The following is a 144179-nucleotide window of genomic DNA, read 5'->3' as shown; positions in this document are numbered from 1 at the left end:
GAAGGAGAAGAGAAGGAGAGATAGGAGCAGGGAGGAGAGGCCAGAGGGAAAGAAAGAAAAGAAAAGAAAAAACTAAATAAGAGAAGAAGAAGATGAAGAAGATGAAGAAGATGAGGAAGATTGGTGCGCAGGAATAAAGATGATTTAAAGGGTAGGGGGGGCGGTGCCCTAGGATCCGGCGTGGAACAACCCGACCCGGCCATGCATGGTCGGGCCACATCAATAACCCAATTATTATATTTTTTTTCATTTTTTGTTGTTCTCTGTTCATTGCAAATCTGACTCTTTCGGAGCTAGTTTCTCACAAAACACAAAACACTAAAGTTGTAGATAATCCTTTTCTATTTCTCCAAAAATTTGAATCGTCTCGATCGGAGCTTGGACGGAAAAGTTATGCATGAAATACGAACAGGTGTCGGTTTTGGTTTCCGAGATTTTTCCTGCAACAAAAAATTACCAAAACTTCATAAATAGTGTAATAAAGTTCAAGAATGATGATTGTAGCACTTTATTAAAATATTGGACAATTTTGGACATTTAATTAAAAATATAAACCGTAAAACCCGGTTTAAAATGCTCAATTACGCAGTTTTCACGCGTAATCACCGCGGCGCAGGAGGGATCCCAGGGGGGGGCATGAACCTTCCTCTGTTAAAAAAAACAAACCAGACTCTTCCTGAAGCAAAAGCTTCAGGAAGTTAACTTATATATATATATATATATATATATATATATATCTTATTTCAATTATTTTTTTTTAATTCTTTCATACTATTTATTTTTATTTATTTATTTAATACATCAATTTAATAATATTTAACTAATTAATTGATTAATAATTTTAATTAATTAATTAACTTTATTTATTATTTTATCTATTTTTTCCTAATTATTTTAATCATTTTAATTTTTCAGGTCTTTACACCTGAAGATTAAGCTTAGTAGCATAAAGAATTAAGGGTGAAAAACATAATCTAGCCAAGGCACTTTTGTCACCTGAACTTGGCACTTTAGGTGCCTGAACTCGCCACTTCAGGAGCTTGAACTTCACTTCAGTGGCCTGAACTCACGAAAAAACTTAAAAATTAGATTTTTATTAAGAGAACTCACGAGATATTTTTTAATCCAACGGTCAAGATCTATTTTAAAGGCAAGATCACTATATATACTAAATATCTAAACCCTAGTACGTTAGCCAAGATCAACAAGAACAAGAACAACAATAAGATTCAAACACAAGGAGAAGAAAATCAAAGCTTAGCAATACAATTGAGCATACTAGCACAGCTTGGGAGATCACACTACTAAAGTTGTGATTGGGATTTCAAGTCTTACGTTACACATCTGAGCTAAACCTACTTTTATCCTCAAAAGGTTTTCTTGTGATTGTTATACAAGCTCATTTGATATTGAGGTTGGGCATACTTCTTGTTAAGAGTTAGTTGCATAAAGTTCTTCATATATAAACTAATCTACTTGCTAACAATTTTTTTAAGGAGCTTGTCATTGCAAAATCTATTTTTGAATTTTTTTATAAGAGGTTGATTTTGTGTGTGCATATAGTAAATCATTTTTTAGAAGATTATCACTTGAGAAGAGTTTTAGTTATTGATTAAATATTTTTGGTTCAAGTGTATTTTTATTCAAAGAGTTGATATTTTCAATATAACAAATCTACTTATTTGAATATCCTTAGTATTCATAACAATTTATTATTGAGGGATATTTTACTAAAAGATATGACATTGAGTTTTTGATCTTCGGAATACATATCGTACATATATATATATTTGCATAGTACAAAGATTTTAGTGTGATTGAATAATCGAAAGAAAGTTTTTGATTTGATTGATATAATATTCAAGACAAAATTTTTGAATAACTTCACATAAGATATATTTGTGCATTTTTGCAAAGTGAACTAGAAACCTAATATTCTCCAAAGCGTTTAAATATATCATTACTTGGTAGTTTTGATGAAAAGGGAATTTGTGTGTTGAAGCATATCATTTATAAACGATTGTATCGTTTCATTCATTTTGAGCTTCAAGTTTGATCATATGATTATGTATTAGGAATTTGAATTGTACTCACTAGCTTTGCTTGGAAGCAGTTTTGAGTGTTTTACAGATTTTATTGTATTCACGGTTCGGGTTATGAACCGAGTTTGAGGAGAGAGTTGTATCTCTTGTAAGCAGTAAAGTAGGAGGAAGTTGTACCTCTTGTAAGCAGCGGATTGTAAAGGAAGTTCCGTCCCAATTTAAGGAACAAGGATTATAGTGGAATCCTTGAGTGGGTTGCTCAAGGCGAGGACGTAGGCCGGGTTGGCTGAACCTCGTAAAAAGCGTGTTTGCATTCTCTCTTCCCTTATCTCTTTATTTTTCGCACTACATTTCATTACTTGTATTTAATGTGTGTATGATTGAATAACCTCACACGAACTTGATAAGTAATTGATTAAATTAAGAAGGAGGGATTAATTGGTAAATAATTTCAAATAATTTTTTAAATTACCCAATTCACCCCCCCTCTTGGGATTACACCTAAATCAACATTTGGTATCAGAGCAGGTTTACATAGACTTAATAGTTTATTTGTAAAAAGATCACATGGTACATATCGGTGTAACTCCATTCGATGAGAGACACTCATCCACTAGACCACCAATTTTCTGTGGTGTAAATTACACCTATTGGAAACGTAGGATGAGCATATACCTATTAAACGTAGATTGAAAGGTATGAAAAATAGTCACTAAGGGTAATCATGTTCCAATGAATATAATTGATACGGTAAATGTACCTAAAACTGAAGATGAATATACTGAAGAGGGCTGGAAATCGGTACAAATAAATGCTACTGCAATGAACTTGATTTTCTGTGCATTAGATGTAAATGAATTTAATAGGGTAATAGCATGTAACTCAGCTAAAGAAATTTGGAAAAAATTAGAAGTTACATATGAAGGCACTAAGGAAGTAAAAGATAGTAGGATAGATATGCTCACTAGTGAATATGAATCTTTTAAGATGACTACTGATGAATCTATACAATCCATGTACACTAGATTCACACACATCATTAATTCTTTAAATGCACTTGGAAAGACTTACCCTACTTATGAGTTGATCAGGAAAATACTCAGGGGACTACCTCCAATGTGGGAAGCAAAAGCTACGACAATAGCTGAAAGGAAAAATCTCAAGGAGATGTCGGTGGACGAACTCATTGGATTGCTCATCACCTATGAGCTGGCAAAAAATGAGAGGAAGAATGAGTAAAGCAAAGCAAAGAAAGCCACAGCACTTAAGGCAACATCTCACAGCTCGAGTGAGGAAAGTGACTCAGAATCAGATGATGACATGGCCTTACTAACTAAGAAGTTTGTAAAGTCCTTAAAAAAGAATAAGAAGTTCAACAGAAAATTTCGAAACTCAAAATCAGAAAGAGGAGAGTCAAACATAAAGAAAAAGAAGGAAGATCCTCCAACGTGCTACAACTGCCGAGAGGTTAGACACATCAAGCCTGAGTGTCCTAAACTAGTGAAAGCCTCAAAGAAAAAGAAGAAGGCGTTGAAAGTCGGTTGGGATACACACAACACTAGCTGTTCAGAATCTGAATCCAGCGATGACGAGATCACTAATCTGTGTCTAATGGCACATGATGACCTTGAGGTACAATCATCATTTTCATCATCTTCGTATTATTGTAGTGATTCTGAAAATGAAAATGACATGATCTCATATGATGAACTAAAATAAGAATACATGTACTCTATTAAAATGCTTAAGAAGAAAACAAAGAAAATTTCTGAGTTGAAAAGTAAAGTCAAAGAACTCTCAAGTTTAGTTGAACACCAAAATGAATCTCATGAATCCCTCATAAAAGACAAAGATCTGAAAATTGAGAAGTTAGAAAAGGATTTGAAAGATAAATCAGAAATTATTTGTAAATTTACTAATGGACAAAATAATTTTGAAAAGCTCCTAGGAACTCAAAGGAATTCCCTAGAAAAGGAAGAGTTTTGTTTTAATGGGAAGTAAAATCTAAAGAAGAGACATCATTACATGAGATATTTTATAAGAGAGTCAAAATCATATGTTCCAACAAAATCATATGTTCCAACTAAGGACTATCATAGAAATATTACATGCTTTAAATGTAAGAAGTTGGGTCACATAAAATTTGACCGTCCTTTCAAAAATAAAGATGTCAAAATTAAGAAAGTATGGAGAGTCAAAGAAGAACATAGTACTAACCCCCCCTGGACTGAAGAAAATCTAAGTAACAAAACTAGTTGTTTGATTGTGTCTTGTAGATTTGCTTAAAATCATCATCCTCAAAAGACAGATAGTATATGGATAGCGGATGCTCACATCACATGACTGGGGATAAAGCAAAATTCACATCCATCACACCCAAGGATGAAGGATTTGTTTCTTTTGGAGATAATGCTAAAGGAAGGATCACAGGTGTAGGTAAAGTTGGTAATAATGCATCATTAACCATAGATGATGTTTTACTGGTTGATGGTTTAAAGCACAACTTGTTGAGTATAAGTCAACTGTGTGATAAAGGTTACAAAGTGTCTTTTGAACATGACAAGTGCACTGTTGAACACAAAACTAATAATGAGATACTGTTCACTGCTGAACATCATGAAAACGTATATACCACAAGCTTTGACAACTTAACCTCACAGAGTGTGACATGCTTCTCTGCTATGAACGAAATGAGTTGGATTTGGCATAGGAGACTAGGACACGCAAACATGGATTTACTCTCAAAACTTGTTAAGAAAGAATTAGTTAAGCGACTGCCTAAGACTAAATTCGTGAAAGATAAAATCTATGATGCATGACAACTAGGAAAACAAGCAAGAACAAACTTTAAGAAGAATAAAGAAATCTCCACCACTTGGCCACACCAAATGCTACACTTAAACTTATTTAGACCAAACCTAATTCAGAGTTTAGGAGGAAAATCATACACATTCGTCATAGTTGATGATTTTTCAAGCTATACATGGGTATTATTCTTAGGTCACAAAGATGAAGCATGTGAACATTTTATAAACCTGTGCAAGAAAATCCAAAATGAAAAGGGATATACCATCACTAAAATTCGAAGTGATAGGGATAGAGAATTTAAAAATCAAGGCATGGAAGACTACTGTAATTCACTAAGAATTGCCCATAATTTTTCAGCTCCTAGAACACCACAACAGAATGGTATAGTTGAAAGGAAGAATAGGTCTATACAAGAAATGGTCAGAACTATGCTTAACGAACATAAACTACCTAAGTACTTCTGGGCTGAGGTGGTGAATACCACCTATTATGTTCTAAATAGAGTCTTGATTAGACCATCTCTAAATAAGACCCCTTACGAGTTATGGAATGGCCATAGAACAAACATATCATATTTTCATGTCTTTGACTGTAAATGTTTTGTGCTTAGAGACAATGAACATCTCGGAAAATTTGATGTGAAATCAGATGAAGATGTCTTCCTAGGGTATGCCTTATATAATAAAGCCGATAAAGTATATAACAAACGGACATTGACAGTTATAGAGTCTATTCATGTAGTGTTCGATGAGTCAAATCCCTTCTCCAAAAGAACTGATGAAGATGAAATTAAAATAAACAAGGAATTTTAAGAACTATCCATTGAGAATGATGCAGAAAATAAAAATGAAATTAAGGAACCATCTACTGAAACTAATCAAATTGAAAATGAGGTTAATGAACCACCTAGAGAATGGAAATACATTAAGAATCATCTCATTGATCAAATAATAGATGAACCATTACGTGGAGTAACCACTCGATCCTCACTTAGGAATATGATTTGTCACACTACATTTATATCTTAAGAAGAACCTAAGAATGTGAGTGAAGCTATAGAGGATGAATCATGAGTGTTGTCCATGCAAGAAGAGTTAAACTAGTTTAAGAGAAACAAAGTATGGACATTAGTTCCTAGACTTGAGGATAAGTCGGTCATTGGGACAAAATGGATATATAAGAACAAGAAAAATGAACATGGAACAGTTGTTAGAAATAAAGTTAGACTAGTAGCTCATGGATATAACCAGGAAGAAGGTATAGATTTTGAAGAAACCTTTGCACCTATAGCTAGAATGGAAGTCATTCGAATGCTTTTAGCATATGCAACTTTTAAGGATTTCAAGCTATATCAAATAGACGTCAAGAGCGCATTTTTAAATGGCTACATAAGTGAAGAAGTGTATGTAAAACAACCCCCAGGTTTTGAAAACCATAAGAATTCAGATCACGTGTATAGATTGACAAAAGCCTTGTACAGTTTTAAGCAAGCGCCAAGAGCTTGATATAAAAGGCGAAGCGATTTTCTATTAGAAAATGGATTTTTAAGAGGAAAGATATATACAACTCTATTGATAAAGTCTAAGAAAGATGACTTGCTCCTAGTGCAAGTATGTGTAAATGACATCATATTTGGAGCCACGAACAAAGAATTGTGTAATGAATTTGCTAATACTATGCAAAATAAATTTGAGATGAGCATGATAGGTGAACTAAATTTCTTCCTAGGACTTTAGATCAAACAAGCAAAACATGGAATCTTTATAAATCAATCGAAGTACATTAGAAATCTACTCAAAAAGTTTAATATGGAAGATGGAAAAATACTAGGTACACCTATGAGCGCTTTATTGAAATTAGATAAAGATAAACAAGGTATACTAGTAGATGTCAAGCTTTATCATGGAATGATAGGTAGCTTACTTTATCTGACTACCAGTCGACCTGATATAATGTTTAGCGTATGTTTGTGTGCAAGATTTCAGGCAGCACCAAAAGAGTCACATTTGTTAGCTATTAAACGAATACTTTGATACCTAATAGGAACCACGGAAATTGGATTATGGTATCCTAAGTACACATCTTTTGAGATTATCAGCTATTTAAATGCTGATTTTGCTGGTGGCAAAGTGGATAGGAATAGCACGAGTGGTACTTGTCATTTCTTAGGACATTCGTTAGTCTCTTGGTTTTCCAAGAAGCAGAATTCAGTTGCTTTTTTCACAGCTGAGGCAGAATACATAGCGGCAGGTAGTTGTTGTGCTCAAATGCTACACATGAAGCAACAACTGAAGGATTTTGGATTAAGTTATGAAACAATCCCTATAAGATGCGATAATACAAGTGCAATAAACATCTCGAAGAATCCCATATTACATTCACGAACTAAGCATATAGAAATACGACATCACTTTCTTAGTGATCATGTGCAAAAAGGGAATGTGACACTTGAGTTTGTATGCACGGATGAACAATGCGCAGATATATTCACCAATCCACTTGCGAATGATAGGTTTATCCAAATTAGGCGAAAGTTAGGCCTGATGCATAGTCGAGAGGTTGCTTAGAATTATATTAGATGACATAATTCAGGGGGAGCAACGTCGCTTAATGATCACAATTGGTTAAAAATTTCACTTTCAACTCATTTGTTCTCAATTGATATAACATTATCAACATTTGGTCAGCACTTTGGTATCAACATTCGGTATTGCATTTTTAAGATGTAAACATTTGGTATCATAATAACTATCATTTGGTATCCTCATGTAATCATTGAAATTTATGCATTAGCAAAGGGGATGTTTGATGTCAAAAGGGGGAGAAGTAATTTTTTTTAAATCGAATGGTTGAACAAGGTTAAATATTTAAGATTTCAATTGGGAGAAGAACAAAAGGTTATGTCCACGTATGTATTCTCACTATACACCATTTTGTTGATGTCAAAAGAGGGAGAAGAATCAGGCTTTAGGCAAAAATAAGAATCTGGCTTTAGACAAAAATAGGCAAAAATAGTTAACAACACTAATTGTGTAAAGGGGAAGAAGAATCAGGCTATGAGAATCAAGCTAAACTACTTGTGTATGAACATGAGAATATTTCATTTGGAATTAGACTAAACAATGTGTGTATGATCATGAGCATAATTCTATTATTGAATATTTGATGCATTAATTGAGGGGGAGCCTTGTTAGGCGTAACCCTTTTTTGTTCTATATTTTTGCTCATGTATTTGTTATCATCAAAAAGGGGGAGATTGTTGACTCTATGAGTCCAATCCTATTTTAATAATGACAAATTACTTGGTATTTGATTTGTGCATTGAGTTTGTGAATAGGAACTATATTAAGCATGCACGGAAGGATAACGAATCATAGAAGTCATAAAGTACAGCATACATATCTTGACAAGATCCATGGAACTCAAAGAATACAATAATGAAGATGCAAGCATTAAGTTCAAGAACGTCATGGGAATGGGTATTTAGAATTCATGTATTTATATTTTCATATAATTTAATTTGAGGCTCAACATATACCCTAAAATAACTTTAGGACTCATGCATCTCATGAAAATCATTAAGGGACATTCATGGACTTAGAAATATGTTTAAAACCCTGAAAAATATTTTTATAAAAGAGCCAAGAAAGAGAGCAAAGCAAATTTTTTAATTGGAAAAGAAAAATTCAGAAAATGGGAACTTCGGTAGAATGAAGTTAACCTCAGTCGCCTGAAGAATTTCTTGAGGAGCAAGAAGATTAAGCTCAGTCGCTTGAAGAATTAAGGGTGAAAAATAGAATCTGACCGAGGTACTTCAGTCGCCTGAACTTGGCACTTCAGGCGCCTGAACTCGCCACTTCAAGAGCCTGAACTTCACTTCAGTGGCCTGAACTCGAGGGAAAACTTAAAAATCATATTTTTATTAAGAGAACTCGTGAGATATTTTTTAATCCAACGGTCAAGATCTACTCTAAGGGCAAGATCACTATATATACTGAATATCTAAACCCTAGTACGTTAGCCAAGATCAACAAAAACAAGAACAACGATAAGATTCAAACACAAGGAGAAGAAAATCAAAGCTTGGCAATACGATTGAGCATACTAGCACAGCTTGGGAGATCGCACTACTGAAGTTGTGATAGGGATTTCAAGTCTTACGTTACACATCTGAGCTAAACCTACTTTTATCCTCAAAAGGTTTTCTTGTGATTGTTATACAAGCTTATTTGATATTGAGATTTGGTAAATCATACTTCTTGTTAAGAGTTAGTTGCATAGAGTTCTTCATATATAAACTAATCTACTTGTTGATATTTTTTTTAAAGAGCTTGTCATTGCAAAATCTATTTTTGAATATTTAATAAGAGGTTGATCTTGTGTGTGCATATAGTAAATCATTTTTGAGAAGATTATCACTTGAGAAGAGCTTTAGTTATTGATTAAATATTTTTGGTTCAAGTTTTTTTTTTATATTCAAAGAGTTGATATTTTCAATATAACAAATCTATTTATTTGAATATCCTTAGTATTCATAACTATTTATTATTGAGGGATATTTTACTAAAAGATACGACATTGAGTTTTTGATCTTTGGAATACATATCGTACATATATATATTTGCATAGTACAAAGATTTTAGTGTGATTGAATATTCGAAAGAAAGTTTTTGATTTGATTGATATAACATTCAAGACAAAATTTTTGAATAAGTACACATAAGATATATTTGTGCATTTTTGCAAAGTGAACTAGAAACCTAATATTCTCCAAAGCGTTTAAATATATCATTACTTGATAGTTTTGATGAAAAGGGAATTTGTGTGTTGAAGCATATCATTTATAAACGATTGTATCGTTTCATGCATTTTGAGCTTCAAGTTTGATCATATGATTATGTATTAGGAATTTGAATTGTACTCACTAGTTTTTTTTGGAAGCAATTTTGAATGTTTTACAGATTTCATTGTATTCACGGTTCGGGTTGTGAACCGGGTTTGAGGAGAAAGTTGTATCTCTTATAAGCAACGGAGTAGGAGGAAGTTGTACCTCTTGTAAGCAGCGGATTGTAAGGGAAGCTCCGTCCCAATTTCAGGAATAGGGATTATAGTGGAATCCTTGAGTGGGTTGCTCAAGGCGAGGACGTAGGCCGGGTTGGCTGAACCTCGTAAATAGTGTGTTTGCATTCTCTCTTCCCTTATCTCTTTATTTTCCACACTGCATTTCATTACTTGTATTTAATGTGTGTATAATTGAATAACCTCACACAAACTTGATAAGTAATTGGTTAAATTAAGGAGGGATTAATTGGTAAATAATTTCAAAGAATTTTTTAAAATACCCATTTCACCCCCCCCCCCTCTTGGGATTACACCTAAATCAACACACACGTCTCTGATACCATTCACGCAGCAGAACTTAATTAAACAACCTCAAACAAAATACCAAAGTACTATATTTACATATGCAAACCCATAAAAAAGTACATATATATTCCATATTACATAACCAAGACAAAATATTAAACACATTCTACACACATATCCGTTCTTTTATTTACTCACAAAACTACCTTACCCTAGAGCTTTCTAAGCTCGATCACTTGAAGGACCTAAAAAGATTAAATATTCATCGGGGTGAGACACTTATCAGTAAGGAAGAAATAAATTACAACAGTGTGTGGCTGAAGCATTTAATATATAATTACAAAAATACACATACAATTGTATTTCAGCAGTTGAGGAAATGCATTCTTAATCACATCATTGTCAACTTCTCTATCACCCAATCACATACACACATACATAATTATTTTTACTGATAATTCTTGAAAATAGGGAAGTCTACCCGCCCATACAAGTATATTCCCTCTACTTTAGTGCTAACACCAAGGCACTCACCTTTCTCAGTAAGTGTAACGCCTCGGACCTTCCATGTGGGGCCCGGAGTGTTAAGAGACCAAACACGCGTCTCTGATACCATTCACGCAGCGGAAATTATTAAATAACCTCAAACATAATATACCAGAAATCTTTTTTGTTTTTTTAAAGAAGGGCGGCACCTCCATTTATTTATTGATAAACCCTCACTTTTGGCGGAGGAATACCATGGTTACAAGACCAACAATGGGAGCAACAAAAGACAAAACTTTAAAAAGGCCTCCCAAAATAAGCAGACCATAAAATTCAATCCCATTTTTCATATTACAATACCAGTATGAAAATATATTAAACATAAAACTTAATACATAACCGTTCTTATATCCACTCACAAAACTACCCCGCCCTGGAGCTTTCTAAGTTCGATCACTTAGAAAACCTAAACAGATTGATAATTCGATGGGTCGAGACACCTCTCAGTAAAAAAGAAATAATTTACAACAGTGTATGGCTGAAGTGTTTAATATATAATTAAAATATTCATATAGTCGCATTTCACCACTAATAGTAGCCAAGATAATGCATACATAACTACACCATTGTCAACTTCTCTATCACCCAATCACATAACCACATACATAATTATTTTTATTGATAATTCTCAAGAATAAAGAAGTCTACCTGCCTATACAAATAGATTCCCTCTGCTCTAGTGCTAACACCAGGGCACTCACCTTTCTCAGTAAGCTCTCAGGTTATGTATCCAGGCAAAGTCACCGAGAATAAGGAAGGTCACTCGCCCATACAAATGGTTTCCCTCTACTCTGGTATCCACAAATAATCACCAGAGTACTCGCCTTCCTTAGCAAGCACTCAGGTAGAGTAATCTACTTTACCATAAATACTTAATTAAAGTTACTCACAACCATTGCCAATCATTTCACAAAGTTCCACACACATATGCCTACCACAATCAATCCACATAGGAAAATTCACATAGTCTTCAATCATACCCACACAAGGTCCATAAACACACAGAATACAACATCCACATAGGACTCTCATCCATATAGAAAATACATGTCCACACAGGACTATCAACCACATTGGTTTCACGATCCACACAAGACAAACCATCACACATATTACAACACAAACAACCATGTTCATGGTAAATAGGTAAACAAACTCCTCATACCATTGCCAATGTTTAACTCCCAATATAAACGCTTATATAATGACCTCCTCATACCACTGCCAACGTTATATCACAATTTACAAAAACCACAAGTCAATAACAAATCCAACCATTCAAACAAATCCACACAATTACCACAGTATACACACAATCAACCAATATTTTCAACCAACTAGAATTCGCAACCCAACAATATTTGCAATCACAATGATTCATCATTCCATAATACTCACACCCATTTAATTAGCAAAGTTGGTTTCATGCCACACGATTTTTCCCAATATAATATATAACCAAAACCATATTTTCGTTTCTAGCGTTGTTCAGTATAGTTTACCTAAATATATAAAATTTTATACCCAAAAATTATCTAGTTAAAAATTAATAAAAATCTATTATAAAGTATTCCCCTTACCTGCTCCACAGGTTTCCTACCTAAACCGAACAAAACGAGACCCTGTATTCCAAAAATCCCAACTTTCTCAAATCTCAGAAAAATACCCATTTAATACTTCCTAGGCTCCAAATAACCATTTTTGTTAAGAAAACTCCAAAATAACCCACTTACCCTAATTTTGGGATGTTTCCCAAACCTCTCAAATCAACGATCAGCTCCCATAGCTTTACAGAGAACGATCCTACGAACCTCGTGGTGGTTCCGGATCAATAAACTAGGTCAAATCCATCCCGAAATCAAAGAGAGAAGGTGGAGGCGTTTTTAAGAGAGAGAAAGAGAGTATCCGAAATTTTATCGCTAAAAAATGAAAGCACCTCTATTTATAGGTAGGGCCTCGTTGATGAGACACGTGGACTCGTCGACGATCCCATGAAGAACACTCTTCGACAAGGTCATGAACTCATCAACGAGTTTCAGAATATCTCAAACCCTCTCGATTAATCCTCGTCGGCGAGAAATGCATACTCGGCGATGAGGCTCAGAGGATTGCTCATCGACGAGAAAAACTAGTTTGTCGACGAGCGCCTACTTGTTATCCTTTTTAAATTCCTTTCCCCCTTTTTCTTTTATTATCTTTCTTATTATTTTAAATAGTTAAAATTTTTCGGGTCATATATTTATATAGAAACATCTGTGATAATACCCTGGGAACTGAATGTCATGATTTAACCCCTCATAACATGGTTGTGCGACCCGTAGGCGGGACTTACTCTAGTTGGCCAACCAGGTAACTCAACTTGAATCTCTATCAATCAATAATCTAGCCCACTGCAGTCTCTCTGGGCACGCTACTACTCTACCTCGTCAAACCAGCCACCTCAACCCAATCTTCTGGGAAGACTGCAATCTCTCCTGACACGATTAGACAGAATCCACACACTATCTGAGATATGTGGTTGCACTCTGATATAAAATAGCAATGGTACCGTGCTCTGCTGTCTGAATCTGACTGAATATTTCCACAGGGTCTAATACTATTTAGTACTGATATATATATATATATATATATATATATATATATATAATTATCTTACTGTTTTAACCATGGTATTGAAATAACCATAATATCTTTAAACTAATCTGAATTTCTGACTAAATAACTGAATAACTGAGTGTTATGGATTTGAAGGCATGTCATTCTGAATAATACTTTAAATCATATTTTCTAAAAACTAATATCAATATTTTTCCTGCTAATAAACTGTAAAACATGATATTTGTAAAACTGTATAAATACTATACTAAATTGTAATAAACTCATGTCACACAATAGAGTAATTAAATTCCAAGCTTTAAAATTTGTATCCCCTGATATAATAATAAAATTCTAGAAAATTGAATAATAATACTAATACATACATAATTTTCTAGGAAACTTTCTAAAATTCCTAGCATAGCATATTTCCTTTACTTATCTAACTGAGAGGCTGGCCTCCACTCAACACTCCACTCTCGCACCCCCGGTGCACCAACCTCAAAAACCTACATTTATATTCACATATCTTTCAATAAACCAATACACCCATAATTCCTAAAATTACCTATTCATAATTCTCTTAACCCATAATTTACCTGAGTTCCTAAACAGATACTTGCTGGGGTCCTCAACCCATAACTATAGGGACTCAAAACACCCTATTCCTAAAAATATGACACCCCAAATTTATTCCACAAAACACCGATATATTCTCATAGTATACAAAATCTGGCTTCAAATAATACTGGTAATGCTGAAAATACCTAAAAATCTACTTACCTAAATTTTAGGATGGTTTCCAAATTGCTCAAATCGAATTTCTGCTCCAGCTAAGTTGTAGAGAATCTCCTTAGGATCATCGTGGTAGCTTCTGATTGCCGAACCGGTGAGAATCGGAGCCAGAAATCTAGAGAGAAGTGAGAGGGTGCATTTTATAGAGAGAAAATAAGAGAGAAGAAGAAGTTTCCGCTGAAAACCTGTTTTGTGTATTTATAGGTAGCTGGCTACGGTGCCCTCGACGATGAATTTCAGACCCTGAAAAATAACCTCTTGGTAAACTCTCGTCGACAAGAAACACGTCCACGTCGACGAGCCCAAGCAGACAATTCGTCAATGAACGTTATCCCTTTTAAAATCCTTTTCCCTTCTCTTTTCTTTATTATTTAATTCCAATAATCATCTAGGTTATTACAATTTGCGTGTTGTAATAAATATACAGTACATATTACATGCCTAAAAACACTAATAATATCATAACTGAATAATCATACAATTTCATAGTTATACTAAATCATACTGTATCTCAAAGTTCATAAAACCATCTACTATAAATAGTAGTACTAAAATATACCCAGGATGAATAGTTCCCATGACAGGTTGTGCAACCCAAAGGAGGGACCTGACAATGGTTGGTCAACCACTGCCAAGTCAAAAATGTCTGTAAGTACAATGGGCCCGCCACACCCTGGTCTGGACTGCCAGGTAGACGTCTAGAACTCTACACTGAAAGCCACATCGACTATCCATCTCCCACTCCCTCTACTAGCAAGGGTAGTTAGCACAAGTCTGAATTGAACTGAACTGTATAGTTACAGTACCTTGCTCCTGAAAATTGATATGAACTATCATCCGGGTTCTGATAACATATAGTACATAATTATATACTATTTTAACATAAATAGATTGATAGCATTTTCTGAATTCTGTCATAACATAAATAATCACGACCTTGCGCCAGATAACATACATAATTGCGGCCTTGCATCGGCTAACATACATAACTATGGCCTTGCACCGGCTATCAATCACGGCCTAGCGCCGAACATATCATAAATACTGAATTAAGCATATGTACTGTTTATCATATATTCTGAAACCAAAATTTCATGTATTATCCATGTTATTTCTGAAAATAACTGTAAACATGTCTTTTCTGTAAATCTGACTTAACATAATACAATATACATGAAATAATATTCATGCCACACAAACTGAATAAAAACGTGAAATTTGTTCTAGAATTACATTTTGACATTTTACACTAAAAACATATTCCTGTGTAACAACAATATTTTCCTAAAAATATATATTTTTTCCAAATATACTCATGCATAATACATACTTTCTGAAAATTAATCTGCTATTGTTTAATAATAATTTTCATGGAAAATTACTGTTTTAGTTTACTCCCTTACCTGACTACTGGAAAGCCCCTAAAATAACTAGTCTTGCACCCGCAGGGTTCCCTGCTCAACACCCTGAAAACAACTTTGCCCCAAAAAAAACTTTAGTATTTTTTCAAATGGATTTTCTACAATTGTAGGAATTCCAAATACCCAATAAAAAGCTTTACCCTAAACCTAGGATAGAGTCCAAGTTAGCCCCACCAACGATCTACTCCAGCGGACTTAAAGAGAACTTCCCCAAGAGTTGCATGGCAGCTTCAGATCATCGATCCGACAAAAAATGGAGCCAAAATCTTAAAGAAAATGAAGGAGAACCAAAGAGGAGAGAGAGAGAGAGAGAGAGAGAAGTTTTCATGTGAATTCTGCTATGAAAACCAAGTTCAGACTATTTATACACCTGCACTTGTCGATGAGACACGTCATCTCATCGACAAGGCAACGAAGGGAGTTCATCGACAAAACCCTGTTGAATTCCAAATTTCAATTTCTTTTTCTCTTCTCCTCCTATTATTTAATTAATATAATTCATCGGGTCTCTATAGATAGGATGCTGTGGAGTGATGTATTTGTTGTGTGTGAATGACATGTTATTGGTTGGAAAGGCTTTGACTGAGGCTAATCAGTTGGATACTTTGTTGGAAGGTTTTGACATAAATGTGTTTGGTACAACCAAGATGGGTCTTGGTTTGCTTATTTGTTTTAACAAAATTGCAGGGAGATTGGTGTTATCTCAGGGTGGTTTTGTAGACAGGGCTACAGGGAGATTGGCATTATCTCAGGGTGGCTTTGTGGATAAAGCTACAGGGAGATTGGTATTATTTCAGGGTGACTTTATGGATGGAACTGTAGGGAGACTTTTGTTTGCTGTCTCAGAGGAGTTCTGTGGAGAATCTATATGGAATGTCTACCGCTTGGTATCCAAGGACAGGTTGTGATGTCCGTGAGATGTCAAAGGTCTTCCATGATTGTACAATGGGATTTTTTAGCAGGCAGCAGAGTGGACTGTCAGTTGTTAGTTTTGTTGAAGACTATATAGGGGGCTTTGGAAATATAAGGCTTGCAGCAGCTTTTGTGTTTACTATTGTGGGATGGTCTAATTGAAAGCCTAGGGTGAAGTCTTCAGGTGTTGTATCTACAACTGTATCGGGTTTGATGGTAGAAACTAAAGCTACCATCGGCAAGTTCAAGCGGCGTTGCTTGGACTTGGTGCATGTCTCCAAGTGCTACATTTAATGAACATCGCTTATAAGGCAACAAAAGAAAAGTACTACTCAGCAAGGTATTGGACTACTTGATGAGTACTGCTCATAAGCCCCAAAAAATGTTCGTTAAATGAGAACCACTCAAAAGGCAACAAAAGACGAGCTCTACTCGATAAAAATTTGGTTTTTCTAGTGAGTACCACTTATAAGACCCAACAATGTCCATCCACCGTTTATCCCAAATAAATTTAAGGAGCATTGCTTATTGGGTTCTTATGACGCCCATTTAATAAGCCATGCATAAGATGTAACGACTTGCCTATAAATAAATTCTCTACTATTTTAAATTAAAATAATTTCCTACACAGCGAAAAGCAAATAACATGAAACACAACCTTATATATGTACAATACCAGAGTGTCTAAATATTCCACAAATATTACATATTTCACTGTACTCTTAAGAACTACTCTTAATAATACCAAGGCTAACAAAATTTGACCCCAAAAACACTCACCCTCAAAAAGGATAGACTAACAGCTCCTCTATCTACGAGCCTGCTCCGCTCGCCCAACTGGCTCACCTGAAAAATAATTCAACACTGGAATAAGCCAAAGTTCAGTAAGACGAAACATGCTATTAATAGTGTGTGGCTACTAAGATGTGGATCTGTAAAAATTAACCCGAGTTAAGAGTAGTACAAATAACTAAAACTGAAAATGCTGATACTACATAACATATTATAAAACCTTTAACTACATAATTTAACATGTCAAATTGTATGAAATTACTTTTCATAATAATACTACTATTTCGGAAAATATGATAATACTATAATATCTGAGAATATTTCCCTGGATGGCTGTATGTCATGATTTAACCCCTTATGATAGGGTTGTGCGGCCAGAAGGTTGGATCTATCCTGGCTGGCCGACTAGGGTAAACCACTCTACTCCTCGATCAGATCGACCCTCCTCAACCCATATCTGATGGGGAGCCTGTCCACAACTAGGCACGATCGACCTCATACCACTTACTATCTGAGTTAAGTGGTTGCACTCTGAACTGAATATCTGTATATCTATAGCTACGGTACCGTGCTCTGCTGTCTGATCCATCAAGGTCTGATACTGTATAATACGTTTCTATATACAACTAACTGTTTTACCATAATTCTGTAATAACTGTATAAACCATAACGCTGTAACAATCTGTAACTATATCAACTGTATTTTTTTTAGATAACTGTAAATCTACCTATTATGGTGCTGTGAAATTGTAAAATCATGGTATTCTAAAAGATACTATAAACGCATTTCACTGTTTGTATATTCTGTAAAACATATTCCTGAAAATACTATAAAAACATGTTTCTATACTGTTTTCATACTCTCATGCCACACCATAATTTAAAATATTTTAACATCAATAATAAATTGCATAAATTTTTGCTCTAAATAATAATCTAGTAAAATATAAACTTCATACTGAAATCATACTAGGCTTTCCTAGCATAGCATGTTTCCCTTACCAAACTATCGAAAAGCCCCTATCGTATACCGATCCTACCCCCGCAGGGCTTCCTATTTCACACCCTGAAAACCACACTTGCCAAAACAGAATATTAATGTTTCGTGGCCTACACCATTTCCTACAACTGCCAGAAAACCAAAAACTGAATAAAAGGCCTTACCCTGGTTCTGGGGAGAAATTCGACTCAATCCCACCGACGATCCGCCCCAACAGACTTAAAGAGAACTTCGCTAGGAGCATCGTGGTGGCCTCAGATCGTCGATCTGGCGACTAATGAGGCCGAAATCGAAGAAAGAAGGGTGAGGGACTATAGGAAAGAGAAAGACGGTTTTTCGGCTGAAATTTCTGCGTAAAATCCAAGTTGAACACTATTTAGACTGCGGGATTCATCGACGAGCCCAGTAAAAAGTTCGTCGACGAACTTGCACCTTCGTCGACGAATTTCAGAATTCCAAGAATCCACTCTCGGTATCTTCTCGTCGACGAAATACTTCCTCGTCGACGAGGTCCTCTTGTACCCTCGTCGATGAGTACCTTGTGTTCGTCGACGAGACCCTAATAAATTTCTTTGAATTATTACGTCCAAAGTGTAATGTTGTCGACGAACGCTTTGTCGGCTTCCTCCTTCTGTTACTGTTTCCATTTTCCTCCCTCTCTATTATTTAAATACCATTATTCTGCAGGTCACTACACAAGAGGCTCATCTGCTAAGGCAAAGGATATGCTCAATAAGAAGATAAAGATACTAAACTAAAATGCTCACTCTTGCTCGATAGAAAACTGCACGACCAAAGATTGGCTCAACCTCATCCGATGAAGCCTTCAGCCCACGGATGAGTAAATGTGTATATATATAGCTATTTGGTTTGGGTTATTATCGATCGGTTCAAATTAAGTCATACCTGAACAAAGTTGGCCCAAATGAAGCCAAACACATGAAGAGATTAGAACGAAAATTTGGAGATTAGAATCAAATGAAGCCGATAGGAGGAGAGATCCGCTCGAATAAAGCTGTTAGAAGGAGATACTAACTCGAATTTTGAGGATTGTTTTAGGTCAAGAGCAAGTGGGTCAAATAAAATCACTCAGATAGAGTCATTCCTTGCAAGAAGATAATTCAGAACTCACTTAAACCAACTTCAGGTCCACACAAATAGCACGATTGAGCCATTTTCAAAGGAAATTCACTTAAACTCCATTAGTTGGCCCGGGTAAATTCAAATCAGTCAAAGAATATGACTCAATACAAATCTCATGATAATAGAAGGACTAATACAATATACTCTTGAGCCAAAAAGGTAACTTTAAAAATCAAAAGTAGAGAGGCAATTGATATAACCTTAAAAAAGAGATCCTAACATTAAACTTGACATTGACTTATATAAGATTAGAAAAGAAAAGACACCAGAGGATCAATAGAAAAGTAATAGCATCCATTAATTAAAGCAAAGGGCATAACACACCAATTTTTACTCCTAATAACATATCAATAGCTAAAATGTAACATATTGATATTGGGAACTTTCTTACGTGCAAGTGCTGAGTTTTTCCCAACACTAGATTTATCAAATTAAATTTGTGGAATAACTCTTGCTTAACTCCCCCAAAACAATAACAATCAATCAAGTAAAACAATGGGAGTATAAGCAACCTCTAATAAGCACTAGCACACTCAATAAGCTCTCACAATGTTAAGATGTAACAAGGGAATGAAGAAATGAGAGTATTTGGGCAAAATAGGATTTTGAAATTTAAGAGAGTTTTGACTTAATCCTATTTGCTAATCTCCTCTTATCTAAGCAAATGAACCCCTATATATAGAGAGAGGCCAAATTATGACCGTTGGGGACTTTATGGGTATTATTAAAAAATATTAAAAACCAGTTTAAAGTTTTAACCCTATTTAAGTGTTTTAACCATGGTAAAATATTAAGCAACCCGAGAGGTTTCAGGTGGCTGAACTTTAGTTCAATTGCCCAAATAGACTCAGCTCTAAAAAGCACTTTAAAAAGTTCGGTCTCCCGAGTCTAGGTTCGGTTGGCTGACCAAAAGTCAGAAACATTATATCCGCGGTTCAGGTGCCCGAAACAAAGTTCGGTTGACCGAACTAACAAGTTCGGTCACCTAAGGCCTTTTTGAACACGGAGGTTCAGTCGCCCAGGTTGGTGAAAAGTGCTCTACCACTAGTTAAGTCGCCCGAAGACGATACGCTCATTTCTTGTTCGGTCGCCCAAAACCAGGTCAACCTACTGACTTCCCAGCGATTCAGGCGCCCAAGGTGTTTTGAACACCTGGAGTTCGGTCGCCCGCCCTCTCACATATTTTGCTCCTTTAAGTCTAATTTTAAACCAATTGATTCCTTTGATTATGTAAGTGATATGGGGACTTTTTGTACATTTGTTTAGGGACCTAAGGTCTTTTCTAAGACCTTTTTAAGTATGCCAAAAAACCCGACATCGGTCCACCGATCCCTAAGGTCTCTTTAAGGTCTTGAGCTTATAGATCATACATGCATGATATGCAGATTACTATAGACTTTTTCTTAATTAAAATTACATACCCAAATAGAAAATACAATGAATAAATATGTCGGGTCTTTGCTTCTCTTCAAGTCGCCGCAAGCCATCAATATGATCCAGTTAGTATGATCCTACACACAAACTTGAGAGCCATCAAATACAAAGACTATTTGCCTACTTCTCCCCCTTTTGGCAACAACAAAAAGGGCCTAAATAAACATTTAAGTATATATAGGCAAATCAGAGATAATTATCATTCAAATAAAAATATGGTTTTGGAAAATCATTAAAAATTTCGATAGCATGCCATTTGAAAATAGATCATTTCCCAAAAGAATATCTGTATAGAAATGACCTAATTAAGTTCAACAAATGATTTACAATAATTGACTTAACTCAAACAGTCTAGTAGGATCAATATAATAAGCAGAAGTATAACACTCAATCATCCAAGAGATATGAATAGCCATACAATACGAAATGAATGACAGAGATAACCTCATAAAGTATGAAATATTGCAATTAAGCACACAAACTGTATAACTGGTCATTTAAAAAGTTCAAAGGACATAACAAACATAATTAGACCAGAATTATCCACAAACCATAGCAATTTAAATCATATCATAAGCCCCTTAAATATTTGACTTAAAAACACATGACATATGATACCAAATAGAAGGTTTGAGCATAAAAACGATCTAACTAGTTCACATGCATTTCATGTATTACCAATGAACCAGTTATGCACTGCAACACCCTTAGTAATTTTTTTTTAATAAACAAAAAAAAAGTATAACTTCATGACTTGAAATTTTAATACAGAGAAAGCACAAGTCATGAAGACATTTAAGCACACAAGCAAGGCATAAAATATATTCTATATAAGTTTAATTCTTGCTTTCATAAATGTATATACATAAATAAATAAATATATATATGTATGTATAAAAATATATCTCCTTAAAATTTTTAATAAATACTGGGGGCATATGCTTGTTGAAAAATAAACTTTAATTCAAAACAAGCAAGCATAAATTTTCTGATTTGTCAATAAAGCACATACTACAATATAACCAGAAAAACACAACCATAATGATCCAAAAACAATTTAACAATCACATGAAAGACTATATGACAAATCAAATGACTATGGCAAATCAACATGTTTCAAATTATGATTTTCAATAAAACATTTCATTCAATCACATGCCACACATGATTTCAAAAAAAAAAACAGATCTAAGCAAAACTTATTGGAGAACATAACAAAATGGGATTTAACTTTGGATGCTCCCCTTATCGATTTGAATTCATGCTTATATACAATAAGCTGCGTATACTAGATAGAGAATTATTTTATTATGCCTAGTAGTATAAGCCATCATTTGGAAACTTTTAAACCAACCATACTGATTATTAATCAACTATATTTATCCCTATCAGTATAGTTGTCCCTATAGATAGATGCATCAGAGAATATATATTAAGGCATGCTATGTAGTTCATGACCCAAGAACATTACATATCAAATCATAGAACTTCAAATGCAAGATATAATGTTCAGGAATTTTCAAAAGAGTCTCAATATTTTAGTAGACAAAAGTGATGCATATGGGTAATTTATGCGCTTCCTATAGGGATGGATCTAAACCTTCCTAAACGTTTGGTGATTATGCTAGGATGAAGTTTAATATTATCAGTTTTTACTCATCCTTTCAAAATATTTTAACATTAATTTTATCAAAATCATCTATGTACAAGGTTTTACTTTTAGGAAAATTCCTGTCAAAATTTCGGCAGCATGCTGTCTGTAAATCGGACATTTTCCCATAAAACCTATACCTGATAGGTTCAATCAAGCAGTTTATAATTCAATTCAAGGCACACGAAAACCTATATCCACTACCAGCATGCAATTCACATCACTGCATCCTCTATGCAGGAGACTATCAGTACAAGCATGCAATCCAGTAGTAATCAACAATTCATAAAATATAATCTATCCATTAAAGAATATAAATAGTAAAGAGTAGAGGATAGATTTGAGTTTAGTACAATGCAGTTATTCATTAAGGCATAAAGACATAAATGATATAAGAATATGAGAGCATTTTAATATGTATAGATATGAGAGATAAATGCTCCCCCTCAATTATGCACTCGACTCATTTGATGCCTTTTCTTATTTTTCAAAATATTTAGCCAAGAGATTTAAGATTCTCAATGATTAAAACTTGGCTCTAGATGCATAGGCTTTAAAGGACCAAAAAGTCACAATCAATATTCTTTCAATGAATAAAGCCTATAACTGCCTATTTTCTTACGATCTTCAAAATGTGAGAGGCACAAGTTCAAATGGCATTAAACTTTAAGAATCGTGCATAGGTTTCTTGAAACTTTTCATTTTCATATAAGTTGAAAGCTAAACCAATCATGTTAACCATTTAACTTAATTCATGAAGATGAAGCTTTAAAGGTTTTGACTTGAATTTTGAGAGCTTGTGAAAGGAGTTTGAGTAAATACTCTTTGAAAATTAAATCAATAATGGGTACAGAAGAGTATTTAGGATAGGCAGGACATTTTCCAGGATAAGAAGTCTAAAGACATTGTCCTAACTGTTTTGGCAAAGAGCACTAAGGAGTATATGAATTTTGACTGTAGCTCTTTGGTGATTGGAAAGTATCCTTTAAGTATGATCACTATTTTGAGTAATGATACGAACCATGGAATAGGATGAAAACTTTACCGAATGTGATTGAGGTTGATAAAGATTTCCTATGGAGAAGATGGTGAACCAAAAATAAGGGATTTTTATTTTGAACTCAAAGGAAACAATTCCTTAGTGGATGCCTCTAATTTTGATTACAAGGAGGATGACTTTTAACAAGCACTTATCAGATTAGGAATTTATAATAACTTGTGCTTTCACCTAGAGTGATGACTGCTACTTGTTCAAGGCTATAGAGTTCAAGGATGGGTTTAGGATTAAATGATATATAGTGTGAGATGGATTCCCTAAAGCACAAGCTTGTGTAATGGACAACAATGTTTTCACATTTTCACCAATCATTATAATATATATGCATTAAGTTCAGATTTGTTGTATACTTGGACTTGCAGATTGGCTTGATTCTCAAATGATCTTATTATAGCAATAGTGTATAGGGAATACATATACTAAGATTTGGAATTTTAAGCATGCACCACTTCTCGAGCCTATAGTCATCACTACCCCTTAAACCTAGGAACTAAGGAAGACTTTTAAACGCATATTTAATTTTTTATTTAATCCCACTTTTCCTCAAGTCCTACGGGGTTTGCTTTCATGATTACTCATGCCCTTTCCTTATTTATGCCTCTGGCACTTCTAAATTGACAAGTAGATTGAATGTGCCATTCCATTTTTCAGCATAAGAAAATTTTAAATTTTCGTGAAGGGTATGCTTATTTATTGTATTTTTGCTCAATGAGGCATTCATGTGACAGTGAGTTTTAAAATATGAACCCTTTTTCAAAGATTTATTTCTTTTAATTTCCAAGGGATTCTTATGATTGATCTTCTCACTTTTAGCCTTAAGCAACACTTTAGAATGATCTTTTGTTTTTCTCTCCAAACAGATGATTTTCAATATCTTCACCATCTTTTTCTTTTCTAAAGTGGCATGGTAAGCTTTCAATTCTATTAATTCTTTTCCCATCTTTTTGTTTCGATTTTTCAGAATAGTTTTATGATAACACATTCTAACTAGAGACTTATGAATTTTAAATGAATCATTTTCTAGTTGTCTATTCAATGACATGTTTTCATCATAAAAATCATTGCATGATTCAATACAAAATTTATCTCTACAGTACCATCATCAGAAACAATCAATGATTTGACTCACTTCTAAAAATGAGTAACACTAGGGTTATTCCAGGTAGAGGAGTTACGTCGTGTAATAATTAGCCCAAATAGGTCAGATCGTCTCCACGGGGAATGCATATTAGTTTTAAACTAGTGTGAAATAAGAGAAGAAAATAAGAAAATAAATTTTACTAAACATGGTTCAGATTCAAAATTTTGGGTTTTTGGAGAATTTGTGATGGAATTAAAGTGACGCAAAACTTAAACTAGGAACCTAACATGCATGAACAATAAAATAAATACTATGAAATTAAATAACCCAAATAACGCCAACCCATTATAATCCATTTAATAACTCAACAAAAATAACTAGACTCCAACTCAACACAATAATAATTTGAATAAAATAAATAGATCCAACAATCTTTAAAAATAAACTGAACTTAACACTGGTTCAACTAAAAATGAACTTAATCTAGCAATATCTTAAACATAAACAAACCTAACACTAACGTAAACAAATATATCCAATCCAATAATCAACTCAACCAAATATTAAAATAAGGAATAAAAAGTAAATAAACAACTACGAATTCTTCAACAATGAAATATACTAAACACACTAATTAATTTAAACAAACATTTAGTTCCAAAACTAATTTTAAATAAAAACAAGCTAAACTCAACAATAAATCGAACTCAAACAAGATTTAATGACTTTAAATAAAAAAAGACAAACTTGCTTCCATAATAAAAATAAGCCAAATAAAATTTCATTCCAACACTGATTTTAAATAAAAATAAATAAACTCAACTTAATAATAAGAATAACCCAAATAAATATGTAATTTCAAACGGAGAGAGAGAGAGAGAGAGAGAGAGAGAGAGAGATCAATGGAGGGCTGGCCGTGAGAAATCCCCCAACACAGCGGCAGTTTTTCCTTGTGCAACAGCCCGCACCCCCCCCCCCCGGGGCACGGCTCCCTTGAAGACCTTTAAAGAAAAACTCAAATAACCCTACAAAAAACCCAGCCTAAAATTAGCCACAACTTTTTGACTTTTCTCCGCTTACTTTTCTTTTCCCATATTTTCTTGCCCTCCTCCAGCCCACTGCCTTGCAGCAGCCCCAGCCATAAACCCTCCAAGAAATCCTACTTTAAACCCCACAAGAAGCCTCCAATTGTTGACTATTCAAATGCATTAAAAAATAATAATTTTTTTTTCAATTCCTTTAAGCCCTCCAAAGCCCATGGCCCTCCTTGCTTTCTTTTTCTTGAGTGCACGGCCCCTTCATGTGTTTTTATTCCAGCAACCCACATTGAAGCGGCCCATTCATTTACCTGGCTTTTATTTCATGGCTCACATGTAATATATTATGCCCACATACTTCCTTGACTTGTGTAGGTACAACAACTTCAAGCTCAATTTTGACCTTTCTGGAGTCCGTTTCTTGCAAAACTCAAAACATGAAAGTTATAGATAATCCTTTCCTATTTCTCCAAAAATTTGAATGGTCTTGATTTGAGCTCGGATGAAAAAGTTATACGTGAATTACGGACAGGTGCCGATTTTGGTTTCCGTTAATTTTTCTATGATTCAAAACTGCCAAAAATTCATAAATTGTGCAATAAAACTCAAAAAAATGATAAACATGGCACTTTTTTAAAATATTGGATGTAATTGGTCATTTAATTAAAAATATAAGTAGTAAAACCCGAGTTAAGATGTCTAATTACGCAATTTTAGCGCGTAATCACACATCATAAGATAGATCATAGTTGTTGCATGAATCATTGCATGTGGCATTAACAATATCATCACAAGATTCAACAAATGATTCAACACATGATACAATATGACATTCGGCAAAAGAACCATCAATACATGCATTACCATCAAAGCAATCATTAAAGGCAACTGATGATTCAACATATGATATATCATAGGCTTCAGCAAAAGAGTCATCACATGCATTATTGATAGAATTATTATGAAATTCAACAGATGATTCATCATTTGACATATAGTATTCAGCAATAGAATCATCTATAGAGGCTGAGATAGGAACATATACCTCTCTGTCTGTTAATGCAATTGCCCTATTATTTGCCACTTCCTGAGTGGTGGTCTCATTCTCCCGGGACTCTCCATATTTCCTTTCAAATTCATCCAAGATATCCTCTACAGTATGACATGCCACAAACTCAACAAAAATATCAGAATCTAATGCAAGATATAACATGTCCATGGCATATGAATTCGCATGCATTAGCCTAATATCATTTTCATTCAAGGGCATACGAATCCCATTAACAATTACCCGTCAGGCCATCCAGTTTATTGATTTATGTTCATTCCAATTTTTCAGGTGGTGTAATCAACACCACAAAATACACGATGCCTAGAAGGTGACTATCCCTCACCGAATGGGGATACACCAATGTGTGTCATTGCAATCTTTTACAAAAGTTGTTAAGCCTAGTACAACGAGGCTCTAATACCAAATGATATTGGGAATTTTCTTACGTGCAAGTGCTGAGTTTTTCCCAACACTAGATTTATCAAATTAAATATGTGGGATAACTCTTGCTTAACTCCCCAAATCAATAACAATCAATCAAGTAAAACAATGGGAGTATAAGCAACCTCTAATAAGTACTAGCACACTCAATAAGCTCTCACAATGTTAAGATGTATCAAGGGAATGAAGAAATGAGAGTATTTGGGCAAAATAAGATTTTGAAATTTGAGAGAGTTTTGGTTTAATCCTATTTACTAATCCCCTCTTATCTAAGTAAATGAGCCCCTATATATAGAGAGAGGTCAAATTATGATCGTTGGGGACTTTATGGGTATTATTAAAGAAGATTAAAAACTAGTTTAAATTTTTAACCTTGTTTAAGTGTTTTAACCATAGTAAAATATTAAGCAACCCGAGAGGTTTCAAGTGGCTGAACTTTAGTTTAGTCGCTCGAATAGACTCAGCTCTAAAAAATATTTTAAAAAGTTCGGTCGCCCGAGTCTAGGTTCAGTTGGCTGAACAAAATTCAGAAACATTATGTCTGTGGTTCGGGTGCCCGATGCTAAGTTCGATTGACCGAAATAACAAGTTCGATCGCCCGAGGCATTTTTGAATATGGAAGTTTGGTCGCCCAAGTTGATGAAAAGTGCTATGACACTAGTTCGGTCGCTCGAAGACGATACGCTCATTTCTAGTTTGGTCACCCAAAACCAGGTCAACTCGCTGACTCCCCAGCGGTTCAGGCGTCCGAGGTGTTTTGAACACTTGGGGTTTGGCCGCCCGATCTCTCACATATTTTGCTCCTTTAAGTCCAATTTTAAACCAATTGATTCCCTTGATTATGTAAGTGATATGAGAACTGTTTGTACATTTGTTTAGGGACATAAGGTCTTTTCTAAGGCCTTTTTAAGTACGCCAAAAAATCTGGCGTCGATCAACCAATTTCTAAGGTCTCTTTAAGGTCTTGAGCTTATAAATCCTATAGGCATGATATGCAGATTATTACAAACATTTTCTTAATTAAAATTACAGACCCAAATAGAAAATACAATGAATAAATATGTCGGGTATTCGCTTCTCTTCAAGTCGCCGCATGCCATCAATATGATCCAGTTAGTATGATCCTGCACACAAACTTGAAAGTCATCAAATACAAAGAGTATTTGTCGTTTTCAAAACCGAGAATGACCTATAAGGTCAACACATGTACAGTCCAAATAAATATCCATTACAAGGGAAATTAATAAGGAGGTATCGTGAATCCCCAAAAAAGAGACCCTTTAAGGAAGGTAAGACATTTCATCTTTACTCAATCCTTTATTATTGCAATCATATAATCCTTCCAAATTCCTTGATTTAGACATCGGAGTGGTCCCCTAATGTACACTCAAGTAACTTTTCTTTCATTCTTGGCAAGTGATTGAAGTTGTGATTAATCCAAATTATCCTAGACAAATTTTGACAACAACAGTAATGTAAAAAATTAACAAATTTAGTTTATTTTGATTAATTTATGTTTTTAGATGAATAAAAAAAAATCAATTCCCTTGAATTAAGTTTAAACTATATATTATTGTATTAAGAAACTCAATTAATATCTTCTAGCTGATCAATTGTCTTTCTGTTTTTGCTTCTTTTTGTACTTCTCTTATTGAAGTAATATATTTATCTTACCTCCTTCAAAATAAATAATGGAAACAACTAAAATTATTAATTTTCAAACAACACACTAAAACTATATTATGACGTAAAATGCTTCTTGAACATATTAGAAACAAGTGTTAGCATAATATCAAGAAATGCTCCAAAAAAAGTATTTAATAATTATTAAACATTAAAAATATATATTTTAATACAATGAACGCTTCAATAAAATGTGGGTGGGAGGTATGTCAAAGAAAACTTCAAAGTGTTAGTGTTATAAATATAACAAGATTAATGAAACAATGTTATTATAAAAAGTGTTAATTTATTTTAATATTGTATTATCAAAGTTGATTAATCATCTTGAAGATGGCATGTACCCTGGAGTTAGATTTTGTTAATTTATTTTAATATTATATTATCAAAGTTGATTAATCATCTATTCCTAAAAAAAAATGTACATACTATTTTGCAATAACTATATGTAATTGTTGGCCCTAGAGTCAAGTGTAGAGGGAGGGCGAATAGACTCTTTTGTGTATTTTAACTTTTCTCAACAAAATAAGAAATATTGACAAGATACAAATGATTATATCACAATATATAGAACATAAACCATACACAAGATATGAATTAAAGAGTATAGGGAAGAAAGTTTGGCAAATGATATTAACGTGGTTCAGCCCCTTACCTACGTTCATGCCTTGAGACATACTTAAGAATTCTCAATCCACTATCACAATCTCCTTCATAGGCAGAGAAGCCTTTATACCACAAAGGAACCAATCCCTTCACGCTCACACAGAGCCTTTCAGCAAGATTCACCAAGAACCTTTGCAATTCGGTTCACCAAGAACCTTCACACGAGAACAATTCTCTTTTGCTCACATAGAGTCCAAACAAGGGAACCAATCCCTTTAACACTTGGTTCACAAAGAACCCTTATGAGATGAATATGAAATACAAAAACAATGCTCCTTTAATGAGTCGATATTTGATACAATGAAAACCTCACACAATTCTCCCAAAGTAATGAATCACAACAAGATTAAAGAACAAAAGAGATGTTGAGCACAGAGATGATGAACTAAAATGTAGTGTGCTTGGAAATGATATGTAATTACTAAAACCTATGTTTGAACAAGCCTTTGGACTTGTATTTATAGGAAAATTGAACTATTAGTCGTTTTATGATCGTTGGGCTTATAAAATAATTAATTACTTTGAAAACTAGTCGTTTATAGTCGTTGGGTTCAGAATCCCAACGCAAACCATTGACGGATTCCCCAAACCGTTGACGGCTTCCCCTTAAACCGTGGACGGTTTGTTCAAACCTTGAATGTTTTCATTCAGGCCAAAATCTATTAAACTCTCTGCCTAAAACTGCAGATGCACCTGGGCCAAACCGCCGACGATTTGCCCTGTTTCTTCATTAACTTGATTTTAAGGTGCATTAATGAGGTTTGAACCCAACCGGGACCAAGTCTATTGAAAGTTTATAATACTAAGATTGTTTAAAACTTGTCCCTTATGAAAACATAGTAGGTATAGGATATATATACTCTTTATTTTGTTTTTTGAAAACTTATTAAGTGTAGCAACTATGTTTTTCGTGATATCCTAAATACTTTATAACTTAATTTGAAATGCATATGCTCAATTTTTGCCCAATGATCTTGCGTGAAACAATACCGCAAGAGTTATAATAGTTCCTACCTCAAACACTTCCTATTACATTATGACTTTGTTGGATGTGCTTTGAGTTCTTTTGAGTGAGTATCCACTTTGATCTTTCCTACTTGAATGTCCACTCGATCTTTACATTTGATCCAATACCTTCATGTCTTTGTCACTTGTACATGTACTAACTTAATCTGCAAAGATAGGTTGACTTGGAACTACAAATTAGGTTGATATCATCAAAATACATCAAATATGATTATGTAGTCACTAAGGCTAACAGTAATAATAATAACATATAATACTAGAATTACATTTTTAAAATTTAAAAATATTAAAAAATAAAACAAATATTTTCCTAAATTTAGAAAAAACAAATTAGTTCTTTTTTTTATAATAAACTCACAATCTATAATTATTTGGTGCTATATACATTTTAAATAAGTTGATAATATTTTATTTGATTAGATATCTATAACATTTTTTCTAATAATGATATTGTTCTTGAAAATAATTTTTTTAAAACAAGTTTAATTATACTGTTGATTTATTATATATTTTTTTGGTACATAAAATGAAAAAAAAAATATGATCTCACTAATAAAAGTTATTTTATAAATATGGTAAACTACAATAATAGGTAGGTAGATATAATGTTAAGATATGTATAGACATAATAACTTGTGTTTAAACTGATGTTTTTCAACAAAAATTAACTTATATATTTTATAGAGAACTTTTAAATTTTAATTTATAAGATAAATGTGTGTTGCATGTAAATTTTTATTTGAAGCCATTACAGCGGGATCCACTCTTCAAGAAATATGTGCCAAAGCACTAACAAGAATATCTCTAGTGAAAAATCTTTCACAATCCCTGAAGAGATAGTTCACTAATAGACCGATGGTTAAGTAATTTGACTCATTCATTTTTAATACATGAAAATCAAATTATAATTTTTTATCCAAATAAAATTAAAGACCCAAATTTTATACTCCCAAATACAGATTCAAGGTTGCGAGTTGGGTGTTGTTAATTTCTACCTGCAAGCAATACCGGATGGTTGAAGAAAATCGTGTACTCGACACTTCAAGTGGCATACGCATATTTTGGAGGGGGCTTTCCTCCTATCAAAGGAATTTAAAATTTTTAATTGAAATCTGCATAATTCTATAAGGAAAATTTTCTTTCTAAGCCTCTTGTCAGCTTAAATGAATTAAAGATTTTAACTTGCTTCTCATACTCCTACTCTTAGTAGAATCTAAATGTATTGTTATGAGGTATATTAGTGCATTATCTCTGCCTACACAACCAAATTATTGATACAACTCAAAAACAAATTTTTTCGTCTCAATTCCATTTTATTCTTACCAATAAACATTGTTTGGATCTAGATTCTCACCATATCCAAATCAAACTAAACTTCAGATGCAAAATTATACTTCTCACACTGAATTGTTGGGAAAAAAAATGGTAAGGGGTCTAAAAAAAGTGAAGAGATCTATTGTCACAAAGTGAGCACTCACTGGCATTTGCCTGTGAAATCTAATGTATAACTTCACCCAAAGTAGGCCTGACAGATCCCCCTGCCACCATAGCTCCACGCAAGCCCACCATCCCCTTTCTCCCACGAGTCCATGGCACACCACGACATCATAAATTTGATAATTAGGCATTCTAACAGGTACAAAAACCCACCCATTTATTCGTTCAAGTCGAGCCAATTTTTTTTCTTGCAATGAGAACGATGTGATTTTCATACATGCATGAACATAACTTCCTAAACATTCCATCATTCACAACCTCTGCTGCAGCAGCAAAGGAAAGGAGAAATTGAGTGCAAGCTTTGTGAAGATCAGAACAAGCATCTCCCACCATATTTTGAATTCAATGCAGGACAAATGCTCATATGTCAGATACAACCATACATATAATTCTGAAAACTTGATCATAGTTCAATATAACATTTACAATTAAAACAAGAAAACAAAAGTCAAAAAAAGTTGCCCGTGCTTCAGCAGTCACTAGAGATTTGATAGTTGGTAAGGAATGGAATGGAGCCTGGGAAGTGGGAAGTTGCCCAAGGGTTTTTCCCTTCTTTTTTTCTTTTTCGGTTAAGGAGGGATTGAAATAGAGTCCATACAGGTATTGATTTTGCCAGAAATGGAGATTCAGTTGAAGCTCAGTATTCGTACCTGATATAGCCAGTCCACTTCTTCTCATTTATAAAGTTACATGGGCTGAGCCAATTATAAACGGGTAAGCTCATAAACTAGTCAGAATGTTTTATTTAAATGGACCATAAATGGGTTTCCAAGTAAATGGCCAAATCCGTTTTAACCCATACTTGGCCATCTAACATGTCTCCGGCCACCGAGGCTAGGGCTATTAGCTGAAGATTTCTTGGCAACATACCTCTGTTGAAAAAATTAAAGAGAGTATGTTAACAACCGGAACTCAGGTATGACATACTGCAACAAGAGCTAACCATTACATAGTTGCAGCAACATTACACAAAATGCTCACCTGTTTTCCGTAGCTGAATGGGACATACTTGTATTTTATCATGTGATGGATTTGGTGCCTCATTGTGAGGATGAACAAAACAATCCAATAGGACAGTAGTACAGGCCAAAGGATGGAAACATCAAATACAGAAAAGAAGGTGGCAACAAACGCCGTACAGAATGATAGTGTGACGTAGAACCTGTAACCAAGACACCAGAACAAAACCCATTATTCCGTTAAAACACACCAATAAAATTTTCCAATCAATAAGCAGGACATGCCTCCAAATTAAATTTCAATGGCTAAAGAAATACAGGAGAAACTACGGCAGACAGCTGGTAAACTCATATTAGCTAATTACAATGACAATCCAAAATGTGAGCATCAACTATTGAAAACTGATGGAACAGAGAAATCAACTGAATTGTGCCACGAACCAAAAATATAGAATTTCAGCCAGTGAACACATGTGCGCGAGAGAGAGAGAGAGAGAGATAGAGAGAGATAAGTTTCTCATTAAAGGACATATAATGAAGATATATCTAGAGGCATAAATGTTGGAAAAAATGTGTAGATTTTAATCTGACTATTTAATATGCAATGAAATCAACAAAATAACAAATCTAAAAAAGAGAAAATTAAATTAAAGTAGCATGGACTGGCTTGTGAGTCGCAGGATAACCGTTGTCCTAAAAATGGTATTGCCCTTTGTTACCTAGAGCTCAGTACGTATTGGGTTGTGGTACATGTACGGAAATGGGGTACACTGCTTAAGAGGTAAGTGGTTCTTTTTTTTTTTTTTGGGAGGGGGGCGGGGGGGGGGGATATGCTATGTCAGACCGCAGTACGTTTTGTAGTATTTACTTAGGATGGAATACGTACCTATTGGCATAAATACTTATATCTTAGAAAATAAATATAAAATTGCAAAAAAAAAAGGGGTAATTTTGAGAAGTTTTGGAACTTCTCTAAAATTTCCAATAATAAATGCATATGATGTGGACACACGTACCAAAAAAATAAAAAAAAAGACAGCCCAGTGCACAAAGCTCCATATATCTGGGGTCCGGAGAAGGGGCAGACCCTGATGGATCTATAATATGCAGCATTTTTTTTTTTTTTCTGGAAAGAACCGGAAGCCACCCACATAGCGGCCCCGTCCCAAATTTATTAATAACTCTCACTTATGGCGGAGGAATACCATGGAAACAAAAGGATACTTAGGACTTACATAATAATCAATAAAAACACCCCACGCATCAAACCAAACAAAAAAAGAAAACAAACCTATATCAATATCAAAATGAAATCAACTAAACATACCTCATATAAGCCGTACAAATCTTATCCAATCTATACAAACCTTTGATAACTCTAGGAAGTTGACTACTATAATATGCAGCCTTACCTTACATTTTTGTAAGAAGTTGTTTTTACGCCTCAAACTTGGCCTCAAGCTAAAATGCAGTCAGGAAAGGATTAAGAAAAACCATCTTCAAATCTGGCTTCATCTTAGCAAGGAACATTTGGGCCTCAATAAGCATGAGTCAGGTCTGCCAACCAGATGAATGACTACAAACAATTCTCTTTTTCCTTTCTTTGGATAAAAATTTATAAAACAAGTTAATCATGCTGCTAACTTTATATTGTCAAGATAAAATATCACAAGTTCTCTCTCTTTTCCTGTGCTATAATTTCAATCAATTTGTGGGTGCATAAATGCTTATAGCTCAAGCCAAGTTGATTCTAATCCACATATCATAATTAACTTGAGTGCATAAGGATATTACTTAACTAGGTTCTAGGTAATAAATATGTATCGAAGAATGAGGGCTATGACTGTTTGTGTATGTACAAAGATTGGACCTTGTGAGATGGTAAGGACTCATCTTTCCAGCACAATGAAGTGGGTGGGGTTTGAATCTGGGAATCAACCTCTCCAGAAATGAAGTAAAGCAACAAATCATTGACCTTCCAGACCGTGCTATTGGCAGGAGCATTATGCACTGGGCCAGCAAACCACACACACACACTTCTATTAAGTTATAGCTTGGAGACAAATTACATCTTATGTAAATCTAGTTCATCCTACACCCATCAATAATTTTAAGTACGCACAATTCATCATGCCTGGCTGGATGCTGATGCCAGCAATGTTTGAATATATTACTTCCATTTTTTATATAAAGATGTGAATAAAACTCCAACTTTCACTTCTAAAAGGCTCATATCAAGAACTTGTTATCCATATCCATATGGTGATGCTTTGATGGAAGGTGCACAGAATAGGATCATGTCCAACCCCTGAAGATGGTACACCAGGCACAACTACTCAGACCAGGAATTAGTGGTCTATCCCTGCAGGGACAAAGCCTGATGCCAGTTACGATTGCCAGAGCCACGTTAAAACATGCACTCTTTCATAGGAAGAGGACATATTTACGGACTTCAAACAGATAACAGACCTCACTGAAGGATGATTAACTTCATTCTTGTCAGAAGGATGGATGTTAAAGAGTCTAATGAGAATTTTCTCTCATCTAATAATGCCCCCGTGTTCAATTTGTCCCTTTAAAAATATTTTAGAGCCCTGTCATATCTTAAAACTATTATTATTCTATAAGTACTACAACAAAAATGCACCAAGCAGACCCCTCACAACAAAGCAATTGGCAGATTCAAACATATGAAAGAAACGTTAAAGTAACCTATTTACCTATTCTATGATGGCATCTGCCAGGACATTTTGTATTTTTGTCAATTTTAAGGAACCAAAAACACCATTTGAAGATGTTAAATCCGCCTAATTCTTGCAAAATGAATTGGTTCAATGTAATTAGTATCCCATCTTATTTTGCTACTTACTAGAGTCTAAAATTTTACTGCAATTTAAGACTAACATCATTGGAGAAAAATATATGTTTGAAAAATGATAATCAGAGATTTCAAAATCTAAATAAATGAATAAAAGGGATAAAAATTATGCAAGCATGAGGAAATGCATTGCAAGAAGCACAACGCAAATTGCAAATAAAAATTTGAGCTTCATTTTCCAATTATGACATTGCAGAATACTCACCACATTCCAACAACTGCATTTCAGAAAAAAAAAAAAACCTGGGAACTACTTGGATATGACAATTTTTATCATGCAATCAACCAGTGTGAGGAGTTACAATGCAGCTTCTTTAGAATTGCAGGTGAATTTTCTCACAAAACTCGAGCATAGTTTATCAAGCAGTGAAATCCATATTCCTCTATTTCCCAATGTTATACCAGAATTTCTTGTCAAAATTAATTTGAGCTTCATTTTCCAATTATGACATTGCAGAATACTCACCACGTTCCAACAACTGCATTTCAGAAAAAAAAAAAAAACCTGGGAACTACTTGGATATGACAATTTTTATCATGCAATCAACCAGTGTGAGGAGTTACAATGCAGCTTCTTTAGAATTGCAGGTGAATTTTCTCACAAAACTCGAGCATAGTTTATCGAGCAGTGAAATCCATATTCCTCTATTTCCCAATGTTATACCAGAATTTCTTGTCAAAATTTTGCCTTTAGAAATTTTATTTTCCTCTAAAGAAACCCACAGAACAAATAGATGTACTTTCAGCATCAATTAAAAAATGTGAAAAAGGAGGCAGCAAGAAGGAAATTATAGCGTACTGAGATCACATGATAATAACCTATAGCATATGGGAAACCTAAAGCAATATTGTCCACCAGAAAACAATCAGTTCAGGGTTATCAGTGAAAGATCAGTTACCAGAACTTAAACTCAGAGAGCCGACGAATGAAAGGCTTGAACTCATCTGAACCTTTTGTTGGTAGCAAAGGCTTCTTTGTAACTTCCAGGTCAGAATCAGCCAAAGGCGACAGGAACCCAATCAACAGATTCAACAGGAAAATTCCCAGAGCATATGAAACAACATAAAATCCTTGAAGATGATAAACCCGCAAAATGTAAACAGCTGCTACAACAAGGGTTCCAACCCATCTACAAACAGAACGAGGAGCAGTTCTGTCCAAATAATATTGGAAAAGCTTTGCACCATTACGTTTACATTGAATCAGAGGCACTGCTGCCGAGGGAGCACTGCCTCTGATTCCCCCCATGCAAGTCAAGCTTCAAACAACTGAAAATCTGACAGAAAAAAACCCAGTCAAATCAAACCACAATATGTGCTGGGTACACTATTAATTATGGGAGAAGGAGGAGGGAGAAGGAAATTATGGGATTTCAAATTTTGAGGAGGGGCGAGTAGAGATGTAGGTTATTTAGGAAGGGATTTTAGATTTTAAGCATTAGTGACGGTTTCAAAACCATCACTAATACGCTATTATTAGTGACGGTTCTCCCAATCCGTCACTAATACCCTTAACTAATTTTTTTAAAATATTTTTTAAATAAAAATACTAGTAGTGACAGTTTCAAAACCATCACTAATACCCTATTATTAGTGACGGTTCTCCCAATCCGTCACTAATATCCTTAATTATTTTTTTTTATTTTTTAAATAAAAACACTAGTAGTAACACTTTCAAAACAGTCACTAATACCCTATTATTAGTGACGGTTCTCCTAATCCATCACTAATACCCTTAACTAATTTTTTTTATTTTTTAAATAAAAACACTAGTAGTGACTGTTTCAAAACCGTCACTAATACCCTACTAATAGTGATGATTCTCTCGATCCGTCACTAATACCCTTAACTAATTTTTTTTTTATATATTCATAAATATTAGTAGTGACGATTAGTTAATTGTCACTAATAAGTGACTTTTAGTGACGAATTTAATCTGTCACTAATACCCTTGAATCGTCGCTAATATTTTTCTGGAAAAATTTTCGCGCGAAAATTATTTACTACGCTATTTTTAGTAACGAAAGTATTAGTGACGTTTTAAAACCATTACTAATAGTGTTGTATTATTGACGGCTGCTAAAACCGTCACTAATGCTTACACTATTAGTGACGGTTCTTAAAAACCGTTACTAATACCAACTTTTAATGACGAAATTGAGTTCGTCACTAATACTTTCGTCACTAAAAACCAATTTTTTTATAGTACCAAGAAAAAACGGATCCACTATTTTCATTATTCTCACTTCTCCTTTCCACATTTTAACGAGAAAATTACCAATTGACTTAGGCATTAAAGAGATCCTCGAGAGACCATCGAGACCTCCAAGAGCCTACTTTTGATTTTGTAGATCATTAGTGAGAGAGAGACTTCATCAACCTTCGACTTAATCAGTCTCTAAAGTGGTGATCTAATTTCAAGCATCAACATAAATAAGTTGGTAAGGCTTGTGTCTAGTTTGCCACATTGTTGAGGGTTCGAGTCCGCTCCTTTTGAGATCAGACTTACGATTTGCTTCGATTGCTGGCTATAGGACTAGTTAGCGTCCCATGGGTTTGGTGCCACATCAAAGTTTCAATTTGACTTGTCGGTGGCTTAAGTTTCTGTGTCATTAAAAAAAAAGAAATAAAATGAAGTTAGTCTTTATATTTTAATGTATTTATTATATAAATTTTATTTCTTTGCATTTGCATTTCATTACTTTTTGAAGTTCTAAACGTTAAGTATATTTTTTTTTTTGAAAAATGCACTGAAAACACACAAAAAAATGTTTGTATGTACCATGATGCTACAACATTTGACCTTCCCAAAATGCATAGATCTCACAAATCATACAATATTAATTTATGTGATCACCATCATTACAAATTAATTTATTACCTATTAACACAATTTTATTTGGTTGGGAGTTGACAAAGAGAAAATGATCCACATTATGAGAAAAAAAGTACAACAATTTAAGAACTCAATTAATTAAAATTTTTTAACATTTTTCATTTTATTATTTTCAAAGAATTATAAAATTTCAATTTATTTTTTATTTATAAATTTTTTTATTAAAAGATAGAAATAAAAAGCTTTTTTATTTTGGTAAAATATTTTTTTGTTGTGGAGTATAACATAATTATAAAATAATTTTTTTAAAATTAAATAATTAAAGTAGTATTAGAGATTTAGAATTTAATACGTGGAAATATAAATGAAAATTTATATTACTTTATACTACATTTTATCATAATTTACAAAAATTTAAATTCAAAATTTTAAATTTCAACTCTAAATGCTGAGTAAAACATAAAAAATTTTAAAGAATAAAAAAAATATTTCTTAAATTTTCTATATAAAATTTTAAAATTTTAAAATGAGGTAATGTTTTTGTAATTATTTAAAAAACACCACAAGTAATAACTGTCAAACTTTTATTATTTTTATTTTTTATATAAGTATTATTTATAAAATTGAAAACTTAGCTATTTTTTGTAATTGTTTTAAAACTAAAAATAGAAATAACGTGTGGGCAAAAGGTAGCCAGCTAAGCCAAGGCAAGAGAGACATGGTGTGTGGCCCGTGGGTGTCCTTGTCCAGGCATCCAGCGGATGCGATTTCTCCACGACATCATCACAGCTGTCATTCATTTTCCCACGGTCCACCCATCGGCCTCAGTCCGGCTCGCTGATCTTGCCTCGCGTGTGGGGCCCCTGATGTTGTCCACGGAATCCCACCTCTAAAATTTCCTGTTTTTCAAATTTATTTTATCCATTTATTTATTTATTATTTTTAATTTCGGTGATGGTCAAATCACTTGTTGATCATACTTCAATAATTCTAAGAAAAATAGAGGTATTTGCCCCCACGAGCCTTGCGTGGTGAAAAGACAGCAGTGCATAAGAAAAAGCATCGAGAGTTCAATTTCTGATAAATACATTCACGGAATCAGTGATATTTGTGAATAGTAAAAGTTTACTCTATAAATCAACAGGACCTGTGGATGGTGAGAGTTCTCTGTGAGTCAACGGAGACCGTGAATGGTTATGGAGATGTGTCTCGGATGTCGAGTTGATCGAACGTCCAACTGATATACGGAAATCGTGTCCGTATTCGAACTTTGCCATGATTAGTGAGACCTGGGGACGGAGGAAGCTGATCTGTAAGTTTGGTACCGCACCAGGAGATCTGAAAGGCTCGTTGGTGGTCAGAGTTCCTATGTAATCAAAAAAAGAAAAAAAAAAGAGGAAAAATAGAGGTATTAAAATCTTAAATTCATCAAATCAATATGAATATATTGAGCAACAAATTCAATCCTATTTATTCAAAGTTCAATTCCTAATTAATTCCTAAACCCCTTTTATTCGAGTCTCACATGACAAGACATGGGTAAAATAAGATAAGAATTTTTGCTATTTTAAAATTGTCAATAACTTGATACACCTATTTAATGCATACTATTTTTTCCCCTTTTTTATTTTTTGTGGAGAGGATTAACTTAAATAAATATGATTTTGGTTGTTTGATTATATTAGGTTGAACAATCTTTACACACAAGTGCGAGATGTGACAAGAAGGCAGCCTTTGTGGACTAGTTCTTCTCTACGGTCTCCATCACGGAAGAAAGAGAGAGTATATTTGCTTTTAAAAAAAAGTTATTGTTATCTTTTAATAAAGTTTTCGACAACTTGTGGTATCTCTTGATGGATATTACTTGTTTTTTTTTTTTTTTGGGTGGGGGAGATGTTTGGATATTAAATTGAGAATATTTAATTTTTTCAAATAACTAATCTATTTTCATAATAAAAATTTAAACATAGAATATAATAAATCAATCCAGCCTATGGCACTATGTAGTTGAATTAAATCCATAAGCCATCCAAGCAGCCAAACTCCCATTGCGAGTGAAGGGAGAGGCAAAGGTAGAGTCCAACACAACAATCCCCCAAAAACAGCTTTTCCTAATGCTAGCTTGACCATATGGGAATCCCAACAAGTGGGACAGTGGCTCATGTGCCAGTGCACGTTTGCCCCAGCTATTTTTCTGACAAGGAAGATATTATTATGGGTCATCCTGTAACCAGAATGCTGTCTTTGGGTTGGCCACTTGTTTGCTAATCCAACCAACCATAGAAATTCATAATTTGTGAAGGAGAATGGGCAATGATTTGCAGGTTATTGAGACTACTGAAGGAAAAAAATTCAATCTGGTGTGATGAATGTGTACAGAGGAAAAAAGATGTGCATCAGTAGAAATCATTGTGAAAACTAGAACCATATTTTGGGAAGACTTGAAATGACCACTTCAGCAACAAGCAAAGGCATGGCGCAGTGGAAAACAGTTGGGTAATTTAGTGGGAGCATCCTTTGCGAACTGAGTGCACTATACTTGTAATGAAGGGTGTATCCGCCCTCGGTGGAAAAAAAACCTTCTTATCATAGAAAGAAGGCATACTATATATTTGATAACAAATATATTCTAAAATTTTCAAAAATTATAATAAAAAAGACCCAATACTTGATCATTAAATTAATTAAAAAAATTAAGAAAAAGTTGGTCTCTAAATATTAATCATTATTTATACTATTAATTAAGGAAGAAGATGTAGTTTTTGACCTGCATCTTTTTCCCTCATTGTACCTAAAATGTTTTTTTTTTTTTTTTTAAGTTTTCAATTTTAAAAATAAAAATTTACATCCCTTGAAAAACTTTTGATAACTGCTCATTCTCTTTTTAAAACACTTAATTTAGAGTCGTGGAGAATACAAAGTGTTTGCGCACTACTCGTATTATATATATTATTGTAATACACTAATAATAATAATTTAGATTTAATTAATAATTTATTATTTTAAATATGATAATAATATATAATAATACTAAATTATGAGAGTTTGATGTCTAATAAAATAAAATAATAATAATAATAATAATTTCATCACAAAAATAGGATTTCAATGTTTGAAAATACCTTAAATTTGAAGTTGTATTTAATTTGAATAAAATATAATATAAAGTAATATTAAAATTTGTTAAATTTATTTAAATTAAAATTTGAGGTCCAAAATTTATGCCACTAAGTGTTGCGTAAGGCGTCCGATACTCAAATTCGCGGTCCAGGCTTTACGATGCTCCTTTCTTTTTCTCAACTTGCTTCTTACTCTATCGTCTTCGAATCTTCTCCTTATTCTTCTTATTCTTCTTCGCTGGTCCACTTTGTATCTGTAGCTCGACTGCTAATTCCTTTCTGAACATGAACTCTCTCTCTCTCTCTCTCTTCGTGATAGGTATCGGAATTTCCGATCCTAGTTTTGCATGGGATCTGTCTCCATATATTCGTCGGTCCTTCGAGTAATCGTTACTCTGAAGCCGACTTTGTAGCTGAAGTAAGTGTATTTGCACCGAGTTAGCATTGAACTATTATTTTCGCCTATTTATTTCTTCTTAATTTATAGTCTACGAACATCTCAGGGCTGTTCATGCACTTTGTTCGTAGAGTCTGTTTCCCCGATCTGTGAATGAATAAATTTTAGCATCTAATTATCCTCACATGTGAATGAATTTTCGTTGCTGGAAATGCTGATAGAGTAATTTGGATTGAGGATTTAGTTTTTGATTGGCTCAAAACTCTTCCTTGTGCTGCTGTGTCTTCATCGTTTACTTTGTGCAGTTGGGGAGAGAATTTTTGGTGTGATGAGGGGCTTTCTTTTAATTTGTTAATTTTGATGGAGATTATACTTGATCTTTTGGGAGAAATTGCTTGTGCTGAGAATTTGTGAGTTAGACAACCCATTGATTTTGACCACATGAAGGCCTGCCACATAGCGTAGAGGCATAAAACTGAGGGAAAAAAAATGTTAAAAACACCTTGAGTCGTCATTCTAGGAATCTTCAAAATGCTTGGAGTGAGAGTTGAGACGAGAGACGCTTTCAAACTGCATGATGAGGCTTTTATTATTCTTTTTTGGTGTTTTTCACTTGGCGGGGGCCCCTATTTGTGCTGAAGCACATGCCATCGCGTCTTCAAGTTCCTTTCAATCACACACATCGTTTTTCATGGGCTTTTCGTTGTTTCAAAGTTCCTTCAACTTCAGTTGTTAAGCTTCTTGTTGGTGCTGTCAGTATTCTTCATTAGTACATCAGCTCGAGTGACTTTTACCTGTAATTGCCTCGTGTGGTGATAAATCCGAGTCTCTGACTTCTCATCTATTCCATTCTTGTCTTGCCAATCATATTTTTGAAAAACTCCTGTTTTTCTGTTCCACAAATCTCTCATTGGTAGAAGTATATTGAAGCATCTCAAATCAAGAAAATGGCACACTGAATTTTCTGAGTGAAATAATGGCCTTGTTTGTGAGAAACAGATGCCAATAACTATGACCACCAATACCAATTAAATAAATTTTTTCTGAAACTTCATTGCCTACGGACATTATACATTATCATTTGTTTTGTTTAATCTTTTTTTTTTTTTGTCTTTAATTCTAATTTTTGCTATGTTTTTATTACATAGAGCAATGATGTTTGTGAATGATCATTGCCTGACACTGAAAACTGCCTGCTTGACTGCATTTTCAGGCAACTCTTGGTAACCTTCAGAAGGGAAGTCTATGTACTGACTACCGAAGTGTTATTTATATAGTCCAAATTATCATGTCTAATCGTGTCGTACAACCATATGAAGAAAGTGATGGGATGGCTGGGCAATCTAAGCATCCTTATCAATCTGTTTGGATGGCTCGTTGGTTGCAAACAAGCTGTAAGTCAGTACCACAGGTTCATAGCCGTTTATCTCTTCAATATGAGATCAATGTAGGTGACAATGATACTAAACAGCATCTTTTACTTGGTGAACTAAAGCGAGCACCTAATTTTGAATCTGCCAAAGAAAGTAAACAAGTACCCGTAGGCAGAGCAGTTAATATTGTGAATGAGACTCTGAAAACAAGTTCAAAAAGCTTGAGAAATGAAAGATCTGATTATCAGTCCTTTCCAATTTTCAATCTTTTGAGAAATAGAGAGCCCATTTCTGCTTTAGATTCAGGGAATGACCTGGCTACAACCTCTCGTAGGCAAGTAAGATCTCAAATCAATCTCAACTCTGGATATGATACTGTAGCATCAGGGGACTGTCTATTGCAATCTGGAGGTGCCTCTCTGAATCATGTGAGATCTGAAAAGTTTCTTGAAAAAAGCTTTGCTTTCTCAAAATCTTTTCAGGATGATTTCGATGATTTCGTGGGATCGACTTCTAGTATTCTGCCACACGGATTCAGTGGTGGAAAAGCTCCAATAGGATCACTGGGGTGTAGACAAGAAGAAGTGAGTCAATCGAGTTCCCTTATAGCGTCCCGAGGATGCTTCATAAATGCTAATCCAGGACATTTGGAACGTGAGCATTGTAATTATCATAGCTATTCTGCAGTTTTGGTTCGTGAAAAGAAAATAGGCGATCGGCAAAATTTGGGAAAGTCTGGGAAGTCATTAATAAGGGAGAATAATATAGGTAGGTTACCACTTGATCCCTCTTCAAGCAATGAACAATTACCAGTTTTTTTTGAAGAGCATTTCCAGAAGATGCATAATTGTTCTAATTTTGAATTGTTTCCACATCAAACCAATCCTGCAAAGGTTACCCACTCAGAAAAGTTATATAGTGGGTGTTGCTCACTACAAGGAATGCCATTTTCTGTACATGATGTGGATACAATGAAAATACGAACCACCTAGGATTCTGTGGAGGGATTACCGGGAGCTCTTCCCAAGTTTGTGCAAGCCACTCACCTTTTCTTGAATTCAATAGTAATGATGTTAAATTGTCTGCAGGTGGTCAAATATTTGGCGAGGCAACAGTATCCCCCAAATCTGAGGGAAACAAATTTCGTGAATTCCTTAGTGTATCCCCTGATTTAAATTTCTGTGATCATCAAGGAGTGAAACTTCAACCACTAGGGAGCTCCGCAGAGTGTAGAGGTGCAGACAGCAAGGAAGGAAATGCTGGAGACACTAAAAATATAGAAGCGGCAGTTAACTTAAGGAATGAATCATCAGCTGAAACTGATACCATGGACATGGATGCTTTTCAGGACAAGAACCATCTTTCTGGTATGTATTTGCGTCATTGCATCTATTCAAATTTTAGTCGAACTTCGTTTTGTATAATGCTGATATGGGAATGTTTTAGGTTCTACATCATGAAATTAGATATAGTGCTTTTAAGCAATTTGTGATTGAAAATATATATTGTCTTTTGAATATTTATTTTTAAAGGACCTTATAATTTATCATGCTCATGCACATTTTGTGCATCTAATATGTTTGTTGTTCTGATGCAGGTGTAGCTTCATCCTCATCAGATAAGGTAACTTTCCCTTTGTTTCTATTTTATTAGTTGGTTATTTTTTGTTGCTGTGGGCTGTATAAATATAGCAATCATGTACCTTTCTTCAGATGGCAGGCACACTGAGTTGGGTTACAAAAATATTTTAGCATATCTATATTCATGTCATGCATGCTAATTTCTCACAATATTTTGTTCATTTGCCTGCTTATGTGCTGCTGACTTGTTCTACCTTCTTTAAGAAATATTGCTTTTGATTATGGCTATTTAAGTCTTGTGTTTGTGTGTGTACATATACACAAAGGTATGGCCAACTTGCACGCATGGATGCATCTAAAACTTTTTGTATAGCACTAGAGCTTAAATATTGCTTTTGATTATAGCTATTTAAGTCATGTTTGTTTGTGTACATATAAACAAAGTTATGGCCAACTTGCACACATGCATGCATCTAAAACTTTCTGTATAGCACTAGAGCTCTAATTTTGACCATTAGATATATATCCTCTTACACTTGGGACAAAATATACTAACCTTCCTAAGAAAAAGATAAGGACATCTTTTACACCCACACCACCACCAACAACAACAAACCAAGCCTTAAGTTCCACTAGGTGGATAAAGACCTCTTTTAACATTTGAAGAATTCAACTAACCTCCCTTGACATTTGATCTTGGTTAGTCCACCATTAATAAGATAAATAAAATGTGATGATGTCATCTTACAAAAAATTTAAATATCTTTTTTACCCTCTGTAGACAGCCAAAATCGTCCTTCAATCTTTGCATCCACAAATCCTTGAGGAACACCTGCAACTAGGATTGAGAACTTGGTCATTAATGAGCCAAATTAATTGAAAAATTTTGGTTAGGGGATGGCCTACGAAATCAAACTGAATTACACATTGTATCAAACTATTAGTTGACCGAATAATAGTTCAGTTGATGTCAGTTAAGTTGTTAACCAAATTGATTTAGTGTTCAAATCCTTGCTTCAACTTATTGAAAGTCCCACTTCAAGCAATATTTAATAAATGAAAATCCTACTTAAAAGTTTAATTGGCTAAAATAGTGAAGAGTGAACTCGGTTAAAAACTTAAAAGTTAAAATGTGTGTAATATGTATTAATATATGTTTATATATTTGATTAATTTGGTCAACTGCATATATTAATTCCTTATACCAAACTGAAAACCGAATAAACAAGTTTCCATATATTTCCCAAACTGTCTGAATTGGAAAACTTTACTAAATTGAGTTAACCGAATTCGATTGACTTGATAATTAATTCAATTTTGACTGAATATTATTAAGCTTACCTGCAACCAAGGATTAGATGAGCTCCCCCTAACTTAAATGTTGCTAGTGGACCTTTTTATTCTTCAATCTTGCATCTTGGATGCTTGGACCAAGCTCCGAGGTGATCTGTGGATTCTTGGACCAAGGTGGCCATTGGGCCTCTTTATTCTTCAATTTTACACCTTGGATGCTTGGTTCGAGGTGCTCCTCAGATTCTTGAATCAAGGTGGCCATTAAGCTTCTTTACTTCTAAATCTTAAACCTTAGATGCTTGGACTGAGGTACTACTCGGATTATTGGACCAAGGTGGTTATTGTGCCTATGACCTCTTGTTTTAGCGATGATGGAGTCCTGCTCATCAAGGCATTTCCAGGCTTACCACCTTGGGTCTTATGATCAAAATGGTCTTCTCTTTATAGGTATTTCTTTGGGTTGCCACCTCTTGTTTTAGACATGGCGGTGGCTTGCTCTTCTGGCTATTTGCCAAGGTTAGCACCTCGGATCCTCTAACCAAGGTGGCCTTCTCTTTCCTATGGTTTTCAGGGTTACCACCTCGTCTTATCGATGAAGGTGGTTTGCTCTCTAAGGTTACTTGCCAAGGTTAATTTTTGCCTTTGTTGCTTGGGTCATTTTGCTAAATAGGTCTATTTGGCCTTTTGTACTTGGCCTTTTCGTCAAGTGAGCTTATTTTTTCTTTTGTTCTTGGACATTTTGCCAAGTTGACCTATTTGGCCCTTTGTACTTGGTCTTTCTTGTAAGTGAACCTATTTGGCCTTTTTTATCTAGTAATTATGCTAGGTGGGCCTAGCTCTTTGTATGAGCTAGGCTTTAGGTGGGCCTTTTTGGCCTTCTGCACCTGGCCATTTAGCCAAGTTTCTTTAGTGGGCCTATTTGGCCTTTGTACTTTTATATGTTATGGTTTCGTAGTGTGACTCTGTGGGGCTTAATCTTTGTGACCCCATATGGAGACCCCTTAGGGTTAGGCCTCCTCTTTGGTATTTTCCTGCACATGAGTTGCTAAAAGAGAAAAATGCATTCTGACAATATTGTGAGGGTGTTGTTTTACAATGTGAATTTATTAATAATTTTTTGTTTATATTTTCTATTGTGTGATATGTAATTTTTATGACAGTTTGCCATTGCCTATTCATATAAGGGTGCTTGTCTTACCAACCCATTGGTTTGTTATTCCCTCGTGTACATTCATTGGCAAATTGAGTGATGTAATTAAGTGTGAGAAGGGATGTATGAAGCCGCTACTATGTACATTCTAAGGCGTGTTACAATATTTTAATGATGTTCTTAATTTGGGTCCCTTGCTCTGATGGCAAAGCACAACCCTACAAATTAGAGAGTCGAGAGACTTTTTCCTCATAAGCCTCGACTTGCCAAATCTATACGTTGACAGCTTAGCTGTTTGCTCGTCTTCTTTTAAGTGCATGCAAGTGGTTTGGGCCTGACAACCAATTGAAATATATTGATTTATTTGGAGAGACTAAACCCAAGTTTGGTTTACGAAATAGAATTTAAGCAGGAAAGGAATTGAGTCAGCAGAATCAAGATGGGAGTGGAATCACTGTTGGAATGCAACTACTATGTTTGGTTACTCACACTGAATGATATTTGTATTTCATTCCCCCATTTGGTACTCTTGAATGTGACTAGAATGGAATGAAAAATAAGTCAATTTTTGAAAATGCACCTAGTACATAATTTTTTTCTTTTTGCAATCTCTCAATGTAACTTCAATTGCATATCCACTTGATGTAATTTTTATTTGAAAAAACACCTTCATTAAAATTTGAATCTACATATGAATTACACATTATGTAATCTTATAGTAACAAAAGGCTATATCTTTCTTAAAATTTGATATCCTACCTATAAATTACATATAACTTTTTTTTTATTAAATAAATAATGGGCACATCTCCTTTTAAAATTTGATCTCACCTGTAAATTACAGATAACTTTTATAAAAATATTACATGCATTTAGAAATTGAAAATTGAAGGTTTTGTGTTGGATTTTGGTGCATCTTGCCTCCTATTAAGTATTTGTGGATTATGGTCAAGTGGATTCCATGACTTGTTATGGAATGGATCTGTATCTTAAAAGTTAAAAAGTCTGAGCATAATTCAGACCGAAGTTTGCCTCCAACCTATCATAGAGTAAACATGGATTTTGATTTCTCTCTGAATCTCCACCAGAATGGACCCAACCTATACTTCGTCTTATTTCTACTTGGGTATTATCGTGAGATTGTTCAAAAGAGGTGGTTTTATGAGACGCTAGAATCTTCATCGATGTAAATGAAAACACACATACAAAAAGAAAGAGATGCTGGGGAGGTCTTTAGAATATGCAGCGGTGTCAATATATGCAGTGCCAAAGTCAAGCTCATCAAATCTTTCAGTTCCACTGCGACACTGCGGGAACATGCAACAATGGAGGGGCAGTAGCCAGCTGAGAGCTTCATGAGATTCTAGGGCATTTGATGGATAATTTGGGTGATTATTTGATGGATAATTTTGGTATTAAAATATTTATTAAGGTTATAATTGTTCTCTAAAAAATAAAGTCAGGAATGGAATGGTGATCCCCATGGGTTAGAGGGGGAATCACCATTCCTTCAATTGGAATTCAAAGCAGGATAAGATTCCACCCTTTGTTCTGTGAACCAAACAAGAGAATTGGAATTGGAGTCACAACATCAAATGCAATTCCATTCCAGGCATGATTTTGCAGACCAAACCTGGGTGGGAGGTGGGTGGGATGGCTGAGTTTAAGAATATATTTTTCACTTTGTTAGAATAGCACTGGCTATGGCACTTTTTGTGTCAATCCCAACTTTGAGGATTTGATTGATAGAGCCAATTTTGGTACTTTGAATGACTTGGACTTAGACAGCACCACTTCAAGAATTAGGTATTTGTTTGTGTTCTTTGGAAGTTGAAATCAGTAAGAAAAATCATAGGTGTGTTCTTTGAAGGGTTTGAGGATAGAGCCTTACAATTGTTTGAGGATATTGAAAGAAAGAGAAGAGCGAAGATGGTAAGTAATCACAAAATCCATCGGGTATTATTAGAAAGTTGGATACTGACAGTTAATTAAAGTTTGGAATGCATAGTGAATAATGGAAAAATAGGAGGATACTCAGAAATGATAGAGGCATGCACTAGCCAAAGCCTTTGTGTTAAATCATGTTAGGGAAAATCATTTCTTGGAATGTGACGGGACTTAATTAGAAATTCAAGAGGAGTGTAATTAAATCCTTTCTTAAAGATTGGAGGTGCGATGTGGTGTGCTTGCAAGAAACTAAGGTGGAGATTATAGAGTAGCTCTTCATCAATGACCTTTGGGGCTAAGACGCTTGTGATTGGATATCCCTCGGAGCAGTATGCAGCTTAGGGGGTGTTCTTGTCTTGTGAAAGCCAAGTGTTGTGGAATTGTTGGACCACTCCATCAACTCCTTCTCCGTGTCTTGTTTGTTCAAAAGCATGAATGATAACTTTTAGTGGATTTTCACAAGGGTTTACGGCCCAGGTGAAGGACCCTCAAGGTCTTTTTTTGGAATGAGCTCTTTGAGATTAGGAGTAGATGGGATGCTCCTTGGATCATTGGAGGTGATTTCAGTATGATTGTTTATCTACACGAAAGAAATGGGGGCAGCCTTAAGACCAGTAGCATGAGAGAATTAATTGACTTCATCAGCATGAATGCTCTTATTAATCTCCCTCTCATTGGTGGCAACTTCACTTGGTCCAACTCAAGAGAGCCGCCTTCCTTTTCAAATATTGATAGGTTCCTAATTTTGGCTGAGTTGGAGCTTCACTTTCCTCACATGATTTAGAGTCTGCTCCCTAGGCCCATCTCAGATCACTTCCCTATCACCCTTGACATTGGGGGAGTTAAATGGCAGCCAACCCCATTTTGCTTCGAGAATAAGTGGTTAAAGCATGGTGGTTTTGGGGAGTTTGTGAAAACTTGGTGGTCCTCGATTCAGGTCACGAGGAAGGCTAGTTTTGTGCTTGTCTCAAAGTTGAAAGGAATAAAAGAAAAGCTAAAGATGCGGAATAGAAAAACTTTTGGGAATGTCCAAGCAAATAATTATCCTTAATGGCATTAAAGAACTTGATGAGTAGGAGATATTCCAGGGTCTTGATGATGAATAGAGAGCCAAAAAAGCTATGCTTAAGAAGGAATTGAGCAAGGTTATTAATCTTGAAGAAATATTTAGGAGGCAAAAATTCAAAGCTAGGAGGGGACTGTAATACAAAATTCTTTCATTGGACAAAAACCGCCCATTGTAGAAGTGACACCTTGTCCAACATTGAAATTTGGGAATCACTTTAACTAGGGAAAGAGGATTTTAGAGAAGTTATTTGTGATTTTTATAAAGACCTTTACACTGAACTTGAGTCTTGGAGACCTACAATGGATGGTATCAATTTCATATCTCTTAGTTCAATCATTGTGGGGTGGCTTGAGAGACCCATTGATGAACTAGAAGGCCTCCAAGCTATTAAAAATTGCAATTGGGGTAAAGTGCTTGAACTGAATGGTTTCTTCTTGGTTTTCTTTGAGGTTAACTGGAGCCTTCTTAAGCAGGTGTTGTTAAACATGTTAGAGGAGTTCCATAGATTTGGCAAATTCATAAGCTACATCAATGACACCTTTGTCACTCTTGTCCCAAGGAAAGTTGGAGTTGTTAACATCAAGGATTTTCACCCGATTAGCTTGTTGGGAAACATTTATAAAATCATTGCCAAAGTCCTAGTCGAGAGGTTTAAAAAAGTAATACTGAAAGTCATTGGTCAGTATCAACATGCTTTTGTTGTTGGAAGACAGATTATAGATGCTGCCCTTATTGCTAGTGAGGTGGTGGATGCCTAACAAAAGGAGGGGAAAGGGGAATAGGGTGCAAACTGGGTATGGAGAAAACATTTGATCATGTCAACTGGAACTTCTTTATCTCCTCAGGAAATTGGGCTTGGGGAGCTCTAGTGTAGTTGGATTGCTTAATGCATCAAACCCCAAGCTTCTCAGTGCTCATTAATGGCTGCCTTTTTTACTTCTTTCGCTCCGCAAGAGGAGCTTGAGACAAGGAGATCCCTTGTCCCCTTTTCTGTTTATCTTGGTTGTGGAGGTGCTTAACTTGATGCTGATGAAAGCTATTGAAGGATGGATCTTTAGAGGTCTCAGGTTGGCAGAAATGGAAGGTTTACAGAAGTTCCTTATCTCCTTTGCGCAGATGATGCTATTATTTTTTGTGAAGATGATCCCCTTCTTATCCTCAACCTCCTATGCATTTTTCTAGAGTTTGTCACTGTTTCAGGCCTGAAGTTGAACCTTGGAAAAAGTGAGCTTACTCCAATTGGAGAGAACATGGGGGTGTCTGATTAGCTAATGTTATTGACTTCCTCCAAGTGTAGAAGCTGTCAAAGTAATACAAGGGTGACTCCCAAGATCAAATTCATGGGGGCAATGGGAAATATGTAAGCATTAACGTTTCAATTACAACCCAAGAAATCAAACTATAATATATGGTGATATGAATTCCTAAAACGAATAATTAACTAACGGGTTAAAATAATAATCAGGAAAACGAAAGATAAAAATAATGAGGTTCACGCACAAGTAGGATATGAAGATGATGATTAGTCTAAGTATCTAAAATTACCAATGACTAAACAATTCAAAGGGAATGCGTAGAAATTAAATTGCAATAAAATACAATTAATTAAACACTTGAGACGCAAGTTTCACCCGTTTCCAATTTGGTAATGGATGTTCCTCTAATTTCCTCTTCTCTCAATCACTTTCCCGTTCTTGGATATCGTGACCGGATAATATAACATTCAAGCCCGCAATTTCAGTATAATCCAAAATACTCAACAAATTGTATGACAACTTTAAACAATGGAAGAAAACTATCAAAATCTTGTTACTAGCTCAAGCATCAATTGTGCCTTCATGTCTACAACTGATCAAAACCCAGAACAGAGAATTTGAAGGGAACTATTAAAATCCTATTACTAGTTAAGCATCAATTGTGCCTTCACATTTACAGCTAATCAAAACCCAGGATAGAGAATTTTAAAATCTTCTAAATATAAAGTGAAATACAACCTAGCAAGTTAAACATTAAAGCCCCAAGAAAAGAAGGTAATCCAACCCAAAACATCCACGGGTTACTCCTTGAATCTCAAGATAAAATTTAGCCTAACATGTTTGAAATTTGAAACTTCCGGAACACATTAAACCAAAAACAAATCATTGACAACAATAAACATAAAGAGAAATTAAATCTAATAGAGGATGAAGAAGAGAGGAGGAAAGAAATCCAGCAGCTTGGCCAAATGTTGCTGCCTGCTTGTGGCCGAACCCACTCTGGCCTTCATGGCTGCCCCCTAAAGTGTTGTGCATCCCCTTTTATTTTCCTCCAAGAAAACCCTAAAAGCTACTGCCCTACTCTCCCCTTTTCCAAAAGCTGCCGCCTCCCTAAAATAGTTTGCATGGTCCATGCAATCCTTTTACTTTGTGTACTGCTGCCCTAATTCCTATTGGCCAAATGGCCCATTAATTCCTCCAAAGCTGCCACCTACCATGCATGTTGCTTTTTTCTTTTGGCCTTCTTTTGCATGGCCCATGAAAATTGAATACTCTCCTTGTTTAATTCTTCAAAGGCTGCTGCATCCTTCATTGGGCCGCGTGTGCTCTTCCTTTGCTTGGCCGAATGGGCTGCTGTGCACAGCCTCACGGCTGCTTTTTATTCTCCTAAGACCCTTTTATTTCCAATACTACCCAGCAATAATTAAACATGAGTGTTCATAATTTTTAAGGGCAAAAATGGAATAATGGTTCAATTAAAATCAATTACTCAAATTGTGGTCATAATTAAGCTTTTAATTCATTTTGCAAAACCCAATTAACGCATTTAAGCACCTAATTGTGCAACGTTGACACTTAATCACACCCCTCAACTAGCGTTTTGCTAATCCCTAGCAAATAAAGTGAATGAGCTCATACAAAGGGAAGTATCAACTACAGTTCCAGTATATTCAAAAATCACATGCCATGAAACAAACTTGTTGAGTTTAGGAATGCTGGACATAGATTACTCTGAATTTTAGTATCAATTGAGAGATTTATACACCATTTAGTTAATCGACCAAGGTAATTGACTGTAACAAAGTTCACATACATGGGAATAAGGTTAGAATTCCAAGATTGATTACCAAGAGGCATTAATAGTTTCAATCACAACAGTTTATCTGAGATAACCACATGGTCTTACTCTAATTCAAAACCATTGTAGTGATGATTTTCTTACTAATACACTTTAGAAGGTACCTACTTTCTTATTTAGTAAGGACCCTGGTAATAGGTAGCCTTTTCCAGTACATAAATGTACAATGATGGCTTTCACATTATTACATGTTAGAAGACACCTAATTTCTTATTTCATTAGGACCCCGGTAATAGGTAGCCTTTTCCAATACACGAATGTTTTCCTCCTTTTTTTTTTTTTGCAGTTGATCCCTGTCGTGTTTCTCATTTTTATTTATCTTCAGACTTCTTTCTAAGTCATTAGGATATGGTTCATTAGAGTCCCAAATAATCGAAGTGTAAATCAACAAATAATGACCCAAGGTAGTCTTCCTAAGTATTCTGACCTGTACCGTGTGTGTTTTAGAAAAACTTTTAACAAATTTCCTTTGGTTAAAACTAAGTGAAATTGATAAGTTTCCGTTTTGATCTAAACTTTGATTTGCACTACATTTTACGTGTTTCATGACCTCAAAAAAAATCATTTTCCAGCATGTAAAATTCAATAATAAGGAATTTAGTATGCTTTGAACTCATTATAAGCACTTCCCCAAAGTGGAGCAACGTATGTCTAAGGCATGCAAATAGAAAAATAAAAATTCTCTTCCAACACCCCCCCCCCCCCCCAAACAAAAAACTAGAATATAGCATTGTCCTCAATGATTAAAAAAAAAAACAAAAGAGTGATAATGAGAGAAGTAAAAGAGTACATAGGTAGAGAAGTAAAAGACAAAAAAATGAAACTAAAAGGAAATGTGTCTGCAAAAAAATTAAAAATAAAACAAAATAATGCAAAATGAAATAAAAGAAAAGTAAAATATCACGGTATGTCTGGAGGCTTGGGAGAAATTTCATCTAATGGGTGCTAGTTTATGGATTGAAGTGGCAAGTCTCCAAATTTGAGTAGCAACGAGTTTGTTTTGTTATCTGCACCAGGATTCACTGCATTAGCATTAGATAAGTCAATATTATCCTAGGTTTTAGACAAAAACATGTTCCAATTGACTTTCTTGCTCTGATAAGAAAAAGTTCACTTCCTGAAATTCTTCCAAATTTTAGAGTTTCTTGCAAGTGTTAAACACATTTAGTTCCAATGTCATATTCCCAAAAGTCAATTTAAGGATACCACTTCGACAATTTATCAAAGCATTGGAAGTAGCAAAAAATGGTCTCCCTAAAAAGGTAGGGGCTTGAGAAACAGATTTAGGAGTTAATTGAACATCTAGCACCACAAAATCAATAGGATAGTAAAACTGATCGACTTGCACCAACACATCTTCCACAACTCCCCTAGGTTTTTTAATCGAACGGTCAGCTAATTGTAAAATGATAGAAGTTGGTTTCAACTCCCCTAAACCAAGTTGCTCATAAGTGTTGTAAGGAAGCAAATTCACACTAAAACCTAAGTCTAGTAATGCGTGTCCTATTTTTGAACTTCCAACGACACAAGTTATTGTTGGAGAACTTGGATCCTTGTACTTAGGAGGAGTATTGGACTGGATAATTGCGCTGACATGTGCTGTGAGAAATGCCTTCTTTTGTACACTAAGCTTCCTCTTGATTGTACACAAATCCTTCAAAAATTTGGCATATGCTGGGATTTGCTGAATGACATCAAGAAGAGGAATGTTAATGCGCACTTGTCAAAAAATTTCTAAAATCTCAGCAAGATGTTTATTTTTATGCAATGGAATTAATCTTTGAGGAAAAGGTATTGGAATAGTCACCTTTGGTTCTTCAGAAATATCAACATCAGAAATTTTACCTAGTGTACCAATCACCTTACCACTGCCGAGAGTTGTTATGGCCTTGCAAATGTGGACATTGGCTCTAGTAGAGGATGAAGGTTCCATGGCTGCAACCTGCACTCGAGGATTTGGTTGAGGTTGAGATGGGAATTTACCTTTCTCTAGTGCACTCAAGGTTGTGTTCGGCCTAGTGAAATTGTTTCTTTTGTCATTGATGGCTTGAGAGGTTTGGCTGTTGATGATGGTTTGACTTTGCATGAATTGTTGAAGATTAGAGGCCATTTGTTGAAATGGTCATCCATGGGTTTCCAGGTGCTAGAGGTGATGCATTCTGTTGAGTAGGAACTGAATATTGAGGTGCACCAGCTCCGGAATGTGCTGAATTCATGGGATGATCATTTCTCCAGCTGAAGTTAGGATGATTTCTCCAACCTTCATTATAAGTATTAGAATATTGTTTAGAAAAGGGTTTAGAAATCATATTAACTGGATGAGAAAATTCAAGCAAAACTTCCTTAAAAGCTGGAATGGTAGGGCATTTGGCTGTCACATGACTATCATCTTCACAAATTGTCGCGACGTCCCGGACCCGGACCATGTGGGTTCGGCTAGAGAACAGGGGGAAAAATGGAAATGGAATGTGTGATTTTGAAAAAGATTTTTCGTGGAAAACGATGTGTGATGGAGTCGCCACGAACCTTTTGAAGTGCGGTTAGAACACTTGATTGCTACCCCGTTAGGGGTAGAATCGGCTTACGTTACCAGAGTTGGGCTCGGCAGTACGGTTACGCGAGGGGAAGGTATTAGCACCCCCTACACGCACGTTCTTACGAACGGTACTAGATTAATAAAAAATTATCCCGAAATGTAATAAGCCTTTAAAGATTACTCCCTTTCAAAAATCAAAAGAATGAAAATACTATATAGTTATTCCCTTAGAACCGGGGCAATCCAATACTCCGAAAAGTTCATGCTCTTTGTTGCAATTATCGGGAAGGAAAATCGAAAATAGGATACAAAATACTCTCCTGGGGATTTTGAATTCTGTAGATTTTCTTAGTAGGAAAAATACTATTCTGGGAGATTTTTGAAATTTGTTCGGGATGAAAATGGTTTTCTGTGCCTAAAAACATGTTTTGTGATTTTTCAAGTGTGAAAACATTTTTTTGTGATTTTTCCCAAACTTCAAAAATAACACAAATAAAATCAATGAAAATCAAAGTACGAAAATGTTTTTGGGATTTTTGAGAATTTTTTGATTTTTGTGAATATCTAAATAATAATAATAAATAGAGAAAACCGGCGTGAACCGGTTCAAGGGGGAATGAACCAGTCAAATGTTGATCAATTCGGGGGAAAACCAGTTTAAGGTCTTGGTCGAGACCATATATTTTTTGGAATTTTTTTAACATTTTTTCGAAGTAATTAAATAAAGAAATTAAAGCCAAATCTGCAAAAATTAAAAAGAAAAGTGGGAAATAAAATGGAAGACTGAACCGGTTTCATGCTGGTTCAGAAGACCCAATTAGTTTGGGAAAGAACTGATCCAAGGAGGGTCGACCCGTTTTAGGCCCGGTCAAGGCCATGTCAACACGCGGTGCCTATTTTTAGCAAATAAATCCGCCCAAGAGACCTTCTTGTTCCCCTTCATGAAGAGCTCCTTTTCACCTTTATTTGTGGCATTTTGACAAGCACCAGAATTACTAACACCTGCCAAGTCCTTACCATCTTTGGCCGAAAACCTGAAGGGTACTTAGTAGAATTAATACTAACCCCTGCATTGCCCTTAGCATTCTTTGGATTCACCCTAGTGGCACCCTTTGCAGCATTTAATCGAACACCTGGTGCACTAGTATCAAGAGACTCAACAGTGCCACTGTTACCTTCAGCAATTCCCTTTGTCTCATTCTGTTGAGCACTTGGTGCACAGGTAACTCTGGTAGTGTTGATTTTCTAAGTGCTAACAGCAGCAGCCTCACCACTGTGACCAACCAACGTTTTACTGCAAATTTCTTTCAAACCCAAAGCATTATGTTTTCCAATATTCTGTCGAGCCTGAGTTTCGTCATCACAATCTGGGTCATCGGAAGAGTCTTCTGTGTTAGAGAGAGAAGCTCTCTCCCTCTCTCTAGGAGGGACACACGACACAGAGTGAATCTACTCTTGGAGTTCTTGATCTGTTCGGCCATGGGGAGAAATTCAACCTCCAAGGCTGGAAATGCTATTTCAGCATCTCAATTGAATAAGGAACGGAATACTGCCCTAGATTTCATTGCAAAAAATGGAGGTAATCGCTCCCTCTGAGCAGAAAAAAAATATTCAACAGATTTGTAAGGAGGTTGGGAGACTCTCCGCAGTCGTCAAACGCTTTTCACCTTTGAAGGAGAAGGAAACTTTCTCCGAAGATTCTGAAGATGAAAGAGCCACTAAGATTGTAAACCCAGTTTGCATATCTCAAATCTTCTCAAAGGCTGAGGATATTTCAGATTTGAAATTGCAGAAGGTAAATTCAGATTTAAATTTGCAGACGGCTACGGGAGTGGGTAATACTGCTTCCTGTAGCAAATCGAAGTTGGAGGAGGTAGCCAGATTGGTGACCGGAGCAAAATGAGTGGCCGGAGCTGCTGTGAGTGAAGTCAGGTCTGCTGTGGGCGATGAGAGGGGAAAACCAGAGAGAGATGGTGAGGTGGCGAGCTCGGAGGGGTACTTTGTAAGGGTGAGGAACGGAGCTGGGAGAGCTGGGTGTACGATGGGGTGGCTGTGCCGGGGACTGAGTGAGAAATGGAGACGCTAAGTTGGTCACGCTGGTGAGATAAAAAGAGAGACAGTAAGGTGTGAAAACCTTTGCATGGCCGTGAGGGTGGACGACGTTTGACTGTGGCGAAGGAGATGGGACAGAGAATGAGAAAAATGGGGGATCCTGAAGGTGAGCGTGACGATGTTAGTTGCGGCGGTGTAATGCAACGATGAACGGATGGCGCGATGAGGAGAATGATGGTGAGTGGAGGATGGAGGTTTTGGAACTGTTCACGGCCGGGGGTCAGAGTGTGCTCTGATAGTGGTCTCTGGCTGCAGCTAGGGAGGTGCTCATGGCCGGAGGTGGTTACGGTAAATGATGGCGTGGAGGTGGTGCGGGGAATGAGTTTCAGGTAGGGTGGTGCGAGGAAGATGGTTATGAGGGTGAGGAACGGAGCTGGGAGAGCTGGGTGTACGATGGTGGAGCTGCGGTGGTTGGGGATGAAGGATGGAGGTGGTAAAGGCGGTGTCCGTTTTTTGGAGGCATGTTGCTGCAGGGGTGGTCACTGTGGAGGTCTTGCTGGGACTGTGTGTGAGCAGTGTGTGGGTATGGACGTGCTGTAGTGTGGCGAGTGTTCTGGGTGTGTTCATTAGTGTGTGTTCACGAGCAGACGGGCTTACCAGGGACCTACCAAGATGAAGGTGGTCGTGGTGGAAGGATGGGAGATACTAAGGGCTGCAGTGCCTCGGCTGGTTGCTGCTGTTGGGCGAGCTGTGGTTGTTGCCAGAGATACTGGAGGTTGGCTGGGGATCCTGGAGAGAGTGAGGGGACTGGTGTGGTGGCCTCGGGATGGCTCTGGTAAGGGAGATGAGGGAACAGCAGAGGTAAGGGGTTGTGTGGGAGGACGAGATTGAGAGCTGGCAGAGGTGAGGGAGAGATGGAGAATGAACTGTGCACCCCCCCCCCCCCCTACTGTTGCGTGTGAAAATAGCCTTTTTATAGGCTCTGAGAGTGAGACCCTCTCCATATTTGGCGCCAAGAATTTGTTACAGGGGAATGATTACCTGCGCGTGGCAAAAAGTTTCCTAACGGAAGAATCCCTTTTTTTTTTTTTCATATGCACATGCTTTTTGTTTGTTTCTTTTTTTATTTGCTGGATATGCCCCTGAGGTTCTTAGGTGCAACCATTCTTTGTACATCTTTTTTTTTTTTTTTTTCTCTTTATTTTTTTTGAATTTCTTTTGTATTCCTTTTTGTTGGTCAATTTTTGTCTTCCCAAAAAGGAAGTCCTAGATTTTAAAGAAATGAAACTTGATTCCCGAAAATTGGAAGGACCTGAACTTGACTACTCTAAAAATATGAGACTCAAATTTTTTTTTTTGTTGTTTTTTTTTATCAAAAGAAATGTCGGGGACTCAATTAAAATTCATCGGGGCTCAATTTACAACACAGGGACTCAATTTAAAAACACTAGACTCTTAAAGTAGGGTCCTCCAATTTTCGGGATTCGAAGTCAACTTTTGTTGCACCGGGTCTTTTCAAAAACGGTCTGGTTAAAATTGGGGTGTCAACACAAATATCACATTTTTCTTGCTTTGGAATGCCCTGAACTTCATGCACTTTCTTTAATTCAATTGCCTCTAATTTCTTTGACAATAAAGCAAATTTAGCATGCAAATCATCTTCTTCGGTCAAAGTATACTAATCCCCCCACTTATGGTCCTCAATGGTTCAGCTCAATCATAAGCACATGAGGTGTTCCATGATTGAGCATTCTTGGCCAAATAATCAAAGTAAACAAATGCTTCTTCAGGTTCCTTGTTAAAAAATTCTCCATTACACATGGTTTCGACAAAATAGCGCATCTTAGGTATCAAAGCTTCATAGAAAAAAACTAATAATACGCCAATTCACGTAACCATGGTGTGGACAAGCATTTAAAAGATCTTTGAACCTCTCCCAACATTGATAAAATGTCTCGGTTTCCTTTTGAGCAAAATTCATGATTTGTCTCTTTAAAGCATTGGTTCGTTGCATTGGAAAAAACTTTTTCAAGAATTCAGTTTGCATTTCTTGCCATGTGCCAACAAGCCTTGGCCTCAATGCATTTAACCATGTTTTTGCTTTATCCTTAAGAGAAAAAGGAAACAATTTCAATCTTACCATCTCCTCAGTGCAATTTTGATCTAAAAATGTAGAGCATACTTCCTCAAATTCCTTAAGATGCAAATAAGGATTTTTAGACTCCATTCCATGAAAATGTCGCAACAATGGTATTGTGCCAGGTTTAAAATTAAAATTGTGAGCATTCAAAGGTGTAATGATGCATGATGGAGTGGTAGTCCTAACAGGATTCAAATATTCTCTAAGTGTTCTATTCAAACTACCTCCCTGCATGTTCTTATTCCCAGCCATGATGCTACAAGTTTCAGATGAATGTTCAGATGCTGAATCCAGTGATACCGATGCTAAATCAATTGATAAATTTCCAATATCAGAATCAGTGTTCGCAATATATTGATTTCGAACCAAACAACCAGAGTTATTCCAAAACCAGACAGACATAAACAGTAACAAAAATCATATGAAATGGACAAAATCAACAACTAAAACAAGGAAAGAAAAAGAAAAACAGAGTAAAAAAACAAGGGATTAGATATCACCAATTCTGTGAACAGGTTCACAATATTAATACTCTTGAATTCTTTATCAAACAAAATAATGCTTCATAAAACGCCAATTGTCTCTGGAAACGGCGCAAAAAACTTGATTAGCTAATGTTATTGACTTCCAAGTGTAGAAGCTGTCAAAGTAATACAAGGGTGACTCCCAAGATCAAATTCATGGGGGCAGTGGGAAATATGTAAGCATTAACGTTTCAATTACAACCCAAGAAATCAAACTATAATATATGGTGATAGGAATTCCTAAAATGAATAATTAACTAACAGGTTAAAATAATAATCAGGAAAACGAAAGATAAAAATAATGAGGTTCACGCACAAGTAGGATATGAAGATGATGATTAGTCTAAGGATCTAAGATTACCAATGACTAAACAATTCAAAGGGAATGCGTAGAAATTAAATTGCAATAAAAGACAATTAATTAAACACTTGAGATGCAAGTTTCACCCGTTTCCAATTTGGTAATGGATGTTCCTCTAATTTCCTCTTCTCTCAATCACTTTCCCGTTCTTGGATATCGTGACCAGATAAAATAACATTCAAGCCGCAATTTCAGTATAATCCAAAATACTCAACAAATTGTATGACAACTTTAAACAATGGAAGAAAACTATCAAAATCTTGTTACTAGCTCAAGCATCAATTGTGCCTTCACGTCTATGACTGATCAAAACCCAGAACAGAGAATTTGAAGGGAACTATTAAAATCCTGTTACTAGTTCAAGCATCAATTGTGCCATCACGTCTACAACTGATTAAGACCCAGGATAGAGAATTTTAATATCTTCTAAATATAAAGTGAAATACAACCCAACAAGTTAAACATTAAAGTCCCAAGAAAAGGAGGTAATCCAACCCAAAACATTCACGGCTTACTCTTTGAATCTCAAGATAAAATTTAGCCTAACATGTTTGAAATTTGAAACTTCTGGAACACATTAAACCAAAAACAAATCATTGACAATAATAAAAATAAAGAGAAATTAAATCTAATAGAGGATGAAGAAGAGAGGAGGAGAGAAATCCAGCAGCTTGGCCAAATGTTGCTGCCTGCTTGTGGCCAAACCCACTCTGGCCTTCACGGCTGCCCACTAACGTGCTGCGCATCCCCTTTTATTTGCCTCCAAGAAAACCCTAAAAGCTACTGCCCTACTCTCCCCTTTTCCAAAAGCTGTTGCCTCCCTAAAATAGTTTGCATGGCCCATGCAATCCTTTTACTTTGTGTACTGCTGCCCTAATTCCTATTGGCCGAATGGCCCATTAATTCCTCCAAAGCTGCTGCTTACCATGCATGTTGCTTTTTGCCTTTGGCCTTCTTTTGCATGTTCCATGAAAATTGAATACTCTCCTTATTTAATTCTTCAAAGGCTGCTGCATCCTTCCTTGGGCCACGTGTGCTCCTTTGCATGGCTGAATGGGCTGCTGTGCACAGCCTCACGGCTGCTTTTTATTCTCCTCAAAGACCCTTTTATTTCCAATACTACCCTGCAATAATTAAACATGAGTGTTCATAATTTTTAAGGGCAAAAATGGAATAATGGTTCAATTAAAATCAATTAGTCGAATTGTGTGCATAATTAAGCTCTTAATTCATTTTGCAATACCCAATTAATGCATTTAAGCACCTAATTATGCAACTTTGACACTTAATCAATGTCGACATCGGAATTTGCTCGACATGCAATGTGGTGAGGATTGATTGGAAGGATAACAATAGTTGCCACCTCACCTTTTGAGGAAGGGATAAAATGAGGAAACCCTAGTGTTCTTTGAATATGACTCCTATGATCTACGTATGAAGAGACAGATTGGGGATCTTGGTTATGAACTTATGTGTAGGGAATGCATTAGGCACCCTACAACATCCATTCTGAGAATGATTGCCTATGATGCTTAAATGTTTGTCCTATGCTTTTAGACTTATAAAGGAGAGTGAATGGATATAATATCTCTCTTGTGCACCCAATCCTAACATCAAGTATGATGTGATTTCGGGATGGAAGAGAAAGGCCCAAAAACCTTGTTAGCCGAAGTCTTAAAAAGGCAATTATTTAAAATTGAACGGAAGGATCAGTATCAATCAATGATGTGACGTGGGACAGAATTGTCAACCTCTTTATCTTCACATAATCTTATTTGTTTAGTTTTTTGAGAGGAAATGATTTGAACAAAAAGAGGTCTCAGAATCCCAAGGCAAGTCGACCTTTAATTTTGAAACACCTTTAAGATTCAAGTTTGGAGAAAAAAAGGAAGTTTTGTGATTAAGATAAAATAAGATTTACATTTTATTTAGAAGGTGGATCTTTAAATGGAGAGGTAGGGATGGAATATCCCCCTTGTACGCCCAAACCTAACATCACGTATGATGTGACTTTGGGATAGAAGAGGGTGGTTTGAAGATCTTCCTTGTCAGCCCATAGGCTTAAAATGGCAACCATTTGAAGTTGGAAGATTTTTATATCCCTTGATCGCTCAAATTAGCATCAATCAATGATGTGATTCGGGATGGAAGGGTTACTTACCTTGATATAATCTTATATTTTTAGAAATAGTTTGAAAAGAGTATCTAGGAGATAAGTACCATTAGATTCGATATTCTTTGGGATTTTGATTTGAGATTTTTGAATTGAATTTTGATTTATAGAAGGAAGTTAGGATCTTCTCAAACTACTTGAAATTCTATTTGGGGAACGTCATCAGCTGATAAAAAAAGGAAAAAGAATAAGTCTTAAGTCTCGATTTTTTCACTTTTAGTGTTTCATAATCTTCTAGATTTTTTAAGAATTTTTGTTTTCTTCTTACGGTTTGAATTTTCATTAAAAAAAAAAATTAGATAATAATAGTAATAATAGATATAGAATACTGATATTATGCTATTTAATAGTAATAGTTATAACGTGGTAAATAGTAGTAGTAATATATTTTAATAATAACGAGAGTAAATAATGGTAGTAGGATGATAGCCAATAATAATAATAATAATAATAATAATAATAAGAAGATATTTATAATAGTGCTAATAGTAGTAATGATAGTAATGGTATTAATAATATTAACAATATTAATAAGGATAATAATGTTAAAGAAGTGTAATAATGGTAATAAAAAAATTGTAAACAGTGATAAATATACTAATAATGATAATAATAATAGTCTTAGTAACAATTATAAGAATTATAATATTATTATGAGTAATAGTAAGAACACTAATAATACTAGTATTAATAAATATAATAATGATGATAATTGTACAAAAAAAAAAAGGAAATATTCTAATATCTTTAGTCCTAATTGGTTCCAATTCAACCATATATAAATAATCAAAACAAAATTTTTTAAAAAATGAAATAGAAGACAGGTCGCGGTTTTTATTAAAAACTCACGCATGTGAACAATGCATCTCTCTCTGAGTTAGGGTTTCTGCAAATCCTAGCTTGCTGCCATTCATTGCAGCGGCAGCTTCTCGCCTGCTTCGCATCGTTCCTGCCTTCCTACAGCTCCACTTTGGCCAATCTTTGGCCAGACAACAACTTTAGCACCCCTAGCCGCTGGAGAATCTATGAACCACCCCAGAAACTGTGCGTCTCTGGCAGCCGCAGCCATGGCTGCCGCCAGCCAATCGCCCCACTTTCACCCCTCCATATTTTATCCATGTTCCAACCCAATCACTACCGGCTAGGCCAAACAAAGCTCCAGCTAGCATGACCTCTCTCTCTCTCTCTCTTTTCTATTTTTGGTTCTTCCTACTCTTCTGGAGAAGGCATGAACTTTTCTACCCAGGCCAAGATGACCATTATTTCCTGATTCAAGTTATACTAAGGAGAACTTTGACTAAAAAATACAATATTTTAACTCAAATAACATTCATGTTAATAAACAAATACGAACATAAATGGATGATTGATATTTGCAAAGTGAAACAAGGTGAATTGTTCTTAAGGGGAATGTGTGTAATGAAAATTACCTCGCCTTACCGGATGATTTGTAGAGAATTTAAGAAAAAACAAATATGTTGATCCCTTTAAAATTGGATAATAAGTCCCCCTTAATTCAACTGATTTGAGGTTCTTAGCTCGGGTAGCATGTGAATCTTTGACGAATCTTTAGTGATAAGGAGAGCTTGGTTGTTCACTTCAAAGTGAGTGAAAGGCATTTCAAACTCCCCTAGAGCAAAAGAGGCACCTCCTCTTTTCAATTTTATCTTTTTTTTTTCTCTCTCTCTCTCTTTAGTAGATAGTCTCTTCTCTCCCCAAAGATGTTTATGTTCACCTTGTTTCCACCCCTTATTTATAGGGAAAATAAGGGTTTGGGCTTGCCAAGACAATGGCTTCCAAGAGCGCCCTTGGGGGCAAAGGAAATTGCCCTCTTTGCCCTCGAGTGTGTTTGGAGACCTTTCTAAGCGCAAACTTAGCCCAAGTAAGCCCCCCAAAACGAGTATAAACACAAATTGAAGCCTCTAACATCAATTAAACGCAAAATTGAGCCCAAAGGGCTTTCAAAACTGGCTTGAAACCCTTGATTGGACTATGAGCTGGTCTGTCAATACCCTTTTTGAAAGCACTTCGGGATCAATTTTGCGTTGAACTGACATTAGGGGCTTCAATTTGTGTTTATCCTCATTTTGAGGGGCTTACTTGGGCTAAGTTTGAGCTTAGAAGGTCTCCAAACACCCTTGAGGGTTGCCCCCAGGGGCGCTCTTGGAAGCCATTGTTTTGGCAAGCTCAAACCCTTGTTTTCCCTACAAAATAAAAAAAGGGGGGGGGGGGGGGGGCCAAGGTGAACACAAACATCTTTGGGTAGAGAATAGAATGCATACTAGGGAGGGAGAGAGAGAGAGGAGGGAGAGGAGTCTTAAGTTAAGAATATAGAGGAGAGACACAATTGAAAGAGAAGAGGTGCCTCTTTTGCTCAAGTGGAGTTTAAAGGGATCGACATATTTGTTTCTTTCTCAAATTCTCTACCAATCGTTTGGTAAGGTGAGGTAATTTTTGTTACACACGTTTCCTTTTAGATGCATAAATACTATGAACAATCTGCCTTATTTCACTTTGTATGTATGAATCATCCATTTTTGTTCATTAACATGTATGTTATTTGGGTTAAAATCTTGTATTTTTAAGTCAAAGTTTCCTTGGTATAACTTGAAACTAGTGATAATGGTCATCTTGGCTTGGGTAGAGAAGTTCATCCTAGCAAGGCTAGAACTGAAAAAAGAAGAGGAAGAGAGAGAGAGAGAGAGAGAGAGAGAGAAGAGGTCATGTTGGCCGAAGCTTTGTTTGGCCTGGCTAGCGGCAATTGAGTTGGAACACAGGCAAAATATGGAAGGTGGAACTAGGGCGATTGGCCGGCAGCAGCCGGAGATGTGCACCTTCTAGATGGTTCATAGATTCTCTGGAGTTAGGGGTGTTGGAGTCGTCGTTTGGCTGAAGGTTGGCTTACATGGGGTTGGTGGAAGGCAGAGATGATGTGAGGCAGACGAGGTGCTGCCAGTGTAATAAACGACAGCAAGCTAGAGTTTGAGAAACCCTAGCTTGGAGAGAGACGTGCGGTTCACGTGTGTGTTTTTAAGAAAATCCGTGAATCAGTCAACTAGTTCATATAACTAGTCGACAGGCCTGTTTTTATTTCCCTTTTTTTTGTTTTGTTATTTTGTTTTCTTTGATTATTTATGTGGTTGAATTGGAAATTCAGTTAGGATCAGAAATATTAGAACATTTCCATCTTTTTTTTTTTTTGTACACATTATCATCGTCATTATTATATTTATTAATGCTATATTATTATTATTATTATTATTATTATAATTCTTATTATTTTTGTTACTAAAACTATTATTATCTTTATTAGTATACTTATCACTATGATTATCATTTTTAAATTATTATTACCATTATTACACTTCTTTAACATTATTATCCTTTTAACACTATTACTATTATTAATACCATTACTATCATTACTACTATTAGCACTATTATTAATATCTTATTATTTAATACTATTAATATTATTATTATTATGGACTATCATCCTACTACCGTTATTTACTCCCGCTATTGTCAAAATATATTACTACTACTATTTACTACGTATTGTAATTACTATTAAATTGCATAATATTAATGTTTTATATCTATTATTACTATTATTTTCTAAAGACCTTTTCTTTTTTCTTTTTTTTTTTAATGAAAAGTCAAACCAAACTGTAAGAAGAAAACAAAAATCCTTCAAAAATCAAGAAGATCATGAAGCAATAAAGGTGAATAAATCAAGGCTAATATTGCATTTGGGAGTATGGATTTCAGACCTTGGATTTGGATTTGGGTGGATTTGGACAAATTTCAATGCAATTTTGTATTAGATCTTCACCAAATCCAATACAAATCTAAATCTAAGGCCTATCCAAACATAGGGTAAGGCTTCTTCTTATTCCTTTTTTTATCGGCCGATGACATTCCCCAAATAGAAATTCGTGTAGTTTGAGAAGATCCTGACTTCCTTCTATAAATCAAAATTCAATTTAAAATTTTCAAATCAAAATCTCAAAAAATTTCGAATTTAATGGTTGACTTATCTCGTAGATACTCTTTTTCAATCATATAAAAAATATAGGATTATTTCAAGGTAAGATTTGACACTTTTGTCTCAAATCACATCAATGATTGATGATGATTTGAGAGAATCAAGGGATATAAAACTCTTTCAATTTCAAATGGTTGCCATTTTAAGCCTCCGACTAACAATGAAGGTATTTGGACTACGGTCTTTGGACTACTCTCTTCCGTTGCGAAGGCATATCTATGTGATGTTAGGTTTGGGAGTACAAGGGGGATATTCTATCCATATATTTCCATTTAAAGATCCACCTTCCAAATAAAATGTCAATCTTATTTTATCTTAATCAAAAAACTTTCTTTTTTTTTTTCTTCTCCAAACTTGAATCTTAAAGGTGTTTCAAAAGGAAAGGTTGTCTTACCTTAGGATTTTGGGACATCTTTTTGTTCAAATAATTTCCTTTAAAAAAAAAATTAACAAATAAGATTTTGTGAAGATAAGAGGTTGACTCTTCTGTCCCATATCACATTATTGATTGATGCTGATTTGCCGTTTGCGCGATCGAGGGAGACAAATCCTTTCAATTTTAAATAACTACCTTTTTAAGCCTTTGGGCCAACAAGGTCTTTGGACCTCTCTCTTTTGTCCCACAATCAAATCACACTTGATGTTAGGTTTGGGCTCACAAGAGAGAGATTCTATTTATCCACTCTCCTCCCTTTATAGGATTAAAAGCATAGAACAAACAGTTGACCATCAATGACAGCCATTCTAAGAATGGATGTTGTAGGGTGCCTAAGACCTTCCCTACATATAATCAGGCTCCCGTTCTTGTCTATCTATATGTAGATTGTAGGAGTCATATTTGAAGAACACTAGGGTTTCCTCGCTTTGTCCCTTTCTCAAAAGGTGAGGTGGCGACTCCATTTTTATCCCTTCAATCAATCCTCGCCACATTGCATGCTAGGAAAATTCCTGTGTCGACAAGAGGGACCCTATTGTTGAGAAGTTTGAAAGGAGATTAGTAGGATGGAAAATAAATTTCCCATCAAAAGGAGGTAGGCTCACCTTTATCAGAAGCACTTTAAAGAATCTCCAGTTTATTTCATGTCCCTTCTTCCCTTACCGACCTTAGTTGTTAGGAGATTGGAAGGAATTTAGAGAATATTTCTTTGGGGAAGCTTAGGGAAGGAGTTTAAATATGACCTTGTTAGATGGGGAGTGTGTTCGGGAGGTTTGAGGTTGAAATCCCTCCTCACTTTCAATAAAGCCTTCCTCAAGAAGTGGTTATGAAGGTTCATGAAGGAGAAAGACCACCTTTTGGTAGGAATTCGTAGAAGATTTCTTTGGGGAAGCTTAGGGAAGGAGTTTAAATATCATCTTGTTAGATGGGGAGTGGTTAAACAACCCATTTGTTCAAGAGGTTTGATGTTGAATTCCCTCCTCACTTTCAATAAAGCCCTCCTTGGGGAGTTATGGAGGTTCATGAAGGAGAAAGATCACCTTTGGTGGGATATTATTGTTTCTAAATATGGGTCTGAGTGTGATGGTTGGACAGTATGCGACATAAGGGGACCCTATGGAGTGGGAGTTTGGGGCCAATGTTTTCTTCTGGCATGATGTGCCACGTGAGAATAGTAATCTTAGAGTTGTCTTCCCGTCCATCTATAGCTTGGCTTGTGAACTAAACGCCCTTATCAGTCATCATGTCCAAGTCACTGATCAGGGAATTTTCTAAAACATTTCTTTCACTAAGAATGTGGTAGATTGGGAACTTCATGCACTCTTTGACTTTGATAGAATTCTCTATAAATTCCATTATCAAAACATCATTAATGAACCAAAATTGGTTTCGTTAATGGTGTTTTCTCTATTAAATCTCTCTACATGAAGCTCTCTTCAATGGGAAAAAATTGCAACAACTCCCCTTGGATTCGCATTTAGAGGACAGCAGCCTCCTCAAAGGTTGCCTTTTTTGTCTGGGAGCTTGCTAATGGAAATATTTTAACCCTTGAAAATCTGCAAAAAAGAGGGCTTATATTCACAAATAGGTGTTTTCTTTGTATGGCTGATGCAAAATCAGTCAACCACATTCTTCTCCACTGCCCCTAGACACAGAACTTGAAGAATTTGGTTCTATCCTTGACTGGACAGCATTGGGTTACGGATAATTCAGCTGGGAGGGGAGATTTGGGCTTGGAAAGGCATCAGAGCCACCAAGGAGTCCATCTTTTAGTGTACTTGGAAAGAAAGAAATAAGAGAGCCTTCGAAGATATAACTACTCTGCTTCAGATCTGCCAGAGACCAGTGGTTTTCTGCTGTTTCCAGCTGGCTTAGTGGGCAGACTGTTAATGATCATAGTGTAATCCTCGATGTTTGCAACACTTTTCAGAGTGGTTGATGTTTTGTGCCATGGGTTGGCATCCCCTTGATGCCTTGCTAATATGTTTCTTTACTAATTAAAAAAAAAAAAAGTACCATTTTACCTGAAAGCTTAAGCTATTAGGTTGTGGGCCAACAATGTATGCAGCCTGACAACATGTGGAGAGAGAAAAATTACGATAAATAATACACGTTATAGGGAATGCAATAATTTTTTTAAATGCCACACAATAAATTTGGGCAACAAGACTAGAACCCAAGACCTCTTGGTAACTAGTTCTGATACCTTGTTAGAGTATCACTTTTCATAAAAGCTTAAGCTATTAGGTTGTGGGCCAACAATGTATATCAAGCCTTAATAAACTAGTAAATCCAAAAACAACTTATATAAAATCGATTCCATTATAGCAAATGTGGTTTAAGGATGTTAAGTCAAAAAATGTTGAGCTGGCAGTATAATCTATTATTTTATCGAGTGTCATTAGAATGCATTTGATTTGTATTATAAATAGAGGGAGAGACCTATCATCGTTAGGTCATTCATTTAATCAAAATCTCAATATGGTATTAGAGCGTGATCCAACTTGAACCCTATCACACTCAGCTGTCGTCCGAGAACTCTTTCCATCGCTGCCCTTCTTAGATCCACCTCCGCCCTTCATTATTTCACAAAACCAACCATATAGCCAAAAACAGAACCCTTCGAAACCTAACCTTACAAAACCCCATCGCTGGAAGTGCTCCACACTCCCCCACACGCTGGTGAGTTAGAAAGATTCTGACCAACTTTTTCTGATTTTTTCCTCCACCATGTTATGATTTCTACCCTAGACCATATCATCAAGCTGTTGGGCATGGTTTTTGCTAAAAAGTCCGACCTTTTTCGACCATACACTCATAGTTAATCCATTAATTGTTGTTTAGTGTGCATAAGGGCTCGTTTGTTAGTTCTTTAAGCACTAGCAGTGTTTGTAAGTTGAATTGTGAGGCTATGGCAATTCTATATCAGTTGGTAAGTGGTTCACTACGTTCATGGTTGTTTTGGTGCTTCACAGCATTTGTTGTTGTCGCAATTAGTTTTCAGTATTCTCCTTGTTTGACTTTGCTGTGGCTGTAGGGATGTGAGTGCTCAGATGGAGTCTATGAATCCCAAAAACATGTTTCCTTCATCGTTGCCACAGATAGCAACTTAAAATTTGGATGGTAAGAATTATGTTCAATGGTCTAAGGTTGTTTAGGTTTATTTAGTAGGATTAGGAAAATATGACCACTCTACAATTTGATCCTTCTAATGAGAAGAGAAAAGAAGTGTGGATTCAAGAAGATACCTTGATTGTTTCCCACTTGAGGAATTCGATGGAGCCCATTGCACGGATGTGCATGCTCTAGATTTGTGCAAGGAGATTTAGGATTATGCCAAGCTGCTATACTCTAGTAACATTACACATACGTAAGATTTATCCGAGGAGTACTTTTAGTTGCAACAAGGAGATAGGAGCATTGCAGATTATTTTGGAGAGATGAAACGTATTCATGAGGAGCTTAATGTTGTGCAATCTATAGTCGCCAATGTTTGTGAGATGCAGAAGTAGAGGGAGCAGATGATGGTTCTTGGGGTTCTAGCGGGTTGAGACCCGAGATTGTGGCAATTCGGTCCTAGATACTTAGTAGTGCAGAGTTGCCATCATTTGTCGATGTTTATTCTTGCATCCTTTGGCACACATTCTCTTACTCTTCCATCTAGCTCTGAGAGGACAGTCTTTACCATACAAAGTGTTCTATTTCTTTACAAAACAACTGCAAAAGTTGTTTTGTGGTTGTCGAGGTGGTAGAGATGGACGACGTAGAGGCATTCCTTGCAAGTGCACTCATTATGGACAAGGTAATCATACTATTAAGCAGTGTTGGGATCTTCATGGTAGACCTTCACGTGTTGCCAATCCAGCTACTACTGATTCTACACCTCTGGGGGCAGCCAATGCAGCCACCACCAACTCCACACCTTTGGGGCCAAGTTGGGGGGGGGGACAGGGGGCAACATGCTGTATCTATGTCAGAGAAAGAGTATTCCAAGTTCCAGTAGTATCAAGCGTCATAACAAGCTTCTCTTCCCATTGCATCTCTTGCCCAAATAGGTAATCCCACAACATTTCTATCATCCAGTACTTCTCGTCATAGTCCTTGAGTTATAGACTTTGTTGCCACTGATCATATCACAGCTATACCTAATTTCTTCTCTACTCTTCAGTATCCTAAAAAATTACCTTGTGTTACTCTTGCTGATGGATCCATCACCACCATCAATGGAATTGGGACTGTAAATCCCACTTCTTTTATTTCTCTTCCTTTGGTTTTGTATATTCCAAAGTTTCCTTTCAATCTTATGTCCGTTAGTAAGATTACTAAATCCATGAATTAATTAGTAACATTCTTTCCTAATTATGTGGTTATTCAAGATTTGAAGACGAGGAAGACAATTGGCAGAAAGCTTGAAGCTAGTGGACTTTATCTCTTTGAGCTGCTATCTCCTTCTACTGTCTGCACTGCTGCTGCCACACCTCCCTAACTTCATTATTGCCTTGATCATCCTTTATTGGAAAAGTTGAAACATCTAGTTCCTTATTTGAGTTCTTTGTCTAGTCTTGATTGTGAGTCTTGTCAGTTGCGAAAGCATCGTCGTGCCCCTTTTTCTTTCTGAGTCAATAAATGGGCTGTAAGCCCTTTCATGTTAGTCCATTATGATGTTTGGGGTGTTAGAAGAGTTGTGCCCAGGTTGGGTTTCCGATACTTTTTATCCTTTTTGGGTGATTATTTAAGGATGACTTAGCTATATTTTATAGAAGATCATTCTAAGTTATTTCATATATTTTGTGCCTTCTATTCTCAAATGAAGACTCAATTCGGTTTGCTCATTTGAATACTTTGGAGTGATGACGTTAAAGAGTATTTTAGTACATAATTCACTACTTATATGACTCAGTTTGGTATTGTTCATCAATCGTCCTATGCCCATACTCCTCAACAAAATGGGTTTGTAGAGAGAAAAAATAGACATATCTTTGAAATCGCGCTCACACCTTATTTTATCAATTGCATGTACCTGAAGTGTTTTGGAGAAGTGTTGTACTCACAGCTTGTTATCTAATCAACAAGATGCCATCCTCTATTCTTAGTGGTAAGACTCCCTACTCCATTCTCTTTCCTAATTCACCTTTATTCCTTTTTACTCCTTGTATATTTGGGTGTGTGTCCTTTGTTCATCAATTAACTCCTGAGGTGAATAAGTTGGATCCTCGTACTATAAAATGTGTCTTTCTGGGCTACTAATATACTCAAAAAGGATATCGTTGTTATCATCCTACGCTGCATCACTTCTTTGTTTTTGCAAAGTTACCTTCTTTAAGTCTACACCTTACTACACCCAGTCCTTGAGTGCTTCTAATCTCAATAAGTGTCTTCCTTTGTCTAATCTTCCAAATTCTAGTTTGCTGTCCTTGCCCAATCAAACACCTGAGTCACCATATAGTTCGAGCCCTTCTCATAGTCTCGATTGTCCTAATTTGTAGGTGTATTCACGATGGCGGCTCCAAGGAGGAGAGTCCCCATTAGCTTCTACTATCATGCTTTTAGTTTCCTCATCCGATGATCATATTTTCCATAATGTATATCCTCCTATTGCTGTCCGAAAAGGTATACACATGTACCCAACATTTGATTTCCAACTATGTTTGCTATGACTTCTCATCTCCCTCCTCTTATTGTTTTGTTATGGCTCTATCATTTACTGCCTTTCCTAAATCTGTTTCGGAAGCCTTAGCCCACTCTGGGTGGAGGAGTGCCATGGTTGAAGAGATGAATGCTTTATAGGACAATGGTACTTGGGACTTGGTATCTCTTCTTCTTGACAAGTATGTGACTGGTTGTCGTTGGGTATACATTGTGAAAGTCAACCTTAATGGTTTTGTGGCTCGTCTGAAGACACGTCCTATTGCTAAGGAGTAAACTCATATGTATGGTTTGTATTATTCAAACACTGTTTCTTCGGTTGCCAAACTTACATTGGTATGTCTGTTCATCTTCTTGGCTACTACTTGTCATTGGCCTCTGCATTAGTTAGATTTGAAGAATGCCTTCTTGCGCTTAAGGGGAATCATGCTTGGTGTGTCAGCATAAGAAGACACTATATGGTTTAAAACAGTCTCCTAGAGCATGGTTTGGTCGATTCAATGTTGTAGTACTTGAGTTTGGATCTCGATGGTGTGCATTGGACCATTTTATGTTTTATTGTCATACTTCATTAGGTAGGATCCTCCTTCTTGTGTATGTGGATGATATTGTTATTACATGTGATGATGATAAAGATATTTAGAGTCTCAAACTTTTTCTACAGAGTTAGTTTCAAACCAAAGATTTGGGACTGTTGAAATACTTCTTGGGTATAGAAGTATCTAGATCTCGTATGAAACTATTTTGTCACAAAGGAAGTATGTTCTTGATTTATTGGATGAAACTAAATTATTGGGATCCGAACCGGCTGATACACTCATGGATTTTAGTTGCAAGTTAGTGTCGGATGCCTAGTCCTGGACAATATCAGAGACTTGTTGGAAAGTTGAATTATCTCACACTCACTTAGTCGGGTGTATCTTTTGCAACAAGTATTGCGAGTCAATTTCTAAATTCTCCGAGGACAATTCACTAGGACGCAGTAATTCGCATCTTAAGATATCTCAAAGGTGCACCTAGGAGAGGTCTTTTATATTGAGATTAGGGTCACACTTATATTCAGGGATATACAGATGCAGATTGGGTTGGGTCGCCTTCTAACCGAAGATCCACAATCAAGAATTGTATCTTGGTTGGCGGCAATTTGGTTTATTGAAAGAGTAAGAAACAAACTGCGGTGGCCAAGTCAAGTGCTGAATCAGAGCATAGAGCTATGACTCACACTACTTGTGAACTTGTTTGATTGAAGAACATGTTGAAAGAATTGAGTTCTCCACATTCTCAGCCTATGGAGTTGATGTGTGATAATCAAGCTGCTCTTTGTATTGCCTCCAACCTGGTTTTTTATGAGCAAACGAAACACATTGAAGTTGATTGTCATTTTATTCGGGAGAAACTTGTGCAGAAGCTATTACTACCACTTATGTGAAGCCTGGTATGCAACTTGCTGTTTTTTTTGCCAAAGCTTTGTGGGGGAGGGGGGTGCTCCTGTTAAATTTATTTGTAACAAGCTAGGAGTATATGATGATTTATGCTCCAACTTAAGGGGGACTGTTAAAGGTTATTTTAGTCTTTTAGTATTATTATTAAGTGTGCTAGTATGTTAATTAGTGAGAGTATGGTAAAGGTATTATGGTTATTAGAATGACTTGATTTGTACTATAAATAGAGGGAGAAACCTATCTTCAAGTTAGGTCATTCATTTAATCAAAATCTCAATAGTAGTAACCAATGATCATGGTTCAAAATTGCGGTCGCGGGTAACGTCGCGTAACGGTCACGGGTGTCGCGGGACGCGGGAGATGCGGGTGTTACGTAATAGGAAGCAGGCGTAATGGTCGTGAATTTTTTTCACGCATGCACAACCATGCTAAAATCGAAAAATAAACATGAAATCCATTAATACATGATTTTTAATGAATTTTAAAGGTCTTCATTCAACCTACAAATGTTTTTTAATAGGCATTATGATTTTTATATTGATTTTAGTGCGCTGTTTACAAAAAAAACGTTTTTTTTAATAATTTACATTACTTTAAAATTTACAATTTAACAAAATAAATATGAAAATTGTAAATCTTACAATTTAATTATTTAAATGGTAATAGACTTGAACTTGAGTCACTTAAGAGTTGAGACTTGACTAATTGTGTACAAATTAGAATTTATTATAAATTGTAGATCTAATATTAAATTATTAATTGTCAAGGACCTCAAGGTATTAAAAAAAATAAATATGTAGTATTAGTTAATAATTTTTTACTAAATCTGTACTCTAAGTTTCTAAGTTCTAAGTTCTAGGTTCTAACTCTCTAAGAGTTTAAATAACTCTATAAATTTTATATTTTAAAAACTTTATACTATTTTTTTTATTTTAATTAAAAAATTCTAATTATACAATCATTAATAATTTGCAATTGTTAATTTGTATTCTAATTAAATAATAAATAAACTAAATTTATATACTAATTATATTTATAAACTGAAATTATAAAACAAAATTTACAACTTATATACTAATTAGTAATTAAATAAACTGAAATTTATAATTTATATAAACTATAAATTGAAATTATAAAACAAACTAAATTTAAAACTGAAATTTACAATTTATATACTAATTAAATGAACTGAAATTTACAATTTATATACTAATTAAATAGACTGAAATTTAAAACAAACTGAAATTTACAATTTATATAAAGCAATAAAGCATAAATTGAAATAATAAAACAGAATAAATTATTAAGCAATAAAGCATAAATTGAAATAATAAAACAACAAACATACTACATACCCACTGGCCACCACCCACTTCCCAGTTACCACTTACCCACTCCTGACTCCCACTCCCACGGAAGCTGCGACCTTGCGACTGCGAGAGTGCTGCTGGCCTGCTGCAGCTGCAACCTGCAAGCCTCCAAATTTTGGAGGAATCGAAGGCTTTGAATGGAGGAATCGAAGACTGGCTGATTTTTGGGTTCTTGGACGAAGGAGACGAATTACGGACTGAGGGAGATGAAGCTGTACGAAGCAGATTTTGGGGGTTTTAGGGATTTCGAAGCTTCAGATCAGTAGATCGAAGCTGTACGTATGAAGGAGGCGAAGAATCGAAGAGTGATTCAAGTGAAGAGGGAACTGAACTCAGCTTGCGGATGACAGATGTAAGGGTTCGAAGGCTCGAAGCTGCGTAACGGACGTTACGTTTCCGTAACGGCCGTTACCCATGTGAAGTTTTGGCTTTTTTCCGTTACGTAACAGCCGTTACACTACGTAACGGCCGTTATTTAATACCATGCCAATGATTTCGCTGAGATGGCTAGTTAGGCAAGTTTCTCAAAGTCACTGCCACTTTTCTTCAAACATATGGTGCTGGAAAATTGACGAATTAACGATTATAACTGTTATTCATCAGGTCCTTCTTCCTCAAAATCTTGCTTCAAGAAAAATTGACCTAAGCCCCCCGTAATGAAGCTCTAGTCCCTTCTTATGAGGTGATCACTATGGTTATTCTGGGAAGCACATCTTCTCCTACCTGGTGCACCAATCTGTTGATGCCGAAAATCTTGCTTCAATATTTGTGTCCACGGACCCTAGACAATATCTTGCAACCGAAGAAAATTAAAGAGAGCTTGGGAGACCCCCGTTGGTTCTGCTGACCTTCTCCTATTCTCAACTTAGAGCTAGGACGGAGTATAGGTAATTGTAACTATACTGTTTGTATCCCTTATCTTAATTGGTTAACCCTGACCTTCCTTTTGTAGTGGGCTTCCTTTAAATTAAATGCACAAAAAAAAAAAAAAAAAATGATTTGGGGGTTATGGTATTTTGTGTGGGAGGTTACAATACTTCCATTGCCCTCCATAATTCTTTTGGTGTTACAAACGTACTCCTTTAGTTCTTGGACAACCAATGGACTCCCTATTGAATAACTTTGACCCTTTGCTATGCTAAATTGTATTTTGCTCTCATCACCCTCATAACCTCGTTAAACTTTTTAACAATATTTTATTCTGCTCTCTCTTTCTCTTTTTCTTCATTCATTTCATCCCTTCTATTATCAGAATCCACCTACTAACAAAAGTAATATTCCCCTCTTCTCCTTCTTCCTTCTCCCCCTCCCTTTTCTGTCCTGTGTGTCTGGCCTCTCTCTAGTTCTGTTCTTCTCTAATTCTCCTGTTTTTTCCCTTTTGTGTTCTGTCCCTGCTGTCTAGCAGCCTCTTTTCTTCTTTCTTCTCCTCTGTTCTTCTTTCCTTTCTCTTCTTCTCTTCTTTCTACTTTCCCATTATTCTCTCAATCTCCATATTTGTAAGTTTCTGTCGCGCTCCTACATCATGGATGCATTATCATTTTGGCTTCAATACCTCCATGGTCCCTGGAATTCATGGCTGGCGATGATTTGGTTGAAGGTTGCATTTATCGATGTTTTGTTTGCTACTGTAGACATTGAACAATTGAACAAGGTGATGATAACGACAAAAGATGATGACAATGGGATGGTGACAGCGGGGAGCGTAATATGGTTTTGACAGGAAGCTTGAAAAAGTCGTGAAAGACTTTGAGCAGCAAAGAGGTACATGGTGGTGGTTGCTTCTCCACTTTCTCTGGAATTCTTTTTTCTTTTGAAAAAAAGGGTTAAATTAACAGGGGGCAAGGATGTCAAAATAACAAAATCTGTTGACTTTAGTTGTCAATGACAGGAGAGGTCACTGAATTTTTCTGAATGGTAGGAGCTCTCTATCTTTTTCATAAACATTGGGGATGGCTACTGATTAGTGTATTTCTCCTTATAATGCATGCTCAATCTCAACATGATAGAAGATCAATATCTGTAACCTGTCTCAGCCTTTTCCAAATTAGGGTTGTACTTATTTATCCTTTTTATAAGAAAAAATCATGATTTATGGGTTTATGGTTATGCTGGCTACAATATTTGATCAACCCAAAATAGCATGCATAATGGGGACAAGAGCAGCATCCATTCCAACAATGGTATTGACAAAGTTTGGGTTCTACCAAAGGTTATTTGGGGATTTAGAATACTCACAAGTTTTGCCTTTTGGTTAAACAGATTCTCCACCCGCATAACTGCACATGCATGTGCATGTGAGCATGAGAGTGTGCATGCTCATGCATTTGTTTGTAGTTAAGTGACCGTTGGACTTGCCAAGTTTTTCCACGGTGATCCTTATTTGACTTATATTAGTTGCTGAGCAAGACCAGTAAAAAGGTCATTTTTTTCATTAACCAGCAGAATGAATTCCAAGCATCCCCTTGCTATTAAATCTTCATGTGGAAACTAGGAGTGTGCTGATACGCATCTTTAAGCTAATCATCTATCAGTGCCCTTTTATGGTGTATGGGGTCTTAAGTACACTGGTCAACACTAAAACTCAATTTCTGTCAGTGTCAGACTGTTAAGGTATGGGAAGCCTGGCATAAATAATGAAAAACTTGCCCTGTGATGGTTTTGTTTGGATCCCCTATGTTTGTTCTAACCTATGAATTTTACTGGAGATCCAATAGAGCAAATAGATTCTAAGATTCTTAATTTCTTACGAAGATACTGCCTTTAAAAAATAAGTAGTTTGATAAGAAATTTGTATATATTTTTTTGTTTTTTTCAAAAAAAAGAAGGTAAGGAGAGGAGTGGGGAGGAATTATTATTATTATTATTATTCAAAGTAACATGCATGACTTTCTGGACCATGTATTCACGGCCACCTTCCAAATAATCACTGTAGATCTTCTGATAATTTTGAGTTAGGATTGAATCAGCAAATTCTACAGCCTGGTAGAATAGAACACATTTTTATCAATGAGAAGCCATCTTCTTAGTTATCAAATTTTTTTTTTGAAACATTTTTTTATTTCCAGGGCTTCATGGGGAACCAGAATACAACATCATCTCAAGCTACAGTTGATTCAGCTAGAGAAGAAATTGGAGATATAACGCCAAACAAGGATATACTTGATATAAACCAAGAGGTTCCTGCCATTCCAGGTGCCACAAGCCGAATGGATGAGGGGGAGCCAAGCATCTCAAGAACCCAGAGCTTGGATGTGGAACATCTTATTTCTCAAACTGAGCAGCATACAGATTCAAAGTCAAGTCCTTGTCCAGATGGTGCTCAAGAACCAGAACTAACCAGCATATGGGTAAAGCGTCTGAAACTGAGTGCAGTTGATTCTTTTGGTCATGGTACTAAGAGCTCAAAAATAGAAGATGTCTCATCCCATGAGAAGGCAAACAAGTTCTCAAACAAAATCATGAAAAGAACCAGAACTGACTCAGAACCCAGTATGGGTAAACGCTGTGGTAAAGAGCCGATGACACAGGATCAGACTCCAATGTTTCCGAGTAAAGATGAGTCTGCTTCCACGGTCTTAATAAAGAAAGATCGAGAGAGAACCCTTTCACATTCTTGGATTCAGCGTTGGTGTCATAATCAATTTGTGATGCCAAAGAAGAAGCCTCAGGCAATGGTGATTTGTGAGCCTCAAAGCTCAAAGGCAGCTTTGAATGAGTACCAAATGGAGCAGTATCCAAGCATTGCAGCTATGGCACTGATGGGGAAGGCTATGAGTGGTTTTCATCGATGTGAGTTCAGGAAAAGAGGGTCTTCTGTAGTTTGGAATACGGAGGGCTTTTGAGATAATTTATATGATATGATTCAAGCTGACAACAAGTGGAAATGAGTGTGCTGGTTTTTGAGGGCCTCGAGAGAAGTAACGAGGGCAGTGTCTGGAGCTTTGAAATGAACTTCATTCTTGCTTTCCTTCCCCCATCCAATTGGGAAGCAGTGTCTGAGAGTTTGGAAGCCTAAATGTTGCAGTGGTATGTATTTACCTGTAATCATATTGTGATTTTCCTTTTTATTTATTTATTTTTTTTATTTTCCATTTTCTTTTAAAAAAATTCTCTTGATGAATACCTATGTTTCGCTTGAGCCATTTGGTGGAGAATATCCTTACAGGCATTGTTTGTGAAGGTGGCCACTTTGGTAGCATCATGGCCACCTTAACTGCTGCCACTTCATTTGGCGAGCTTAGAAGCACTCTATAATGATGCAGATCTGCGCCCCCCCCCCCCCCCCCCCCCCCCTTCCTTTTTTTTTTTATATAAGTTTAATTTAGCACTAACGGCTAGAAGGGAATTCAACATTTAAACTTGCAAACAGAAAACTAGAAATGAACAAGATATGAGTCACATAGTTTAAAATTAGAGATGGTGCATGTCCAATACCTTATGGAGTTTATGCTGGAGCTATCACACACTATATATTGGAGATTGGTAGATAGAGAATGTGGGTACATTGTGTCTTTTGGTTGCCCATTTAAAGACTTAAATTTATTTCATTTTAGAGAATTGGATGTTCTTGCAATTCTCTAGTAAGTGTTGCATGTGTGCGCATGCATGCATGCATGTGTACATTTGCTCGTGTATGACTTGCTAACTGCAACCACAATTTTTTTACACTTATTGCATGACTGGATGGTCATTGTCTTGGACCTCTTGATAACTTCTTTGAGGGATTCATATCTGTCAATCCCATTGTTGGATTGAGGGTGTCCTTTGATACCAAATCATGCTTGCCAAATATCTAGATGATTGGAGATTTAGACCTCTCAATCCATGTAGCACACCTTTTTTATTTTTACTTACTAGAAGAATGTGAGCTTATGGATGCTAATAATATTTAATCAAGCATGAAGACTTGGTGAAACATGGGTCCTAAAGATGTGATTGAAGGATGTGAGAGAAGCTTTTTTCTTAAATTATCCCCCTTAAGGTGAATTTGCACAACTAGTTTCCTATGGGGTTATAGTCTATAGATGTAACTTAAAAGTTAGAGAGCAAACCTTTTTCTTATATTTTCTTAATGATCCCTTGTATATTTAAAGTTGAAAACTCACCCTCTTCTCTCTCTCTCTCTCTCTCTCTCTCTCTCTCTCTCTCTCACATTTTTTTTTTTTGTTTCTGCTCCAGTGCTAGAATTTATAGTTGCTGAAGTTTTGTCATCTGCTGAACTTTACATTTGTGATTCATGGTATGCGAATAAAACAAGCTACATTCTGTCTGGTTTACTGGAGAAATATGCACATTTTTTTTCATTTATTTATTGGCTTGCAAGAAGGTCGAAAGACCCAGAAGAGCGACTTGAGTACTAAATAAAAGAACAATGAGTAGATGTGGATGGGCAACGCCCAAAAGGCCAGCCTTCAATCTGTAGGTATTCTGAAGGTAGTGAATCCAAAACTGTGAAGCCAAGCCAAGGCCGAGGCCATAATGGACACTTCGGGAATGCATTGCCAGTCCTTGAGAGGAGCTCTATTTGCCTTTGCCATTGTGGGTAAAAACCCAGAAGCCATCTGCCTCCCAGTTTGCAGCAATCGGATGGGCATGACTTGACACACTTATATTCACAATTGTTTTGATCAAGGCTTTGGTTAAAAATGAATGAAAATTTTGAAAGAAATTTATTTTTCATTATATTCCCACACATGGTACGAAAGTGTGAAAAATAGTTCAAACACACGCGGAAGGCAAATGACCTCGAAGGATTGACTTTGATTCTTCTCGAGCAGCTTGGTACTTGCACAAGTTGGAGCAACAAGTGCCGGAAAAATCCTCCAGTGCTAAAGTGAGTAGGGTAATTGATAAGGGAAATGCAATCACTCGGTGTTAAGATGAGTCATATTAAATATTATTAAAAATAAAATTTTATTGTAATATGATCTAAAGTTTGAAGTAAAATTAAAATTTTATTCTTTACTTCTTTTTATGTGTTTCATTCTTTCTGATCTAATACAACAAAGTAAATGCTCAATTATAATTCTCAATTCTTTATATTTTTGTTAATTACTTTTGAAGATCCAAAACGTACTTAATGCAGGGAATGTATTGATATAGGTTCTCAGCATCTGATTTAAATACGGATAAATTTAAATAAATTTTAATATAATTTTATATTATATTATATTTAAATTTAATATAAATTTAAATCTAAAACTTCTTCAAACATAGATTAATGTTTTAACTTTTTCACCAATTGGGGCTTCTGGTGAAAATAAATTACCATCTCAATCCATTATGCTTTTATACAAGAACAGAAGTATTACGGCATAAATAATTCTCCTCACTGTTTTCTAGGGGGAGAAATTGAGTTCACAAAACAGGAAAAAATACAAGAAAATACAGACAACTAGTCTCCCTAGGAATGATAAATTGGTACTTGAGTATTGTGAGCGAAGGAAGAATCAGTGATTACAAACTATACTCCCACCTTCAACATGACACCCACTCTGTTCCAGAGCAGATTCGAAGAAGCCAACCCCATTGATTCTTGAATCCACACATGGCGGAGCAAATTGAACAATTATCTCTCTTAATGTTAGAACTCCCGTTGCTCGCTGCCGTTCATCAACTAGAAAGCTGAAGTTGCTCTTTGTCTCCGCCATATTTTTCATGGCTTGCTTGAGGGTGTCGGTTTTCTTGTTGATCACTGGCAAGTCCATTCTGGGAAGGAAGCTGTTCTTCAGCCGGAGAATCCCTTCCAAAAGAAAAGCCCCGAGGTCTTGTTCAATGGTCGGATCAGGGTCCAACTTGCCTCCATCCAAATGAATGAATTGCTCAACAGACATGCTCCTGTGATTTTGCAAAAGCATGCTTTTAATCCTTCTTTCTAGTAAAGGGAAGTCCTGTATTTTCCCTGTTGTCTCATGGTTCTATCAAGAAACTCGTGCATAAACCGGAGAGTAGTCTAAATTTTTCAGTAAGAGCTTTCTTATGCTGCGTTTTGGAGTATGAAATCTTGAATTTGGATTTGAGTAAATTTGAATAACTTTGAATACAATTTTATATTACATCTTAATTCTTTTGCTGATCCAATATAAATCTAAATTCAAGATCTCTCCAAACATAGGATTAATGAAATTCAAATTTGAGAGGGAACAAAATGGCTTATTGAGAAGGGATGGTCTTTACTTTCTGTTATGAAAGAGATGGCCGTTGTCCAAAAGATGGACATCGCTGCTCCTCACACAACCAGTGAGCCGATTTGTTTCTCGGTTTACAACTGCAACGGCACTGATTTGGCTTTCCCATAAGATGTGCAATGCCTCCGCCATGCTCTGGTCTTCAAATGCCTGAGGAACACGGTCTTCATTTTCAAGCCTACGCTGAAAGTACAAGGGGAAGAAGGAGCATTTTTAGCAGATGGGTCAGTCAGCCAAAATGAGAAACATCAAAAAATATTCATCATAAGGCTCCATTTGGGTCGAAGGAAAGAAAAATAAAATAAGAAGAAAAGCTATCCATTGTATCTTATTTCTATATCAAATACTAAGAATGAAAATTTTGCTGAACTCTGATTAGAAATTTAGAAAAATCAAAAGTTATTTCTGGTTTTCCCTGACAACTAGACAAGAAAAAGTGAATTTCTTCATATTTTTCTTTCTTTTAGAGCCTTGTTTGCAATGTTGTCGAACCACTCCAGTCCGCTAGATTGAAGCAGCAACTGGATCACTGCATTCTACACCAAGGCAAATGGTTGCCATTCCAAAGCTAAGAAAAAATTTAAAAAATTTAACTATGCTGATTACTGTTTCACTAAATTTTAGCCATGGGGGGATGAAAATTATGTTTGGGGTTTGTGGAAAGGCTTGCTTTATCATTCATAAAGATTAGTTGTCTTCATGATAGGAAAATGAAATAGAATCCCATGATTTGAATAATGCAAATCAAATGAGGAACAATTCAAACTCGAACCTAATAAAAGTACTTGTGTAACGAAACCAATGACCTGAGAATCATATTGCTCGATGACAGGCACGACTTTTGGCCGATGCTTCGAGAGAAGCAGGAGGACATGAAAGAGTGTGTCATCTAAGTTCATAGGTAGAAGGGATCTCAGAGGAATGACTTCGCAAGCTCTCCCACCTATAAAATCAGTGGTCAAAATTGTAAGAACCTGAAATATGAAAAATGAGTTTAAATATTAAGAGAGGGGCAAAATTAGAAATTTCCCGGGTCAAAGGGTTATAAAAGGAAATTCTCATTTCTTCCAAGCTAAGCAAACTTAGATTTTTATCTCTTTCTCTCTCTCTCTCTCTCTCTCTCTCTAAACCTCTCCCTACTCCTCTCTAGAATTCTTCGCCGATCGTTGACGGAATCGGAAAATGGAACCTACCACGAGGATCGTGGAAGGATTCTCTACAACTTCTACGGATCGGAATTTCGTTTCGGAGATTTTCGGGTTTCGGCGTAAAATCGAGGTAAGACTCGGTTTTCAATTTTGATCCGGTAGATTTGTAGGTAACTGTCTTGTAAACATATTCTATACAGTGATTTGTAGGTTTTGGAACTCAATTCGCTGTTTAGGACCCTTGGAGTTCGGGTTTTGTGATTCGGGGTTAAGGTAAGGGGAAACTGTGTTATATTGGTTATTTTTGAAATCGGACTTGGTGGAACTGTTGTCCAGGGTCCTGTGTATGTTTTGGCTACTCATTTGGGGGGATCTAACGAGGAAAATTATGAGTTTTTCATTATTACAGTTTTGGAAAAAAAAGGGTGACAGGCTGAATCCCGGGTTTTGTTGAAAACCGAGTATATGTGTGATTTATACTGTGTGATTGGGATGGCCGTGCCTTCACTTTGTTTAAAATGTATTTGTTTGGAAAACCATGATTTAGATTACCAAATGAGTGTGATTTGTTTGGTTATATGAGCATGCATGTGTGTGTGATGTACTGAATTGCTGATGGGACCGCGATTCCAAAGTAAGTCTAGGTACTGAGAGTGACCGGCTCTATATCTGAGCGCGTGAGCCATTTCGGTAGATTAGGCCAAAGGGCATGGATCCACTAGTTAGTGTTGGTACGATGCCATGGGAGTCGAGGACTAGCCATGTGCCGGTGGCATCGTGCTTCACGAATGGCTACGGGCCAATGCTGGATTGTTGCGGACTGGCTTCGGGCCGATGGGTGTGACGACATCGGGTTGCTAATCATGTGTGTGTATTGTGATGGGGCTGCGTATAAATGGCTGCCGTATTTGTGCATGAACGCACTGTGTGAATTAGTATTAGATTCCATTCAACTGCATGTATGTTGTGTCATGATAACACTCAATGCCACACACCGATATAACCTGTGTTCTTCCTTACTGAGAGGTGTCTCACCCCTACTGTACGTACATTTTTACAGGTCCTTCGAGTAACCAGAACTAGCGTCCTGGCATAGGGAGCGTAGTGGCCGGTGTATTGTGGTAGCGCTTGGGTAAGTGGTAGGACTGTAGTTTTGTTGGGTTGCCATTTTGAGTTGTATTTGGGCACCCAGTTTGTACGTTTTGTTAGAGCCATGTTTAGCTCTTGTATAGACTCTAGTATGGTACTGCATATGTATATAGATGACCTTTTTCTGCTGCGTACATGATTGTGATTGGATGTGTTTAGGGTGCCTGGGAACCCCACGGGATCGGACCCTCATCTTTTGTACTATATCTGTGATGATTTGTATGATACAGGGACATGTTAGGTTACATTATCACCTCCGAGTCCCATTTCAAGGTTCGGGGCGTGACAGCTTGGTATCAGAGCTAACCAGGTTACTAGATCTTGTAGACTTGGTTAGGCTTAGTTATGAGTACATACCAGAGTATAGGATGTGGATACGAGTAGAGTTGGTTGAGGGTTGTTCGGTTGCTAGACCGAGATTTATCGACAGTATTCCGTGTTTTTCCTGGGATGACGATTCCAGTAAAAGTAGGGTAGATCATTGATGACTTTCATGTCGGTGTGATAGGACAGACCTAGACCTGGTAGGGAGTAGTTAACACGATTAGTGTTGATCATTGTGTTAACTGTATGTGTTGTAGGGATACTGATAGATTCCTATTGTGTTGCAGCATGGAGCCCAAGGATAATAACCTGGGAAGTGGCTCCGAGGAGACTGTGAGTGATGAGTCTCCTTCTGTGTCTCGAGGTTTGACGAGGCAGGTATTGCGGGAGATTGGGCGGAGTGTCAGGAGACGCGAGTGCTCTCCTACTACTGCGGGGTGCACCATTGAGAGGTTCACATGCATGCATCCTCCGACGTTCTCTGGAGGACCTAACCCGATGACAGCAGAGGACTGGATGGAAAAAACTGAGAGGATCTTAGAGGTCTTGCACTGCACGGATAGGCAGCGAGTTCTTTATGCTACCTTCTAGCTATCTGGGGAGGGGGGTCGATGGTGGACTTGCGGTGAATTTGTTGGAGAAGTAGAGAGCTGGTTTAGAGGAGATGACGTGGAGCCGTTTTAAGGAGGTGTTCTTTGACAGATACTTCCCGACTTCACAACGTGTTGCGAAGGCAAATGAGTTTTATGTGTTGACTTAGGGGAGTTTGACGGTGCAGGAGTATGCAGCTCGATATATAGAGCTGTCCCGTTTTGCACCATGTATGATCTCAAACGAGTATGAAAAGACTCGGAGGTTTGAGAAGGGTTTGAGGAAGGATATCCACATACTGGTGGGTATGTTTCAGATCCTTGAGTTCTCAGTATTGGTGGATAAGGCCACGGTGATCGATACTGGTATTCGAGAGGGTGAGGCGGATCAGGAATCGAGGAAGAGGACAGTACCTTCTGGTTCTCAGACAGGATCTCGTTAAGGATCGTTGAAGAAGAGGAGCAAGGGCTCAGGTTACCGCCAAAATACCGAGTGCCAGGATTCTCAGGGGAGCCAGACTGGTGGTCGTTGTATCAGATGTCACAAGCAGCACGAGGGTGAGTGCCGGTCATTTGGGGGTAGTTGCTACAACTATGGCCAGACAGGCCACAAGTCTCGTGATTTTCAAGCACCGAGGCGGGACGTGCTTGCAGTTAGTGGGGACCAAGGGAGCAATCAGATACCTTGGGGCACCGCTCAGACAAATACAGCTCTGGCCAGAGTATACTCTCTTACTCCAGCGGACGCTGAGCAAGCAGGTAACGTGGTGACAGGTACCTTATTATTGCTTTCGAATAAAGCTTCTGTTCTGTTTGATTCGGGTGCAACCCATTCTTTTGTATTTGTAAATTTTGTGGGACGGTGTGGGATTAAGACCTGAGACATGAATGAGGTATTGGCTGTTACTACGTCATCTGGGAGTGTATCTTTCTGTAAGAAGATGTTGATAGACTGCCCAGTGGAAATTTAGGAAAAGCTGTTACCGGTGAATCTTGTGGTATACGACATGTCAAGGTTTGACGTCATTCTGGGGATGGACTGGTTGTTCTCCACTTATGCCATGATCGACTGTCGTAGGAAGGTGGTAGTTTTCAGACCTCCTGGGGAGCAGGAGTACGAATTCGTGAGATCGTGTGTGTGTTCAGTGCCACAGATTCTGTCAGCACTACAGGCGAGGAGACTACTCTTGGATGGATGTCAGGGGTACCTAGCTTGTATAAAGGAACCGCCGCGAGATGAGTTGAGACTCGAGGACATTCGGGTAGTCAGCGAGTTCCCGGATGTGTTTCCAGATGACTTACCCAGTTTACCTCCGGATCGTGAGGTGGAGTTTGTGATAGAGTTGCTACCCGGTAAGAGACCGATCTCTAAAGCTCCGTACCGGATGGCTCCAGTAGAACTTCAGGATTTGAAGGAGTAGTTATAGGAATTAGTGGACAAAGGATTCATTCGATCTATCGCCCTAGGAAGCTCCAATACTATTTGTGAAGAAGAAGGACGGGTCGATGCGGATGTGCATTGATTACCGTGAGATTAACAAGGTAACTGTGAAGAATCGCTATCCTTTACCTCGTATAGATGATCTCTTTGACCAGTTGTAGGGGACGCAGGTCTTTTCAAAGATCGACTTGCTGTCAGGATATCATCAGGTGAGGGTTAGAGCGGAGGATGTAGCGAAGACTGCTTTCCAAACTAGATATGGCCATTACGAGTTCTTAGTCATGCCATTTGGGTTGACGAATGCTCCGGCGGTGTTCATGGATCTGATGAATAGGGTTTTCCATGAGTACCTGGATCGGTTCGTAGTGGTATTCATTGACGACATTATGGTATACTCGAGGAGTACGGAAGAACACGTGGAACATTTGAGGTTAGTGTTACAGATTCTGCGAGAGAAGAAGTTGTATGCTAAGTTGAAGAAATGTGAATTCTGGTTGAGTCAAATTGCGTTCTTAGGACATGTGGTTACTGGGGATGGAATATTAGTTGATCCTAGCAAGATTGAAGCTGTGGTCGACTGGGTAAGGCCGAAGAATGTGCAGGAGGTTCGGAGTTTTCTAGGACTGGCGGGATACTATCGTCGGTTTGTAGAGGGTTTCTCTAAACTGTCTGGACCTCTGACTCGATTGACCAGGAAGGGAGTCCAGTTTGAGTGGACCAATGATTGCGAGCAATGCTTTCAGGAGTTGAAGCACCGGCTGGTTACTGCTCCAGTGTTGACCATTCCTTCGGGGGATGGTGGATTTGTGATTTATAAGGACGCGTCTCTGAAGGGCTTAGGATGTGTGCTTATGCAGCAGGGCAGGGTTGTGGCGTATGCTTCTCGGCAACTGAAGGAGTATGAGAAGAATTACCCTATGCATGATCTGGAGTTGGCTGCTGTTGTGTATGCACTAAAGATCTGGCGACACTATTTGTATGGGGTGCAGTGTGAGATCTTCATTGACCATAAGAGCCTGAAATATTTATTCACGCAGAAGGAGTTGAATATGAGGTAGAGACGGTGGCTAAAGTTGATAAAGGACTACGATTGCACGATCAGTTATTACCTAGGGAAGGCAAATATGGTGGCTGATGCGTTGAGTAGGAAGTCAGGACCTACAGCTGTATCTACGGTTGTGACTTAGTGTCACATTAGATGGGATTTGGAGAGCTCAGGTATAGAGTTGGTGGTTGGTGATCATCAGGCTTATTTTGCTGGTTTGGTGGTCCAATCGACCCTATTTGAGCGTATAAAAGCCGCACAGGCTAGTGATGCAGAGTTGGCAGAGGCTATGGAAAAGGTACATCAGGGATTGGCTTCAGTGTTTAACATCTCTGAAGGAGGTGTGTTGAGGTTTGGGACCAGACTGTGTGTTCCGAACGATGATGAGATCAGAAGGATGATTCTAGAGGAGGCGCATCGTTCTATGTATACGGTACATCCTAGTAGTACAAAGATGTATCGAGACTTGCGCGAGACCTTCTGGTGGTCTGGTATGAAGAGGCAGATTGCTCAGTTTGTGGAGCAGTGTCTGACGTGTCAGCAGGTGAAAGCTGAACATCAAAGGCCAGCAGGGTCTTTGCAGCCTTTGCCTATTCCAATGTGGAAATAGGAGCATATTTCCATGGATTTTGTAACCGGATTGCCGCCAGCGCTTCATGGGAAAAATGCTATTTGGGTGATCGTGGATAGATTGACAAAATCTGTGCATTTCATACCGATGAAAGTTAGCTATCCTTTGAGTAGGCTAGTAGATTTGTATGTGCATGAGATTGTGAGAATGCACGGGATACCGGTGTCTATAGTATTAGATCAGGACTCGAGGTTTACTTCCCGATTTTGGATGAGCTTGTATGAGGCATTAGGGACGAAGGTTACTTTCAGTACAGCATTCCACCCCCAGACTGATGGATAGTGGGAGAGGACGATACAAATATTCGAAGATATGTTGTGAGCTTGTGTGTTAGACTTCAGTGGTAGTTAGATACAGTTTATGCCACTTGTGGAGTTTGCTTATAACAACAGCTTCCAATCTAGTATCGGGATGGCACCATTCGAGGCTTTGTATGGTCGGAGGTGTCGATCTCCTTTGTGTTGGGATGAGGTTGGTGATTGTCAGTTCGCTCTTGAGTTGTGTCTATGTGTATGTGTATGATGGGACTACCCTGTGGTGATCGCCAGTTCGCCCTTGAGTTGTGTCTATGTGTATGTGTATGGTGGGACTGCGCTGTGATGATCGCCAGTTCGCTCTTGAGTTGAGTCTATGTATTTGATTGTATGTATGAATCTGGGAATGAAAGATGACAAATTTCGAGGATGAAATTTTTGTAAGGAGGAGAGATTGTAAGAACCCGAAATATGAAAAATGGGTTTAAATATTAAAAGGGGCAAGATTTGAAATTGCCCAGGTCAAAGGGCTATAAAAGGAAATTCTCATTTCTTCCAAGCTAAGCAAACTTAGATTTTTATCTCTCTCTCTCTCTCTCTCTAAACCTCTCCCTACTCCTTCTCTCTAGAATTCTTCACCGATCGTTGACGGAATCGGAAAACTGAAGCCACCACGAGGATCGTGGAAGGATTCTCTACAACTTCTACGGATCGGAATCTCGTTTCAGAGATTTTTGGGTTTCGATGTAAAATTGAGGTAAGGCTCGGTTTTCAATTCTGATCTGGTAGATTTGTAGGTAACTGTCTTGTAAACATATTCTATCCTGTGATTTGTAGGTTTTGGAACTCGGTTCGCTGTTTAGGAGCCTTAGAGTTTGGGTTTTGTGATTCGGGCTTAAGGTAAGGGGAAACTGTGTTATATTGGTTATTTTTGAAATCGAACTTGGTGGAACTATTGTCCACGGTCCTGTGTGTGTTTTGGCTACTCATTTGGGGAGATCTAATGGGGAAAACTATGAGTTTTTTATTATTGTAGTTTTGGAAAAAAGGGGGTGACGGGCTGAATCCCGGGTTTTGTTGAAAACCGAGTATATGTGTGATTTATACTGCGTGATTGGGATGACCATGCCTTGACTTTGTTTAAAATGTATTTGTTTGGAAAACCATGATTTAGATTACCAAATGAGTGTGGTTTGTTTGGTTATATGAGCATGCATGTGTGTGTGATGTATTGAATTGTTGATGGGACCGCGATTCCAAAGTGAGTCCAGGTACTGAGAGTGATTGACTCTATATCCGGGGGCGTGTGTTTATCGCCTGCCACGTAAGCAAGAGTGACCGGCTCTATATCCGAGAGTGTGAGCCATTTCGGCAGATCAGGCCGAAGGGTGTGGATCCACCTATTAGTGTCGGTACGATGCCATAGGAGTCAAGGACTAGCCATGTGCCATTGGTGCCGTGCTTCGCAGATGGCTACGAGCCAACGTTGGATCCTCACGGACTGGCTTCGGGCCGATGGGTGTGACGACACCGAGTTACTGATCATGTGTGTGTATTGTGACAGGGCTGCATATAAATGGCCGCCGTATTTATGCGTGAACGCACTGTGTGAATTAGTACTGGATTCCATTCAATTGCATGTATGTTGTGTCATGATAACACTCAAATGACACAAACCGATATAACCTGTGTTTTTCCTTACTGAGAGGTGTCTCACCCCTACTGTACGTATATTTTTACAGGTCTTTCGAGCAACCGGAACTAGAGTCCTGACGTAGGGAGCGTAGTGGCCGGTGTACTGTGGTAGCGCTTGGGTAAGTGCTAGGACTGTAGTTTTGTTGGGTTGCCATTTTGAGTTGTATTTGGGCACCCAGTTTGTACGTTTTGTTAGAGCCATGTTTTGCTCTTGTATAGACTCTGGTATGGTACTGCATATGTATATAGATGACTTTTTTTCGCTGCGTACATGATTATGATTGGATGTGTTTAGGGTGCCTGGGAACCCCACAGGGTCGGACCCTCATCCTTTGTACTGTATCTATGATGATTTGTATGATACAGGGACATGTTAGGTTACATTATCACCTCCGGGTCCCATTTCGGGGTTCGGGGGGTGACAAAAATGTAGCAAAGCACTCACAAAACAGGAAATGGTAAAGCATTTTGCTCTCTTTAGGCAAAGAGTGAGTGTTGTTGTGGGTGATAGCAATTCAAGAAAACCAAAAAAGGGGCAAGAAAGAAAGGAAGAAAAGCAGAACAAAACCTTAGTTTGGCCAATGTGGGGATTCTGTTCTAGCATGGAGAAGATCCCACTGATGCTGGCCTCATTGTCGTCACCATCTCCTTATGTATTAATTTGATCCTTCTCACTTCTTTGGAAACACATTTTAGGGCAATTACTTAACATGTGCTATTGCTCTAATTTTTGTAAGGACAAGGAAAAATAAGAATTGAGGAAGGTACAAGGAAAAATAAGAATTGAGGAAGGTGCTAGTGATCAATAGTCCCTACTCCTTTAGATTATGCATGCACCCTTCAAATAAAAAAGAAACTAGAAGAAGAATGCAACATAACTACCCCTATTTTAATTTTACAATTTATTTGTACTTTCTAAAGATTCCTATTCCATTATGTACTATTTAAGAGTAATCTCATTTCATAACAGATGTGTATCATAAATGTCTTCGAAGAGATGTATCCTTCCGTGAGAAGTTGTTTCTACTTTTATAGATAATTTGTCCAACCCAAGAATAGCTATAATGTCTTGGAGTTCTATAGTGTTGTATAGTTTAGTTAACTCTTTGTGCAGTTTCATAATGCTCTTCACCAATGAGTGTGGGCTAAGCATGGAGTAGAACGTGTACTTGGGGCGATCTTGCTGTTCCTCTGAGGTGGAGACAATGGTGTCGGTCTATGAATTTTCCTTCCTTTCGCTACATTTCGCTTAATGGGTACATTAAATGCATAAGATCACAATAACATGATCTCCTCTCTCTCTCTCTTCTTCTTCTTCTTCTTCCTCCTCCTCTATTATTGATTCTATACTTTCATGTTATCTATATTTAGGCATCTGTATAGACTGTTCACCTCATCTTGAGCCTCCCCAATGAACCGGTTCGTGAATGGAAGGTGGAACTTGGGAAAACTAAATACTGGGAGTTTAAAGAGAATGGTCTCCAGAGGTAAATATTTGGCATTGAGCACAACTATCATAAGTACATATCGAGAGGCTGAGATATAAGGAGACCAGCAAACCTAAGTTTAGTTTGTTTTGTAGAATGAACAATTAGTTGTACAAGAAATTATGTTGTTATTATAATAAAATAAATAACAACGTGAAACATTTTATTGAGTCCATAATAATGAATAAATAAATAAATAAATAATTATTTTCAAATTTCATCATGGGGATGGGGATGCCTATTCCTTTCTTTGTGAAATAATTAGAAATATATAGGCGATAACTATTCCCTTAATTTTCAAAATTTAAACTATATTCTATCTTATTCCAATAAATAATTATTCTCCCGAATCAAACATGCAACAGTTTGACCTCAGAAATGGTGTTTGCTTGTATCACCCCATATAGAGAGGGAGTACACATTTAGAACAACGGTTATTATTTTACATTAGTTTTTTTTTTTCATTTAGATATGATTTTTTTAATTCAATTGCACATTGATTATAGAATAAGAAAGAGAACTCATTTTTCTTATATTTTCGTTTTTTAATAAATACTATCAAAAATAAAATTTATTTTAATATAATTAAAAATTAAGAAAATTAAATATTAATGAGGTATAAAATCAAAATTTTGTTCATATATTTTATTCTCTTTCTAAATAGCCAAACATGAATTTTTAATATTTTTCTTTCTTTTTCCAACGGAGCTCCAAGGTCAATCCTTCAAAAAATGGGAGGAAAATCGATGGAAGGAGACTAAATTGAGTAATGGTAATTTTCTGATCTAACATTTTCTTTCACTTGGCCAAACAAGAGCAGGGCAAAGAAATTTTTTTTTTTCTTTCCTTTCCTTTGTCCTTCACATTTTCTTTCCCATCCCGTCTTCCTGTCCTAAACTCAAACCAAACGCAGCATATAAGTTCTTTGTTTGTCATCCATTTATGGCAAAACCACAGATATATGCAAACGGTATATACATTACCTCAAGAGACCACAGAAGCATGCTGGCGAAATCAATGAAACCAATGTATCGATCCGAAAATCTCCGGGCGGCGGCATTGGGATCAACGACGACATCTGCTATCGGAGCACCAGAAACATTTTTCTTGTACAGCAAATGAATGGCGTCTCTCAAAGAATCCCCAGTTTTGAGTTCCAATACTTGAATAATCAAGAAAAAAATTTCATCGGAATCCACAATCGATCGTCATCTTTCACATTAAAAAAATAATAAAACTAGGCGAAAAACACGCGCAGATGGGTTGAAGAGGAGGAGTACCAGGCGGGTTTCGGATGCCGGGGATGGAACTGATGGGAATGTGGTTGAGAAAGAGCTGAAGAGCGCTGCTGGAGTCTGTCTTTCCGGCGCCGGCGGAGTAGCTGGAGTCGTCGTCATGGAGTTTGGAAATGAGGTTGTCTTTCTTATCTCCAACTCGACCTGCTGAGTCCTTCATCACCTCCTCTATTTGCCTTAAACTCATCCTTCCGTTCTGCTTTTCTTCTTCCTTCTATCGAAATTGGATTACTCTGTTTTTGAAATTGGATTATTCTCTGTTTCTTTCCTCCATTCTTCCTCTTTCTCTCTCTCTCTCTCACTCTCATGTCTTAGGACTTAGACAAGTGTTGGAAGGAGCTTCTTACACGACTCAGTTAGAGAAATTGAACGAATCAGCGATTAGCATGTGGGAAGGAAAGACAATGCATCGTGAAAAATATTTTAATTTTTAGGTCGGGCCGAAAATACTTTATTATCACTGTTCATTAGTACTAATCATGGTGCTAAATACAATTTTAATCTTTTTAAAATTATATTTTTTATTTGTTATTATGATACCTTTAATTTGCCCCTTTGCTTTTAAAGTGGAAATTAAATAATCGCAAAAACATTTTAAAAATTAGATCAAAGCCAACTACAAAATGAAAATTTCATTTCTATTCATCATCCCCATGTTGTGAATCTCATGAAGTGCACAGTGGGTGGTCTTGTAGCACATGACAGAACTGCTTCACACCATTGCAGTAAACAAAAGGTCTCTCTCTATCTCTCTCTCTCTCTCTCTCTCTCTCTCTCTCTCTCTGAGTGAATCCATGTTAACAGAGCTGCACTGAATTTGGTACCAATTGTCAAAAGCCTGCTTTCAAGTCAAATTTTGAAAATATTTGGACCCCCGAAAGTTGTGAAACTAGGCTGATAGTTGTTAACGAGCCAATGTTTCCTTCAGTTTCTTCAGCCCTTTTGTTGACTGGGAGACATTTCAATGAATGGCAATATTTGTTACCTGTGACTTTGGGAAATAGTGTGAACAAAAGATAACATAGATGATAGAACTGCTTCACCCCATCTGCTGTTCCCATTAGAGATGAGTACTCTAAATCCAGCAAAGGGGAGATGGATCTTTTTGACTGCTTGGTGAATATGCATATACACTAAAAAGTAAAATAAAGACCCTCTTCTTTATACATTGGAACTTAAAAAAGAGTCTGAAACAAGCCTCTGGGGACTTGCTAACATTATTGTTCTGAACCAAAAGTTTTCTCAGCTAGAAACTCCTATTGGCTTTTATTTTTACATGGATATGGATTTCGATACACACAGGAATAGAGGCAGAATCATGCAAGGACGACCATCTTCCCAGCTTCTCGTGCAGCCAACTGAGCCTTGCTTCGCAAATCCTCTTCAAGCTCTCAAATTGAACAACTCCGAAAGAGTGCTTGAGATCCATCTATATAACAGTGCCATCTGGTATTGTTGCTTTCTCCAGTATAATGGTGATCCCATTCCGAATGTAAAAGCCTTCTTCTGGCCTATTTGCTTCTTGGACACCCTAATAAACCAGAGCATTTGGATGTGTAATGTCAATTATTGATAACATTTTATGCAGAGTAATTGTTCTATTTAAACAAATTTATCAAAGGAGGACACGGTGAGCATGGTAACTCTGCTTACATCTTTATTCATGATAATCACATCCTTTCCTATCTTTGCATTCTTGTCAATTATACAGTTCCTTCAAATCAAATCATGTTAGAAACAAAGGTTATGATACACACACACACACACACTCATATATATATATATATATGTATGTATATCTGTAATGACTGAATGATTTTTGTCTCTTTACCTGATTTTTGTATTTCGTCCCACTCCGATTGGAACCTTCCCCTCTGCCAGCAGGGATGCAATTTCAGATTCTGTTTGGTAATTGTCTGCTCCCATCATCAATGTATCCTGCGAAGAATAGATATATAAAGAAAAAAATTGAATTGTCTCTCTATTCTTATTGTTTATATGAGAGCTCAAGCTCGTCTATTGAGCTTCTTCTACTTATTAATGGAGAAGAGATTTCTGAACCATGATGACTCACCTTAAGTTCAACGCCATAGTCTAAGCGTGACCGTTCACCCACTATGGAGTGTTCAACACTACATTGTTGCAAGAAACACCCATGCGATACTATTGCATCCACAATCTGCAAATGACCAAATTGAATCATGAGAAGCAACGCACTTGGATGAAATCACTGTAGTCACACATCATATTGGAAGCATAAAAGCATACCCGGCATTTTTCAATTTTGGTTGGTGGTAAGAATCGAGGAGATGTGAAGAAAGGTGTCTTGGGATCGTAAAATTCAAACTTTGGTAACTGCATGAAATGGAATGTTGGGTAATTATGCAGAAGTCAGTCTAGTACTTCATTAGGAAAATCTAATTTACAAGAAATTCTGGCATTTTAAAGAAATATGAACCGCTTGCATCAAGTAACTTGCTCAATGTCTTAGATGTGTAAAAACAAATAATAGTATCCTGAAAAAATAAAAACTCTCCTTTCCTGTTGATCATAGTACAGCGCCATTTGATGGTGTATTTGCAGGGTACCACTGGTTTGTGGATGGATTAACTCCAAGTTTTTTCTTACTCTTTTGGGTATAGAGGGCACAACATACTAAAACCTTTTGCGGCTTGCACTTGCTGCTTATTAAGTTAACTAAACTAAAGCAGAACCAAAGGGATATAGAACAAGAAGATGTCATTTATGTAACACCAACCTCCTCTGTGAGTGCCATATTAGCATCATAGAAAGACTTTATTGTTCCAATGTCATCCCAATAGTCCCTGAATAGGTATGCCTGCCAGGATAAAAAAAATTATGCAAATTTAACATTTGCTCCCCTTTTAAAAACAAACGGTTTATATGAGAGAAAATGAATAGTAAAAATATGACTTGAATATATAGTTTTTTTATGGAACTTCATTTTCATCAATTTATTTACATATGCACGTGTTTGGTGGGGAGGAGCAGGCATGTGTTAGAGAAATGATGAATCAACAATGACGACTACCTAATGGAACCAATGAGAAAGAAAATCAAGAGAAAAAGAAATTCAAGCTTTAGGCTTCTCCTACTTGGACATTGTGCTCCATCACAGCTGAAGGAATGATTTCAGATCCAAAATCATTGGAAGTAGGATATCTCCACCTCAGAAGCTTCAATAATATATCCGTCTTGAATACATAGACTCCCATTGATGCTATATATGGGGATTTCAAGGCATCTTGTGGAGACAATCCTAGAATAGTTGTATCTGCTTGCTGCAATATATCCAACAAAAACTATAATTAGTAAAAGTTAATCAATCTTATTTTGATGATCAGGATATCCTAACTACAAGGGTTAACCACCTAACTGAAATCTAAGGCCTCATAGTTGTATCTGTTTGCTGCAATATATCCAACAAAAACTATAATTAGTAAAAGTTAAATCAATCTTATTTTGATGATCAGGATATCCTAACTACAAGGGTTAACCACCTAACTGAAATCTAAGGCCTCATGACACTAATGATTTAAAAGGTAGGCACAGAACCCAGTCTTTCTGATGTCAGTACATGGCTTCCAAAAGGGTGAGGAGAATCAAGAAAGACTAAGTTGGCTTTAGGCTTATTAGATATCACTAGCTGCACAGATTTTAGATCTTTTATACAAACTTGTTGCTATTTGCTCTGAAAGATTTTAGTGAGACCTTCTATGATGGTGGGTGTCTCACCATGTTTTAGATTATGACAAAATGATATTTTAGCCAAATTTCTGTCTTGGAAGGTTCTCTCAGGGGTTTTATTACAGGAACACATTGAAAATGATCAAACTTTTTTTTTGCTCTCAGGTATAATAACATTTAATAATTATCTGGATAGTAGGACAGAGAAAAGTACGTCAAAGCATAAAATCTTCTTCTCACCATTGCTTTCAGATCATTGCCCTTTGGTTTTTCCGCAAAGTGAATTACTCGGCCTCTGCTGTCTATCTTCATTAGTCCGTAATCAGATACACGGCTGGGGAAAACCATTCAATTTATAATGTGATCCAAGAAAAATAAAGAGGAACCCCCCTACCCAACAAAGTAATCAATTAAGAGAAAAGCAGTACAAAGCAGAACAATTATCAAGTGATAAAAGAAGTTCGTACAGACCTGCCACCAACTGGCACACATGAAACTGTAATATCAGCTTGCCTGTCAATGTGATTCTGTTGACAAATTGTAAATAGTGAGCATGATTTTCTAAAAGAAGATTTAAGCTTGTTCCCCAGTGGAAGTAAATGAATACCTGCAAAAGTTCCATGTAGTTCATCCGATAAAGATGATCTCCTGCCAATATAAGGATATTCTCAATGTTCTTGTTCCTGGCATCCTGCACATGAATAGATGGAATAACATTAAACTCAGCTCATTACAGCAGCAACAACAACAAAACAAAGCCTTAATTCGCACTATATGTGGTTGTCTACAAGATTGGCCAAACTAACCTGAAATACTCACCTCAAATACCCATGTAAATTGCCTCACAGCATCTGCAGTTCCTTGGAACCACTTCATTCCTGCTTCTCCTGGTGTTTGAGTAGCTGCCAAAACCTGTTTGAGAGGAATGACATTGCATAAATGAGACATTGATGAAGGAATTATTTACTTAAGTGACAGAACATGCTCTTTGTTCCTTAGTGTCATTCTAATTGGGCTTTTAAATTATGCAATATTTTATAGAGATCCTTGATTCAACTTTTACGTAAAAGCTTAAATAGTTAGTGTATATCAAGTTGCTTGACCATGTCTTGTATGCGAAGAGAAACAAATATATGAACTTGAACAGGCCACAAGTACAAATAGAACAGAACGGACACAACGGGAGAAAACATATATGACACGACTTGAACCCAGGACATCCTAGAACCAGAGCTCTGATACCATGTTGGGTTATCTAAAAGCTAAAGCTGTAGGTGATAGGTCAAGAATACAAAACAAGCTATTCAACAGACCTGAGAATTTAAATTTCACTGTATCAATTAAAAATCATCCTTCGTGTTCATAAGTTCTCCAGAAACTCTTTCCAGAAATTCATGGAGGCGATATCTACTAGATTTTCTCTTCCAATGGAAAGAATGCAAATTAAGGTTTCGTACCTCGACAAATCCATCCCCAAAGTTATTCCCAAAGTATGTGGTAGCGATGTGACGATTAAGGGAAGCAGAGTTGTACTGGGTCAGCACAAATATCTTGTTTATGCCACTGTTGATACAGTTGCTCATTGGAATGTCTATAAGCCTGTAGCATCCTCCAACTGGAACCTGCAGAATAAAATCATCCCATATTAAGACCTCAAATATTTTGAAACTCCACATACCCAACAAAAAACGGTACAAAACCAGTGCTTGAACCGCTTGGCAATTCAACCGGGGTAAAAAGAGCTTTTTCTCCAACAAAGCTCCTCAGTTTCACCTCAGTGACCCCAAGATTCACAATCAATAAGTTTGTTTGTGTGTGTGTGTGTGTGTGAGAGAGAGAGAGAGAGAGAGAGAGATTCATCTGTGTGGAATACAATCAGGCTCATAAAGCATGGTGCTTTCTTACAGCGGGTGTGGCTCTTCTGCTGGTAAGAGGAAAGAGCTGAGTCCCAGCGCCTCCTCCCAATATGATGGAAGCTACATTTTTTGGTTCTGCTTTTCGTCTCTCAAACACTGGCACTTGGAGAGTCTGAAATTGAATCAGACAACAAAAAGAATGAGACTGAAACTACATACTCAACAAAGATATCAAATTAAAATTGCATAATCAACAAAAAGACGACAGTTCAAAATCAATTTTCACATTAAAAATACAAAAAAGCTATTGGATCACATAACCCCTCCTGTAAATTGTAAAAGGGGCTATTCTTGTTCTATCCCATTTTCAAAGGTATCAATTTGTCTTCTCAGCAAAAATGAAAAACAAAAAATCTGCAGATAATCAACTCACCACGGTCTCTTTGACATCATTTGGTGTCAAAACAGAGAAAGCAGCCCCACGATTGATCTTCCCCTCCCTCTTCTCAGTTCTCAATCTTTTTGAAATATGATTAGCCCAAACACTTGTATTCAGACTCCCTCTGATCCTCTCCCCCAAAAATCCCTTATCTCCATTGCTTAGGCCAACTTCGCTGGCTCTTCCCAGATGGGTGTTGGCTTTCAAGTTGACACAGCAAGAATCCATTGCAGCAGCTTTACTGCTAGGGTATTGGCTTGGTCAGAGGTCAGTGATTCCAGAAGATGACGGATCAGAAATACAACACTGCTAAATTACTAGCAAGGGAGGGCCTCAACCCAAGTCCCAATAAAGTAAAACGCCAATCTGAGCAACCAAGTAGAGTATAGATCACACAAAGATACGACCAGGTAATGGAGAGACAGTTGTATTACCATTACATGTTAAAAGCTGTTTATAACATAATACGGAAAATTTTATAACGGCAACCGCAGAGACGATGCTTAAGGGTCAGAGCAAAGTATGGGAAGCTGAAGAGAGATCTAGAGAGAATCAAGCATTATAAATTAAATACTACAATACAAAGATCGCAAAAATCACTAAGAAACGAAGATTTGAAGTACCCAGAAGCTTAGAAACAGAAAGTCCAGAGGAAAAGGCAAAACCCTTAACAAGAAGACAAAGGGTATGGAGGGAGGGAGTGAGTTCCAATGCGTGATATCAGAGAAGCTGTGAACCACTGAAAATGGAGGCAGCTTAAGAGTTAAAGAGGGAGGAAATGCGTGAACAGATGTTGAAAGGGGTGGTTTAGCTTTGCTGGCCTGTGAATCCTTTCGACAATTGCAGCTACCTTGGCTTTTATACAGAAAAAGAAAAATGTACGCGAGTTTCTCCCCCCGGCCTCCTCTGCCTCTCTCTATAAATCATACCCTGCACCTGTGCGCCTGTGAATTTAACTCTGTCCATAGTCCAACTTTCTAGGCTCCTCAGGCACATGGAGTCTCCGTTACAGGACAACATCTGTCCATTATAGCCACATAAGAAAATTAGATTCACTTGTCTTCGTTGGTATTTTTCCCATCAGGAGATGAAAATGAAAAATTTAAAAAGGGCAAGAATTGATGACCCTTTCCACCATTTAAGCAGTTCTGAGCTCTCATTTGACGATCACAGCAGATACTTGCTCCCCCTGCCTCTGGGCACGTTGATTTTTGACGATGATGGCTCCCGTAGATTTCAAAGGTGATTCAGTTAGCCAACTGTCAAATTTTGCAACTTCGGCATTTGGTAAAGGTTAATGCTCTCTAAGAAAGTGTATTTGTAAATCTACATTAATTAAAAGCAGAAACACAGACACACCTCCTTTTCGATAATTGGGAGTCTAATAATGTTCACTCAAAAAATAATATCATCATAATACTCTATTTCTTTTTTTACATAAAAATTTTAGCCACCAATAAGTTTTTCGGATCCCCTGGTGTAGCACCAAATCTATGGATCAGCGTCCTCCACTCTCAGGTCTCGTTGATCAGGGTAAAGTACGAATGCGGAAACGATTTTTATGCATTAGTTGGACGTTCGGTCATCTCGATTCTCAGGACAGATCTCCATTACCATCCACAATCCCCACTGGCTCACAGAGAACTCCAACCATCCACGGTCCCTGCTGACTCACAGAGCGAGCTCTCACCATTCACGGTCCCCGCTGTCTCATAAAGTAAACTCTCACCATCTATAAGTATCGCTGGTTCCATGAGTATATCTACTTGAAATTGAACCTCCGCTCCTTCTTACTTGCTGATGCATTTCCACCGTGTCATGCCGAGGGCCATAATACTATGTTTTAATCATGCAAGATTGGTGTCTTGCAGCATTTTCACTTTTGGTTCAAAATTAAATGTGATTCATGGAGACAAAATACAAATATAACACAACTACCAACTTAAAAGTCTAATTATTGCTTATATTTAAGAATATTATGAATTGATCGTTATATTTTTAATGTCTAGACAACATGATATGTTTAAAAGTTCGGTGTAATTTTATGCACATTTTTTTACTTTATTAAAATTTTCAATGATTATTTTCTTTTAATGTAAAAGTTGACCAGCTCATAATACATATATCACAATTATGATTTTATAAAAATAAGAATTTATTATAATGTTTCATTATATGTTTATAACACGTTTAAAAAGTGTCTCTTCTAAAATTAATAATATTATTTAAAACATTTTAACATATATGTATTTTTTGAATTGCTCGATGTGTGTTAGGGGTGTTAAGAATTTGATACAAACATTGTGCCCCCGCCCCCTCTCCCTTTTTTAAATATCGATATTGTATAAGTCATGGGATAGGATTGATCGTCTCACAGTAATTTATTTATGGAGACACTATATAAGGAAAGACTCCTCAAACCGCGCTCACAATCACAAGTCCTGATTTATAGGCTGAAAATATGTTGTAATAAAAATCAAATATTCTGTAATAGCTGGAACAATAACGTATAAATGTGCTATAACTGTTAGGCTTAATTTTAGCTTTCTTTCCTAGAATAGAGTCTGTGTACTTGTAAATATGTTGATAAAATCAATTGAAAATGTGTGGAAGATCTTTCATTAACAGCAATAAGAATCTCAGTGTTCATATCTCTCAAAATTTCATCATGGTATCAGTAGAGCCATCCTCCATCGAGCTATTGATCCCTTCCTCTGAAACAGTGTGGCTGCTATCATTATTAAAAGAACTTAGGCTACCAATAAAAGATACACCAACATTGTTATGTGATAATCTGGGTGCAACGCATCTTACTTTCAATCCTATTCAGCACTCTCAGATGAAGCACATACAGATTGATGTACATTTTGTTCGTGATATGGTTCAAAAAAAAAAATCTCAATGTTCAATATGTTAACACTCAAGATAAGCTATCAGACTTAATGACCAAGCCATTATCACGACAATGCATGGACACTCACAAAATCAAGATTGGCTTAGCCAATGGCTACTCCATCTTGCAGAGGCGTATAAGGAAAAACTCTTCAAATCACGCTCACAATCACAAGTCCTGATTTATAGGCCGAAAATATGTTTGTAATAAAAATTAAATATTCTATAATAGCTGAAACAATTACATATAAATTGTGTTGTAACTGTTAGGCTTAATTTTAGCTTTCTTTCCTAAAAAGTGTCTGCGTACTTGTATATATGTTGATACAATCAATTGAAAATGTGTGGAAGATCTTTCATTGACAGCAATAAGAATCTCTTGTGTTCATATCTCTCAAAATTTCATCACACTATTGCTATAAAAATTTATTAAATGATAGGATAATTGCTTAGTATAATAAGAGATGTATCATTGTAATTGAGACAATCATAGTATAAATGAAAAAATTTTCTCGTGGTAAATGATCAATATTATGTCAAATAACAAATACAATTAAAAAGATCCATTGGCTAGAAATGTAAAATTATACTCTCTCTCTTCTTAATAGCAAGCTTCCATCGTACAATTAGACACATACCTTGAATTATTTGTAGCATCTTTTCAAATATTTCAAACATTGATCCCCTGTGACACAATTTTGATAGAAACATTAAGTATTGAACTGATTGTTTTGAATTTTTTTAAAAGGTTAAAAATGGCCTAATGAATTTGTAATTCAATAAGTTGATTTTTTTTATTTTTGGAATTGATCTATGAATAAAAATATTATTATTTTTTAGGACTATAGCAGAATTTGTAATTTATTTTTTAACAACTAATGATAATTAAATTAATAGCTTATAATCGATTTAATTTTTTTGTTACTATAATATATATTGATGTCTATTGTTATTGAAATTTGTTATTGATCTACATTTTAGCCCGGAGGGATTGAATTATACTTTGAGGGATCTTTTTGATCATTAAGTTCGGAAACAAAAATATAAAAATAAAATGTATCAAAAGTGTAAACATGTGTTTTTCCCTTACCTTCTACAAGAATTCCTTTTATAGGTAAGACACTCTTATTGTCGATTGATGCTAAGAACATTTAATTTCTATGTTGTAAGTATTATTTTATCCTTTCTCGGTACCATCTTTATTAGAATTTTATTTATTAATGGGAACATCACTTTACTCACAATTATTTTGTTGAAACTACCCTATAAATAAAATGATTAATATTTTGAAATCACATATTAATTTGTATTTAATTTTAATAACAACTAAAACTAATTGGATTAGAAAAAATTATATAATCATAAACATGACTAACTAAATTAAAAATCCATGTAAGTGCTAATAATATACTGCCTACCCTAATTAGATTTTTTATTTAATTAATTGGGGCATATCTTTATTCATAATTTTTTTATTTATATATTAATGTAAAATAAATGATTTATTAAAGACACTAATAAATTTAGAGATTGAAATAAATTTATTGATAATTACTCATCTTTATCTTTCTTCTAATAAATTAGGCATCATCTAAGGTTTTTCTTTTCCCAAACCCTCTTGATTTTCATGCGTCTCTCGTCACTCATTCTCCCTCCTCACCAATGGCATGGAGAGGAAGTTTTCCACGTTCACAATTCAAAAATATTAATTTATTCTTTTGTTAAATAATATTGTATGATAATGTAATTAAATAATTTTAGGCAAACCATATTATACTTATAGAAATATAATCAAAATTAAATGATTGAATTGGAGAAATAAAGGATACAAATTGTCAATCAAATAACAAAGCAGCGATAAATATTAAAAAAAAAAAGAAAGGTAAAAGATATTGGTTTACATAAGTTTGTCTAAAGATGTGGATCTCCTCTAACGTTTCAATAATTTCATGAATCTTCCTTGAAATTTAGTAAAAACGCACAAACCCTTCTTTAAAGTTTGAAAAAAAGTTATAGACCTCCTCTGAAATTTTAAAAATTACATAGACATCATTTGGTATTTGCCTTTAGAATACTTATGTCTCTCTAAGCTTGCCTTATTTCTGTCTAGATAACTTTTAGGGAGAGTCCGTGAGATTTTTAAAACAAAATTCCTTTTCTTGCTAAATTTCAAAGGAGCTTACCAAACTAAGCTCCTGAGTCGCTAGTAGGCTACTTGATTCATTTGCATATCTACTCCACCATTTGTAAGAACAAAGGTTTAGTCCACATTGTCCACAAAAGCCTTTGCCTTTGGCTACAAGCTCGAGATCCTCTTTCACCTCCTCTACCACTTCACTTGATCTAAAGAGACGAAAATAGAGGAGGTCTACAAGGCTCACTATTAGGGCTTCATCATGTGAGTCAATGGCCTCTGATTAAAGAATGTAATGAAGTAGGTCTTGTCTTAACTATAACTTGCTTTATCCTTTGTGTTCTTGCAACCACCACATATAAGTTTGGTGAGAGAGATTTGCCTCAAGCTTTGAGCTTCCACCATTTTAAAAATGAAGCCTTAGTTATTAGAACAAAAGTAATGAAAAGGATCCATATGTGAGGCTTGGGTAAAAGTGAAGGAGGGAGGAAATTTGGTTGAAAAGAGGGGATTTCTTAGGTAGCCGAGGATGGAAAGATGGAACGGGAGTAAATAAGGGAGAGGTTTCAATGAGAAAATAGGGGGAGGGGGGTTTGTGTGTGTGTGTGTGTGTGTGTGAGAGAGAGAGAGAGAGAGAGAGAGAGAGAGAGAGATTGGGTGTATTGCTATTATTTGTTTTTAAAACATGTCTAATACATAAGTTGACCTATAGAATTCAAGAATGCAAAATTCAAAGCAATCAATGTAATGACCCCAAAAATGTATATATATGATTAAAACATAATAATAATAAAATAAAAATGCTCATTAAGTTAATATCAATACGAAAGTGTTTCTTTGTTAAGATCTTTGATTCTATGTTTGATACTTAAGAAAAACCTTTCGTATTGCTATTATTTGTTTTTAAAACATGTCTAATACATAAGTTGACCTATATAATTCAAGAAAGCAAAATTCAAAGCAATCAATGTAATGACCCCAAAAATGTATATATTAAAAGCATAATAATAAAAAAATAAAAATGCCCATTAAGTTAATATTAATACGAAAGTGTTTCTCTGTTAGGATCTTTGATTACATGTTTGATACTTAAGAAAAACCTTGTCTTAGCGAGTGTTTAGAAACAATTGCGACTTAGTCGCTCCCTAGAGGTCGGCTTGGTCAAAATGGAGTTTCATAAGATAAACAGGGTAGACACTATTTGTACACACGTAAATAAGTACATATGCGTAAAATAATGTTTTGACTGACATAATTTGTAGAAATATATGATAAAATAATAATAATATAGGTATCCTATGCGGAACCCACATGACTATGTGGGGCCTCACATAAGTCCCAAAGTTGTGTGGGGTGGGGTCCACATGAGTACAGAAGCTGTGTAGGGGTCATAAGACCGTGTAAGGATTATTGGAATTACGTAGGGCCCACTTGGGTCTTGAAGTGCTATAGGGCCCATAAGATCGTGTGGAGCCCACATGAGTTTTGAAATTCAAACTTAATTCTTCTTTCATAATAAATACTAAAACCTAACATAAAAATAATAACCATGATAATAATAATAATAAATAATAATAATGATTTCAAAAAATTAAGTAATTAATTAATTAAGTAAATTAATTAAATGAAAATATTTGCAAACACTCCCATTTTTCCCACATGTACCCCCATACCTCCTATCCCATGCCCATTATATGCACATTTCTTAAAAAAAAAATTTATAATTTCACCTATCTCCCCACACTTTTATAAATTTCATTTTCTTTCCCAAAATTTTACTATAAATAGGAAGCTCTCAAACTTTATTTTTCACAAAAAAATTTTCAAAGGAAGAGAAGAATTAGTGAGTGAAAAAATTAGTCATGGAGGGAGAATTTTTGTTATAATTAAAATTCTCGTTCACTCACTCTTTTCAATTTCATTTTCAGAGATATTCGTGGTGACCGTTTCACAAGGTTAAGAAAGGGTAAGTAAATTTGATTATGTTATATTTTTATTAAAATTTATACCCGAATTTATTTATTAGTAAATTTTGACTATGCTAGTTATTTTCATAAAATTTTTTCAAATATATTTTTATGCATATTTAATTATACCAATTTTGTCTTTAATATATTTGCATTTATTTTCGAATTAAGAAATGTTCTAAACCCCTCGAGTATTTTATAACATTAATTTCTATTCAAAAAAACATTTATAACACGCAAATCGTGTAGCATGAGTTTATTTTTACGTTGCATATTTCACGAAAGTATGAGTAAAGATGACATGAGTTTATTTTTACGTTATGTATTTTACGAAAATATGAGTAAAAATGAGATTTTCATGATATTATTTTAATTGCATATAAATTATATATTAAGATGTTTTCAAAATCCCTTATGACTCAGAGGATACAGAAAATTACGAATGCTCGGTACCATAACTTAAAGTTTAAACGGATTGGAGTGCACTCTCACAGTTTACAAAGTGATTTTATATGACAGTGGATTTCTCATGAGTGCACACTTGGGTCGGAGCAGGGCTTAATAGGGAAAATCTCCTTTAACGATGATGTATGTTGATTTAGTTTGACCGGTCAGCCAGCTAAGTCCAGTTTTCAGATCGCACAAATCAGCCATGGGGGTAAACATGACTTACGATTAACAGACCTAAAAGTGATTTTTACAGTATATACATACATATTTAATTATGTGAACAAAGTTATTGAGAATTTGAAGGAAAAGTATATGTTTATGTGAACAGGGGCATCTTTGTGCCTAAATGATGATTTAAAGGAAACACATAAGGAAAATATATATATATATATATATATATATATATATATATATATATATAAGTATTATAGTTATAGTTTTAAAGTTAAAAAGTTCAGTTTAACAGTTATAGTATATGATTATAAAATTTTATTGTTATAAATGATAGTAAAAGTTTAATACAGAAAATTTTAAATTTACATTTATTTTAAAAGCAATTTTGGAGTTATGGTATTAAATATTATTTTACGAAATTATAATATTTTGAAAGCTCATTTTAGCCACACACTAATAATAATCTTATTTACTTACTGAGCGTCGTCTCACCTCAATCATTATTTTACATTTCAGATAATTTTGAAGAAGGTACCAGAAATCTAGCGTAACAAGTGCATGGGCAGAAGTAGAAAGAGTAGAGTAGAATAAAATATTTAGTATAATATAATTTAAAATATGTTTGTATATTTTAAAATTTTAGAAATTTTAATTTTAACATTTGAGACGTATATTTGTAATAAAGTTAATTAGTACTCTAGTAATAAAAATAATTGAATTTTGTTGCGTTTGCTGAAAAAATTTTAGTTGAAAAAAAAATTTAAAAAAAATTCAAAATTTAGGATTGGTGTTTTGGAGCCTCCTCGAGCATTTCAACCTGCATTGTGTATATAAAGTATAAATTATTAAAGAGCATGAAAATTTAATTATAATGCATAATAGTGGAGTCATAATTATTAGTCAAAAAGGGCAAAATGAGAATATGCTATTTAAGGTAGAGCTCATGTAGTGTGACCGCCCAATGAAAAAACACACCTTAACAATAAAGTGCAAAATTTTGGATTTTTTTTTTTGGGTAAAAAATGTTGTATTTATTTTGCTCTTTATATGCTTCAATTAAAAAAGAAAAAAAAAACCTCTATATCTTAGTTAAAACATATAAACTTTCTGTAACGCCCCAACTTAGGTCTGCGAGGGAGCACTGCGTCTCTCATTCTCTACCTGGACCAGACAACAGGGGGGCAGGCCTTATCGGACTAATGATTGGCCCTACAAACCAACACGTGCCATTTTCAATATGTTTTGTCCTCACTCGCACACTTCTTGAGAAAACTTCCCAAAAGGTCACCCATTATAAAATTACTCCAAACCAAGCACGCTTAACCGTGGATTTCTTATGGGAAGTCTCTTGAAAAGAAATGTGCACCTTATTTATATGAGTAGTAACATCTAATCCTTTTAAGTCTTTCTTTCACGGGATATCACATTCTCCCCCACTCACAGAATACAACGTCCTCGTTGCGAACCCACATTCTTAAACCCAAGCGATGTGAATCTTATCACACTTCCGACTAGGTAATTGCTTTGATACCATTTTGTAACGCCCCAACCTGGGTCTATCAGGGAGCACTGCGTCTCTCCTCTACCACCTGGACCAGAAAATAGGGGGCGGACCTTATTGGACTAATGACTGGCTCCATAGACTAACACGTGTTTTTTTCAGTGTGTTTTGTCCTCACTCACACACTTCCTGAGAAAACTTCTGAGAAGTTCACCCATCACAAGATTACTCCAAGCCAAGCACGTTTTGTAATGCCCCGACCCCCTACGTGGGCCCGGAGTGCTACTAATTCATTCATTTATCTGACAATATACATTCTAATATTATGTACGCAGCGAAAAACATAATTATAATCTTCCAACAAACATAATACCAGAGTTTTCTAAATCTATCTACACACCATAATAAATTAATCGTCCCCCTGTATTCAACATATATAAATATCTCCAAAAACATCAAATATTCACAATCATTCCTATCTCGGAAAACTCAAAACATAGAACAAAAAAACATAAATTTATACATTTAAAAATTAACATAAAAATATATACCCTCTCTTTTTCTATTTTCCAAAAATGCTACAAAACCTCGAACTTTCTAAGCTTGATCTCGAGAAAATTCTGAAAAACATAAATTCATATTCGGGTGAGACGCATCTCAGTAAAGGAAGAAACAATATATTAAAACAGTGTGTGACTAACATGAGTTTATATAACAACATATTAATAACATTTGCAAAACACTTCAATAAACACTGAAATCATTTTCTGAACCTAATCAAACACATGTAAAGGTTTAACCCACGAGATTACCTAAGAATAGGGTGGATTACCCGCCCATACAAGTAGCACCCATCTACTCTAATATATTAGGCAACCCAAAGGTCATAGTTAAAGTATATCAGGGCACTCACCTTACTCAGTAAGCCCTCAAGCGATAAATTATACTTAGTAAGCCCTCAAGTGATAAATTAATCTCGTACTCACATAGTTCATATAAAAGTTTACCGACGAAGGCTTCCAAGAATAGAGAAATCTACCCGCTCATATAAGTAGTTTCCCTCTACCCTAACACGTTATGCAGCCTACTGCTATACCTGATACAACTAGGGCACTCGCCTTCCTCAGCAAGCCCTCGGGAGAAGAGTTCGCCCCGCCCAATCGTAACATGTTCTACAAGTATAGATACTTCTAGTATCATAATACATTGTTCTTTCTGTCATTATTCAACAATTCACATATGTTCATGTTCATAACTTTAACATTCCATTTCATTTCACTTTACGTGACTCTTTCCCATTTTACACTGTTCACATTTCACATTTCATTTCCATTTTATTCATTTCCATTTTCATTTCATTTCATACCCAACATCTTTCAACTGTTTTACCCAGCATCTTTTAGTTGTTTTACCCAACATTTTTCAGCTGTCATACATTTACCCAGCATCTTTCAGTTGTTTAACCCAACATCTTTCAGCTGTCATACATTTACCCAACATCTTTCAGCTGTTTTACGCAGCATTTTTCAGCTGTCATACATTTACCTAGCATCTTTCAGTTGTTTTACCCAGCATATTTAAACTGTTTACATGGTTGCATTAACACACACAAGCAACATAGTTTATATCATATTTTATTCTTAATGTATTACTTACTTAACCTGCATTTCATACATTAAACATATATTTGTACCAAATTTACGTTTACTCATGCCACACAATTTAACAATAAAATTCATACATTACTTGTAAAATAAGTCAACCAACATTTAATATTTATATACTGAAAATACCTTTCATTTCTTACATAATTACCATGAAAATATTTACCACTTTTATCAGTTCATTTTCACATATAGGTATCTAATAAATAGCCCTAAACTCGAAAAAACATAATTTAAATGGTTGACATTTTAAACCTATATCAAAACATATACACATACATATAACACAATTTATTTTTCATTAAATTCATAAAAATTTTGGTTTAATATATATTTTTCCCCTTACCTGATTTCTTGAACTACGCCAACAGGGACCCCGAAAAGATACTTGCGGCGCTCATTCGGACCCTAAATCAAAAATCCTAATTTCATTAAATTAATCCTAAATAAAATATTATTTTAATATTTTCTAGACTCATAAATTCTAAATAAGTAATTATACCCTTAAATATAGTTAAATTACTAAATTTCCCAAATATCACTCTCGCTTTGGAGTGGGGTTTAGAAAACCCCAATTGAAAAATTACCTACGCCAAAATGACGACGATCACGAGTAGGACTCCATTGTGGTGCTTGATCGTCGATTTAAAAGCAAATTTAATGATAAATTGAGAAATTAAGGGAAATATACCTTTCCCCAGAAGTGGTGCCTACACCACTATCACGACAAATCCGCTCTAGTAGAAATGTCGGTGGTGGAGTTAGGAATCCAACGACACCTTTTATTTTCCGATCGGTGCTTGTTAGACTAACGAAATTAAGGAGAGATAGGAGGAGAACGGAGGAGTAAGATGGAGATACTGAGAGAACAGAGAGAGATGCAGACGGCTGAAGAAGAAGAAGAAGGAATTGGATTTCAAATTGAAATCCAATCCATTTTATTACATTTAATATGTATTATTTTAATATTATATATATATATATATCTACTTTAACTTATATTATATAATAACCTTATATATATATATATATATATTTATATTTATATATCTTTATTTTAAATTTTTTTTCTTTTCCACACTATTCCTTTTATTTATTTATTTAATTCAATAATGATTAATTAATTAATAATTAGTCTTAATTTTTTTTTCATACTATTTCTTTTTATTTGTTTATTTAATACATTAATTTAATAGTGTTTAACCAATTGATTAATTAATTATTTTTTAAAATTTTTTTCTGGTTATTACACGCTTAACCGTGGAGTTTTTATGGGAATGCTCCTAAAAAGAAAGGTGCACCTTATTTATATGAGTAGTAATATCTAATCCTTTTAAACTTTTCTTCCATGAGGTATCACATCCCAGATGCTACAGAAGATAGAAGCTACTAGTGTGGATGGGTAATCTTACCTATTCTCGGGAACTTTGCTGGTAAACATGGGTTGCGTGTGAATGACTTTGAAAATGGAATTAAAAGCTTATGAAAGCTTGTGTTTTATATCTATGTGATTATGAGCATATATCAGTTATTTTCTTAGATAATATGATAATTTAAAAGAGTATATTATGATATGATGAAACTCATATTACCATACAGTGTAAATAATTTATTCCGTCTTACTGAGATGTGTCTTATCCAAATATCTAAATATTCCAGGAAGTTGTGACAGAGCAGATGATAGAGTTTCGGGATAGTGGGGAGCTGGTACCCTGATATACAGGGTGAGTGCTTGAACCAGGGATGTGTGTTTTCCCTAGGATGTTTTGTTTTTGGGGAAATGTGTTAAACATATATGTAGATATGGATGATTTAGTACTCTGCGTAATTGTATTCTAGATGGTAGGTGCATTATGTCTTTCGCTATTAGGTTAATATAAATAAAATGTCTGTTTACCCAGTACCCAATGCGGGTCGGGTCATGTGAGTGGTATCAGAGTTATTGATGTGGCTGATATGCAATAATTAATATATTTTATTTATATTTAAAAATGGTATGAAAATCGGGGCGTTATAGTTTGGTATCAGAGCTTAGGTTGCTAGGTTCTGCAGACTTTAGTAAATAGCGGAATATAATAACAGAATATATGAATGGATTGTGAGGAGAATAAGAGATGGGTGGTGTGAGATATGAATTAGTTATTGTTAGAGGATGAGATTGGGAATTTAGGGTTCTATCTTGCTGCTTAAAGGCAGGAATTCCGTGATTGTTTCTGTGTTTTTCATGGGGTGACGATTTCAGGAAAACCATAGATACTATCGACGGTTCTTGTTTCTGAGTGGTAAGACTGAATCTTTAATGGGGATTAATGATGTTATGATGAATGGTTATAGAAGAATGTTTCATGAGTTGTAGTTTGATAAGTATATTGGTTGTGTGATAGTAATTGAGTTCTGAGATTGGTTGTTCCCTTTTTAGGATAGACCCAGGGAATAACCGTGTAAATACCAAAAGTAGTGGCAACGAGGAGGGCTTCCAGCATAGGTAGCTGTGACCTTGAATAGGTGTTGTGTAGTATAGGCCAGCAGGTCATGACAGGGATTGTGTGGAACTATGGGGGACAAAATTGCCCACCAGCTGACCCGAGCTGCACTGTCGAGCAATTTATCCACATGAATCCCTCGACTTTTACGAGGAGAGCTGATTAAATCATTGCAAAGGAATGGATCCAAGAGATGGAAGATATATTAGCAAGTCTTCGCTGTACAGATGAGCAGAAATTTCTGTATGCTGTTTTGAAAATGACTGGGGAGGCCAAGCCTTCATGGATGTCGATAAAGCTACTTGAAGAACAAAGGTCAGATCCAGCAACCCTGATATGGAACCGTTTTAAGGAAATTTTCTATGATCAATACATTCACTCTTCTACTAGAGATGCTTAGACAGAGGAGTCTATGAACCTGAACCAGAGGAAGAGATTTATGCCTCCTGAATTTCAGGTAGGTACTAGTCAGGGGACTTGGAGTAGACATGGTGGCAGTGTAGGCCAGAGCCAAGGAATGGGAGACTGAGTGGTACAGGGTAGGCCAATGCTCTTTCTCTATTCCAGATGCTATAAGAGACACCCAGGAGAGTCCTGGGTGAGGAAGGTTGTCTGTAATCAGTGCCATCAGCTTGGACATATGGCGAGAAACTGTTAGGCACCACTGACGGTAGCGGTTGCTCTTCGACCATATAAAGAAGACTATCAGGCACCTTGAGGTGGATAACAAAGGAATACTGTTTCGACGCGAGTTTATGCACTGACGTCGGGAGATGCTGAGGTGGTAGAAGATGTGGTGACAGGTACTATTTCAATACTGTTATTTAAGCTACTGCTTTGTTTGATGCCGGGGCGACTCATTCTTTTATCGCCCGGGAATATATTAAGTGGTGTGGGTTTGAACCTCAGCAGTTAGATGTTAGCTTGTTCGTCGCTTTGCCAACTGGGGCTGTAGGGATATGTAGAAGGGTACTCAGGGACTGTCTAGTGGGTATTCAGGGAAGGTCTTTGTCAGCTGATCTGATGGTTTTATAGATGCATGAGTTTGAGGTAATTTTGGAAATAGACTGGCTAGCTGCTAACCACGCCAGTATAGACTGTTATCAGAAAGGGGTAGTGTCTAGACCTCCAAGAAGACAGGGGTATAGATTTGTGGGGTCATGAGTGCACACCCCACCATAGTTGTTATTCGCCATTCAAGCATAGAGGTTGTTGTTAGAGGGTTGTCATGGATATTTGGCTTGTATGAAGGAAGTATCAGAAGGGGAAATTGAGGATATTCCAGTAGTGAGAGATTTTTCTGGTGTATTCTGTGAGGATTTGTTGGGACTATCTCCTGATCGTGAGGTAGAATTTGTTATTGATCTAGTTTCGGGGACAACATCAATTTCTAAAGCGCCATATAGAATGGCACCGGCAACACTAAAAGAGTTGAAGGAACAGTTGCAGGAACTATTGGATAAGGAGTTTGTTTGGCCAACATGTCGCCTGGAGAGCACTAGTATTGTTTGTGAGGAAAGAAGATGGGTCGATAAGAATGTGCATCGATTACATATTTCCATGTTTCTATAAGTCAGCCAAAAATAGTGGGGAGAGTGTAATCCTAAAATTAATGTAAGAACCCAAACCGTGAGATGTTTGTTTATTATGTAAAAAAGGGGTAAAAATGGAATTCTGCAGACTTTGTCAACGAGGCCATAATTCGTTGACGAAGGTAGAAGGCTTCTCGTCGACGAAATTTAGAGGTTCGTCGACGAGAAAAAGCCAAGAGGCGGAAGTTGGAAATATTAGGATTCGTCGACAAAATTTCCGTCTCGTTGACAAAATCCCTGAAGACCTCGTCAACGAGAAACACCAATTTGTTGATGAAATCCACTGGGTCAAAGGTCTTTATAAGGATATTTGTAGTTTCTTCTTGGCTAAGTTATGGTTTTCCTCTCTCTCTCTCTCTTTCTCTCTCTCTCTTTCTCTCTCTCTCTCTCTCTCTCTCTCTCTCCTCTCTCTCTCTCCTTAATTGCTTCGTCGTTTGACGCCTGAATCTCAAATCCGAAGTTACTACGAGGATCAGTGAAGGATTCTCTACGTTTCTAGTGGATCAGAATCTCGTTTTGGAGGATTTTGGGTTTTGGGCTAAAAATCGAGGTAAGGCTTGGTTTTCATTTCTGATTCAATATATGTGTAGTAGTATGGATTATAAGTAAGTACTGTATTGTGGTTTGTAGGTTTTGGAGTCTCGGTTCGTAGTTTTGGGGACCGTAAAGTTCGTAGTTGGAATTCGGGTTAAGGTAAGGGGATTCAGTTTATATCAGTTCATTTTCGAAATCAGCATCAGTAAGTTTGTAGGTTACGATCGTATGTATGTTTTGGCAGCTTATTTGGGGAAATCTATCTGGTAAAATATGGAATTTTTGGGTTATAGTTTTCGGGAAAAATCGAGGATTTCGGGTATCATCTTTACTTCGTTTTGGAAACTGTTGGTTATGTTAAAATTGTACTATTGAGGTGACCGTAATCCATATTTGCATAAACTATATACTTGAAATTGTAATTGATATGATTTTCCGTAAACCAAATAAGTGTGGTATGTATGGGTGTATGTATTTGTTCCAGGTATTTGTAAAACAGTTATGTGGCGTCTAATTACCGTACGCTGAAATGTATAGGAACATGAGTTCTAAAATAATTTCAAGGATTTGTAAAACAGCCATGTATCGGTTAACTACCGTGGGCGAGAGTGGTCGGCTCTATATCCGGGGTGTAAAATATCATCAGTATGTTTCGGCTGGTCACCGAAGGGTGTGTCCTACACCGTAGCAATGTAATTATTATTGGGCCTGAGTCGTCGCATTGTAGTTGCGTATGTAGCAATGTAATCGATGTGAGACTAGGTGACCTTGTGTAGTTTCGTATGTAGCAATGTAATCACTATTGGGTCTGAGTCGTCGCATTGTAGTTGCATATGTAGCAATGTAATCGATGTGAGACTAGGTGACCTTGTGTAGTTGCGTATGTAGCAATGTAATCACTATTGGGCCTGAGTCGTCGCATTGTAGTTGCGTATGTAGCAATGTAATTGATGTGAGACTAAGTGACCTTGTGTAGTTGCGTATGGAGCAATATAATCACTATTGGGCCTCGGTCGTCGCAGCGTAGTTGCGTATGTAGCAATGTAATCGCTGTGAGATGAGGTGACCTTGTGTAGTTGCGAACTAGTGTGACGACACTGACCTTATATATGTATGTATGTATGTATGTATGTTTTGGTATCTGATGTAGGACAATCCTAGGAACCCTAGTCCTACCAAAGACCCTCTCACAAATGCACACACCAGATACACTTTAAGATGGGAATTTAATTAACCGCAATGACCAATATAAATTATATGCGAGAACTACAGGTTATGGAAAATTCAAAAAGTTATAGGATTCATGTAGACTTGTCCTTAAGGACCTAATCAAGTAGGATAAGATAATTACTTGAAAGATGGTAAATTCAAGCCTTAGAATTAAGCCTAAACATGCAAATTATAAATCCTTAGAATAAGACACAATCAAGCATTCAAGTGTGAAAATCTTTTGGACTTTGAAGAGTTTGTCTGTAGATATTATTCAAAGACATGCAATGGATATTTTGAAAAGCTAATGGAAGGTAAATATCATATTGGCTATCTAAGAGTTATTTTGGAAGTAATTGAAATGAGCTTACTGAAATTATTCGGAATGATGAACACAACACACTCGAACCTTGCTCGATATCTCGAATGGTGATTCTCGGCTTTTCTTGGGGTTGTGATTGATCTGCTTGACTGTTGAAGTACTAATCTCACAAAATAGTTACTGGAATGGTAATATGTAAAATGGATAATGATAATCTTGTGGCCTCTCACCACTTAATCTCCAAAGGAGAAGGGATGTGGTCTCTCACCACTCACTTACAAAGAGGGAACAAGCTTAAAGCTTAAGCACAAGGCAATAAATCTTGATTCAATTCAAAATACTTGATGTCCCTAATAACTTACATGCCCAGCTATATATAGAGATGTTGGAACAGCCCTCCAACCATAAGTAAATAAAATATAACAAGCTTTGAATGGAAAATGATAAAATGAAACCAAAAAGTCAAAAATGTAAAATTTTCAAAACAAATAGTCTCATTCTTCGGCCTTCTAGACGTTCCATACTTTGAATTAGTTCACCTACCATATACCAAATTAAAGATATGGAAGTCTTCTTTGCAACACACTTTGAACCACTCCATTTGGACTTTTCTTGGGAAAGTTATGGCATATTCGGTGAGAGGTATGCAGCTGTCCATGTGATGCAGAATTTCTGGACGAATGCCTACTATTATTGGGCTGCCAAGCCGTGCACAATTTGAATTTCATGGTTTTCCCTATACCCAAAGAAAGGTATAGGAGTCTTCTTTCCAGCTCAATTGGAATCGGGTTATTTGGGCCTCTGTAGATGAAGTTATGCATTTTCTTGTACAGGTGCGCAGTTGCCTTCATCCCAGCGAATGCATCCACGTGACACCATCTTAGCGAATGTTATGTTTGGGGAATGTTGTTCCCCATCAGTATCGTATGAACTGGAATGGTTTTCTGAAATACTGGAATTGTATGGAATTGTATGAAATCGTACGAATTGTTTCAAACTGCATCGTATGTATAGTGTTATGAAGTATGTAAAATGACACTAGTATACCACACACTGATATAAATTGTTTTCTTCCTTATTGAGAGGTGTCTCACCCCGAATGTACGTACAATTTTTTTCAGGTCCTTCAGGTAGCGGTAAGTAGCATCCTAGCGTTCGGAAGCAAGGGGTGTCGTAGCTACTGCTAGTACCTTTTAGGTACGAGTTTTGGTATCCAAGTTGTCAAGATAGTTTGTAGACACCTGGGGTACGTGTTGTAATTATGGGAATGTATGTCCTAGTTTGTATAGACTCTGGTATGATCTTGTTTATGTATAAAAGACCGTATTTTGCTGTGTATCTGATGAGTATGGATTGGTATGTGTTTGTGTATAAGGCAACCGTGTGCCCCACGGGGTCGGACCCTCTTATTTGTATTGTATCATGTATGTTAAATTGATACAGAGATAGGTTAGGTTACTTAAATTCACACCTGGGACCCACCTGCGGGTTCGGGGTGTGACAACTTGATATCAGAGCTAACCAGGTTGTTAGGTCTTGTAGACTTGGTTAGGAGTATTGATGTGTACATACCAGAGTATAGGATGTGGGAAATGGGTAGTATTGGTCGAGGGTTGTTCTATTGCTAGATCGGGATGTGTCGAAGGTATTCCTTGTTTTTCCTGGAATGACGATTCCAGTAAAGGCAGGGCAGACCATTGATGGATTTGTGTCGGTGTGACAGGGCAGGCTTGGACCTGTGGGAGTAATAGTTGACATGATTAGGTCTATGATTGTGTTAACTGCGTACGATATAGGAATTCTAACCGATTCTTATCCTATTTTCAGAATGGAGCCCAAGGATAATAACTTGGAGAGTGGCTCCGAGGAGACGACAAGCTATGAGTCTCCTTCTGTGTCTTGTGGTTTGGCGAGACAGGTGATCCGAGAGATTGGGCAGAGTGTTAGGAGACGCGAGAGCTCTCCTACTGATGCGAGGTGTACTATCGAGAGGTTCACACGCATGCAGCCTCCAACATTTACGGGAGGACCTGATCCAATAGTAGCGGAGGACTGGGTTGAGAAGGCCGAGAGGATTTTAGAAGTCCTCCACTGCACTAAGAAGCAGAAGGTCTTGTACGCTACCTTCCAGTTTATTGGGGAGACAGGAAGATGGTGGACGGCAGTGAGCCTGTTGGAGAGGCAGAGAGCTGGTCCATCTAGTATGACGTGGGGCCATTTTAAGGAGGTATTTTTCAAGAGATATTTTTCAATCTCCACTTGGGATGCGAAGGCCGATGAGTTTTCGGGCCTGATACAGGGAACTTTGACGGTGTAGAAGTATGCTGCCAGATTTATCGAGCTGTCTCAATTCACACCGTAGTTGGTTCCAAACGAGCATGAGAAGTCTCGGAGGTTCGAGAGGGGTCTAAGGAAAGACATCCGTCGTTTTGTAGGGATGCTGCAGATCCGTGAGTTCTCTGCCTAGTGGATAAAGCCACCATAGTTGAGACTGGCCTTCGGGGAGATGAGATAGTACAAGTTCAGGGGAAAAGGCCAGTATCTTCTGGTCCTCAGCTGAGTAAGTGGAATAAGAAGAAGAATTATAGCTTGGTTATCGGCAAAACACCGAGCGGCTGAGTTTTCAGGGGGATCCATCCTCCGCACCGTGTGCCAAGTGCCGTAAATGGCACGATGGCGAATGTCAGCCATTCTGGGGTGTTTGCTACAATTGTGGCAAGTCGGGCCACATGACGAAGAGCTGTCAGGAACAGATAAGGATTATGCCTGCATAGAGTCAGAACCGTGAGAGTAATCAGATGCCTCGGGGGAACCACCAGGCAACCACGACTCCGGCGAGAGTGTATTCACTTACTCAAGAAGATGTAGAACATGCTGGGAACATGGTGACAGGTACCATGTTATTGCTTTCGAATAGAGTTGTTGTTTTATTTGATTCGGGGGCAACCCATTTGTTCATATCTGCTAGTTTTGTGAAGTTGTGTGAGGTAGAAACCTGTGTGATGAATGAGATGTTGTCTGTGACTACGCCGACTGGGAGTGTAACGATTTGTAGTAAGATGTTAGGAAACTGTCTAGTTGTGATACATGAGAGATTACTACCGGAAAATCTTGTGGTAGACGACATGTCGGGTTTCGACGTCATACTGGGAATGGATTGGTTGTTCTCCAGCTATGCGGTGATTGATTGTCGTAAGAAGGTAGTAGTGTTCAGACCTCTTGGGAAGCAGGAGAATGAGTTTGTAGGATCGTATGTGCGTGCGACGCCATAGATTTTATCGACATTACAGGCGAGGAGGTTACTTTTGGATGGTTGTCAGGGGTACCTAACTTGCGTGAAGGAACCGCCATGGGATGAGTTGAGACTCAAGGACATTCGGGTAGTCAGCAAATTCCCGGATGTGTTTCTTGATGATTTACCCGGTTACCTCCGGATCGTGAGGTGGAGTTTACGATAGAGTTGCTGCTTGGCAAGACACCGATCTCTAAAGCTCCGTACCGGATGGCTCTAGCAGAACTTCAAGAGTTGAAGGAGCAGTTGCAGGAACTACTGGACCAGGGTTTCATTCGACCTAGTGTTTCACTCTGGGAAGCTCCAGTATTATTTGTGAAGAAGAAGGACGGGTTAATGCATATGTGCATTGACTACCGTGAGATTAACAAGGTGATTGTGAATAACCGTTGCCCTCTACCTCGTATAAATGATCTTTTTGACCATTTGTAGGGAATGCAGATCTTTTCGAAGATTGACCTATGGTCAGGATATCATCAAGTGAGGGTTAGGTTTGAGGATGTAGCGAAGATTGCTTTCTGAACCAGATACGACTACAATGAGTTCTTGGTTATGCCGTTTGGGTTAACCAATGCACCGACAGTATTCATGGATCTAATGAACCGGATTTTTCATGAATACTTGGACCAGTTCGTGGTGGTGTTCATCAATGACATTCTGGTATACTCGAGGAGTCCGAAAAAGCATGAAAACCATTTGAGCTTAGTGTTACAGATTTTGCGGGAGAAGAAGTTGTATTCTAAGCTGAAGAAGTTTGAGTTCTGGTTGAATCAGGTTGCGTTCTTAGGCCATATGGTGTCTGAGGGCGGTATCTCTATTGATCCTAGCAAGATCGAAGCTGTGGTCGACTGGACTAGACTGAAGTGTGCGCAGGAGGTTCAGAGTTTTCTGGGACTGGTGGGTTACTATCGTCAGTTCGTAGAGGGTTTCTCTAAATTTTTTGGACCTCTGACACGATTGACTAAGAAGGGAGCGAAGTTTGATTGGACTAGTGATTGCGAGCAGTGTTTTCTCCAGTTAAAGCACTGGCTAGTTACTGCTTCGGTATTGACCATTCCTTCGGGGAATAGGGGATTTGCGATTTATAGCGACGCGTCTCTAAAAGGTTTGGGATGTGTGCTTATGCAACAGGGTAAGGTAGTAGCTTATGCATCTTGGAAACTTAAGGAGTATGAGAAGAATTACCCTACGCATGATTTAGAGTTAGCTGCTGTTATTTATGCCTTGAAAATCTGGCGACATTACCTGTACGGTGTTCAGTGTGATATTTTCACTAACCACAAAGGCCTCAAGTACTTTTCACGTAGAAGGAGTTGAATATGAGGTAAAGGCGGTGGCTAGAGTTGATTAAGGATTAGGATTGCACGATCAGTTATCACCCGAGAAAGGCTAATGTGGTAGCAGGTGCGTTGAATCGGAAGTTAGAGCATACAACAGTAACTGCAGTTGTAGCTCAGCATCATATCAGGCGGGAGCTAGAAAGCCTTGGTGTGGAGTTGGTGTCTGGTGATCATCAGGTTTTCATTGCTAGCTTGGTGGTCCAACTGATCTTGTTTGAGCGTATTAAAGCCGCGCAGGCTAGTGATGTGGAGTGAGCTGAGATTGTAAAGAAAGTGCACCAAGGTTTAGCTGCGGATTTTAACATCTCTGATAGAGGTGTGTTGAGGTTTGGGACCAGGCTGTGTGTTCCAAATGACGATGAGATCAGAAGGACGATTCTAGAGGAAGCGCATCGTTCTTTGTATACGGTACATCCAAGTAGTATGAAGATGTATCAGGATTTGCACGAGTCCTTCTGGTGGAGTGGTATAAAGAGGGATATTGCCCAGTTTGTGGAGTAATGTCTGACGTGTCAACAGGTGAAAGCTGAACATCAAAGGCCGACAGGGCCGTTGCAGCCTTTGCCAATTCCGATGTGGAAGTGGGAGCACATTTCCATGGACTTTGTTACCGGATTACCGATAGCACTTCACGGGCAGAATGCTATTTGGGTGATTGTTGGCGGTTGACAAAATCTGCTCACTTTGTACCGACGAAGGTCAGTTATCCTTTGAGTAGACTAGCGGACCTATACGTGCATGAGATAGTGAGAATGCACGGAGTTCCGGTGTCCATTGTTTCAGATTGAGATCTGAGGTTTACTTGTCGATTTTGGAAGAGCTTGTAGGAAGCGTTGGGGACGAAGCTTACTTTCAGTACAACGTTCCACCCCCAAACTGATGGACAATCGGAGAGAACAATACAGATCTTAGAAGATATGTTACGGGCTTGTGTATTGGACTTCGGTGGTAGTTGGATTCAGTTTCTGCCACTAGTGGAGTTTGCCTATAATAATAGCTTCCAGGCCAGTATAGGGATGGCATCGTTCGAGGCTTTATATGGTCGGATGTGTCGATCTCCTTTATATTGGGATGAAGTCGGTGAATGTTAGGTCTTAGGACCCGAACTCGTGCAGTAGGCGTCTGAGAAGGTAGGTTTGATTCGGGAGAGGATTAGATCAACTCAGAGTCGGCAGAAGAGTTACGCGGATATTTGCCGCCGTGAGTTGGAGTTCGAGGTAGGGGGTAAATTATTCCTTAGAAATGCTCCGATGAAGGGAGTGATGAGATTCGGAAGGAAGGGCAAGTTGAGCCCGAGGTATATTGGACCATTCGAGGTCATTGAGCGAGTGGGTCCGGTAGCCTATAGAGTTGCACTACCCCCAGCACTCTCGAGGGTCCACGATGTGTTTCACGTATCCATGTTGAGAAGGTACGTGTTGGATCCATCTCTTGTTATTAGTTATGATGAGTTGGAAGTCGGGGATACTTTAGCGTATGAGGAGATACCTGTTCAGGTTCTAGACCGTAAAGTTCAGAAGCTTCGTACCAAAGAAATACCGTTGGTGAAGGTATTGTGGCAAAACCACGAGATTGAGGAAGTTTGTTGGGAACTGGAAGCGGAAATACGCCGGAAGTATCTGTAGTTGTTCTGAGTAGTACTGGGATAGCAAGGTGGTACAAGTATGTATGTATGTAAACCTCTGTTATCGTCTTGTATTTAGTGGTTAGTCTCTGGAAGGGTCCTGTGGTATTGTAAGCTCTCGAGACCGTGTATGTATGTAACCACGGTATTCCTCCGCCATAAGTGAGGGAATGTATGTATGTATCGTAACGGGGCTGTGTATAAATGGTCATTGTATTCTCTAAAGTATATATGTATGTATCGTAACGGGGCTGCGTATAAATGGCCGCCGTATTCTCTAGAGTATGTATGTATCTATCGTAATGGGGCTGCGTATAAATGGTCGTTGTATTCTCTAGAGTATGTATGTATGTATCGTAATGGGGTTGCGTATAAATGGTCGCTATATTCTCTAGAGTGTGTATGTATATATCGTAACGAGGCTGCATATAAATAGCTGCTGTATTCTCTAGAGTATGTATGTGTGGATCATGACGGGGCTGCGTATAAATGGCCACCGTTTCACCTCAGAGTATGTATGTATGGATTGTGATGGGGCTATGCTGTAATGACCGCCAGTTTCACTCTATAGTGGTACGTATGTGTGATGGTATATATGAGTATGTGAATGAGAGATGGCAAATTTTGAGGACGAAATTCTTGTAAGGAGGGGAGGTTGTAAGAACCCGAACCGTGAGATGTGGGTTTATTATGTAAAAGAGGGGTAAAAATGGAATTCTGCAGACTTCGTCGACGAGGCCATAATTCGTCGACGAAGGTAGAAGGCTTCTCGTCGACGAAATTCAGAGGTTCTTCGACGAGGAAAAGCTGAGAGGCAGAAGTTGGAAATATCAGGAATCTTCGACGAAATTTTCGTCTCGTCGACGAAACCCCTAAAGACCTCGTCGACAAGAAACACCAATTCGTCGACGAAATCCCCTGGGTCAAAGGTCTTTATAAGGATATTTGTAGTTTCTCTTGGCTAAGTTATGGTTTTCCTCTCTCTCTCTCTCTAGGATTTGAAGCTCTCTCTCTCTCTCTCTCCTTGATTGCTTCACTGTTTGTCGCCTGAATCGCAAATCCGAAGTTACTGCGTGGATCAGTGAAGGATTCTCTACGTTTCTAGCGGATCGGAATCTCATTTTGGAGGATTTCAGGTTTCGGGCTAAAATCGAGATAAGGCTCGGTTTTTATTTCTGATTCAGTATATGTGTAGTAGTACGGATTATAAGTAAGTATTGTATTGTGGTTTGTAGGTTTTGGAGTCTTGGTTTGTAGTTTTGGGGACCGTAAAGTTCGTAGTTGGAATTCGGGTTAAGGTAAGGGGATTCAGTTTATATCAGTTCATTTTCTAAATCAGGATCGGTAAGCTTGTAAGCTACGATCGTATGTATGTTTTTGCTGCTTATTTAGGGAAATCTATTGGGTTAAATACAGGATTTTTGGGTTACAGTTTTTGAGAAAAATTGGGGATTTTGGGTATCATCTCTACTTCATTTTGGAAACTGTTGGTTATGTTAAAATTGTATTATTGAGGTGATCGTAATCCATATTTTCATAAACTGTATACTTGAAATTGTAATTGATATGATTTGTCGTAAACCAAATAAGTGTGGTATGTATGGGTGTATGTATTTGTTCCAGGTATTTACAAAATAGCTATGTGGCGACTAATTACCGTACGTTGAAATGTATAGGAACGTGAGTTCCAAAATGATTCTAGGGATTTGTAAAACAGTCATGTATCGGTTAACTACCGTCGGCGAGAGTGGCCAGCTTTATATTCAGGGTGTGAAATATCACCAGTATGTTCCGGCTGGTCACCGAAGGGTGTGTTCTACACCGTATGTAGCAATGTAATCACTATTGGGCCTGAGTCATCGCATTGTAGTTGCGTATGTAACAATGTTATCGATGTGAAACTAGGTGACCTTGTGTAGTTGCATATGTAACAATGTAATCACTATTGGGCCTGAGTCGTCGCATTGTAGTTGCGTATTTAGCAATGTAATCGATGTGAGACTAGGTGACCTTGTGTAGTTGCGTATGTAGCAATGTAATCACTATTGGGCCTGAGTTGTCGCATTGTAGTTGCATATATAGCAATGTAATCGATGCGAGACTAGGTGACCTTGTGTAGTTGCATATGGAGCAATGTAATCACTATTGGGCCTCGGTCGTCACAGCGTAGTTGCGTATGTAGCAATATAATTGATGTGAGACGAGGTGACCTTGTGTAGTTGCGAACTAGTGTGATGACACTAACCGTATGTATGTATGTTATGTATGTTTTGGTATCGTATGAACTGGAATGGTTTTCTGAAATACTGGAATTGTATGGAATTGTATGAAACCGTACGAATTGTTTCAAACTGCATCGTATGTATAGTGTTATGAAGTATGTAAAATGACACTGGTATGCCACACACTGATATAAACTGTTTTCTTCCTTACTGAGAGGTGTCTCACCTTGAATGTACGTACAATGTTTTTCAGGTCCTTCAGGTAGCGGTAAGTAGCATCCTAGCGTCCGGAAGCAAAGGGTGTCGTAGCTACTGCTAGTACCTTTTAGGTACGAGTTTTGATATCGAGGTTGTCAAGATAGTTTGTAGACACCTGGGGTACGTGTTGTAATTATGGGAATGTATGTCCTAGTTTGTACAGACTCTGGTATGATCTTATTTATCTATAAAAGACCGTATTCCGTTGCGTATCTGATGAGTATAGATTGGTATGTGTTTGTATATAGGGCAACCGTGTACCCCATGGGGTCGGACCCTCTTATTTGTATTGTATCATGTATATTAAATTGATAGAGAGACATGTTAGGTTACTTAAATTCACACCTGAGACCCACCTGCGGGTTCGGGGCATAACATGTAAGATGCCCATAAGAATGTAAGATAATATGTGGGCAACAATTGGACTCCTATGTTTTGTGAAAATTTTTTATTCCCTGGGAAGTGGGATTATCACCATAACCTGAAACCAACCATGGGAACAAGTTGTCATAGGAATCACGTTGTCAAGTCTTCCGAAGGATCCTGTGAATCAAATAACACCTAACAGAATCATCTTTATCAACTTACTTAGAAGAAAAATCATAATGATACTCAGATCTTTAACAATCTGCTATCCAGAAGGAAAACCATGTATGCTAGGACCTGAAGTTTTATTTATTTTTTGCTCTATCTGTGCGAATCCTACTTGGCAATGGGACACCAATTTAACCCCTTAGGCATTGGCTCACTTGGGATTTAACTTGTATACAGTTTCATGTGAAATCTTTTGTGGTTATCTGCAGTTGATTATGGCTTTTGAAGCCATCTTCAGAATTTAATCCTTCTACCATTAGCAACTCTCTAGTACAAATAAATGTCACCCTTTCCTTCTTGGTCCATTTTACACAAGATTTATGCTGTCAGACAATGTCTGATCACTAATCATAGCTGACTAAACAACTTCAATAGTATTGTGTTCTATACCAAAAACCAAGACACATGTGTATTGCCTATTTGTCCAGCCACTGGAGCAAGATCAGGGTTGGCTTGAGTCAATATAGTAGGACTTAGACTTGCCATAATTGCAGTCCATGTTTTTCGTTGAGGATATTTTCCCACTATTTTTTTATATTCAATGTGTGCCACTATAGGTTAGAAGTTGATTCTTAAAAACTATTTGAAGCAAAAGGAAAAAATAAAAATAAAATCTAGGAACCAATTTGGTAGGAAAATGATACCTTACCTTGATTTAAAAGTGTAAGCTTGTGCATTAGTTTGGCATTGAAAATAAATTAGGTGATTAGAATTCCAAGGAATGTTTGGGAGTTCATATAATTTTTACTCAAATGAATTACAAAGTTATGGTGAGAGTTTTGAAGTACCTTATATACAATTGATCTTACGGGTAAATGATTACACATCCTGGTCTAAGATGTCTCAGCAGGTATGGTTTTTGATGAGTATGAGTCACCATTGCAAGTTCTCTATTTAAAGATGAGGCTAACCATTGGTGGTTATCTATTGATCATTCACCTAGTTGTTTATTTTTAAAATAAAATAGTGATCAGAGGTCCAAATGGAGTGAGAGTTTTCTTTCCAACTAACAAGCTCTCATATTTGACATCTTGAGTGCTTTTGAAAGGATAGAATTGGACACATGTCTGGGATTTGTAGTAGTAATGAAAGAAATATACGAGTTAACGAATCCCAACTTCTTTACCCATAGGTGATGAATTTTTAGATATTCTTTCCAGATGATTTATCAGGGCTACCTCTAAGAGAAGATTGAATTTAATATTGATTTGATATTAGAAACGAAGCCTATGTCGGCTGCTTCATACAGAATGACATCAATTGGACTAAGGCAACTTAGGGTGCAACTAGAAGATTTCCTTGACAAGGAATTTGTTCAACTTAGTATATCATCATAAGTTGCACTTGTGTTATTCACTAAGAAACATAAGGGGACCTTGAGGCTATGCATTAATCATTGGAAGTTGAATCACGTTACATTAAGAATTGATATCGACTTTCAGGGATTGGTGGATTATTTGATTAATTGGTAAAATCCCAAAATTTTTGAAGATTAATTTGCAATTAAATTATCACTAATTAAGATTTGGGAATTATATATCCCAAAGATAGAATTGAGTACATAGTAGAATCGTTATAAGTTTCTGGTGTTACCAATTGAGGTTATCAATGCACCTTGCCTTTTCATGGACATAATGATACAAGTAATTCAACCATACTCGGATCAATTTATTATAATTTTTATGGATGATTTTTGGAGTATTTAAAACTCAAGAAGAGCATGAACAATATTTGTGATTAATTTTTCAAACATTATGAAAACATCAGTTATATGTTAAACGGGAAATGTGGGTTCTGGACAACTAATATAAAATTTTTGGATCATGTCATATTCAAAGAATAATTATCTATTAATTCTTCTAAGGTTATGTTGGTGTTAGATCTTTGGAAGACTGGAGATGAAAATTGAAGTTGTTGAATGTTAGTGCTGAAGTAAGGTGCATTAGAATATGATGTATAATCCATCAATTTATGTTAGTTATCACTTCTAATGGACTTGTTTAAAAGATTAACTCAAAACTTATTTGGTTAATTATGGAGTTGACTTGGGGTTGTATTCAATAAATTTTGACGACGAAATTTTTTTTGAGGGGAGAGTGTAACGACCCCAAAAATAATATGCATGAAAATGTATAAATAAATATATAAATAAAATTAAATAATTAATTAATTAATTAATATAACATTATTAAATTAAATTAATTGATTAAACATTGTTAAATTAATTTAATTAAATAAATAATAGATTTATCTATATATTTATATATGTAAGGTTATTATTATAATATATAAGTTAAAGTATATATATGTATTGAAATTGGGCCACTGTGCCTCTCTTCAATCTCTTTCAGGCATCTTCCCATCTCTCACGCCTGCCTCGCCTTCTCCTCGATTTCATTGCCTAATGAACGCTGATCGAAAATCGAAAAATACCATTGGTCTCAATTCTTCGTCACCGACATTTCTATTGGAGTGAATTTGTCGTAAGAGCGACGTAAGCATATCCCCTAGGATAAGGTAAATTCTTACTCTTACCTCAACTTTTCTTAAATCCTTAAGTCAAATGGACGATCAAACACTACCACGAGAATCTAGGGATGATTCTCTATAAGTCCAGTGGAACGGATTTCTCGCGGGGTTGTCGTAGGTATAGCTCCAAAATTAGGATAAGGGGGTTATTTAGAGATTAATTTTTATTTAATTATTATAGATTTGGAAATGTTAAAATATTGGGCATTTTGTGATTGAACTAGGGTTATTGAATTCAAGGTTCAGGTGAGCACTGCAGGTATGATTTCGGGATCCCCGCAGGCGTAGTTCAGGAAACTAGGTAAGGGGAATAAATTATAGTAATTATTTTGGAATACTGAATGAATTATTTTGTGAAATGGAATATGATGAGTTACTTGAAAAATTAGTATATTGTGAGTATTAGACAAAAGTTGTGTAGCATATGACGTATATTGAAAATGTGAAATATAGTGATAAATAATTTTTGAGAAAATAATGAAATGAGAATTATTGATATGTTAAGGGAAAATGATGAAATGTGGAATTTATATGTGAATAGAAATGATTTTTATGAAAGTGAGAATTTGTGAACTACTGATATGAGTATTTCGAGAAATATTGAAACACATGAATTATGATATATGCTAGTATGTGAATGAAATGAAGATATGTTTTATTGAAAAACATTGAAACGAGGATATATATATATATATATATATATATATATATATATATATATATATATATTATTATGTAATGAATCTTGAAATGTAAATATTAAAAATGAGAATATTGCAATGTAAATTCTGCAATATAAATATTGAAATGTGGAAATTGAAATGTGAACATTACAAAATGCGAAAGTTGCAATGGGATCATTAAATACTAGGAAATGTGAACATTGTTAAGTGCGAAAGCTGCAATGGGATCATTGAAATATGATTGATGAAATGCCAATACCGCATAATGATTGCGAGTATGTGGTAATGATAATCCTGACAGATAGTTATGGAAACAATAATGATGGGTTGTGATATAGAGTACAGTACCGTTGCTAGTGAGTTGTTAGTGCAACCACACGGTCACGTGGAGAGTATGTTATGGGCAATCGACTAAATCGTTTAGTAGAGTTGTTGTGCTCCTTGAGTCTAGATCAGAGTTATAGGCCAACTAGTCGTACTACAGATGCATGGATGGATTTCCATTTTGATCTAATCGAGTAGGCCAACCGTAGTTAGATCCAGCATCCGGGCTGCACAACCCTATTTATGGGGGGAAGTATGACGTGGAAAGAGATCCTCAGGATAGTCATGAGTTACATATGCGATGTTGATACTGAATACCAAGGATACTCATGTGCTGGATAGTGAAATGAAAAATAGAAAATGAAAAAGTGTGAGTTTAATAACCTAAATAGTTAAGCGAAGTAAAACTCTCCACCTGAGGGCTTACTGAGTAAGGTGAGTGCCCTAATAAGTATCAGTTGTGGCAGCACTTGAACTATTCGGGTAAGGTTACAAACGATATTAAGGCAGAGGAAATCTACTTGTATGAGCGGGTAATCTTCCCTATTCTCAGGAACTTCGCTGGTAAACATGAGTTGCATGTGAATGATTTTGAAAATGAAATTAAAAGCTTATGAAAATTTGTGTTTTATATCTATATGATTATGAACATATATCAATTATTTTCTCCGATAATATGATAATTTAAAAGAGTATATTATGATATGATGAAACTCATATTGCTACACACTGTAAATAATTTATTCCGTCTTACTGAGATGTGTCCCACCCAAATATCTAAATATTTCAAGAAACTGTGACAAAGCAGATGATAGAGCTCTGGGATAGTGGGGAGCTGATACCCTGATATACAGGGTGAGTGCTTTGAACCAGAGATGTGAGTTTTCCCTAAGATGTTTTGTTTTTGGGGAAATGCGTTAAACATATATGTAGATATGGATGATTTAGTACTCTGGGTAATTGTATTATGGATGATAGGTACATTATGTCTTCCGCTGTTAGGTTAATATAAATAAAATTTCTGTTTATCTGGTACCCAATGCGGGTCAGGTCATGTGAGTGGTATCAGAGTTGCTGACGTGGCCGATATGCGATAATTAATATGTTTTATTTATATTTTAAAAAATAGTATGAAAGTCGAGGCGTCACACTTTCTGTCCTACTTGGAAATTTCGCAAGTGAGGTAGCTAAATCATTTCTTAGTTCTTCAATGCTTCATTTTATTTTTTATTTTTTATTTTTATTTTTTATTTTCAAATTCTTAACTTTGTTTTCAAGCTTCTCTTTCTCTTTTTTAATTACTTTAATTTTTTTCTTTTTAATAGCCTCATTTTCATCTTGGTACCACATAATTGGGCGTAAATTAAAAATAGAGTGGTTTTAATGAATAATTTATTCAAAATAAAGGAACAAATACAGTAAAATATATACTTTAAAATATTTTATTATTCCTATAATACTTATATTTTTTTAACACAAATAGAGTCTTTTGTCAAACCTAACTTTGATCCTCACATTGTGCAAGATCGACTTTCTCCCTTTTCTTTTTTTTGGATTTTTTGGTATATTGGAAGTTTCAAGTCTAAGATATAAAATCCGACCACCCTACTCCTAGCCCTAATATGATGGTGAAATAACATCAACTTTATATTAATATGATGGCATTTGAAGAATGCTGTGGACTTTCTAATAAAGGATAGAATCAAATAGTGACACAAAAAGGTAAAAGGATTCAAACAAAAATTATAAAACAATAAATGTAGGGGTATTGTAATATTTTTTTTTTTAAATAATTATTTATTAACTATGAACTCATAAACATTGCTACCAAGTTAGAAGTAGTGTCCTTTCTAGTTATATATTGATCGAAAAATGACTTGTAGTTAGATTGGTTGGTTGCACTACTATTTTCTTCTTTCAATAAAAAAAAATTAAAGTGATTATCAGTGTCCTTAATTTATCTCATCAAACTCAAACATTATTAATTTGACATTCCCATAATATAAATTATAATTTTGTAATATGGCATAAATTATATATTATTGCGATTATTTTTGGAGAGGAAGGAAGATTCGTAAAAGAGAAAAAAAGAAAAGAAAAAGAGGAAGAAAATAAACTCAAGGATAAAAGTTCAAGTATTCTATTACATAAACTAATGGTTTAAGATTAGGACAAGAGTATTTCAAACCTATAGTTTAATTTTTTGTACAAGTATACATATATATATATATATATATATATATATGTATGTATGTATGTATGTATGTATATATCTTGCACATTCTACCACTTGACATCAATCAAACAATAGGTTATCTTTAATATTCAAAGGAACACGATAATATTTCTTGATTTCCATATATATGCACAAATAATAAGCATGCACCTAAACATTCTTGAATTCACAAGGTGAAAGAGAATAGAAAACACTCTCCTCTCTTTCAAAAAATGGGCAAAGGATACATGATTGAAGGAAAAACTCTATTTGTCATAAGAAAAATATTGCAAGAGCAAATCACAAGTGATGTGGCATCACATGATTTGTAAAAATTTATTAAGTGTGAAAGATTCGCCTAATTCTAACAAATGATGAGATACCATATCACCTGTAATTTGCTCTCATGATGTTTTTTCTTGTGATGAATAGCAAAATTCATAATTGAAGTCGTGCATCAAATTTAAAAAATAAAAACAAAACAAAGATTCAAACCAAATGTCTTTTCTCTACTTACATAGTAGGAAGAGATGCTCAAGTGACTTCTCCTCTTGAAAGCAAAAAAGGTAAAAAATTATTAATTGGCATGGCTCTTTATGCAATGGTAGCAACTAAACATATTACAATATCATAGAGGCATTTCCATATGAAGAATCAAATTCTAGATATGGTCCTCAGTTTCCTAAGTAATTTCCACTAAGATGGAGAGATTGATCAGGAGCAAAAGGAGGGTTTGGAAGGAATAAACCTAAATTTAAGGTTAATAACTATCCGTTGAATTTACTGAATTGAATTTCCATATGATTAAATACATTCAACAATTTTTTAACCTTGATAGCAGGGGTTAAGGAGATGAATGGATGAGAACGATCTGAGCCTTTTATAAATATGACAAAAGCGCCTTTTGTTCACACTTATTTGCCTTCAGCTAGTTGATAAATTCAAACTAAATAAAAATTTCACACACAAGTGTTTAAAAATACGTCTAACTTAGATTTGAAGAGTTCTTATTTGGTCACACGTAAAATAAAACATTGAATAAGAATTAAAACATTTCCATCTTTCTCTCTTCTAGACCTTTTTTCTTATTATTATCTCTCTCCATTCTTTTGGGTTTATGCTATGAACTATTCATAATCATTTTATTAGTTGCCCTTTCATGGAAGGTAGTTCTTATAAAATGTATTTTTATTAAGCTATTGGATTAGGTGAGATGTCTTCTTTTTCATGTTTGGAAATAAAGAAATTAACATTATTTTTAGGGAAGATAACCTTGATATTAATTTTACTCGATCACTATATAATTATTTTAAAAACTTTACTCTTTGTGATAACTCTTAAAGGGATATTGAAGAATGATTGAATGAATGAAATACTTAAACTAGTTGCCACTAACTACATGTTTGGAACATTAAAAAAATTATCTAGAATGTTAATGGATCTATCAAAGATAAAGAAAATTTTAAAAATAATTTACCCTTGATTTATATTTGCAGGCAATTTTTTTTTTTTCAAGAAATAGAAAGGAAAAATTTGTGGAGAATAGGACATGTTTGGTGGGGTCTTTTGCCACGCCTAAACAACAAGATTCTTCAATCATAGGAATGCCCATGCCTGAATTTTGGACAAACAACTGAACAAGGCACCTAACTTCATGGACGGCCCATAATGCATATAGAAAGCCCATTATTTGCCCTAGCTGGGCATGCAAAAGAATCCTTGCTGCTTGTCTGTGGGCCCAAACCAACCAAATCTCACTTCGGTCCAAGCCCACAATAGTCAAACATTTTGTACAAATTTGTACTCTTAAACACAAAATAAATTAAAAGCTAATTTGTAAGAGATAAAAATTGAATTTTAGTTATGACTGTCACTAATCATAAATATATTTTTATTTTTCTCTAAAAGCTTAGGGTTTGTTTAATTTTGAAAATATTATTCATTTTCTAATTTTAATTTTTCAACAAACAATAAAAATTTGTTTTAAAAAGGTAAAAAAAAAAAGAGTTTATCTAAATGTGTAAATTAATTTTTTGATTTTGTATTTTAAATTTTAAAATAATCACAAAAGAAGACAACTTATTTTTCAAATTTATGTAAGGTAATATTTAAAATTATTGATTTTGAAATTTCAAATCTATAAGAAACTCTATGAATAATTCACACAAATTACAATTCAAATAAGAGTAAAAAAATTAAAAAAATGATGAAAAGATTTGTTTTTTTCAATTTTTTATACAAAAATTTGGAAACTTTAAAAATAAGGCGGTGTTTTTGTAATAATTTAAAAAGTAAAAAAATAAAAACTGTTTCCACAAAAGCTCAAAATTATTTATATTATTGTTCATTTATTTTATATGGGTATCATAAAAACAAAAAAAAAATCATTAATTTTCATAATTAAAAAAAAACTAAAATAAAAAAAAAATTAATTTTTATTACCACACAAACCCTTAGCTGCCTCTGAAATGTCGTTTTTCTCTATTAAAATTGTGTAACGTAAATTCATTTGAGATCGCAGACCTATACATTATAGATACTCTTTGTGAATGGGGATGATCTGCCTTAATGAATGGCTGGGATCTATTTGCAGTTTGGAAGCGTGATGATCCCATAGTCTCTCAGCCGCAGACAATCCTGGCCCAAGAACGTACGGTACACGGTCAAGATTTTTATTTTTGGGTGGAAGACTTTTTGGTGATGGGAGTGAGGAATACGATCACTCAATCAGAGATGATTACAGGAAGTAAAATCCAAGCAAATGGGGTTGATGGGCATGCGGCGTGGGACAGGTGAGCCAAGTGGGCAAATTTCTAAGATGGGTTGAGCTTCCTCCGCCGTACACGTGTCACCCATCAAATTTCAGGAAAGTACAAAAATAGGAATAATAAATTGGGGGAATGAACTCTGATCGTCCATTCTGCATGATAGGTAGTGGGTGGGGGGATTGGGGGACATGACCTTAAAATATCAGGGCAGGGTGCCCCACAGCCACAGCCACAGCAAGGGCATCAAAGAGCCACATACTATACCCACGCAGTACAACCTATCACATGACAAAGCTTCACATGGCATGCCCTACCCACTCGATCAACTTCATTGGAAATCATTTTTCTGTCACTGTTAAAATAATAAGCAATGACTATGAATTTGACATGCTCCATTTCTATGCTAATAAGGATATTTTACAACAAACAAGTTGTGTCTCTACTCCATAGCAAATTGGAGCGGTTGAATGCAAACACTGTCATCTTCTTAATGTTGTTCGGACTTTATTATTTCAAGTCCATACGCCCAAACACTTCTGGGGTGATGCTATTCTCACAACGCATATCTTATTAATTGCAATTCTTTTCCAGTTTTAGGTGGTTTGACTCTTTATGAAAATCTAACATGGTATCAAAACTCTGGTTACCAGGAGGTCTTGTGTTCTAGTCTTATCGTCTGCCTTTATTTCGTGATGTTATTTATCATTTGTTTATCTCTCCACATGTTGTCGGGTTACATGTACGGGGGAGTATTGAAGTTTGATATACATTGTTGGCTCACAATTTAATGGCTTAAACTTTTTGGTAAAGTGATAATTTAACACTCTCTCTCTAAATATACATAAAATTGGTAAGTGGTGGCTAAGAGGATAAGACCCTCCATGAATGAAAAGTTTAATTACATTTTGTCTAGATCATATTGAAATTAATTTGTCTTTACAAATTTTATTTTTATTATTGATTGGTTATGAAAATTTCCAATTCAAGAGAGCCATTTTACCTTGGTCTACTCCAACACTAATATTTCAAGAGCTATTTTTTAATTTAATTATTTTTTTAATGTGTGTCCTTTCTTTTTGAGGTTTGTAAGTGTTGAGAATTTCATTTGTAAGTTTGTCTCACATTAATTTCAACAATAATTTCACTTTTTGGGATTGGGCTGAAGGTCGATATAGTGGTAGTATGATTTTTTTTTTTTTATTAAGAAAGAAGGGCAACGCCTCCAATTATTTATTGATATACCCTCACTTATGGCGGAGGAATACCGTGGTTACAAGACAAGCATTGAGAGATTACAGATAAAAAATATTAAATGCCTCCCAAAAATAACATCAACAACCAACTAAAATCGGACTACAAAACCAAACATAACTAAATAAGAAACAAATCTAAATAGGTCTTTCAAAAACAAGGATAATAAAATAAATTAAAATAAAAATAATCTAAACCAACCAAACAAAAATCGAATGGATGAACTAATGTTGTTGAAGTATTGCCTTTATCTCTCCAATATGGTTTATGCTGTGTTTAGGATATTATTTTATTTATAAAAAATATATTTTTTTTGCTTTTTAAAAATTTATAACAAATTATAATGGTATGCTTGTTTTTCTTATGTTTGAAAATATTCCATTATTTTTTAGAGGGCTTGAGGGGTGCGTCAATAATGTTTTGATGTAAATATTAGCTTTTGCAAGAAATGATTACAATATTAAGACGTGAAATTAGAAGCTACAACAATGTTAATTTGCTTACATTTCTTGAATACATTGATTACATTTGTAAAATTTAGTGTCACCATGAACACATTTAGATTGTAAGGAAAGCAATAACCAAACTATCAAAACATATAATTGGTAGTGTAGCACATATATTATTGCACAATCGTTATTACATGTGTGCCTTATTACATACAAGGGAGATCTAGTTGTGCTTGCCTTGTTGAGCTAGACAATTCATGTTTAGGACATTGGTTTGCTAAGGAAGGAAATAATTTCCCCTTACATATGACATCTTGCTGTTAAGATGAAAAATACGTATTCCTTTGGTGGGGTCAATGTTGTTTTAAGTAGCGGTGTGCATAATTCATTGAAAATCGAATTAACCGAAATAACCAACTAAATTCGGTCGATTCAATTTGGGTAATTTTTAATTCTGTTCTGTTCGGTTCGGTTTTAAATTTCGGTAAAATCGGTTATTTGGTTTTCGATTTGGTTATGAAGAAATTACATTTTGGTTAACTGATTTAACCGAATTATTTAATTAATTAATAACTAAATATAAATTATATAATTTATAATTAGGGTTCCATAATTATTATATATTTAATAATTAAATATAAATTTTCGATACCCCAATTTTAACCAGGCCCGTTTAAGAAAACCCGATATTAATAAAGTTTGACTTTGAGTCTTGTGTAATCCTGAATTTTAAAATTAGGGCCCGAAGTCCTTGTAATGTCCAAATTTGAGTCATTTTGATGACAACTGACTTTTGCAGTTTTCGTGAGTCCATCATGAGTTGTCAGTTTTTTTTATTGGCTCTTCCATCCTAGTAAGAGTCCTTCTAACCGTAGAATTAATTGTCAAGACCCCGTAATTTTAAAACCCATTTCTCTTGGGCTGGGCGTTATGGTCTGAATCTTAAAAACCCGAAATAGAGTGAATGATTGGTTCCTGTTAGACCAGGGTTCCTTTACTGTTACTTAATTTCAAAATTAGTTTTTCTTAGTCTTGGTTCATTTCAAAATCGTCTTTCTATGTTGAGTCCCTTTTAATTTTCTATTGATGCCCCAGTAACTAACTTTTTTTAGGCTAGGTGTTATGAAGTCTGGAAATCAAAAAATCTGAGTCTTTAATGTTAGTATGGAAAATAATTTCTTTGAACTTTTTTTTTATTAAATTCTGTGGTTGTCAAAATGTAGTCCATTTACTGAATTAAATCTTCCAATTTTTGAGTCTAAAAAATTATTAAGTTAGAGTCCTTCAAAATCTTAAGTTAAAATCTTAGTTTGTTAAGAGTTTTGAGTTTAGTCTTTTAATTTCCAGAGTGAGTGTTAATTTTAAACTAGGGAGGTCTTAAAGTCACATTTTGTTAACCGGTTGCTTCATGGGGTCAAATGGGTCAACTCAAATTTTGTTTCAAGTCAAAATTGAAAAAGGTCAAACATGAGGATATATTTTATTAAGAGAGAGGAGTGGGAAGCATGTGCAAAAGCTCACATTTCGTTACGTAGAGGAAGGGGGAGCGCGTGCGGGAGTGATGCACGTAGACATACAAAGAAATACAAAGGAAGGGTACAAATGTATGTTGTAGTACAAAAGGGGATGAGGGTATATCAAGAAATGTAAGCTACATCTGAAAATAAAATGAAAAGAAAGTGAAAAGTGCAAAAAATACAAGGAAATAAATGTTACTGGTACAAATTATTGTTGCAGTATATGGCAACTCGTGGGTACATACAGGCTAAAATTACAATAAATAAAAATGAAAATACAAAAATGAAGATGCCTTGCCCTCCATTCCAAGGTTGCCACCTGGATCACCCGGTTACCTGCGCACAAGAAGCATCGAAATTAGTTAATGGGAATTCAAATTAACCAAATAAAAATGCAAATTCACACGAGTTGGTTAAAAAGAAAATATTCCTTGCCAACACAGGGAATTCTGTTGGAGGGGAGGAATTTTGGCGCCAAGAGGTCACCTTAGACGCCTTATAAATAGAGAGCTAGGCACTATAGAAGGACACGAAGAAGGCATATAGAAATACCTTGCCCAAATTGAGAGAGGAGTGAGTCAGAGAAAGAAATTTCTAAGAGAGAGAGCAATTAAAAAAGGGGAGTTCAACCAAATTGTAGAGGTAGAAGGGCTGAGAACAGAAGAGTAGAGGAGGGCCAAATCGTGGTACTAGACCAGAGTACCAGATCAGAGAACCAGACCAAAGAACCTGGACAGATTCAGAGCAAGGAGGAGCAAAGAAGGAGGAGTGAGAAGAGGAAGGTATAATCCAAAAACCCACTAAAATTGTTTAATTCTTATATTGATTGTGAAATAAGTGTGAAGTGAATGCAGGTGTTCTTCCCTAATCCACTCAGGTTTTGAACCTGAGCTCTATTCTAGACCTGAATCCAAATTCGGGTCCAACCTCTTAAACCAAACACCCAGCCAACTCGAAACCTTGATTCGTTTACTCTCTTGACTCGAACCCTAAAAGCTCGAACCTATTTCAATTTAAAGCCAGCCTCGAGGGCCCTAACTGTTTTAAAATATCCTGGCCTAACCTACTGTTTTTAAAATCTCATTTAGCCCAACTCACGTTTTAACTTAACCCTTGAGGCCCATTTTAATTTTCAAAATCCAGTGGCCTATTTTTTTTTTTTTTTTTAAACAAAGCCCATTTGTTTTAAAACATTAGCCAAAGCCCATTTTAAAATTTTCAACTCCCATGCCCACCTGAGTTTTAAACCAAACCCAAGGCCCAGTTAAGTTTTTAAAATAGAGTCCATTTCGAAAATAAGCCCCCCCAGGCCCATATACTTTTACACACCTCTAACCCATCCCTCAAAAATCACCCGAGGCCCAATTCAAAAGCACATCCCTAGCCCACTCAGGAAATAACTCACCGGGTTGATTCACGTGAGTCAACCTTGGTTCCACTCACTAGGTCGAGACAAGGTGACTCGTCTTCGTCCCCGAATCCTAACTCTAACAGACTCTCATACCACCCACCCAGAGACCTCAATCCCTTACCAAAACATTGGAACAACAAATACTCAAGGCCATCATAGTTTCCAAATCACACATATCATGCGTAAAATAATAATAAAACCAAAAAAAAAAACAAAAATGAGAAAATGTGAAGATACTTAGCTTTCTCTTCAAACAGACCCTTCTTAGATCTAGGATTCGAGTCTCCTCTTTCCGATCTTGCACGTTCGAACTGTAGATGAACAGGGGGCTTCATATCTGGAATTGTGTTAAGTAGAGTTGGAAGGAGAACTTGGGGTTTCATTTTGGAAAAGGTAAAAGAAAGGGTGACACCGGCGGTGGCGGAGCACTATCATTGTCATCAATCCCAGCGGCGTCGAGATGGATGGTGGTGTTTGCGACGGCGTGAAGCAGTCGTACTTGGAGAGCAGCCGTGATGGTGGCCGTGGATTTGCCATGATTGTGCTTGACGGTGATTGTTGGTTTCTGAAGAACGGAGAAGAACCGAGGGTAGGGTTTCAGGTTTAAGCTCATGGAATAGCGATGATGGTGCGAAGGAGAGACAGAGAGTGAACGGGGGCTCAAATTGTTGTGGGTGCCATGAAATCTGGAGATGGTGGTGACCAGAGGTGTGGCGTGAAGATGATGACCAATAGAAGATCTGCAACCAAGAGAAGGGGAGTGATCGAGCAGCCAAGCGACGATGGGAGACTCGTTCAACTGCCGGATGCGAAGAGTAGAGAGATGGAACGAAGGAGGGAGGGAGAGAGAGAGAGAGAAGAAAGAAAAAATGAGAAGAAAAGATTTTTTTCCCCTTGGACCATAAGAAACCGACATGTGGACCTCATCTTTTCCACACTTGGTCAGTGAGGCGTGGCTCGTCGACGTTTGTTCGATCAGCGCTCCCTAGGTACGGTTTTGATTAAGCCTCGTCGACGATCCTCTCCATTTGCTTTCATCAACTCATGGGATAACACGTGTTAGTGGTCTTGACCAAGACCTAAAACCGGTTGACCCCCCTCTGAACTGGTTCGCTCCCAAGTCGGTTGGGTCCCCCTGAACAAGTATGAAACCGGTTTAGGTGTTTTATTCACTTTATTATTATTATTATTTGTACATTCAAATAATTCATAGAAATTTAGAAAAAACAATAAAAATCCCATAAAAATCATAAAAAATTCAGAAAATTTGGGAAAATTCTAAAAAATATTTCCAAGTCTGTTTTCATTCCTTCTCATCTAAAATATAATTTTTCTGTTAAAAATCACAAAAAATAAAAATGAATACAAAATTTCATAGAAATATTTTTAGGATTAAAAATTGATTTTGAACTTATAAAAATCAGGAAAAATACAAAAAAAATTCAAAAAATTACAAAAAATTATAAAAATATTTTTGGGACTTGATTTTCATTATTTTTGCTTTAATTGTCTTTTTATTATTTCAAAATTCAAGAAAATGTAAAAACAATAAGAAAAATAGAGAAAAATCAAGAAAAACATTTTGATTTGGAAATCATTTTTAGCACTCTATTCTATCCCAAATAAATTCCAAAACCTCTCAGAATATTATTTTTATACTTAGAAAAATCTTACGAAATTTCATAATTCTGGGAGTGTATTTTTATAAATTATTTTCTTGATTTTCCATCCCGATGATTGTAAAGGGAGGCATGAGCTTTTCAGAGTACGATATGCGCCGGTTGTGAGGGAATACTTATGTAGTATTTTATTTTGTACATTTTCCTTAATTTTTGAAAGAGAGTAATTTTCAAAAACTTATTAAATTTATTTTGGGATAATTTTCGATTAATTAGGTACCGTTCGTAAGAACGGGCTCGTAGGGTGTGCTGATACTTTCCCCTTGCATAACCAAACTCCCGAACCTGACTCTGGTAATACAGACTGATTCTACCTTTAATTGGGTAGTAATCAAGTGTTCTAACCACACTAAAAGGTTAGTGGCGACTCCATACATCATGTTTTTCACGAAAATATTATTTTAAAATCCACCTTTACTAGTTCGCGTACCCCGAGGCAACACACGCTTGGTGTTTCTGCCCCGCGCAGGAGAGCATCACGACATAAATTAAATATTGAAAGCATACAGTCATATATTTTTCCCATAATTAACTATAATTTGATTGGGTTAACCGAATTAACCAAAAATTCGGTTCGATCGGGTAAGGTTTGGTTAAGTAGGGTAGTTCGGTTGGTTAGGTTATGATGAATAGTTAACTGAATTTTTTTGATTAATTCGGTTAATTGGCCTGACCGACCAATTGTACACCCCTAGTTTTAAGTATGTTTTTTTAGGTCATAATGGGGGGATCAAGCGGACTAAATCATGTCATCCAACTCTTCCACTTATTGTTTTAATGAAAGTATTTCCTTGAAAAAATTACATATTGTAAGATTACTAACGAACAACTATTGTTATGCACATTGGGTAAAAAATGAGAATATTACATTTTACTAACTTTTTATTCGTTTTCATAAATGTTGAGTCTACAAATAGGAAAAATAAAGAATTTTCTTCATTAAATTCGTGGAACATATATAATCAATATGTTAATGCAAATAATAATTTGCATAAAAAATATATTAAGGGGATTTTCTTGTTTTCATTTTTTTTTATGTTTTTTGTGCCACATGCAACACACGTGTTCTAGATGAAAAAAGGTTCAACTCCCCCCATGGGGGCCTGGCGGCACAAAGCCTATTGGGCCTGGACTGCGGATGGCCCATGGGGCCTATACTACACAACGTTTCCTATCTCATGTCCGATAACCCCATGCAGATCTAAACTCTGCGCGCCAAGTACAGCCTAAAGAGCTTTTTACACCTTCATGAGCACATTGAGAATTGCTGGGCTAGTGCCCGATATGTTCTCAATGAAGGCCCAAAGTTTAGCAGCAGCACCCATATTGAGAAAGCCCATATCCATTGACTGGCCCACTACGTAGTCCTCTCCCAAATTAAGCCCATTCAGTAGTCTCAACATGATCAATGACAAAGTTTAATAGGAGTGTTCCCACCCCCCCCCCCCCCTCTCCCGGTCGGAAATTGTATCCCGGCCGACTCTCTAGTTGACACATGGCAGGATAGAATAGATACATAAACACATCACGCATTTTTTCGAATTCACTTACATAGGTTTAAATTATTAAAATTAAAATTTTATAAATTTTAATAAAACTTAATGTAAATTGATCATATGTAGTTCAAATTCACATAAATTAGAATATATATATATATATATATATATATATGGAAAATGATACCAAATTATATTGAAACTTAATTGTTTAAAATATTAATTTTAAATTTTGATTGAGGCTTTTAATTTTTTTTTTTTTGCATGCATGGCAGTTGGTACATATTCAGAAAATACATTTAGCACGTACGTACCTACGTATCACCCTGTGACGCCGTCGGCCGGGGAACCAACCCTGTGATGCCGCCAGGTACTTGGAATGAGCCGGGAAGCCAGGCCGACGTAATTAAAAATAAAGAACACGTACAAGCTAGCATGTACCAAGAAAGACACGCAGGAGCATGGTGTTCTTATTATTTACTTTATTTTTATTGATTAGATGATGATGACGATGATAATGATGATGATTAGCGAACGAAGTAGCAAAAGCAAGCGATGCCATTCTTGTCGGCGGGACAAGCTCCATATGCTTTAGCCCCCTCCCAGCTCTTGCACTGCCTGTCACAGTGGGCCGTGTTCCCACACTTCCCCGACCATGTCTGACTGTACTTTTGGCACAGTCTCCCTTCCACCACCCTCACCGCCATCTTGCCTGCTCCCTACATGCACTCATTCATTCAAACGCATTCAGGGGTGATCTAAGGTCCTATTGATTAAAATATTTAGATCGAATTTTAGGGAATAGGATTTTTATATAAAATAATACTTTGATACTTAAATGAAAAAGGTTAGATGATTGAATTCGTTATAC

At 36.3% G+C, this 144179-nt stretch overlaps 4 protein-coding genes across 5 annotated transcripts; 1 reads left to right on the top strand and 3 right to left on the bottom strand.

The window, feature by feature from the left end:
* Positions 1 to 32342: 32342 nt before the first annotated feature.
* LOC131156502 (protein RER1B-like) lies at positions 32343 to 37283 on the bottom strand. The gene is made up of 3 exons (XM_058110230.1): positions 36779 to 37283; positions 33024 to 33204; positions 32343 to 32914 (listed from the first exon to the last, which is right to left on the bottom strand). Exons 1-3 carry the CDS (start codon positions 37126 to 37128, stop codon positions 32834 to 32836), a joined length of 612 nt encoding a protein of 203 aa, XP_057966213.1. The 5' UTR covers positions 37129 to 37283; the 3' UTR covers positions 32343 to 32833.
* Positions 37284 to 41936: 4653 nt separating this feature from the next.
* Positions 41937 to 80627, top strand: LOC131156501 (uncharacterized). The gene is made up of 5 exons (XM_058110229.1): positions 41937 to 42252; positions 43445 to 44372; positions 44693 to 44971; positions 45202 to 45227; positions 79551 to 80627. Exons 2-5 carry the CDS (start codon positions 43520 to 43522, stop codon positions 80325 to 80327), a joined length of 1935 nt encoding a protein of 644 aa, XP_057966212.1. The 5' UTR covers positions 41937 to 42252; positions 43445 to 43519; the 3' UTR covers positions 80328 to 80627.
* A 2075-nt stretch (positions 80628 to 82702) lies between these two features.
* On the bottom strand, positions 82703 to 94920 carry LOC131156499 (uncharacterized). The gene is made up of 4 exons (XM_058110228.1): positions 94717 to 94920; positions 94420 to 94598; positions 83662 to 83855; positions 82703 to 83322 (listed from the first exon to the last, which is right to left on the bottom strand). The coding sequence occupies exons 1-4, from the start codon at positions 94916 to 94918 to the stop codon at positions 82935 to 82937; spliced, it is 963 nt and encodes a 320-aa protein (XP_057966211.1). The 5' UTR covers positions 94919 to 94920; the 3' UTR covers positions 82703 to 82934.
* A 952-nt stretch (positions 94921 to 95872) lies between these two features.
* Positions 95873 to 102083, bottom strand: LOC131156498 (glucose-1-phosphate adenylyltransferase large subunit 1-like). 2 transcript variants are annotated; one of them, XM_058110227.1, is made up of 15 exons: positions 101861 to 102071; positions 100729 to 101754; positions 100345 to 100467; positions 99897 to 100061; positions 99259 to 99351; positions 99047 to 99130; positions 98911 to 98966; positions 98680 to 98773; positions 97848 to 98033; positions 97490 to 97570; positions 97000 to 97086; positions 96806 to 96910; positions 96563 to 96669; positions 96385 to 96445; positions 95873 to 96262 (listed from the first exon to the last, which is right to left on the bottom strand). In XM_058110227.1, the coding sequence occupies exons 2-15, from the start codon at positions 100960 to 100962 to the stop codon at positions 96161 to 96163; spliced, it is 1578 nt and encodes a 525-aa protein (XP_057966210.1). In that variant the 5' UTR covers positions 100963 to 101754; positions 101861 to 102071; the 3' UTR covers positions 95873 to 96160. The 2 variants fall into 2 exon arrangements, with proteins under 2 accessions (XP_057966210.1, XP_057966209.1); XM_058110226.1 differs by having other exon boundaries at positions 100729 to 102083.
* Between the last annotated feature and the right edge of the window lie 42096 nt (positions 102084 to 144179).

Source organism: Malania oleifera, chromosome 5 (assembly GCF_029873635.1).
Source record: "Malania oleifera isolate guangnan ecotype guangnan chromosome 5, ASM2987363v1, whole genome shotgun sequence".
Taxonomy (NCBI): domain Eukaryota; kingdom Viridiplantae; phylum Streptophyta; class Magnoliopsida; order Santalales; family Ximeniaceae; genus Malania; species Malania oleifera.
The sequence above is the reverse complement of the archived record's forward strand: the minus strand, read 5'-3'. Positions and strand labels throughout refer to the sequence as shown.

Bases quoted from the DNA above. Each gene is read 5' to 3' on its own strand.
- LOC131156502 (XM_058110230.1), bottom strand. From the start codon at position 37,128: ATGGGGGGAATCAGAGGCAGTGCTCCCTCGGCAGCAGTGCCTCTGATT. The intron at 33,205-36,778 runs GTAACTGATCTT...TCTTGGTTACAG, and splicing joins CTCTCTGAGTTTAAGTTCTG to GTTCTACGTCACACTATCAT. The intron at 32,915-33,023 runs GTGAGCATTTTG...TTTTTTCAACAG, and splicing joins CATTCAGCTACGGAAAACAG to AGGTATGTTGCCAAGAAATC.
- LOC131156501 (XM_058110229.1), top strand. From the start codon at position 43,520: ATGTCTAATCGTGTCGTACAACCATATGAAGAAAGTGATGGGATGGCT. The intron at 44,972-45,201 runs GTATGTATTTGC...GTTCTGATGCAG, and splicing joins GGACAAGAACCATCTTTCTG to GTGTAGCTTCATCCTCATCA. The intron at 45,228-79,550 runs GTAACTTTCCCT...TTTTATTTCCAG, and splicing joins CTTCATCCTCATCAGATAAG to GGCTTCATGGGGAACCAGAA.
- LOC131156499 (XM_058110228.1), bottom strand. From the start codon at position 94,918: ATGAGTTTAAGGCAAATAGAGGAGGTGATGAAGGACTCAGCAGGTCGA. The intron at 94,599-94,716 runs GTACTCCTCCTC...TGATTATTCAAG, and splicing joins CGGCATCCGAAACCCGCCTG to TATTGGAACTCAAAACTGGG. The intron at 83,856-94,419 runs GTAATGTATATA...TTGTACTTTCAG, and splicing joins TGCTTCTGTGGTCTCTTGAG to CGTAGGCTTGAAAATGAAGA.
- LOC131156498 (XM_058110226.1), bottom strand. From the start codon at position 100,962: ATGGATTCTTGCTGTGTCAACTTGAAAGCCAACACCCATCTGGGAAGA. The intron at 99,352-99,896 runs GTACGAAACCTT...CCTCTCAAACAG, and splicing joins TTGGGGATGGATTTGTCGAG to GTTTTGGCAGCTACTCAAAC. The intron at 98,774-98,910 runs GTCTGTACGAAC...GGTTTTCCCCAG, and splicing joins TGTGTGCCAGTTGGTGGCAG to CCGTGTATCTGATTACGGAC.